A 115,894-nucleotide genomic window follows, 5' to 3' on the forward strand; every position below is an offset into this window, starting at 1 on the left:
ATGTAGAATAAAAGGAGAAATTAAAGAAGAGAGTTCATTTTTCTCTCTTCCTCCCTTCCTCCTCCTCTCCACCGTGACCAAGCTTCTTCTCCCCACCTTCATTGCTGAAACCCTAGCAAAGGAAAACTTCTCTCTAGGAAAGCTCCACAAATCAAGGTTAATTCCCTAAGGAAATCAAGCAAAAGATGTGAGTATCCTCTCACTGCAGTACAAGTAGTTGTCGATCATTGTATATGTAGATGTTCTTGTTTTTTTTTAAAAGGGGAATATGTTATTTATGCTTCTACATGATATATGAATTTTTATATGTTGATAGCTTAGGTTTTTATTCTTCATGTGATAACAAAAATGATGAAAACCTCCATGTAAGTTTCGGCCAAGATGAGTTACAAGAGTTAGAGTAAAAATTTTGAAAAGGGAATATGTTATTTATGCTTCTACATGATATATGAATTTTTTATATGTTGATAGCTTAGGTTTTTATGCTTCATGTGATAACAAAAATGATGAAAACCTCCATGTAAGTTTCGGCCAAGATGAGTTACAAGAGTTAGAGCAAAAATTTTGAAAAGGGAATATGTTATTTATGCTTCTACATGATATATGAATTTTTATATGTTGATAGCTTAGGTTTTTATGCTTCATGTGATAACAAAAATGATGAAGAACCTCCATGTAAGATTCGGACAAGAAGAGTTACAAGAGTTAGAGTAAAAATTTTGAAAAGGGAATATGTTATTTATGCTTCTACATGATATATGAATTTTTATATGTTGATAGCTTAGGTCTTTATGCTTCATGTGATAACAGAAATGATGAAAACCTCCATGTAAGTTTCGGCCAAGATGAGTTACAAGAGTTAGAGAAAAAATGTTTAAAAGGGAATATGTTATTTATGCTTCTACATGATATATGAATTTTTTTATGTTGATAGCTTAGATTGTTATGCTTCATGTGGTAACAAAAATGATGAAAAACCCTAATGGAAGTTTCGACCAAGATGGGTTACAAGGGTTAGGGCAAAATTTTTGTAAAGGAAATATGTTGTTCATGCTTCTTCATGATATATAAATTTTTTATATGTTGATAGCTTAGATTGTTATGCTTCATGTGGTAACAAAAATGATGGAAACCCTAATGTGAAGTTTCGGCCAAGACATGATATCAAGCTTAGGGTCAAAATTTGAAATCCAATCATGCTTATTTATGCTTGTTCATGAAGTATAATATCTTGTATGTGGTTAAGTTAAGTCATTATGTTACATGTTGCATTAGAAAACCTAAAACCCTAAATGAAGGTCTCGGCCAAGAAGGAATGCCAAGCCTAGGGTAAAGTTTTGAAACCTAATCATGATCCTTTGTATATGGTTAGATAAGTTTTATGCTTCATGTTACACAAATGAAACCTAGAACTTCACCTTAAGGTTCGGCCAAGTAAGTGTTGAGATTTAAAGCCATGCCTTGCAACAAACCATGCTTGTTTATGCCTATATGATGTTTGGTTATTTATCTATGGGTGGCTTAGTTTCATACTTCTTATAGTGAAAAAAAAAAAAGGAAATCCATTTAGCAAAGCTTCGGCCAAGGTGGATAATTGGGTTTAGAGTGAATCTAACCAAGCATGCTTATGTTTTCTCATGATGTATAGTCTTTGATATGTGATTTGTTAAGTTCTATGCTCATAATATGTTATGCTATGTTCATGATATGATATGTGTTGGTGCGGTTAGCACTAACGGTCTAACCCAGGTTTTGATGAATGACAAATCAGGTTAAGTTAGGTTCGTCGTTATCTAACACTCTGATCGAGTGTGCAGGATAAGTCCAGCTAGGTCGACGGGCTGACCGGATAGCTGGCAAGAAGTCCAAGCGGGTCGACGGGCTGACCGGACGCTTGGCGAGAAGTCCAGCTAGGTCGACGGGCTGACCGGATAGCTGGCGAGAAGTCCAAGCGGGTCGACGGGCTGACCGGACGCTTGGCAAGAAGTCTAGCTAGGTCGACGGGCTGACCGGATAGCTGGCAAGAAGTCCAGACAGGTCGAAGGGCTGACCGGACGTCTGGCAGGTAAGTGAGGTAAGTCACTGGAGGGGAGTGACTGCGAGGACGCGTTCCCGGGAAGGGAACATTAGGCGTCGATCCGGCTTAGAACCATTTCGGATGTCTAAGTCGAGATCATGACTAGATTCCGGTCTCGGAAAGACGGAATCTAAGTCATACTACTTGTGCTAATTCCTACTATGATAAAATGTGCTAACAATCTGTTTTGCAGGATATACATTGCCTCGGATTAACTTTGTTTTGTAGGAAAAAGGAGATTTCTGGAACAAGGTGGTCCGGGCGCTAGGAGGTCCGGGCGCCCGGAAGGGATCCGGGCGCCCGGAAGGCAAATTCTATCCAGCCAAGTCGTCGCCACGTGGAGCATCTCGGTTTGAGCAGCTACGTCACATTCCAGGCGCCCGGAAGGAATCCAAGCGCCCGGAGCAGCATATAAAAGAAGCCCCAAGCAGGAGCTTCAGAATCAATAATTAATCTGAGAACTCTTCTACTGCTGGTCTTGCTGCTCGACGTTTAGTGCGACACCAACAACGCTCCGACAAAGTGCTCCTTCGGTTTTTATTTAATTTCCTTGTCGGTATTGCTTTATTTTCACTAGCATTTCCTGTATTCATTCTGTAATCATATTTCGACTTGTTAGTGATTGCCCAACGAAAGTGGTCAAGGACCACGGGCCTTCGAGTAGGAGTCGTCACAGGGTCCGAACGAAGTAAAAAACATTTGTGTCTATTTTACTTTTCCGCTGCGTTTATACTCTAAAATTTCTAATCGATATTCACCCCCCCTCTATCGAATCTAACGGTCCTACAAGTGGTATCAGAGCAGGTATCGCTCTGATTCGGTGCAACCACCAATCAGACTGGGGGTGAATTTTTTCTTTCTGTTTTCAGTCTAATTCTAAATTTTTTTAACTAAATCTAAATTGGTGCAACACTATTCTAGATTTTTTTTATTCTCTCTTCCCGCACTACTAATCCAAGACCAAGTCTTGGGATTTTTTTTGGTTATTTATCTGTGTACAGGATGTCCCAACAAGAAGGCTTCAGCACAGTACGACCTCCACTTTTTAACGGGGACGATTTTCCGTACTGGAAGAAGCGCATGGAGGTCTACCTCAAAACAGACTTCGACCAGTGGATGAGCGTTACAAGGCCCTACAAAATTCCAGCAGACACTTCCGGGAATATACTGGATCCTGAAGACTAGACAGCTGTTTTGAAGAAGAAAGCATCAACAGAAAATAAAGCAATCAACACTCTACAGTGCGGATTAACAAGAGAAGAACTAAACAGAGTCGGTCCACACAAAAACGCTAAAGAGCTGTGGGACAAATTGATCGAGCTGCACGAGGGAACGAGCGACGCCAAGGTAACCAAACGAGACTTGCTCTTGAATAAAATTTTTAATATAAAAATGCAGGAAGGTGAAACGGCGAATCAGCTCCACGCGAGGATCAAGGATATCCTCAACGGGCTTCATGCGATAGGCCACCAGATGGATAATAGAGACTTAATAAGGTACGCATTAAACGCCTTTCCACGTAATAGTTTGTGGGCATCAATAGTGGATGCCTACAAAATTTCTAAGAATCTTTCTAAATTAAAATTAGATGAGCTTTTCTGTGAATTAGAATTACACGAACAAACTAATGCTGGAGCCGAGAAAGGTGTAGCTTTATTTGCAGGTTCCTCCAAAGAAAAGAAAAGCAAGCCTGAATTTGAAGAAGACTCCGACCAAGACTCCGAAGACGAAGAACACCTGGTGAACTTGGTAAGAAAAATGTTCACCAGGAGAAAAAGGAGCTTCAGCAAAAAGGACCTTCAAAAGATCAGTTCTCCCTCAGAACAAAAGAACGTGACTTGCTACGGCTGCAATAAAAAGGGACACTACAAGAACGAATGCCCAAAACTAAAGTTCGACAAACCAAAGCCAACCAGAAAGAAGGCACTCAAAGCAACGTGGGACGACTCCTCGGACGAATCAGAGGAAGAAGAGCAGAAACATCAGAGCCACCTCGCACTGATGGCCCGCGAAGCTGAAACAGAAGACGAGTCGGAAGATGAAGACGGGTCTGAACCCGAAACAAGCCACGAGTCCGTACTCGTTTCCGAAGGCCCGAATGAGGTATATTTTAATTTAAACAAAAAATTTTTTAGAATTATTTCCTGTTTAAATATTAAATTAACCAAAATAGAAAATGAAAACAAATCACTTCTTGAGGAAAATCAAAACCTCAAGGAACAAATCAAAAATTCAGATCCAACTCAAGATCTAACACTTGAGGAGGAGAATTTATCACTAAAAAATGAGATCAACAGTTTAAAAAGAATGTTAGAAAAATTCACAACAAGATCAAAAAATCTTGACTTAATCCTGAAGAATCAAAAAGCATGTTATAATAAAACCAGACTCGGATACAAGTCAAACTCAAATAAAACTTTTAAGTCATTAATAACTCAATACAAATCAACTAATCAAGCTTGGGTTCCGAAAGCGTGCTTAACCACGCAAGTAGCACTCAATCAATATTATATACCTAAAGAAAAAATACATTATATAAAATCAAATAAACCAAACCAAAATTCAAAATACAAACCCAAATCAAATTCAAAATCTAAACACTTTAAAAATCAACAAAATTATCATCAAGTTAACCATAACTATAAAAAGAATCGACATAAACCAAAAATCAAAATTTAAAATAATGGCCAATAATTCAGGGGGAGGCTCCAGAATAGCTGGCACCTCCAAAACTAACTTACCCGGCAGGGTAACCCAAAACAAACTAACCCGGCAGGGTAATTAGGATTAGAGACCAAGTTTAACTTGAATCATGGTACTGGTGAAATTTTTGGATGATAGTACGTTAGGGAAGCTTGGGCATCGCATGTCTAGAAAGATATGGCTTCGATCTGGTGCATTTGGCCAAGTGGAACTGACCGAAGCTACCCTTAAATGGATCCTAATCAGTTAGACCAAGGTTGAGTACTAAGCTCCGTGGATAGGACTATTCAGAAAACCTCGAAAGGTTGGTTACTTCTAATGACATCCATGTGACTCACCAAGCTTAGAAGTTTATCCGAAGAATGCCTGTTTGTAGAGACCAAAACGAAACCTGAATCTAATGCTAGTTAAACCAAACTCTGTAACCAAACCAATTTCATCTCACAAAATCATAGGATTCTCTGATTGATAATATAGATCGGGTGAGATGAATAAGGCTAAAATTTTAAACTTAAAAATTAATTTCAAAATTTTAATTTTAAACTTAAAAATTAATTTCAAAATTTTAATTTTAAACTTAAAAATTAATTTCAAAATTTTAATTTTAAACTTAAAAAATTAATTTCAAAATTTTAATTTTAAACTTAAAAATTAATTTCAAAATTTTAATTTTAAACTTAAAAATTAATTTCAAAATTTTAATTTTAAACTTAAAAATTAATTTCAAATTTTTAATTTTAAACTTAAAAATTAATTTCAAAATTTTAATTTTAATTTTAAACTTAAAAATTAATTTCAAAATTTTAATTTTAAACTTAAAAATTAATTTCAAAATTTTAATTTTAAAACTTAAAAATTAATTTCAAAATTTTAATTTTAAAACTTAAAAATTAATTTCAAAATTTAATTTTAAAACTTAAAAATTAATTTCAAAATTTAATTTTAAACTTAAAAATTCAATTTCAAAATTTAATTTTAAAACTCAATTTCAAAATTTAATTTTAAAACTTAAAAATTAATTTCAAAATTTAATTTTAAACTTAAAAATTCAATTTCAAAATTTAATTTTAAAACTTAAAAATTAATTTCAAAATTTAATTTTAAACTTAAAAATTAATTTCAAAATTTAATTTTAAAACTTAAAAATTAATTTCAAATTTTACTTTTAAACTTAAAAATTCAATTTCAAAATTTAATTTTAAAACTTAAAAATTAATTTCAAAATTTAATTTTAAAACTTAAAAATTAATTTCAAAACTAAATTTTAAAACTTAAAAATTAATTTCAAAATTTAATTTTAAAACTTAAAAATTAATTTCAAAATTTAATTTTAAAACTTAAAAATTAATTTCAAAATTTAATTTTAAACTTAAAAATTAATTTCAAAATTTAATTTTAAAAACAAAATTTAATTTCAAAATTTTAATTTTAAAACTTAAAAATTTAATTTCAAAATTTAATTCTAAGACTTAAAAATTAATTTTAATTGTAAACTTAAATTAATTTTAAACTTAAATAATGCATGCTCAAAAGACTAACTTTAAATCCTACTTACTGTAGGAAACCAAGTGGATTTTGGATAGTGGTTGCTCCAAACATATGACTGGAGATCACACCAAGTTCACTCAACTCACTTACAAAAGCTTAGGAACAGTTGCCTTTGGAAACAACGGCAAACTCAAGGTAATTGGTATAGGTAATATTGAATTAAAATCAGACTTTATAATTACAAATGTTTTACTTGTTGAAAATTTTAAATACAATCTTCTAAGTATAAGTCAATTGTGTGATACTAGGTATAAGGTTAAATTTCTATCCACAGAGTGTTTAATCAAACATCTAGATAATCCTACCATAAGCCTAAAAGGTTTTAGAAAAGACAACATCTATGCCATCAACTTAACCATTTCTTCCATTAAATGTTATTTAACACAAAAAGAAGAAACTTGGTTATGGCATAGGAGGATGTCCCACACCAACTTTAGAAATATAAGTAAACTAAATGGACTTGTAAAAGGCTTACCAAAATTACCTAACTTAGATTCAACCATATGTAATGCTTGTCAACAAGGCAAACAAACTAAATCAACCCACAAACAAACAAATCAACCACGAACTAACTCAATATTAGAACTTCTACATTTAGACCTTTTTGACTCCCATGGAGTCAAATCTATAAATAGAAATTTATATTGTTTAGTAATTATAGACGATTACTCTAGGTTTACTTGGGTAAAATTCTTAAAACATAAAGATGAAACTTTTGAAATTTTTACAAATTTCTGCAAACAAATTGAAAACGAAAAAGATATTAAAATTAAAAGAATTAGGAGTGACAACGGGGGAGAATTTAAAAATCACAACTTTAATAGTTTTTGTCTAGAAAACGGTTACCATCATGAGTTCTCATGCCCTAAAACCCCCCAACAAAATGGGATTGTAGAAAGAAAAAATAGAACCTTACTTGAAGCTTCTAGAACAATGTTAAATGAGTATAATCTACCTAAATACTTTTGGGCAGAAGCCGTTAGTACAGCCTGCTATGTACAGAACAGAACAACAATAAATAAAACCCATAACAAAACGTTCTTCGAAATGTTTTATAATAAACAACCAAATATAAAATATTTTAAAGTATTTGGGTGCCCAGTTTTTATCTTAAATACAAGAGAACACTTAGGAAAATTCACCTCTAAAATTGAAAATGGAATTTTTGTAGGATATTCCCTAAATAGTAGAGGCTACAGAATTTACAATAAGATTACCTTAAAAATTGAAGAAACTACTAATGTAAAATTTGAAGAAACTAAACAAGACAAAGAACCTACACAACTACCTGAGTTTGTTCCAGAAACCAACCAAACTCTAAGTCATGAAGAAGAGGAACAACATCAAGAGAGTCAACCCCCTAGAACAATAAGGGTCAACCCAAATCATCTAACTGATCAAATAATTGGTGACCCAGACTTAAGAGTTCAAACCAGATCATCATTTAGAAACCTAAGTCAAATTTCTTTAATTTCAAAAATTGAACCCAAAACTGTGGATGAATCCCTACTAGACCCAGATTGGATTATAGCTATGCAAGAAGAACTAGCCCAATTTGAGCGTAATGAGATTTGGGGCCTAGTCCCACCACCTAAGCATAAGAAAATAATAGAAACAAAATGGGTATTCAGAAACAAACTAAGTGAAACTGGGGAAATTACTAGAAATACAGCTAGACTAGTTGCCAAAGGGTTCAGTTAGGTTGAAGGACTTGACTATGATGAGACCTATGCCCCAGTAGCCAGATTATAATCCATTAGAATGTTACTAAGTTATGCAGCCCACAAGGGATTTAAATTATACCAAATGGATGTTAAGTCTGTCTTTCTTAATGGACTAATTAAAGAAGAAGTTTATGTAGGTCAGCCTCCTGGGTTTGAAAGTCTAGAACACCCTGATCATGTTTTTAAGTTAAAGAAAGCTTTATATGGCCTTAAACAAGCACCCAGGGCATGGTATGAAAGACTAACATCGTACTTAACATCTAAAGGATTCAACCAAGGTCAAATTGACCCAACCTTGTTTGTTAAATCTTTAAATGCAGACATATTTATTGCACAAATATACGTAGATGATATAATATTTGGTTCAACAAATTTAGAATTTTTAGAAGAATTTATTAATCTAATGGAAAAAAAATTTGAAATGAGCTTAGTAGGAAAATTAACTTATTTCTTAGGATTACAAATCAAACAAACAAATGAAGGAAATTATATTTATCAACATAAATACACTAAAGACTTACTTAAAAAATTCGGAATGGAAAATACAAAAGAAATAAAAACACCTATGGCAGTAAACACAATCTTAGACAGTGACCCAAATGGAAAACCAATTGACTTAAAACATTATAGGAGTGCAATAGGTAGCCTACTGTACTTAACTGCAAGCCGACCTGATATTTTATTTGCAGTTAGTATGTGTGTTAGATACCAAACTTGTGCTAAGGAATCCCATTTGACACAAGTTAAAAGAATTTTTAGAAATCTTAAAGGAACAACAAATGTAGGAATCTGGTATCCTAGGACAAATAATTTTGAACTAATAGGGTATTCTAACTCAGATTATGTTGGATGTAAATTAGACCGCAAAAGCACAAGTGGTGGATGCCAATTATTAGGTTCATCACTTGTTAGCTGGTTTAGTAGAAAGCAACATTGTGTTGCTCTATCTACAACTGAGTCAGAATACATAGCTATAGGTGAATGTGTTGCACAATTATTATGGATGATGCATACTCTAAAAGATTTCAACTTAAATATCACAAATGTAAAAGTATTAATTGGCAATATAAGTTCAATTAACTTAACCAAAAACCCTGTGCATCATTCAAGAACCAAACATATTGAAATTAGGCACCACTTCATCAGGGATCATGTTACTAAAGGTGATATTGAACTCAAGTACATTGAGTCCAAATCAAATTTAGCTGACATTTTTACAAAACCACTCCCTGAAAGTGAATTTAGCAACTTACATCGAAAATTAGGGATGTGCTTAATAGACTAGGATTTTTTTTCAAAATGATTTTCAAAAATAATTCTTTCAAATTATAAGTTAAACTTGTTTACTTTCAAAACTTTCCATTTTTAGATTTTCAAAAACAGTTTTGGCCTTAGACTAGTTTTGAATCCTTAGAAAGCATGTACCCATAGGTCTAGTTTTTGAGCATCTCACCAACACCTTAGGTTTACCTTGCTTGTGTTTGACAAACATAGAAAGGGGTGAGATGCATAGGCCAATTGTCTAGACTTAAGATGCTTATTTCAGTGCATCAGCATAAGTCTGGACGTTAAATACAACTCAGATATTAATCAGATTAAGTTGATCAGTCAAGTCAACTTAATCTGACTAACCAAGTGAAAGCTACTATCTTCTGATAGTCAGTTAGTACCTAATTGGTTAGACAGCTGGTTAAATTTAAGTATCAAGTTCAGGGGGAGAATTAACTAAAAATTTTGTGTATTTGAAAAATGTTTTTAAAACTAATTTATGTTTACAAAAAGTTAAACTTAACTAAGTGTTTGAAAAACTTGGAAGGTTAATTCCACCTAATTTTCAAACCTGATTTAAAAAGTTGACAATTAAACTTTACAAATTTAGCTTTTATCAAATTAGCCTTAAAAATTTATTTTGGCAAAATTTAATCTCACTTAATTTTTGCTTTATTTTGAAAAAGTAAAGTTGAAAATTTACCTTTTTGAAAAGTAAATGTTACTTAAACCGAAATTTTTTTTGAAAAGTTGAAAAACCTGATTTAAAAAATTTTACACGCCTGAAAGGTTAAAACTTGATTAACTTTATACTTTTCAAAATTCAACTTGTCTCCCCCAAGACAACTTGATTAACTTTATACTTTTACTTGGATTTTTTCTTGAATTTTTGAACCAAACTCAGATATTTTTCAAGATCAGCTGTTTTACAGTAACTCTACACTATGTTTACCCTTGTTTTTTTTTATGAATGCCAAAGGGGGAGGGTTAGGTGGTTAAGTTAGAGCAACTAAATGTAAACTTGAAAAACTAACTTAAAAACCTCAAAAATCATGCTTGATTTTTGCATATATTTATCACTAACTTAACCAGGTTGTCATTCCATCAAAAAGGGGGAGATTGTTGGTGCGGTTAGCACTAACGGTCTAACCCAGGTTTTGATGAATGACAAATCAGGTTAAGTTAGGTTCGTCGTTATCTAACACTCTGATCGAGTGTGCAGGATAAGTCCAGCTAGGTCGACGGGCTGACCGGATAGCTGGCAAGAAGTCCAAGCGGGTCGACGGGCTGACCGGACGCTTGGCGAGAAGTCCAGCTAGGTCGACGGGCTGACCGGATAGCTGGCGAGAAGTCCAAGCGGGTCGACGGGCTGACCGGACGCTTGGCAAGAAGTCTAGCTAGGTCGACAGGCTGATCGGATAGCTGGCAAGAAGTCCAGACAGGTCGAAGGGCTGACCGGACGTCTGGCAGGTAAGTGAGGTAAGTCACTGGAGGGGAGTGACTGTGAGGACGCGTTCCCGGGAAGGGAACATTAGGCGTCGATCCGGCTTAGAACCATTTCGGATGTCTAAGTCGAGATCGTGACTAGATTCCGGTCTCGGAAAGACGGAATCTAAGTCATACTACTTGTGCTAATTCCTACTATGATAAAATGTGCTAACAAACTGTTTTGCAGGATATATATTGCCTCGGACTAACTTTGTTTTGCAGGAAAAAGGAGATTTCTGGAACAAGGTGGTCCGAGCGCCCGGAGGGGATCCGGGCGCCCGGAAGGCAAATTCTATCCAACCAAGTCGTCGCCACGTGGAGCATCTCGGTTTGAGCAGCTACGTCACATTCCAAGCGCCCGGAAGGAATCCAGGCGCCCGGAGCAGCATATAAAAGAAGCCTCAGGCAGGAGCTTCAGAATCAATAATTAATCTAAGAACTCTTCTACTGCTGGTCTTGCTGCTCGACGTTTAGTGCGACACCAACAACGCTCCGACAAAGTGCTCCTTCGGTTTTTATTTAATTTCCTTGTCGGTATTGCTTTATTTTCACTAGCATTTCCTGTATTCATTCTGTAATCATATTTCGACTTGTTAGTGATTGCCCAACGAAAGTGGTCAAGGACCACGGGCCTTCGAGTAGGAGTCATCACAGGCTCCGAACGAAGTAAAAAACATTTGTGTCTATTTTACTTTTCCGCTGCGTTTATACTCTAAAATTTCTAATCGATATTCACCCCCCCCCTCTATCGAATCTAACGGTCCTACAATATGTTATGCCTTATGTTATGAGATGAATTATGTTTCATGATATGATATGCTATGCTCATGATATGATATGTTATGCTCACGATATGATATGCTATGCTCATGATATGATATGCTATGTTCATGATATAATATGTTATGCCTTATGTTATGAGATGAATTATATTTCATGATATGATGTGCTATGCTCATGATATGATATGTTATGCTCACGATATGATATGCTATGCTCATGATATGATATGCTATAGTCATGATATTGTTGGTGCAATATCCCTCAGGTCAAGGTTGACCTGGGTAACCAAGCTGAGTCTTGGTTTGGGTTTAGATGTTTGACAATAAGATATTGATTGAAGAAGAGTCAAGTAGGTCAAGGTTGACCGGATACTTGACTGGGAAGTCCTAACTGGGATGTTAGGCAAAATGAAAGACCTAGTGAGTGAAGCTAGGCAGTATAAAAGTCCTGGTGAGTGAAGCCAGGCAGAATGGAAGTCCTGGTAAGTGAAGCCAGGCAGAAGGAAAGTCCTGGTAAGTGAAGCCAGGCAGAAGAAAAGTCCTGGTGAGTGAAGCCAGGCAGATGGAAATCCTGGTGAGTGAAGCCAGGTGAAAGTCCTAGTGAGTGAAGCTAGGCAGATGGAAATCCTGGTGAGTGAAGCCAGGTGAAAGTCCTAGTGAGTAAAGCTAGGCAGATGGAAATCCTGGTGAGTGAAGCCAGGTGAAAGTCCTAGTGAGTGAAGCTAGGCAGATGGAAAACCCTAGTGAGTGAAGCTAGGTGAAAGTCCTGGTGAGTGAAGCCAGGCAAGGGAAAATCCAGATGGATCAAGGATGATCGGACATCTGGTGTTGGGAAGTCCAAGTAGGTCAAAGGATTGACTGGATACTTGGCATGAAAGAAAAGTCCAAGTAGGTCAAAGGGATTGACCGGATACTTGGCACAGAGAAAAGTCCAAGTGGGTCAAAGGGATTGACCGGACACTTGGTAAGGGAGTCCTAGCAGGTCAAGGGAGTGACTAGATGCTAGGCATGACATACCAACAGGTCAAGGTTGACCGGATGTTGGTTTGGGAGGTTTGGGACTTGGTTTTGGACAAAAATCAAGTGCTGGATCGATCAGTGGATCGATCCAGACCTGTCCCAGCGAACAGAGAGCCTCTGGATCGATCCGTGGATCGATCCAGAGGTCCCAATCGATCAGTGGATCGATTGGGACGCGGCTGCTTCGCGCGATAAGCGCTGGATCGATCCAGCGCTTATCGATAGGCGCTCTGGATCGATCCGTGGATCGATCCAAAGCCTCCCCGATCGATTGGGAATATTCGAATCGATCGGGATCCGACCGTTGGCGTCGTTTATAGCTGCAGGCGTGCAATGGCTGCGGAATCATCTCTTCACGATTTCATCTCAGATCTTCGCCAGCTCCTCCACAGCGCTCTCAAAGATCAGATCGCCAGTTCTTGAAGGATCTTGGAAGCTTTCCAAGTCAAGAGGCGGATCAAAGGCAAGAAGAGAAGCTAGGGTTAGGGTTTTCTGTACTCATTGTAAGCTTTGCGCTTGTATTTTGTTTCCCTTTCCTTTCTTCTTGTACTGAGAGTCTTGTAGGGCTTCTCCGCCCTCGGTAGTTACCGAAAAGGAGTGTTTTCATAGTGGAGGGTGCGTGCGTGGTGTGGATCCTTGGACTAGTCACCTCTTGTGAGGTGGATACCAAGTAAACCAACCGTGTTAGCGTTGTTGTATTTGTTTCTGTATTTTCCGCTGCATATTCTTGAAGAAACAAGCAACGCCGAGCAACGAGCGAACGCGACGAGCTATTCACCCCCCCTCTAGCTACTTTTGGTCCTAACAAGTGGTATCAGAGCAAGGTTGCTCTTCACCGGAATCACCGCCGGAAGGGGCAAACATATCAAGAAAAGCTAGAGGGTGAAGAAGTTGGAGCAAATTCTTCAAGTTCAAGATTCTATCAAGCTCAACTTCAAGATGCAATTCCAAGATGGACTTGGATTTGACACAAGGGTGGCTCCACCATATTCATCTACAAGCTTCGATTCTTGGAAATCAAGAATCGAAAATTTTCTTATGATGGAGATAGAGCAATGGTTTGCTCTCATGGAAGGTTTTGAAGCTCCCACAAATTCCAAGGGCAAAGTACTCAAAAGGAGCAAGTGGAGCAAAGACCAAATCCAAAGATGTGAGGCCAATGACAAAGTGACCAAGCTTTTGGTCAATTTATTGCCAAGCAACATCTTGGAACAAATTGGAGAGTTTGAAGATGCCAAGGAGCTTTGGAGCAAATTGGCAAGAATTCATGAGATCCCCTCCACTGTATCAAATCAAGGAGAATCCAAAGAGGGCGACTCATTGGATCAAGACCAAGAGGAGGACTCCGAGGTTGAGAGATGCTCAACCTCCGAAGAAGAGGAAATCCAAGAAGCTTCATCCTCAAGGGAATGCAACGAAGGGAACAAGGAGGGAGCATACTCCTTGTTTCATATTCAAGATGATGAAGCCTCCACCTCTAGGATTGAGGGGGAGCAATCCTTGGTGACACCGGATCAAGAAGAAGGAGAAGCTTCTACATCCGGGTCAAGAGATGAAGAGGATGAAGAAGCTTCCACCTCCACAAGTCAAGAAAAATCAAATGGAGGAGCATCACTATCGGATCAAGAGGAAGCTCCTACATCCACATCACATGGAGGAGAAAGCACCACCCCTACACAAGAAGGTATAAATGTTTCAATTAAAAATAAAAATCATATAATATGTTTTGAGTGTAGGGAAAGTGGGCACTACAAGAGCAAGTGTCCCAACTTGGCCAAGAAAAAGGGTCAAGTGACACAAAAGGGCAAGGAGAAGCCCAAGGAGACCATCCCCGGGACAAAGAAGAGCAAGGAGCACATTGTGTGCTTCTTGTGTCAACAAAAAGGGCATTACCGAAGTCAATGCCCCAAGGGGAAGAAGATGGTCAAGGCTCAAGGAGGCACTAGTCAAGGGGGAGCCTCCAAGGTAAAGAAGAAGGTAACATTTATTGAGCCTACCCCTTTACGTTATGGTAAAAAGGAAAATAGATCAAATTTTTATCATTTTAATGCAATTTACCATAAGAATAGAAAGCATGAGGGCATTAAGGAAAAACATGTGGCCCTACATGCCAAGACTACCCAACCTAAGGTCAGGAAGGTAGATAGACATTTGGGCAAGAACACTAAGGATAATAGATACAAGCCCAAGAATAAAAATGCTCATGGATCAAATGAAAAACCAAAAATTAAGGACTTAGTGATAGAAAATCAAGTCTTGAGATCAAGTCTTGATAAAATGGAAAAGACCCTAAAAAGGATGGAAAATATCCTATTAGGGCAAAATGAGCATAACCTAGGTTTAGGGGTACAAAAGCCATCCAATGGCCATAGAGGTTTGGGATACAAACCAAAGGCTAAGAAGGATGTGCCCTCTTACCATAGAGTTCCATATAGTTATGGAACAAACCCTAGGTCTAGTGGTCAAGCCAAAAATACTAGGGAAGTCATCCCTAAGAGTATTTTTGCAATAAATGTGACTAAGACTTCTAAGAAGTCTAAGAAAGTCACAAACAAGGTCACAAGGGAGGTTATCCCTAGAGTTGACCTAGAAAATGTGACCAAGGCTTCTAAGAAGCCCAACAAGGTCACTAGAAAGGTATCTAGGGAAGTTATCCCTAGTGAGTACCTAGAGCATCCAAGGAGCACCAATAGGTGTTGGGTTCCTAGGAGCATCTTCTCTACCCCATAGATGGGTTAGAGAGTGTCAACTCCGATTAGAAGGGTAGTTAACCCAACTTTGAGGAAATTGACACTCAAGGAGCATTTTCAAGGTTTTAGTTAACCTTTGAAAATGAAATGGAATTATTGATTACTCCTTGAAAGAGTAAAATGTGCCAAATGGTGAAAAATTGTTTTTATCTTAAAATGGCACAAATTGGGAAAACCATAAGAACTATCAAGTTGGGATTTTGGTATGTTCTTAGGCAATTTAAGGCAATCCGGGCCTTAAATTTAAAAGTGCTACTCTTGAGGAAACATGGAATATGCCAACATTTGAGGACATGTTTATTTTCAATTGGCATACATTAAATCAAGGAAATTAGAAATGCCAATTTAGGTTTTGGCATTCTCTTGTAGCACTTTAGGGCAATCTAGGTTTAAGGTGTAAGTTTAGCTAAGACTTTAAGGATACTTAGATAGTTAATCTAGGTATATTTTATTTATGCTAAATCTTGCCATGATTGTTTGCCCATCATATGCCATGACATCATGTCTAGTTTTGCATTCATGTTTTATTATGGAAAATCCAAAAATACCATGTCATGACATTCATACATCATGTAGTAATAGGATATTTTCTTTTGAAAATTATTTTCTGTTGATGTATGCCATAACATAATCATGCATTTAGTTTAATTCCTTGTAATTAAGGACGAATGGCATTTAACGACACTTATTAACAAGTGACATCCTGGGTGGATGTCTAATATCTCTAAAATGCCTAGATAGATATGCATGATCCCTAGAATAGGGCAAAACCAAATTTTACATCTCACAAAGACCTCTAAGGTGACTTGTATGTGTTTTAGTGCATATTATATACAAGTGAGATGTTAGGATGATGAACAAAGCTCAAGATGTTGATTTAGTGCATTTCTTTGAGTTTTAAATTCATCAAAACACATAGTTATGTGTTTTCCCATCATTGGGAAAGCTAATGTACAAGTCATGTGCATTAAGCCCAAGGAATGTGATGGGATATTGGTTTTGGAAATGTTTTTAAAATGTTTTTGGAAAACCTTGGTGAAGGCTATCTTTAGATAGTAATCACCATTGAATAGTTAGACACAAACTTGAAGAAAAACACTAAAGTTTTTGCAAGTTTTCAAGTTTGTGTCAATCTTTGAAAATATGATGTATTTTCATATAAAGCTATTTTTCCATGATTAAGTATGCCCTAAATAATGTCTACACGAAATTTCATAATTTTTGGATTTTTGTAGAATTTTCTAGGGGTTTCTGAAGTTGACTGAAATGGAATTTCAGCAACTATCAGAGCTCCGATCGATCCATGGATCGATTGGAGTTCCTGAATCGATCCATGGATCGATTCAAACGGCAATTCCCGCGAGCAGAAGCTCGTTGGATCGATCAGCCGATCGATCCAGGGAGTCTGAATCGATCAGTGGATCGATTCAGAAAGGTTCAATCGATTGGAACCCAACTCCAATCGATCCAAGTTGCTGATTTTGGCTGGGAAGGCTTGATTTCAGCATCTTTGAACCTCTTTGAGTCTAGGTAACCATTCCAAACCCCTTAAATACATTTGTATACATACAAAGGGTGTTTTCATGTTGAAAACAAGGATGGATTGGTTAACGAAGACTAAGTAGAAGTTTAGGTTGAGGTTGTTTCAAATTTTAAATATTTGAACCTCAAAACTTCTAAATTTGGGTTTCCTAATGTTTTAGGGATTCCAAGTCATTGTTGGTGCAATGACAGAAGTTACCACCATGTCTTTAGGGGGAGGGACTCTTTAAAGACATGAAAATTATTTTTCATGAACCTTGGAAGGTGGTTAACCTTCTGTTGTGAACTTGCTCAAGGTTGAGCATTTAAACTTGAAATGGGAAGAAATGGGGAGTGGATATCCTCATTATTTCAAGTGGACACTCAAGTGGTAGATAATGCTCAAGGTTGGGTAGTTGTCTACATTGAGGGAGAAGTTAAGGATAAATGAAGGGTATGGGACCTTCATTATCGTGTTGATCACAACGAGTGATGTTGTGAACAACGATGAGCAACTCTTCAGGGGGAGAGTCTTCAACAAATGGATTTGTTGAAGTGTGCCCAGAATTGGAGCATAGGTTGATGTGTGTCCAACGATGGGTTGATGTGTGCCAATAGGGGGAGAATGTATGGTTAAGTTTAGGCTTTCATTACCTATGGGAAGGTCATAGGGGGAGAATGAAAGGACTCATGAAAGGGAGTAAGTTAGGCTTTCATTACCTAGAGGGAGTTTGCCCTCTTAGGGGGAGAATGAAGAGCTTAATTTATGCTTTCATTACCTAGTGGCATGAAGAAGGAGGCTATGGGATTAGCCTAACTTACATATGGGATTGTAAGTGTTATTGTGGTATTGTCAAACATCAAAAAGGGGGAGATTGTTGGTGCAATATCCCTCAGGTCAAGGTTGACCTGGGTAACCAAGCTGAGTCTTGGTTTGGGTTTAGATGTTTGACAATAAGATATTGATTGAAGAAGAGTCAAGTAGGTCAAGGTTGACCGGATACTTGACTGGGAAGTCCTAACTGGGATGTTAGGCAAAATGAAAGACCTAGTGAGTGAAGCTAGGCAGTATGAAAGTCCTGGTGAGTGAAGCCAGGCAGAAGGAAGTCCTGGTGAGTGAAGTCAGGCAGAAGGAAGTCCTGGTGAGTGAAGCCAGGTGAAAGTCCTAGTGAGTGAAGCTAGGCAGATGGAAATCCTGGTGAGTGAAGCCAGGTGAAAGTCCTAGTGAGTGAAGCTAGGCAGATGGAAATCCTGGTGAGTGAAGCCAGGTGAAAGTCCTAGTGAGTGAAGCTAGGCAGATGGAAAACCCTAGTGAGTGAAGCTAGGTGAAAGTCCTGGTGAGTGAAGCCAGGCAAGGGAAAATCCAGATGGATCAAGGATGATCGGACATCTGGTGCTGGGAAGTCCAAGTAGGTCAAAGGATTGACTGGATACTTGGCATGAAAGAAAAGTCCAAGTAGGTCAAAGGGATTGACCGGATACTTGGCACAGAGAAAAGTCCAAGTGGGTCAAAGGGATTGACCGGACACTTGGTAAGGGAGTCCTAGCAGGTCAAGGGAGTGACTAGATGCTAGGCATGACATACCAACAGGTCAAGGTTGACCGGATGTTGGTTTGGGAGGTTTGGGACTTGGTTTTGGACAAAAATCAAGTGCTGGATCGATCAGTGGATCGATCCAGACCTGTCCCAGCGAACAGAGAGCCTCTGGATCGATCCAGAGGTCCCAATCGATCAGTGGATCGATTGGGACGCGGCTGCTTCGCGCGATAAGCGCTGGATCGATCCGTGGATCGATCCAGGCGCGTTTCCAGAGCACAGAGGCACTCTGGATCGATCCGTGGATCGATCCAAAGCCTCCCCGATCGATTGGGAATATTCGAATCGATCGGGATCCGACCGTTGGCGTCGTTTATAGCTGCAGGCGTGTGATGGCTGCGGCATTGCTTCTCCGATTTACTCCAGATTACTCGCCAGCTCCTCCACAGCGCTCTCAAAGATCAGATCGCCAGTTCTTGAAGGATCTTGGAAGCTTTCCAAGTCAAGAGGCGGATCAAAGGCAAGAAGAGAAGCTAGGGTTAGGGTTTTCTGTACTCATTGTAAGCTTTGCGCTTGTATTTTGTTTCCCTTTCCTTTCTTCTTGTACTGAGAGTCTTGTAGGGCTTCTCCGCCCTCGGTAGTTACCGAAAAGGAGTGTTTTCATAGTGGAGGGTGCGTGCGTGGTGTGGATCCTTGGACTAGTCACCTCTTGTGAGGTGGATACCAAGTAAACCAACCGTGTTAGCGTTGTTGTATTTGTTTCTGTATTTTCCGCTGCATATTCTTGAAGAAACGAGCAACGCCGAGCAACGAGCGAACGCGACGAGCTATTCACCCCCCCCCCCCCTCTAGCTACTTTTGGTCCTAACAGATATGATATGTTATGCCTTATGTTATGAGATGAGTTATGTTGCATGATATGATATGCTATGCTCATGATATGATATACTATGCCCACGATATGATATGCTATGCTTCATGATATGATATGATATGCTTAATGTTATGAAGATCACATGTTATGTTTTATGTTATGATATGAACATGTTATGTTTCATGATATATGTATGAGAGGCTTATGTAAGAAGAAAAAGCCTAAGAGTTGCTTCCCTTAAGTTGAGATCAAGAGCACTCTTCATGGTATGGCAAAGAGATGCTTCCCTTAGGATGGGATCAAGAGCTCTCTTCATGATATGACAAGAAATTATGACAAGTATGATAAGCTATGATATGCATGATGACATGATATGTATGACATGATATTTTATTTTATATGGCTTGTACCAAGGGTGGGCTCCATAAGCGCCCCGAGGTCGATGGTCTATGAAACGGACCTCGTAAAAAGGGATGGGCTCCTCAGTACGCCCCTAGGTCGACGGACTATGAACGGACCTAGATCACTAGTAGGTTCGGGGCTAGCTACCCTGTCCTAGGGATTGCGCGCATTCATGTATGTATGTGGTACAAGTCGGGCCCTCATGATGATTATGTTATGTTTAAGTATGTATAAGATATGTTTTAAAAGAGACATGATGCATATGTGCATTCCATGATACATGTTTTGAAAATATACATCTTGCATTTACATGCATATGTTTTATGAATTATTGATTATGCATTATTATGAACAGGTATGAGTTATGATACATGATTACAGGTTATGATATGTTCCCATGATATGTACTCACATGCTATGTCATGCTATGTTATGCTTTTTATATGACAAACTATGTTCTATGTTATGATTCTCCATGCTATGTCATGCTATGCTATGTTTCACATGTTATGTGGTATTACGTGCCTTATGTTTTATGAGTAGGAAAGGAGCTCACTAAGCCTTTGGGCTTATAGTTTTACGTTTCCTTGTACTGCAGATAAGGGCAAGGAATGGATGAACTAAGGGGAGCAGCAGGAAGGGCGATGATGATGTGTGTGGAAGTGGCATGGTGGATAGATCAAATTAAGTTTAAATTTATATTGACTAAATTGTGCATGTGAACTAAGTTTTGGGCCCTATGTTTATGATGATGGTTGAGCTAGTAGGTTATGCTCTCATGATAGTTTGCCATGTTAGACTTATTATGATATGGTAAAAGTTTAATAAGTTATGATTCACATGCCATGTTTAAGACAATCAAATGCATATGATAAAATTTTCAAGTACGTCTTCCGCTGCCATGAGTTCATATGCATTAGTATGTTAGGCGAATGAAAGTAACTCCGTCCCTCTAAGGGCAGTCAGAGTGTCCATGGAAGGGCGGGCGTTACAGAAGATGTGCAGCGGAATAAACAAAAAGAAGCACACTCTATAATGCTAACACTGTAAATTTACTTGGTATCCACCTCAAGAAGAGGTGACTAATCCAAAGATCCACACACTGTGAGATTGAAGACGCAAGTGAAACTCGCCCGGCGGGAGGCGCCAGGTCCGACGGACGACGGATACGGCGGGAGCGAGAGAGAAAAAGAGAGAGCGGCGATGGAGATTTTAATTTGGAAAATCTCCCACGCATATACACACATACATACACACATGGTAAATCTAAGGGGCGTTTGGTTCTCTCCTAGAAATCGGAAGGGGAATGAGTATCATAGTATTATGGAATGAGAATGGGTATCATTCTTAAAAATGATGTTTGGTTAGTTAAATATTTTCAATCGGAATAAACCTAAATTCCCTTTTTTACCCTTACAGGAAAATAAGAGAACAAATTAGATGGGAGAGACAGTTGAATGTGAGAGAAACATATGATGAGAGAAAATGTTGAGAGAGAAAGTGTGATGAGAAAGAAAATGTGTTGGGAAAAATGAAGAGAGAGAAAGTATTATGAGAGAAAATGAAAAAGTGAGGAGAGAGAAAGTGGATTGAGAGAAAAAGAGTGATGGGAAAAATAAAGAGAGAGAAAGTATGATGAGAGAAAATGAGAGACTGAGGAGAGAGAAAGTATGTTGAGAGAGAAAGAGTGATGGAAAAAATGAAGAGAGAGAAAGTATGATGAGAGAAAATGAGAAACTAAGGAGAGAGAAAGAGTGATGGATAAAATGAAGAGCGAGAAAGTATTATGAGATGAAATGAAAAAGTGAGGAGAGAGAAAGTATGATGAGAGATAAAGTGGGTTGAGAGAGAAAGAGTGATGGGAAAAAATAAAGAGAGAGAAAGTGTGACGAGAGAAAATGAGACGCTGGGGAGAGAGAAATTATGATAAGAGAGAAAGTGTGACGAGAGAAAATGAGACGCTGGGGAGAGAGAAATTATGATAAGAGAGAAAGTGTGCTGAGAGAGAAAGTGTGATTAGAGAAAATAAAGAAAGAGAGAGTGATGAGAGAGAATAAAGAGAGAGAAGCTGTGATGAGAGAAAACGAGGAGAAAGAGTATGCTAAGAGAGATTGAAGAGAGAGAAAGTGCGATGAGAGAGAAAGTATGATGAAAAAATAAGGAGAAAGTGTGTAATGGGAGAGAAAGTGTGATGGAAGATAATGAAGAGAGAGAAAATGAGGAGAGAGAGTCTATGATGAGAGAGAATATAGAGAGAAAATTATAGAGAGTGTATGACGAGAGAGAATGAGGAGAGAAAAAGTATGTTGAGAAAAAAAATATGATGATAAAATAAGGAGAGAGAAAATATTATGAGATAGAACAAAGAGATAGAGTGTGAAATTAAAAAAAAAATTGAACAAATATACTAAGGGTATTTTTGTCTAAAACTTAATTCACATTCCTATTCCATCAAAACTCAAAAGAGGGGGTGGGTTTCATCCATACCCAAGTTTTTGGGTTTTATTCCGAAATCTTGATTCCATTTCCATCAACCAAACACAAGGTTTGGGAATGAATCCATTCCCTCATTCCAAACCCATAAATCAAACGTCACCTAAATGATCTGACCAACTAGAAAATAAATTTAAAGTTTTAATTAATATATGTCATTTTATAAATAAAATTAATTAGTAATATATAGAGATAATTTTTAAAATTTTAATAGAAAAATATATAGAAACAAATAATTAACTTATAAAATATGATATTATTTGAATACCCTTAATAATAATCTAAAAATTAGAGGGAAAAAACCTATTCTATTCTGACGGACAGATGGTAACCATGTAAACTCTGTTTATAGATATGAAAATATTACCCTGCCCCATCAATTTGGACGCAGTTCCTGTCTGTCTCGATGTTTCGGCAATGCGTCGATATCTGCACGCTATAAAGCTGTGAATTTTGATATTCCATTGACGAACGCTCCGTCCGGTGAGTGCCATAGAAACACGTTTTACTTCCAACTCAATTAAAATAGTTAACTGCCATCGAACCACCTCTATTATATATATAATACCTCTGGCCGGCCAGCTTTGGAAAGTCCTCGGCTTATCCATAATCCATATATATTTCTATCTTTATCAAAATCCATTTCTAGTCTATTAAAGAGAGCATTTCAATATGAACAGTAGCTATATTCGAGTCAAAAAATGAAATTTGCATTGCCTCGCGGAAGATCACATCAAGACGTTCTAATTAAGCGTACATCAATTAAATTATTGGTGGATTCTCATTTACACGTTTTCTTTGTTTTTCAGCTCATTCAATGTATTCCGATTTCATATATCGACTATAGTTAATTGCATGATGAAAACGTCAAGATTCCACTTAAATTATTGGGCTCTTGCTGTTTCTCGTTCTATATATTTAGCTCTCTTTCTCACGATCAATCAATGAATTACCGCAGCAGCTGATTTAATTAGCTCCTCAAATATATTCCATCTCTTTAATTCGCCCCTAGCTACAATAACAAGAATAATCATATATACACCATGGCGAGCGATGGAACTGATCCGGTCACCTCCGATTCAAAGCCTCCGCCATCCCTCGGGAAGAGGATCACCGTCCTTTCCATCGACGGCGGAGGTGTTCGCGGGCTGATCCCCGCGACGATCATCGACTTCCTTGAATCAGAACTGCAGGTACGATATATATATATATATATATATATATATATATATATATATATATTTATATGCAGTCATAAATATCCGATCGACGTACCGAGAGATTAAGTTAATTATATTAATTCTTGGTGTTGCAGAAACTCGACGGGCCTGATGCGAGAATAGCTGACTACTTCGACGTGATCTCCGGCACGAGCACCGGTGGCCTTGTCGCCACCATGCTCGCCGCTCCCGGAGAGAATAACAAACCACTGTTCGCTGCCAAGGACGTTGTTCAGTTCTATTTGGATCACAGTCCCAAGATTTTTCCACAGCAAAGGTTAGAATTAATATATCTTTTATATGTATATTTTTTTATATAGGACAAATTTTTGGATAATTAGGATGAAGGATGAAAATTAATTTAAGAATTTTACTATTTATTTATTTTTTTATTTATTTATTTCAGGTCTCCGTTCCTGAGTTCAGCACTGAACTTTGTGGGTGCTCTCGCTGGGCCAAAATACAATGGCAAGTATCTTCGCTCAAAGATTCAGGAACTCTTAGGCAACACAAAATTAAGTCAAACTTTGACCAACATCGTCATCCCTACTTTTGACATCAAAATTTCTCAACCCATCATCTTCTCCACTTATGAGGTAATTAAACTAATTACTTAACCCGGCCCACTCTTCTCCACTTATGAGGTGATCAGGTGATCCATATTAATTCATATTTTTCTCGCAGACGGAGAAGAATCCGTTGAAGAACGCTCTTCGGTCGGACATCTGCATCAGCACCTCCGCCGCCCCCACATACCTCCCGGGGCATTACTTTGAAACCCATGACGATCAAGGAACGACGAAGAGCTTCAACCTCATCGACGGCGGCGTGGCGGCAAATAACCCAGTAAATTCACACACCCGCGCACATCTAAATAGATATTCTCTGCTCGTAATTAATCTAGGAGCTAACTAGTTCTTATATGTGCTATACATTATTGATCATGAACAGACGATATCCGCCATAAGCGAAGTGACGAAGCAGATTCTGAAATCGAACACGGATTTCGACTCGTACGAACCGGTCGACTACAGTCGGTTTCTGGTGCTCTCGATCGGGACTGGAACACCTAAACAGGAGGAGAATTATAGCGCACAGACGAGCGCTCGATGGGGCTTGCTCGGTTGGTTATACAACGGAGGAAATACTCCCATCATCGACATTTTCTCCCAGGCGAGCTCCGACATGGTGGATATCCATCTAGCACATGTTTTTCAGGCACAGGACAGTGACGGCCGTTACTTTCGCATACAGGTACCTATTTAACAAAAAATTAATCATTCATTTTAAAATCGTACCAAATTCATCGATTAATCTAGCTAATTGAATAAAACAAACAAATTAATGAACTAAATGATATATATATAGGAGGATACTTTGACTGGCGATGCGACTTCTGTGGATAAGTCGACGGAGAAGAACTTACAGAATTTGGTGGATATCGGGAAGAAACTGCTGGAGAAGCCGGTGTCGAGGGTGAACCTGGAGACAGGCCTGTCGGAGCCGGTGGTGGATGGGAAGGGAGGAACCACATCGAACAGAGATCGACTCGTCTACTTCGCCAAGAAGTTGTCGAGTGAAAGGAAGCGTCGGCAGGAGAGTTTGGCTTCTAATGCGTGAGAGTTGTGGATCCTGTTCATTACTCAGCATCATCAATAATTAATGTTGTTCGTCTAAAAATATATAAATAAATAGTCATCAATAATTAATGTTGTTGGGATTGCACCAATTTATCAAACTTGTAAGCATGATTAATTTGTTTAAGCTATTCAATGGAAGCACGTACGTGATTGTTCTGTAGGAAAACTCTGCAGTATAATGCCTGTTGTTGCAAGGCATAATGGAACATAGAAAAAGATACAAATACAAAAGGAATAATCAGATCCAAGTAACAACAACGAACTTTCTACATGAATGAGTCAGCTTTTGTTGCTCATTAGTGCTCTTGAATAATAGGCTGTTTAGATAGCAAATGATTGACCATTACAAAAATTTAGCATAAAACCAGGACAATTTTCTAGCTACCTGATGAACACCATATCTTATCTATTTTGAATTTTATTAGTGGTGTCTGATAAGGTTCACTCTATCAAATCATGCTGTTAGAATCCACACGAATTTTTATTCCCATCCACTCTACAAAATTCAGTAAAACACTTATTAATAACCTCTTCCGCCAAACTTAACAATCTGACATAACTACTATATATGCAGGTGAAAACAATACAAATGAGACTTTTCTCTCTTGAACTTATGGATCTGTTTAATTTCATCTTCTTGACTGCCGAAGAAGTAGCATGAGAATGATTACTATGAAAGCAATAACCATACATTGAATTAAATCAATGATGCATCTACAACAAGATATTGTTATCATCCATCAATAAAGCAAAACTAAAATTGAATGATAGGTGAAGAGTACTGATCTAAATCCATTGCAAGAGTCATTAATCCTTGTCATCATATGAATTCCTAAAAATTCAACGGAGTCTTCTGTAAGAGTGAGCGGCAACCAAAGCTCGGTCTCGATAGAAAAGAGTTCAAGTAAGAAGAAGAAGAGCCAAATCAAAACATACCAAATTGAATCAACCTTCTCTTCTGATATATCAAAGTCATCTTGTAGGGTTTCCATTGCTCTAATATTTTTCATCGGAGTACATCCCTTGCGATGAACATGCAACTAATTCTAAGTTTAATCCTTTAGTTAGCGGATCCATTAGGTTATCCTTTGACTTTACATAGTCAACAGTGATAATTCCCATTGAGAGTAGTCGTCTAATAGAATTGTGTCTACGACATATATACCTAGACTTATCATTATACAAATAGTTTTGTGCCTCACCAATTTCCATCACAATATATGTTAATTGTCGACACATATTTCGGTCATCTAGGAACATTTTGTAAAAATTATCGTAGTCATTCAAACTTTTCACCACATTTGTCAAGAGTTATAAACTCATATTCTATCGTGGATCTGGTTATTATGCTTTGCTTTTAAGGTTTCCGATATGCCGTGTTGTGGGTGGCCCGAGAGTAGTGTGGGGTCGATAGTAAAAATGATATGGCAGTCAAAGTCAAGGGGAGGTGGTAGCCACAGTCAAGGTGAGGTGGCAATCAAGGAGGCAGTCAGAGTTGTTGGGGGGTTATGTGTGTAAGATTGGATAGGAAGGAAGAAAGTGATAGCAGAACATAGGTTCTGTAGAGCTGCTGGACCTACAACTACAAGGAGTATTTTTTCTCAAAACTTTTCACTTGCTTCCTTTTTTTCTTCTCATTAATATGAAATGTCTACACGTCCCTTATTTATAGGGAGGAGTAAGAAAACCAAAAGACAATAGAAACCGACATATTCAATGACAGATTTAATAGTCTGCTTTAATAACCCACTTAGATGACTTTTCCGCTACTAAATTTAATAACCATTAATCATGATCATAAATTACCTTCAACACCCCTTCTTAATTTATGATCTTCAAGAAGTCTTTGAATGTCTCGAACTTTTCAGAAGACACCGCCTTTGTAAGAACATCTGCGAGTTGATCATGGGTGCTGATGAATTCTAGAAGAATCTCCTTCTGCAAAACCATCTCTCTGATGAAATGATGACGAAGTTCTATATGCTTCGATCTTGCATGGAAAACTGGATTCTTGGTCATAGCAATCGTAGATTGGTTATCACAGAAGATTGTTGTTGGCTCATCCATCTTCTGTTGTAACTCTAGAAGTAATCTTCTGAGCCAGACAGCTTCTCTTGTTGCTTCATTTGCTGCGATGTACTCAGCTTCTGCAGATGAGAGTGCAACAATGTTTTGCTTCTTTGAACTCCATGAAATGGGCTTTGTTCCAATGCAGAACAAGTATCCTGATGTGCTTCTACGATCATCCAAGCTTCCTGCCCAATCACTATCTACATAACCCACTCGATCATCCTTCTGCTCTTTTGTATACTTCAGTCCAACCTTCTGTGTGCCTTTTAGATAGCGTAGAACTCTTTTTGTTGCTGTGAAATGAGTCATGCTGGGGTTGCTCATGAATCTAGACAGCAAACTCACAGAATGAACAATATCAGTTCTAGTGTGAGTGAGATAAATAAGAGAACCAACTAGGCTTCTGTAGATCTTTGAATCAAAGCCTTCTGTAGAATCCTCCTTCTGTAACTTCTCATTGAGTGACATTGGAGTACAAATTGACTTCGCATTCTCCATACGAAACTTCTTCAATAAATCTGCTATGTACTTTTCTTGAGAAATGAAAATCTCTCCTTTCTTCTGCTTCACTTGAAATCCAAGAAAGTACTTCATTAAGATAAGATCTGTCATCTCAAACTCTTCCATCATTGCTTCCTTGAACTTCTGCAGCAAGCTTCTGCTGGTACTAGTGTAGATCAAATCATCCATGTAAAGACATGCTATTAGAAAATCAGGACCAACCTTCTGTATGTATAACGAAGGTTCTACTGAGCTTCTAGAGAATCCTTTCTTTTGTAGATAGGAATCAATTCTGCAATTCCACGCTAATTGGTGCTTGCTTCAACCCATATAGAGCCTTATGTAGTCTGTAGACTTTGTCTTCTGTGCCTTTCATCACGAATCCTTGTGGTTGTTCTACGTAGACTTCTTCTTCTAGTATTCCATTAAGAAATGCTGACTTGACATCAAGCTGAAATACTTCAAGCTCCTTCTGTGTTGCAATGACTAGAACAGTACGGATTGTCTCCATCCTTGCTACAGGAGCAAAAGTTTCTGTAAAATCAACTCCAGGCTTCTGTGAATAGCCTTTTGCTACGATGCGAGCTTTATGCTTCTCCACACTTCCATCTTCATTATACTTAGTCTTGTAGACCCATTTCAAGCCGATAGCTTATTTTCCTTCTGGGAGATCGACCAATGACCACGTGTCATTCTTCTCTATAGAAGTCATCTCCTCTTTCATGGCATTTCTCCATTTTTCTTCTTTAGCTGCCTCCACAAAGTTCTGTGGCTCAAATGCAGCAAGAGCAAAATTAGCTTGCTCATAAATTTCATTGAATGTTCAATACCTCATTGGTGGTGTATCTCCAATAGGACCCTTTGCTTTTGGAATGGTTTTAGAGGAACTAGCTTCTGTTGTTCCGATGGGATTCTGTACTGTAACTTCTGCTGTTGTTTCTGTATATTGGAACATCTGAGTCATAGAAGACTCTTCCTGTCACTTCTAAGCTGTATGTTCATCAAAGATAACATCTCTCGACAGAACTAACTTGTCAGTATTCGGATTATACAAACGATATCCCTTCGATTCATCACTATATCCGATGAAAATCAATTTCTCACCTTTCTCATCAAATTTTTCTCTTCCTTGATAAGGTGTAAGTGCATATCCAATACACCCAAATACTTTCAAATGATTTACCACGGGCTTCCTTCTGTGCCATGCTTCATATGGTATTTTGTCCCTAACTGTTTTTGTAGGGGATCTGTTCAGAAGGTAGGCAGATGTGTTAACAACTTCTGCCCAGAACTTGTTGGGTAGACCTTTGCCTTTCAGCATGCTTCTGGCCATCTCCACTATGGTTCTGTTCTTTCTTTCTGCGACTCCATTTTGCTGTGGAGAAACTGCACAATCAACTGCCTCTGTATCCCCTTCTGTTGACAATAGTCCAAGAATGGTCTCGACAGAAACTCTCCTCCGCGATCTGTCCTCAAGGTCTTAATCCAACATCCACTTTGATTCTCTGCAAGTGCTTTGAACTTCATAAAGGTGGTGAAAGCATCTGATTTCTTCTCAAGAAAATAAATCCAAATCATTCTAGTATAGTCATCTACGAACAACAGAAAGTATCTTCTGTTACCGAGAGACGGAGTCTGAGTCGGTCCACAAATATCAGCATGAACCAGCTCGAGAGGGGCTTGAGCTCTCCATGATGTGTTTGGAAATGGAAGACGATGATGCTTTCCGAAGACACATCCTTCACAGACGTCACCTTCTGCAACTTGTATAGAAGGTAGTCCTACCACCATACTCTTCTGCTTCAGTAGAGCTAGACCTTTCCTGTTCAAATGTCCATACCTGAGATGCCAAAGATGAGAATCATCTACAACCTCAGTTTTGAGAACCACATTGCTGTAAGGAGTCATCTTTAACGGGAACAAATTGTTGGACGTCATCTTCACGACCGCGACTTTCTGTCTGTTTCTGTCTGTTATCTCACATTGACCTTCTGCAAAAACCAACTTGTAGCCATTTTTCATCATCTGTCCCACACTTAGTAGGTTCTGTGCAATTTCTGGAGTGTAGAAGACGTCATGCATCCTCTTCTGTTGACCTTCTACACTGAAAACTAAAACAACACCTTTACCTTCTATCTTTAACTTCTTGCTATCTCCAAGTTCCAAGAGAGAGTTGTAATTCTCATCAAGCTCCACAAAGTTTTTCTTGATCCCTGTGACATGGTTACTACACCCACTATCGAGGAACCATATCTCATTCATATCTTGCACGGTGTTAGAGGAAGAATAGAAAACTTTAGAAGGTTCATCTTCCTTAGAGAAATTTACCGAGCTTCTGTCCTCCTGCTTCTGTTCATGCTTCTGCTCTTTATTTTTGTACCAACAATCACGATCTGAATGAGTTGGGAACTTGCATCTCCTGCATCGAAAACGACAATATTTTGTTTCATGATTATTCTTTCTGCATATGCGACATCCTGCTTCTGCTTCTGCATAACCGCTTCTGTGCTGACCTTCTGGTCGTCCTTCTGCATAGCTTCTATCTCTGCCACGAGACCTGCTTCCACGTCCTCTGCCATAGGACCTTCTGTTGTTTTCAGAACGTTCTTGCTTTTGCTCAGAAACATTCAACTTCGCTTGAAATTCTTGCTCTACCGGGGTTGTATACTTGCTGACCCACTTCTCATGAGCTTCTAGGGAACCCATCAATTCATAGATGGAAACTTCTGTGAGATCCTTCATCTCTTCAATCACAGTTACCACATGTTCACACTTCTGTGGCAAACTTCTGAGGATTTTCTCCATGATTTTTCGATCCGGGACGACTTCTCCGCAACTCTTCAATTGATTGAGGATCTCCATGATTCTTGAGAAGTAGTCTTTGACGTTTTCTGCGTCTTTCATGGCTATATTGTCGAAGTCTCTCCAAAGGTTTTGTAGCTTTATAGAGATCACCTTCTGTGACCCTTTGAACTCCTTCTTTAGGACCTCCCATGCCTCATTCACCTTCTTCAGCCCGAATATCCTTGGGTAGATGGTTTTGCTCACAGACTGTTGCAGAATCCGCAGAGCCATGGCATTCTTCCTGATGTTCTCCTTGTACGCCTTCTGCTCATCTTCTGTGGGATTGATGACACCTTCTACGGAAGTGTTGTCACCTTCTGGGAGAGAGATTCCTTTTGGAACTTCTTCGTAGCCTTCCTCCACAAGTTTCCATAGATCTTGCGAAAGGAAAATGGTCTCCATTTGAGAACTCTGATAGTCGAAGTGCTCACCGTCGAAGATGGGGATTTGGTTGGGAGAAAAAGTGAAGAACATGTTGCCAACGGATGCAGACATGACCTTCTCTGCTCTTATACCAAATTTGTTGGGGGGTTATGTGTGTAGGATTGGATAGGAAGGGAGAAAGTGATAGCAGAACGTAGGTTCTGTAGAGCTGCTGGACCTACAACTACAAGGAGTATTTTTTCTCAAAACTTTTCACTTGCTTCACTTGCTTCCTTTTTTTCTTCTCGTTAATATGAAATGTCTACACGTCCCTTATTTATAGGGAGGAGTAAGAAAACCAAAAGACAATAAAAACCGACATATTCAATGACAGATTTAATAGTCTGCTTTAATAACCCACTTAAATGACTTTTCCGCTACTAAATTTAATAACCATTAATCATGATCATAAATTACCTTAACAAGAGTGTAGGTATTCGGACAGACCACTCACTGAACTTAACTCCTCACTCTCCAAGGGCAAGTCTCCCAGTATGCAGTTGATCGGCCTCATAGCCGGTCGGACTTCCGAGACTTAGCTCCCCACTCTTCAAGAGTAAGTCTCCCCATATAGACCCAATAGCATAGGACTTCCAGGACTTAACTCCCCAATTCTCCTCTGTAAGTCTTCCAGCATATAGCCGATCGACACCAACCTCGATAGGATTTCAGGGACTTAACTCCCCACTTCTCATGTACAAGTCTCTCAGTATATAGCTGGTCAACACCATCACCGATTAGATGTTCTGGAACTTAGCTCCCTACTTTTCAAGAGCAAGTCCCTCGGTATACAGTTGGTCGACCCTAGAGTCGATCATACCTTCGAGACTTAGCTCCCCACTTCTCAAAGGGAAGTATCCCAGCATATAGCTGGTTAGCACCGGCGCCGATCGGATCTTTCGAGACTTAGCTCCCCAATTTTCAAGGGCAAGTCTCCTAGCATATAGTCGATCGGCACGAGAGTCAGTCGTACCTTTGGGGACTTGGCTCCCTGCTCTTCAATGGCAAGCCTCCAAGTATATAATCAATCGACCCTAGATCCAGTCGGACCTTCGAGACTTAGCTCCCCACTTTTCAAGGCAAGTCTCCCAACATATAGTCAGTCGGCACCAATGCTGGTCGGACCTTCCAAGACTTAGCTCCTCACTCTTTAGGGGAAAATCTCCCAGTGTATAGTCGGTCGATCCCAATACCGATCAGACCTTTCGGGACTTAGCTCTCCACTTCTTCTATGCAAGTCTCCTAGCATACAGTTAGCTCGATACAGAGCCAGTCGAACTTTCGAGACTTAGATCCCCACTCTTCAAGGCTAAATCTCCCAGTATATAGTCGGTTGGCCCCAACATTGGTCCGACCTTTCGGGACTTAGCTCCTTACTTCTCTTGTGCAAATCTCTTAACATACAGTTGGTCAGATACAGAGTCAATTGGACCTTTGAGACTCAGGTTCTCACTCTTAAAGGGTAAGTCTCCCAGTATATAGTCAGTCGAATATAGGGTCAGCCAAATTTCCTCCAAGAGATAATAGTGTCAGAGAATCGTAATAACCTCTCATAGAATAATGGTTACTCGTCAAGGAATATTCCGCTACCCCGACATATGCACGCAATGGAACCTTCTTCTAAGGGTGGTCATACCTCGTCCTTTCTTCGACATATTCTAACACTAGATATTCTCTAACACCTCATTATAGTAGAAGTTATGATGGTCAATATAAAAAGGTAGTCCTCTTTATTGATTAGGTACATTATGCTACTCAAGCACACACACATCAGCATTATTGATCTACTATTAATCTTCTTCTCCATTTTTCACTTAGTTACTATTTTAACTTAAGTGTCAGAGTGTCTGCACCAAGCATCGTCTCCCTATCTCGGTGACTAACGTTTTCTCCTCCCAGTTTCCATTTTTGCAGCGTAGGTTCATCCACATCATCAATGTCTTCATCTTCTCTCAATCAACATCGGAGTCACTTAACTAGCACACCATCTTCCTTACTTTCAGATAAGATCAGTTTCCATGAAATAGTTGCACTTCCCAAAGTGAATATATATCCAATTGTAAACTTTGAGTCTTTCATATCAAATATGCTGTTCACATCAATATATTCTTTGATCACAGCATGATATCTCGTATAGTGTATCCATATTCACAAGCATACCTTAATTACCTCAGTACTCTTATTATCCTTTTCCAGTATTCAATTTCAATATTACTCATGTATCTACTCAGTTTACTCATTGTATAGGTTAAGTCTGGTCATGTACAAGTCATTTAGAATATTAAATTTCTAATCACTCAAGAGTACTCTATCTGAAAAATAATTTCTCCTTGATTATTCGATAGATGTTGACTCGTGTCTATCGAAGTTTGTCCCAATATAGTATTGCCCTTGGTGAATTTCTTAAGAATATTGTTCATATAATGGTATTGACTCAGAATAAGTCATTTTGATGTTTTAATAATCTTAATTCCTAAAATCATATCAGTTAGGTTAATGTCTTTCATGTCAAATCTTGAATTCAACATGTCTTTAGTAGATTTGATTATCTTATCATTACTCTCAATCATAACTATGTCATCTACATATCGGTATAAGATAATATACTCATTCTTTGTGGCTGTCATGTAGGCACATTTATATTATTTTTTAATTTTGAATCTATATTCTTTCATGATATTATCAAAATTTTCATATCACCAATCTACAAACCTTATTTTCTTGCCCTAGTATAAAAAATCCTTCAAGTTGCTCCATGTATATTTCCTCTTCTAAATCTCCATTTAGAAAGGTTATTTTTATAGGATTGTAAATATGCTAAAGGGGGTGAATAGTATTCTTCGAACATGGAAGGTCATCTTCATTGAAGAGCGGGGGATGAACAGTATTGTATCCTTCAGTTTGGGTCATTTAGAGAGATGGAACCTTGCACATAAGGAAGAAGAAGAAAGAAATTCCAAGACTAGGTTTTGAATTAGCAGTGTCGAAGATAATAAAATTAAAAAAACTCTATTGGTGTTGCACTAATTCAGAGTATTTTGCAACAAAAAAACCTATTCAAAGAGGTAATTGTACCAATTTAGACTATATCTAAAAGCTTAAAGGCCGAAAAGAAATATTAAAAGAGATTTTGAAATTCCCTTGCCTGATTGGTGGTTGCACCAATTCAAAGCGGTACTTGCTCTGACATCATTTGTAGGACCGTAAATATGCTAGAGGAGGTGAATAGCATTCTTCAAAAATCGAGAGTTAAAATGAATTACGCGGTAGAATAATAAAAAAGGAAACTAGAAAGAAGAAGACAAGCACGCGCTAACACAAGTAATATTTTACTTGGTTCGGAGCCTTCGATGACTCATACTCCAAGGGTTTCACTCATCAAGTGCTTTCGTTGAGCAATCCACTAATAGTTCGAAAAGAGACAATAATGAAGTACAAGAATTATATATGAAAGATAACCAACAACAAAGAAAACTAAGTAATGCTTGATGTTCGGTTGTCAATGGAGCGTTACAGCGTTGTCGAAGCTTTTTGAAGCAGCGCGCAGGAAGGAAAGTCATAGCAAATAATGTCCTGAATCTACTGGTCAAAGGCCCTTATATAGGCCCATTTTGGGTGCTTGGAACCCCCTCCGGGTGCCTGGACTATGCTGACGTGGCGAGCTCTCGTCGAAACTTCATCCACGAAGTTTTATCCACCTTTGGGCGTTCGGACCCCCTCTGGGTGCCTAAACTATTGACATCAGCTCGACCAGTTAACGCGCTCCAACTCAGCTCTTGGATAACTTTTCTGGTCCAAGCGCGTGGACCAATTCTGTGTGTCCAAACCACCTGGGTACCTACCTAGTCACCCGTCGGTGTGAGCTAGTTTGGGCGCCCTTACCAGCTCCGGGTGTCATTCGCACTTCTCCTTCCTGTAAAAAAAAAATTATTCCAGGCAAATAAAAAAATATTTATCCTACAAAATAGAATTAGCACAACATTAATAAGATAAAAGTAGTAATTAGATCCTGTCTCTCCGAGACCAAGATCTAGTCAAGGTCTCAACTTAGGTTTTTTAAGTAAACCTAAGTTGGACTGACGCCTACAGTTCTCTCAACCGGGAACATGTCCTCACTGGATCTCTCCTCCAGTTGCTTACTTCCACTTACTAACAGCTGTCATTTGACTTACCTTTGACCCACTAGGTCTTCCCGCCAATTGTCAGGTCTCGCGGACTCAACTGAACTTCGGCCAATTATTAGGTCTCGCAGACCCAACCAGACTTCCCACCATATATTGGGTCCCATGGGCCTAGCTGGATTTCAGCCTGGTGTTAGGTCCTTCAAACCCGTCAACTCTTGCACACTTAGTAAAGTAATTAAACTACAAACATTCTAACTTTAATCAACTTATCATTCATCAAAACCTGAGTTAGATAATTAGTGTAAATTGTACCAACAATTTTTACATCTATCTAATGTATTTCTAGATTTCATTGAGCGACGACAGCCAATAATACTCTAATGGAAGTTATTCTTGATACTGAAGAATATGTATCAAAGTAATCAAGGTCTTCTCATTGTCGATAGTCTTTAATTACCAACCTAGCCTTGTCGTATCAATTGTGTCATCTGATTTCATTTTCTTATTGAAGATCTACTTGCAACCTAGCGATTTACTCTCCTAAGGAAAATCCACAAGTTCTCAAATGTGATTTTGTAAGATAGAGTCTATCTCAGATGCAAGTGAGGCCTGTCAGGAGAGATTACTGCTTCTAAGTAACTTTGGGACTCATTTTCCAATATAAAAGTGATAAAATCTATTCTACATGATTTTTCCACCTGGGCGCTATTTTACTTTGTTTAAACTCAACCTCAACTAGTCATCATTTTCTTTTTGCTTTTATGTTTCATATGCCCATTTTAAAAAAATTTCTTCCTCTCGAGTCTTATACAGAAACATATAATTAAAGAACTAGAAATTTTTTGATTCTATTATCGAGGTCTTATGTATATATGATATTTATAACTCATACATACCTAATTTTAAGGCAAAAGACAGTGAAGGTCATTACTTTCACATGCAGGTATTTAACAAAATAATTAATCATCATAAAATCGTACCAAATTCATCGATTTTAATTGAATAAAATAGAAAAATAAACTAAATGATATATAGGATGATGCTTTGACTGGAGATGTGACTTTGGTGGATAAGTCCACGGAGAAGAACTTGCAAAATTTGGTGGCGACCGAGAAGAAACTGTTGGAGAAGCCAGCGTCAAGGGTGAACCTGGAAACAGGCCTATCAGAGCTAGTGGTGGATGGGAAGGGAGGAACCACATCGAGCGGAGATCGACTTGTCCACTTTGCCAAGAAATTGTCAAGTGAAAGGAATGAAAGGAATTTGTTTCTCTTAACCACATAAATTCTAGGAATAAAATGAATTCATACAAAGAAAACAATTCTATTTCATTAAGATCTAGTTTTATCGAAAGCATGACATAAAAATATAAAAGCATGAACAAAAAGCGACAAGATATCTAATTGAAAAGTTAAATCCTTGTCCTAAAGCATCATGAGTATCCCTGAGGAAGAAGGAGTAGCGGAATCAAAAGGGTAATCTTCCGAACCTTTCTTCTTCCCCTTATTAGATTTTTAACTTGAGACTTGTTGAATTTGTTAGTTTTAAAGAACTTTGAATTTTTTTTATACCATGAATGCTTCTTCGTCATTATTGAGGGATGATTCTGAGTCTGGTTCGTCCTTTATGGCTTGTAGTGCTAAGTTATGGTTTATCTTTGTTTTTTTTTGTAACTCCTGTCCATCTAAACTTGTGTAATTTGAAAGTCGGAAATAGTTATTTTAGAATACATACCTCCAAGTCTTTAGAGATGTAGTATGCATCTACTGAGGTTGACCACTCTTGTATTCTCGGAAAGTAGTTGAACAAGTACCGGATTGAGTCCCAATTCGTTACCAATTCTCTTAGGTTGTTGAGTTAGGTGATCAGTTTCTTGATTTTCACATAGAGTTGAACCACCTTCTCTCCCTTGTTCATCCGGAGGTTTGTTAGTTGATTTCAGAGGATATCCTGTCTCGCTAGCTTAGCTTCCAAGGTACTTTCATGTAGCTTCAAGAACTTCTCCCAAAGTTCTTTTGATGAGTCGTAGGTTTTGATCCGATTGACTTCTTAGGCCGGTAGTACAGTAAGCAGATGGAATTCTGCTTTGTCGTTGGCTATGAAAGTCGGCCTACTCCTTTTTGTTCCAAAGATACTCTTCCTTTTCTACTCCATGTTGATCTTTGGGTACTACAAAAGCATATTTAACTATTAACAGAGTTTTAAAATATGTTTTAAAAAATACCTCCATCCTGCACTTCCATTGCATAAAATCTCAATTTTGGTGGATGAATACTTGAACTAGCCATCGTCTTGTTATTTTAGTTGGCGATTAGTCCTTCTAAGGTGGTTAGGCTCTGATACTAATTGTTAGTTCTAATGCGGCTAGCAAGAGAGGGGGTGAATTTCCCTGAAGTTATGATTATACCCTTCTCGTTCTTTCAACTTGAGTTAGACAAATATTTAATAAATAAAAAAATGCATATAAATAAATATAAGGCTACCAAGATTTACTTGGTTTGCAACTGAGAAGATTATTAATCTAAGGCAATGTAAGCACTAGTAAAGTCTCCTTCTTAGAGCAAAGTCAAAGACAGAAAAGCCACGTACAGTGTTAGAAAACACGAATTGTAAATATGAAAAATAAAGTACAGAAAGTGTTGTCCTGAATGAAGGGGATCATGGCTCTATTTATAGCTCCCTGGTCAAAATATAGTCGTTGATGATATGGTGAATTCCAAGCGCCTCCACTATGGTGCGTTATCTGCTTCAAAATAGCTCTTCAACGACTCGATGATAACTCTTTATCCTCGCTCGGGCACCTGGAGTGTTGCTGACGTGGACTCCAAGAGTTATCCTCGTCGCAACAGTCAAAGAGGCGCATGTTCGATACTAGGGTCTGGGCACCCAGATTGGTCGGGGTGCCAGGACAAGTCGACTTCATGTTGACTTCTCCGACTTCTATTCCCGTCGCTTGGGTGATTTTCCTGCCATCTAGAGTTGAGCTTACCTGAACCCAACTCCAACCTTCTTTTCGAGTAGTCTTCCACTCCAACTTCTCGTCCCACGAAAGCGCCATATGCATCCTTCTCGTCCGTCAGTGTACTCTTCCGCAGCAACTCGTCCCTTGAATAGACCGAGTCTGTCGACTCACTTCTCATGTCATCCTTCTCACTAGCTGTGTCTTTCACTTAACTTCTTATGTTCCTAAGTCCATGCATACTTAGATACAAAGCATCAAAAATGTATAGTCTAACTTAATCTAGTTGATCACATCAAAACTCATTCAAGGTACTTACAGTTATTTGCCTCTCTATTCATTAAGCGTCATGTATTTGTAGGAGAGCATCTAGAGAACTAGATCTAATTAACAATCTTATAACTATCTCTCCATTCATCTGTGCCTCGTGTCATAGAATATTCGCAGTCGTTGTTCACTTTTCTTCAGAGAAACGACCTTGTCCAGGGCTTGCAGAGAGGAGGTCCGATACAAAAATGGATGATAAAATAGCATCAATTTTTGATAAAATAGCATCAATTTTTAGTGGCCTTAGTCTATATTGGCGATCTGGGACTAACCCGAAGGGGATGTCGATGACTAAAGCCGATACATAGGTAATGTCAGGATTTGGACTAAGTCGAAAGGGATGTCGGCGACTAAGATCAGGACATAGGTGGTGTCGAGATCTGGGACTGAGTCGAAGGAAATATTGGCGATTGAGGCCGAAACATAAGTGATGGCAGGATCTGAGCCGGAGGACCGGGGTGTCGGTGACTTATACCAAGGCATAAGTAAAATTGATAGTTGAGACTAGGTTGGTGTCCAAATTTATACTTGATTAAATTTTAAACCTCTGAGATGAATGTATCGAGCGAATTCAACTAGATGAGTCTAACCCTCTATAGGTCAAATCAACCTCCACCTCATTTGGACAGCAATTTTTGCCAACGTGAGAGCTACGTTATTCCGTCGTAGCACAGCCATTACGCTTTGCAGCGATGCAATATACTACAGAGTTGTCCTACAGACTAATCACGTGCTTCCATTGAATAGATTAAACAAATTGATTACGCTTACAAGTTTGATAAATCGGTGCAATCCCAACAACATTAATTATTGATTGTTCTACGAGATCGACAGGATCCACAACTCTCACGCAACGGAAGCCAAACTCTCCTGCCGACGCTTCCTTTCATCAGACAACTTCTTGGCGAAGTTGACGAGTCGATCCCCGTTCGATGTGGTTCCTCCCTTCCCATCCACCACCGGCTCCGAAAGTCCTGTCTCCAGGTTCACCCTCGACACCGGCTTCTCCAGCAGTTTCTTCCCGATCTCCACCAAATTCTTCAAGTTCTTCTCTGTCGACTTATCCACAGAGGTCGCATCGCCAGTCAAAGTATCGTCCTATCATTTTGTTTGTTTGTTTCAATTAGAATCGATGAATTTGGTACGATTTTATGATGATTAATTATAATTTGTTAAATACGTACCTGTATGCGAAGGTAACGGCCTTCACTGTCCAGTGCCTGAAACACAACTGCTGCATAGATATCCACCATGTCGGAGCTCGCCTGGGAGAAAATGTCGATGAGGGGAGTATTTCCTCCGTTGTACAACCACCCGAGCAAGCCCCATCGAGCGCTCATCTGTGCGCTATAATTCTCCTCCTGTTTAGGTGCTCCGGTCCCGATCGAGATCACCAGAAACCGACTGTAGTCGACCGGTTTGTACGACTCGAAATCCGTGTTCGATTTCAGAATCTGCTTCGTCACTTGGCTCATGGCGGATAACGTCTGTTCATGATCAACGTCACATATAAGAACTAGCTAGCTCCTAGATTAATTACGAGCAGAATATCATTTAGATGTGCGTGTGTGTGTGAACTTACTGGGTTATTTGCCGCCACGCCGCCGTCGATGAGGTTGAAGCTCTTCGTCCTTCCTTGATCGTCTTTGGTTTCAAAGTAATGCGCCGGGAGGTATGTGGGGGCGGCGGAGGTGCTGATGCAGATGTCCGACAGAAGAGCGTTCTTCAACGGATTCTCCTCCGTCTGCCAAAAAAAACATTAATTAATATGGATCGCCATTTATATACCTACAAAATCTTCATTCTTAATTACCTCATAAGTGGAGAAGATGATGGGTTGAGAAATTTTAATGTCAAAAGTAGGGATGACGATGTTGGTCAAAGTTTGACTTAATTTTGTGTCGCCTAAGAGTTCTTGAATCTTGGAGTGAAGGTACTTCCCATCGTATCTTGGTCCAGTGAAAGCATCCAGCAAGTTCAGTGCTGGACGCAAGAACCCAGACCTGAAATAAATAAATAGCAAAGTTCATAAATTAATTTTGATCCTTCGTCCTTATCCAAAAATTTATCATATATATAAGAATTATTCATAATTCTAACCTGGGCTGTGGGAAAATCTTAGGACTATGATCCAAATAGAACTGAACAATGTCCTTGGCGGCGAACAGTGGTTTGTTCTTCTCTCCGGGAGCTGCGAGCATGGTGGCGACAAGGCCACCGGTGCTCGTGCCGGAGATCACGTCGAAGTAGTCAGCTATTCTCGCATCAGGCCCGTCGAGTTTCTGCAACACCGAAAATTAATATAATTAACTTGAATCTCTCGGTACGTCGATCGGATATTTATGACTGCATATATATACATATGCGTACCTGCAGTTCTGATTCAAGGAAGTCGATGATCGTCGCGGGGATCAGCCCGCGAATCCCGCCGCCGTCGATGCAAAGGACGGTGATCCTCTTGCCGAGGCATGGCGGAGGGTTTGAGATGGAGGTGGCCGGAGCAGTTCCATCGTTCGCCATGGTGTATATATGATTATTCTCGTTCTTGTAAGAGTAAAAGAGATAGAATTTGAGGAGCTAAATTAGCTGCTGTTGTAATTCATTGATCGTGAGAAAGAGATCTAGATAGATATATAGAAAGAGAAGCAGCAAGAGCCCAATAATTTAAGTGGTCTTGACTTTTTAATCATGCAACTATAAAATCAAAGTACATTGCATAAGCTGAAAAACAAAAGAACACGTGCAAATGAGAAGCCACCAATAATTTAATTAGTGTACGCTTCTTGACGTGATCTTCGTCTAATTGGTCTCTTTAGATAAGATCATGTAAATTTTATTATTATTATTTTTTATTTTTTTTAGTTGGCATTAATTATTCAGCTTACCCGATTAATCCTAGGATGATCGATTTAATTTTATTAAAAAAAAATCATTGGTCATCAGAATAAATTGAACAATACTTATAACGAATGACCCATCAATCTAGTATTCCTATGTTAATCGTGTTGGAAATGTGAATGGAATAAAGAGGTGGAGACGAAGAGACTCTATTGTGCATGGATTTAGTCTCACATTAGAAGTCTCTTGGCTTTATTGTTGGTTTAAATTATGATACATGCATTGTAAACATATGCATGGGGAGAGACTCTCTCACGCGTGAGTGCGCAGGGGTGGGTGCAAATCCAGGGCCCGGATTGTACTGAACCAAGGTTGACTCATGCGCGAGCACGACTACATAAGCATTAATAATGATGATTCCGTAACGTCTCGACATTAATGACGGCATTAAACTCATTAATGGTGATTTCGAAACGTCTTAGTATTAATAGCGACATTAATCTCATTAAATGATCATAATTTGATCATTTATTGTATGCAAGATGAGAGCTCCTATATAAGGAGGTTGGATCTTCAGCAAAGCGAAGAAAAAATCGAAAGCGAAAGCGAAGCAAAAGCAAGAGAATTCCTCTACCTTCGTTCCCCGATTCTTTTCTCTCAGTCGTGCATCCGCTCGGCTAAACTACTTGTGATAGCACTCAAGTGCATTCTCAGTTCGCCACGAACAACCAATGCTTGGTTGCGTTCGTGGTTTTGCCGTTGTATCCTGAGAAACAGACGATCCAAGAAAACCTCGAAGCATAGTCGGAGGTGGGACAAATCTGTTTCAAGGAAACTGCGTCGATCGCAGGCCTCGATTCGCTGCTCTGTTTGTCCGCTCGGTTGGACTCTTCATCTGCTGGGTCGGCCACTCACCCTTCTGATCTGCCCGACCAGTCTCCCGCTTTGCTTGTCTATCCTTCAGTCTGCTCAGACGCTTTGATTGCTCAAACTCTGAGGTCAGAAAACCAGCCCCTGTTGGCAGCCTGAGATTATCTGCTCAGGTCATCTTAATTGTGAGTTGAATTTAATTCGAGTATTTAGATTCAGCTAATTTCCTGTAAATCTCCGGCTACAGATTGTTTGGTTTGCAACAATATTAACAAAAATCCATAGCTTATTTAGAAATCAAAGTAGTAGAATTATTTGTGATCTTAGTTCCACATAATATTTGGTATTACTATATATGAGACTATCATTAATCATCCGAACTAGCAACCTAATAAAATAAAATCTATACTTTACAACTCTCCTTCAATTAATGAAATATGAAAGAAAAAAAAAGAACAACTTACTCCTCTTGTCGTTGTTGTGGTTGGACAAAGAGAAAAAAAAACTACCTATAAAGAGTTGTTTGATGAAAAAGATAAAAGGAAAATTGTTGCTTTTGAAAAGAATAGGGAAGAAAAGATAGGGAGGAAGAAGTAAAAGAGGGGAGATTTATCTTCTTCGTTAGTAACCTCGACTAGTTTCGGTGAGATCAGCAATGACACAAAGAAAACAAGGTAAAACAAGACTATTCTTATAATGCCAATTGAATCCTCAAAAAATACGAGAAGAGGAAGAAGATGGAAGAGCTGAGGGTTGCTATTGTTGCTGGAAGAGAGCAGCAGCTGATGTTACATTTCTTGCTCGTTGGTGAAGAAAAAAGTACTCTCGTACTTGAGAAGAAGAGAGGAAAAAAAATGCCTGTTTACAACCGTTAAAGAAGGAAATGAGAAGAAGATGAAGAAAAAAATAAAAGAGAGGGATAGGTAAAGGAAAAGTATACAATATTGTGAGAGCTACAACATGGTGGCAAAAAAAAAAAAAAGGATGAATACGCTCGCCTCCCATGCCTCCGCCAATCTGTCTCAAGACCAACACGGAAGAGGTAAATCACGGACAACTACTGGCCTTGGAAATAGTAACTAGCACATAAGGCATTTACCTCGGCTATGCCGAAATTCAAACCTCAAACTTCATAGTGCAACAGCTCATGTACTAACCATTAGACCATCCAAAAAAGACGAGAAGATTTTTAAAAATATTATAATTCATTTTAAACCGAACTAGTTTAATTTTAAATTTGGTTTGATCGTAATTTGACTAAATCAACTCCAAATTAATCTTGATTTGAACTAATATAATTTTCTATCTCTGTGCTTATCCATTGGACTTAGTTTGGACCGATTCAATTTTAATTTAGCATCCTTATTTCGTGCTCTACGATTTAATTTATTCATTTATTATATATATATATATATATATATATATATATATATATATATATATATATATATATATTTAAAAAAATAAATATTTAACATTTTAAGTCATGATATGTTTTCGTTTTAATTTTATTTTAAACTCGGGAGAGGGTCGCACCCTTTGCCGCCACTTAGTTAAGTTGTTGCCATCGGGATTAGTAGGATAGTAAGCACGGCATATTTGAATTATAAAAAAAAATTGGGTAAGTAGGTGATGGCACACTAACGCTTACTTAGAATTCAAATAAGGAGCAAACTGATACGGACGAGAACTTTCCAAAGCTTGCGGAGACGTATGGAATTCTATTGGTCAATTTTCCCATATCAAAAATACATTAAAAAAAGAATTATTTATTTTTTAAAATAATAAGTGAAAGATGGGTCGTTCTGATTGTTATTTATTTATATTTAAAATTAATTTAATTGTGTAAAATTAAAAATATATGTATTATAACTCATGTATGATGCATGAGTCTGCTTTTGATGCACATATTACGTAAATTGAGCTATTGATTTGATTTTTTTTATTGACGAATAAAAATTAGATCTCCGTAATATTGTTCACTTCAATCTTAAATTTTTATGATTTTAATTTTAGATTTTATTTTAAAAAATTTATACCGATATATTTTCCTTAGAAGTTTATAATTCTTTTCCATGTATTTTTAATATATGATTTTATCTGAACTATTGTAATTTAACAATTCCTCCTCAAACGAATGACAATTATTGTAAATTTTTTTTTTATGCATCATATAATTTTCCAATAAATAAGAAACCTGATTATAATTAATAAACCAGTCATACATGCTGAAGATCTAAATTGAAAACTACTTCATTCTCTCTAAATCATAAATATTGTTTATTTATTCTTTATGCGGAATTGGAAAGTCCTCGGGAGTGTACTGTTCAACCCAGTCTGGTCAAATGTCCAAGCCTCTAACGACGTCCGTTTCTATACTTGTGACAAACCAAACCTAGTGAGCACCTCCAAACCATAGCAGCAAATTTCCTTAACTAGTCGCATACATCATTAAATCTACCTTTACATGGAACTTGTTGTCAAGCATACAAGTAAGTAGGCATGTAAGCATTTTTTTTTTCCATAGAACATTAAACTACGAGTATCACACAACATTATTTTGAGTATCCTTCAATAATTACATTATGGAGCATTTTCCTTTAGCATTTATCGTATATCATTCTTAGATGGAGATACATTAGACATCCTTTATCTTTTGTTCGATTGATCAATCTATTTAACCATAGTACCAGGTGGCGGGGCGTCAGCAACTCTCGTCACTAGATCGTGACCAAATATAGAAATCTGATATTGGGGTCCCTCTGGGCCCTTTTCCCGTAAACGGGGTCCCTCTGGGGCCTTGACCCTCGCAGAATTTCCTTTAATCCTTCTCATTATTATTTTTATATATTCATATCCTTTCCATTAAGGTAATCAAGTATCATAACTACTCTAGCACATCCTATTAGACTATGTAAAGTCTAATAAACATACATATCATTAAACTTTGCAACACTAAATAAACATACACATCATTAATCTAAAAAAGTCTAATAAACATATATAACATTAATCTACATAAAGCCCCATACCACATGTTTATCATTAATCTACAAAAGTCTAATAAATATGTATAACATTAATTTATGTAAAGTCTAATAAACATGTTTATCATTAATCTACAAAAGTCTAATAAACATATATAACAACAATTTATGTAAAGCCCACTAAACATGCATATCATTATTCTGCAAAGGAGTCTAATAAACATTCATATCATTAATTTACATAAAGTTCAATAAGCATGCATATCATTAAACTATATGAAGCTAAACAATCATTTACAGTACTCATTTATTTTATTGTGTTGCAATTACTCATGACAATGCCACGACACCTATCTTCCTAGGACAAAAAGGTGACCAACTATTCGTCAAACCTGCTGTTCACTCTTCCCAACAACCATCTGAAAATCTGCTACATGCTACCCTTGAACACCCCTCGAAATATACTGCCCACGATCTCAAACAACCCTCTAAAAAAATCTGCTACATATTGTTGGACCGCGTTGGCCAGCTAGATCGGGGTTGAATAGCCCTGCAAAAAATTAAAAACAAAACAACCCTTCTCGGACTTTTAAAATAATACTTGCATAAAATTAAATAAAGAATTAAAAGGTAGAGGCACAGGAATTTTTACTTGGTTACAACCGGGGAGGTTGTTAATCCAAGGAATGAATCGCACTAGTATCTCCTTCAAGCGGAGAAGCCTCTTACAACAATAACATACAAGAAATGAGAAGTTAAACTAGACAAGAGAAGCGCACAAGTGTAGAATTTGTAATTGCTTGTTCTGTTTAGCTTCTTGGACCAAGGCTATATTTATAGCCTTGGTCGGGGAACCTGGAAGCGTTCCAGGCGCCTAGAAGGGGATAAAACTTTATCCCTTTTGCATAGATCGCGTTTGACCGCGATCTGGATAAAATCTAGGTCTGGGCGCTAGGAAGGTTCCGGGCCCTCTGCTCCGATTCAGCTCGCCTCGGTCCGGGTCTTCCGCTCCGGCTCCACTTGCTTAGGTGATCTCGGCTATCCGGAATAGGGCTCACCTAAACCTAACTTCCGGCCTTCTCGAACAGGCTTCCGCTTCGGCTTCTCGTCCCTCGGAATCGTCGTGTGCTTCTTTCTCGTCTGCCAGCGTACTCATCCACAGATCTTGGTTCCTCGGACACATCAAGCCCGTCGTCTCTCTCCCGTGCCGACCTTCTTGCTAGCTGCGTCTCTTACTCCCCAAGCAATCTTCCGCTCCGGCTTCTCGTCCCTCGGAAACACCGCACGCTTCCTTCTCGCCCGCCGGTGTACTCTTCCACAGCACCTCGTCCCTTAGACGCACCGAGCCTGTCGGCTCTCTCGCATATAGTCTTTCTCGCTAGCTACGTCTTCCGCTCGACTTCTTGTGCTCCTAAGTTCCTGCACAATTAGACACAAGGTTAAAATACCATATGACCTAACTTAATTTGTTTGATCACATCAAAACAACTCTGGGGTTCCAACATTCTCCTCCTTTTTGATGTGAGCAACCCAAGTTAAGCTAGGGTTAACCAACATAAATTAAAGGTAATAAATTATGCAAGAAAATGCAAAAGATAAAAAAAAAAAATTAAAGTACCTCCCCCTAGACTTAATATTACATTATCTTCCTTTGATCACATAAAAAATGGGGTTCCTTAGAATGTCTAAGGGTACATTTTCAAAACAAATAAGAGAATTTAAACTAAACTCTTCCACAACGCCTTGTCCCTCAGACGCACCGAGCCTATTAGCTCTCTCCTGTGCAGTCCTTCTTGCTAGCTGCGTCTTCCGCTCGACTTCTTGTGCTCCTAAGTTCCTGCATACTTAAACACAAGGTTAAAACACCACAAGACCTAACTTAACTTATTTGATGACATCAAAATAAGTCTGGGGTTCCAACACGTACCAATCTCAAACACCCCCACAAAAACTGCTACACACATCCTCAAACAACTTCCAGAAATCTGCTATGTACCTCCCTCAAGCACCCCTCAAAATTTGCTGCACACGACCTCGAACAACCTTCCAGAAATCTTCTATGTACCTCCCTCAAGCACCCCCTCGAAATCTACTACACACCACCTCGAACAACCTTCCAGAAATCTGCTACGTACCCCCTCTAGCACCCCTCGAAATCTGCTGCACACGGTCTCAAACAACCTTCCAAATATCTGCTACGTACCCCCTCCGATCCAGCGCCCCTCGAAATCTATTGCACACGGTCTCGAACAACCTTCCAGAAATCTGCTATGTACCCCCTCTAGCACCCCTCAAAATCTTTTCCACACAGTCTCAAACTGTTGGGACTTTCGAGTCGCAAAACCACTTTTTGCGTTACGGAAACCCCGAAGTCCCATGCCACCGGATCCATACGAAGATAAAATTTCGTGTACGTGTTTTCTAATCCTAGATCTACTTGAAAGAGAGGTATACCTTTGATGCGAAGCCCTTCGCTTATCCCGCTCGTCTAAGAAGATGTTAGATCTCAAGGGTGTCAAGTGAACACCCCTGTATGTGTATCCACACGAACAAGAGGTGGAGAAAAACACCTAGAGTGTGCTAGCACTCTTGGATGTTTCGGCCAAGGAGGAGAGGGAGAGAAGAGAATGAAAGGAGGAAGAAGATGAAATTAAGGTTGCCTTGAATTAGCACACAAATGCACTAATTCCTCCTTTTAAGTGGTCGGCCACACAAGGAAGACCAAGAGTCATGGCTCTTGGTTTTCCCTCATGAGGTGGCACACACATCAGCAAGACTTGATGATGTGAAAAATCATCATTGATTGGCCCCATGCCATGTCACAAATGATGTGGCATTGGTCAAGTCAAACTTGATCTTTCATCTTCCCTCTCAAGTCAAGTCAAACTTGACCACTTCTCTCCCATGGTTGATCAAATCTAACCATTTGATTCAACCCAATTTAATTTAATGAATCTACATTCATTGAATTAAATTGACTTAATGAATCATAATCTAATTAGACTCATTGGAGACATGAATCAAATTAAGTCCAACTCAATTAGTCTAATTTGGATTACTCTTAATCCAATATGATTCATCACATGAACCTAATCCTCTTGGTTCATCATATGAATCTAATCTCCATCTAATTGTCCTTTGTGTGTGACCCTATAGGTTCTTGTAACGTTGGCAATGCTCCTAAACTCATTTAGAAGCATAAGTAATGAGCGGTATATAGCAACACATCATTACTACCCAAGTTACAAGAATGTTGAGATCCAACATCACCTTGTGACTACTAATTGTGACTCTTCACAATATATGACAATGTCCTTCTATCATTGACATCTAGATTGATCAATGTGAGGCATAGACCGTGTCATCCTCTGATCAATCTAAATCTTGAACTCCAAGTAGACTCACTATAATCAAATGAGCTCAATATCTCATATTGACTCATTTGGGCATGGTCATGCACTTAGTGATCTCACTCTATCAAGAATAATGATGTCACTTCCATCATATAGGAGGGATAGATCCCATCTACATCACTCACATCCCTCCGCATAATTTGTTACACACCCGGTAATCGTCTTTATAGTCCACCCAGTTACGGGTGACGTTTGACGAAGCCAAAGTATGTAACTCCTTATGTAGGGAACCATGGTGACTTCAGGTCTAAGGACTAATAGTCATACAAATAGCCACATGAGAAAGTATATGACATTCATATGACGATCCATGATATATACTTTCTCATGGTGGGTCATTCAGTATACATTCTTCAATGCATACCCATGTGTCAACTTGATATCTCTATATCCATGACTTATGAGATCAAGTCATCGAGTTGACCTACATGCTAGTCTCGTCGCATTAACATTGTCCCTGAATGTTAATACTTGACTAGGAATGGTTAAGAGTAGTGTTCTCTATATCATCTCACTATCGATTCAACTAATCGATTGATATAGATAAGAACCTTTTACTCAAGGACGCTATTATACTTAGTTATTTGACACCAATACAAGTAAGTATAATAACTATAAAGAAATACCTTTATTTATATACAAGAATATGATACAATTAGTCCATACAACAATAATCATATGATTGGTTCTAGGGCTCTAACTAACACGAACAACCCTTCATAAATCTGCTACTCCTAGCCTTCAAATCTACCTCGAAAACCTGCTGTAAATCATCCAAATATCTCACAAAACCTACTACTTCAAGCCCTCCATCTCCCTTGAAACTTGCTGTGTATGCATGTTCAAAGACATAGCAAGAAAAGTCGAAAACCTGGCATGTTTACAGATTTAAAGGTATAGGAGGAATACCTACTACATGTACAGATTCAAGATGTAGAAAGAAAAGGGTTTAAGAGGTGCCTTGCTTGGAGGCTTGTTGTTGGCGCAGGTGATGATGATGAGCAACGGTGGGTGTCTCTTTTGCCTCGTTCTTCCTTCCAAGGTCGAAGTCAAGAGCTCTCCCTCCCCCTTTCTTTTCTCCCGCCGAGACTTCTCCCTCCCCCTTTCTTTTCTTCCGCCGAGAGCCCTCCTTCCTCTTTTCTTTTTTTTTTTCCCTCTTCACCGCCCCTCTTATAAGAACTAAACCCTAGGGTTAGGTTTAGTCCTCATCAATTGGGTCGAGCTCATGTGTCCATTAGTTGGTTATTAGCAAATTAGCCCCCCCCCCCCCCCCCTTTAAGTAAATAAAGAGCTTATTATTATGCTCCCCCTTATTTTTTTTTAAAAAAGTCGGGCCTTACAATCCTCTCCCACATAATTGGATTTCGTCCTCAAAATTTTTAAATTTACCAATTAACTCTAGGTAGTGGTCCCGCATGTCAGCTTCTGTCTCCCAAGTGGCTTCCTCATTAGCGTGGTTCAGCCACTTGACCTTGACCATCTTGGTTGTCCGGTTTCGTAGCTTCCTCTCTTGCCGGTCCAGTATCTGTATGGTTCTCTCTTCATAGGACAGATCTAGGATAAGTTACAGTGGTTCGAAATTCAGCACGTGGGAGGGATTCGACATGTACTTGCGCAACATTGAAACATGGAACACATTATGCACCCCTGCAAGATTAGGTGGCAAGACCACCTAATATGCCAATGTTCCCATCCTGTCTAAGATCTCGAAGGGCCCAATGAATCTCGAGCTAAGCTTACCTTTCTTGCCAAATCTCATAACACCCTTCATCGGTGTTATCTTCACAAAAACGTGATCACCAACTACAAATTCCAAGTCCCTTCTCCTTTTGTCAGCATAGCTCTTTTGTCGACTTTGAACAGTCTTCATTCTCTCCATAATCCTGGCTACTAGGTCCACCGTATCCCTCATGATTTCTGGACCCACCTCTGCCCTCTCTCCCACTTCATCCTAATGGATGGGGGATCTGCATTTCCTTCCATAAAGTGCCTCATAAGGAGTTATGTCTATAGATGATTGATAACTGTTGTTATAAGTGAACTCCACAAGCGGTAGCTTTGACTCCTAGCTCCCTTAGAAATCGATCACACACGCTCGTAGTAAGTCTTCCAAAATTTGTTTCACCCTCTCCGATTGACCATCTGTTTGTTGGAGTGTATACTGAAAGCCTAAGCTTTGTAAACATTCATTATGAATAAAGAATCACATTTGGTCAAATTGTCTACATTTAGTTGTAGTTGTTCAATTAATTTATATTATAGATAACATAGTATGTGGTGCCACATGCAGAAGATGATGTTATCAGTACCTTATAAATTATAAACAGTAGCTTACGACCAAAATGGAAAGGAACAAATCATTAGAAGGTCGTAGTGTAATTAGGTATCAGTTTATCTTGACTGTATAATTACACTAGTACACTTAGAGTGTATTGAGTAGGACCATTTGAGGTCGTTTCTTTTATACTGACTTTATAAAGAAACAAAGACCTCGGTTATTATGGAAGTGTGTGCTCTTAATCCTAATATAATAACAAGCACATATATTTGATATTTATTTCTTTAATTTATCAATGGGTGAGATTTAGTTCGATGAATCAATAAGCCCGATAAGTTGGGAAATGACATCACTTATAGTGTGTGTTGTTGATTATAGAAGGAAACTATGTCCTAGAGATACTAGGTTGATAATGTCCTCAAGAGGAGCTCATAAGGATTGTCATGTTAAACCCTGCAGGTGGACCTAGTCCGACATGATGATAAGGTTGAGTGGTACTACTCTTGGACTAAGATATTAATTAAATGAGTTGTCAGTAACTCACTTAATTAGTGGACATTCGATATCTTAAACACAGGGAGACTAACACACTCATAATAAGAAGGAGCCCAAAAATGTAATTTGGGATTGGTGCGGTAGTTCAATAATAGTTCTCTAGTGGAATGAATTATTATTGATAAAATTAAGTTGTGTGTTCGAAGCGAACAATTTTATCGGGAGACCAAAACCAATTCCTCCTCTCGGTCCCTATTGTAGCCTCTTATTTATAGAGTACTATACCCACCTATACCCACCTTCTATACCCACCAATAGGGGGCCGGCCAAGCTAGCTTGGGAACCAAGCTAGGGCCGACCTAGGTATAAGATTGGGTGGCCGGCCCTAGCTTGAACCCAAGCTAGTGGGGGCCGGCCAAATTAAATTAAAAAAGAATTTTAATTTTAATTTTTATTATGTGGAAGATATAATTTATTAAAGAGAATTAAAATTAAAATATCTCTCTTGTAAAAGATCTACAATAGATTAAAGAAAGAGATTAGATCTCTTTACTTATTTGTAGATTGGTGAGATATTTTATTTTCTCTTTAAAAATTATTCACATGTTGTAAAATTAAAATTATGGAAATTTCTTTTTATCAACCATGAAGAGATTTTTGAAGAGAAATTTTAATTTTAAAATTTCCGGAAACAAATTAGGGAGTTTTAATTGTTGATTGAAACTTGTCCAATTTGTTCTTCATGATATGGCCGGCCACTTGAATTTAATTGGGGAAATTTTATTTTATTTTGCTCAATTAAATCATGTCAAGGAAATTAAGGAAATTTTATTGTAATTAAATTTCCTAATTTGCCTAGGCCAAGGAATATAAAAGAAGGGGTGAGGGTGCCTTCATGAGATACAACCTCTATTATTTCTCTCCCTCTTTTGTTCCTTGGTGTGGCCGGCCATCCTTTCCCTCTCTTCCTCTTGTGGTGGCCGAACCCCTCTCTTTCCTTGGAGCTCTTGTGGTGGTCGGATACTACTTAGAGAAGAAGAAGAAGAAGGAGAGGAAGCGAGCATCTCTTGGAGCTTGGTTAGTGTTTTGATTTTCTTCCTTGGTGAAGCTTCTTTCTTTGTGGCCAAACCTAGCTAGGAGGAGAAGAAGGTGGTTGGTGGTTTCTCATCTCGGAAGATCGTTGCCCACACAACGTCCGAGATTAGAAGAGGAATACGATAGAAGATCAAGAGGTCTTTCTAGAAGGTATAACTAGTAGTTTTTCTTTTTCCGCATCATACTAGTTATTTATGGAAATAATACCAAATACAAGAGGCTTACGTTCTAGTATTTCGAATATGTTTTTCGATGTTGTGTTCTTTTGTTTTATTTATCTTTGTGATTTGATTGTTCTTTTCGGTTAACCTAAAGTTATTTTAGGAAATTAAATATTAGCTTTCTATAAAAGGTTTTGTCTAGTCGGTGGTGGTTGCTCCCATATCCAAGAAGGCCATGTGCCTCGCCACGTCAGTACTGGGAACCAATTATGGAAATTAATATTTAATGGAATTAATAACTTAAGGTGATTTGGGTCGAACGTGTTAAGTTCCGCAGGAGACCCAAGTCAAAACCTAAAAGAACGAATAGATTAAGTTTTGGATCAAACGTGTTAAGTTCCGCAGGCGATCCAAAATTTAATTTAAAAGAACACATGGTAGCTAGGAAAAGGTTCATATCTTTGTACAAAATTTTTGTACAGTGGAACCTCTAGGTTTTCCAAGTAGCAACCAACACTGTTTGGGGATGAAATATTGTACTAAATAATAATTTAGTCCCCATGACCGAATGCAAACTTTTCCAGAAAGCCGAGGTGAACCTCGGATCTTTGTCTGATATTATGGAAATGGGAATCCCATGCAATCTAACTATTTTCCGGATGTACAACTCTACATACTGAGTCATAGAGAAGGTTGTCTTCACTAGTAGAAAATGTGCCAACTTAGTGAGTCGATCGACTATCACCCATATAGCATTAAAGCCTTTCACCATCTTCGGTAGGCCCACTACAAAATCCATGGTGATATTCTCCCATTTTCACTCAGGAATTGGAAGTGACTTAAGCATCTCTACTGACCTCTAATGTTCTGCTTTGACTTGTTGACAAGTTAAGCATTCCGATACGAAACGCGTGATGTCACGCTTCGTACCTGGCCACCAATAAAGTAATTGCAGGTCCTTATACATCTTTGTACCCCCTGGATGTACAGAATATAGAGTATTATGAGCTTCCATCAAAATCTCAACTCTAAGTGAGTCAACACTAGGAACCCAGAGTCGACCCCGATATTTGACAATATCATCTTCGACTGAATATAAACCCAAACTCTTAGATTCATCCTTCTGTATCCCTTTTGTAGCTGCCCATCAATAGCTTGTCCTGTCCGAATTCTGTCCCTCAAGGTAGGTTGTACTATTAGTGTGGTTAAATTGGGAGCCTGGCCCCTAGCATATATCTTGAGGTTAAATCCTTGAATTTCCGTCTGAAGAGATTTCTGTGCTGATAGTTGTGCGATGACTGTTGTTTTCCTACTCAAGGCATCAACAACCACATTAACTTTCCCAGAGTGATAGCTAATATCATAGTCGTAGTCCTTCACAAGCTCTAGTCATCTTCTTTGCCTCATGTTCAGCTCTTTCTGGGTGAAGATGTACTTTAGGCTTTTGTGGTCAGTAAAGATTTTGCACTTCTCCCATACAAATAGTGTCTCCATATCTTGAGAACAAATACAACTGCTTCCAGTTCAAGGTCATGGGTCGTATAATTCTTTTCATGCACTTTTAACTGTCGAGACACATATGCAATGACTCGATCGTGCTGCATTAGAACCGCGCCCAAGCCTAGCTTCGAAGCATTTGTATACAACACATACTCTCCCTGTCTTGATAGCATAGCTAAGACTGGCACTGTGTAAGCACTTGCTTCAACCGCTCAAAACTATCTTGACAATCAGCTCCCCATATAAACTTAGCATTCTTCTTTATCAGGGTCGTCTTAGGGCACTGCAATGGAAGAAAAGCCCTTAATGAATTTCCGATAGTAGCCTGCCAAATCCAAGGAACTGCGTATCTCGATTGCATTTTTAGGCATTGGCCACCCTTTGACTGTCTTGACTTTAATAGGATCTACTTCTACCCCGTCCTTTGAAATAACGTGGCCCAGGAATGCTACTTTTTCTAACCAGAACTTGCACTTGTTGAACTTTGCAAACAACTTTCGGTCTTGCAATATCTGCAAAGCAATCCTCAAGTGTTGTCTATGCTCCTCCGTGCTCCTCGAATAGATTAAAATGTCATCTATGAATACAATAATAAACTGATTGACATACGGTTGAAATACGTGATTCATGAGATCCATGAAGATCGTTGGGGCATTTGTCACTTCAAATGACGTCACCATAAACTCATAATGTCCATATCGCGTCCTGAAAGCCGTCTTGTGCACGTCCATTTCTTTTACCCTCAGCTGGTGGTATCTTGATCGGAGATTTATCTTCAAGAATAACGATGCCTCTTACAACTGATCAAATAAATCTTCGATTCTTGGCAAAGGATACTTGTTTTTCATTGTCACTCTATTCAATTCCCGATAATCGATACAGAGCATCATACTTCCATCCTTTTTTTCACAAATAACACTAGTGCACCCATGGCGAAAAGCTTGGGTGAATGAATCATTTATCCAGTAGCTCTTGAATCTGATTTGAACTAATATAATTTTTATCTCTGCGCTTATCTATTGGACTTAGTTTGGACCGATCCAATTTTAATTTAACATCCTCATTTTGTGCTATACGATTTAATTAATTAATTAATTTATTATTATATATATATTTAAAAAAAATTGAATATTTAACATTTTAAATCATGATATTTTTTCGTTTTAATTTTATTTTAAACTCAGGGACGGTCGCACCCTTTGTCGCCAGTTAGTTAAGTTGTTGCCATCGGACCGGGATTAATAGGATAGTAAGCACGGCATATTCGAATTATAAAAAAAATGGATAAGTAGGTGATGGCACACAGAGCATCCACACCAGCTTCCTTATCCAAAATACATAATTTAGGGTAAAAAAGTTACTTTATTAAATTTGGATATCCACTTTTTAAAACATCATATATCAGCTTCCCTATTTCTTCTCTCTCCTCTATAATGTTTAGGGAATGGAATCCATTCCCTAAATTTAGAGAAGTACTGTTCATAAATGCATAATTTAGGGAATGGATAGGGAAGTTGATGCAAAGATTTTTTAACTACCCTATCTAAAATTTAAGGTAAAATTTTTGAATAGGGTATCTGATGTAGATGCTCTCGCTTACTTAGAATTCAAATAAGGGGAGCAAACTGATATGGACGAGAACTTTCCAAAGCTTGCGGAGACGTATGGAATTCTATTGGTCAATTTAATTTCCCATATCAAAAATACATTAAAAAAGAATTACTTATTTTTTAAAATAATAAGTGAAAGATGGGTGTTCTGATTGTTATTTATTTATATTTAAAATTAATTTAATTGTGTAAAATTAAAAATATATGTATTATAACTCATGTATGATGCATAAGTCTGCTTTTGATGCACATATTACGTAAATTGAGCTATTGATTTGATTTTTTTTTATTGACGAATAAGAATTAGATCTCCTTAATATTGTTCACTTCAATCTTAAACTTTTATGATTTTAATTTTAGATTTTACTTAAAAAAGATTATATCAATAAAGATATATTTTCTTTAGAAGTTTAGAATCATTTTCAATGTATTTTTAATATATGATTATATCTGAATTATTGTAATTTAACAATTCCCCTCAAATGAAGGACCATCCTCTTTAAGGCTATCCACTTGATATCATCTTATTCTTAATTTATTAGGATTTTTTTACCCCTCATTTCAATCGACCTATTAAGATTTCCTTCCCTCTCGATCCATCCGACTTATCAGGATTTCCTTACTCCTCAGTTTAACCGACTTACTAAGTCTTCCTTTCCTAGTCGCAACTAAAGCTTCTCTACTTGATATCTGGTTATCCTGATTCAGACGTGGGAGCCCCTATTTCCTTCGTTCGAGGTCAATATTCTACATACATGCCTTAATTTGATCATGACTCTTGTGCACAGTGGATGATTAATTCCTTTCTAACAGATCAAGAAGTATTTGCAAATTACAAGAAAGCAAGTAAGGTTTCATTTGTATTGTGTATTTTCTTCTTGTTTACATTGTATTTCTTGTAGGTAAGATTGTATGAAGTCTCTCCACCTCCATAGTATTTCTGAAAAGGAGTATTTAATTTTCATAGTGAAGAGTGTACTCTGTGTGGATCCTTGGATTAGTCATCTCCTTGAAGTGAATACCAAGTAAATTCGGATATTAGCATTGCTTCGAGTGTTTTCTACAACAACTCATCATTGAAGAATAGATTTGAGCTAATCACCCTCCCCTCTCTAGGTCGCCGGAGTGTCGTAACACTTCTGCAACCACAACTTCAGGATATCAAAATTTTTACTATCTACTTCATTGTAATCGAAATAAGTCTTAAAATAATTCTCAAATTCTTGTGTGAAACTTGAGGATTCTCATTGACGTTTCATCCGTTCTTTTAATCAAAGTTGTACTTTTATAAGTTTAAATTACTTAGAAATATTAGTTTGTATTTCATATTTTACATAATATTGATTATACATATCATATAAATAAATTCTAAAATTATATATAATACTAACTGAATGAGGAGAAGAAGAATCTTTTAAATAAAATTAAAGCGCCATAATACAAAGTTAATATTTCTTATAAACTTTTAATTTAAATTTAGGATCTAAAATAAATATAATTAAATAAATTTTAGGAATAAAATAAAAAATATTTTTCTTATTTAGTTTTTATAGCTAATATGTAAAAGAAAATAAAGATTCATTATTAATATGTTTATTTAAAACTGATACTAGACTAAAAAATTCTATAAAACTAAATGAGCATTGGAATAATAAACATGAAAATTATCCGGATACATCGTTAAATACTTTTAAAATTTTACAAATACTACTATAAATATTTCATTGTTGTGAAAATAAATATATATTAGTATTAATATTTTATATAATAAATAAATATAATAATTCTTTATATTGAAAAAAATCTGGTAATAATTGATATGTTAATTCCAACTTACTAGTACATCACGTGAAAATTTTTTAGTCTCATTCCATTAGTTTTACAAAATATATCTCTTTATTTCATTATAGATGTATGCGATCATAAATAAGAAATTACAGTTCTAATTGGTTTAATATAGTTTTTTAAAAGTTTTAATTCATCTTGAACATATAAATTTAAAATATTACATACGCAACGAATATGAAAAGATAAACCACTAATAACATGTTGACAAATAAATTTTAGATATTCTATACAAGTGATATTAGAATTAGTATTATTTAATAACATTGAAAATATTTTATGAGTTAATCTATATTCTTATAAAATTAAACGTAATAATTGTTTAATGTTATGAGCAATATGTGATTTATCAAAAACTTTATAACCTAACAATATTTTTTTGGAGATTCTAAGAATTTTGATCCAATGCTAAGTCACACTCATATACGAATGTGTTCGCTAATAATCACTCCAAATATCGGAACAAAAAATTTTTTATTATTTAATTTATTAAATTCATAAATTAAATTCTTTTCCCCTTATTTTACTAATTTTTTTAATAGTACAAGTAAATGTAGTCCTAGAAATACATTTAACAGATTAAGATATTCTTTACAAAAAAAAAATTTAAATGTGTATTTAGATCTAAAACTAAAAAAAAATATTCTACAGAAATAAATTTAACTAATAATTATCTTAATTTATTATCAGAATATAAAAATAAACTATAATCAATACTATCGCTAATTGAAGAAAATTTAAATAATTGTGTTTAAGAACGATCGAGTCTATATTCCGTCGGGTATTTCATTTCTACATGTTGTTTCAATGACCCATAATCATCGTCAGCTTGAAATATGTCGAAAGTATTATAATACTTACATTTTGTACGCAATTCTTCCGACAAAACAATGACATTCTCAAAATGTTTCGTAAAAATAAAAGAGTTTAGAGAAGGAATTTTCTAAACCTTAGAAATAATTATAGTAATATTTTCTTGTATTTCAAGTGTAGAAAGGTGCTCGGTCTCCTTATTACTAGATTGAATATTGAGATCCTTATGCGGATTCACTATTTTATTTTTCTTTCGAGATTAAGATGATGAACCTTTACGACCTTCTTCCATTATAATTGAAAATTAGAAATGAAATGCGTAGAAATGGAGACTTGGAGTCAAAAATGTATAGAGAATGCAAAATTGATAATGAGAGTAGAAAAGATATGTATGAAAATGATAAAATGAATTGTCTAATTATAGAGTTTTGATAATAACAAACACTAAATCATAATTATTTATTAGCGGTTCCAATGGTTAAGAACCGTTGGATTCCAACGGATACACAAAAAAAAATCTGGAATCGGTGAGTTAAACAGATGGTTAACCAACGGTCTGTCGATTTTTGGGGGCTTGGAACCATAATGCTAGGTCGGTTATGGTTCAGCTTGACGGCCCACGTTAACGCGCAACTGGTCAACACCAGGACCGGATCTGGCCCAAAGCCAGCCCGGGTCAGGCCTTCTTTCCCCTGCTACTCCACCAATGTGCAAGTTTTGTACAAAAATCTGCTGGTCAGCCCACGACACGTTGGTCAGTGAAACTGATAGTTACCATGGAAGTTTGGAGGTGAGAATCTAACAACTCCCCTAACCCACAGTTACTATGGCACTGCTGCAGGTCAAAGCTACTCCCCTATATAAACCCCGGCCGCGCTTCTCCTCCCAGAGCCTCTACTCCTTCTCAGCTTCTTCCGTTATGATTTCTTCTATCTTGTTCAGTTTTGCCTCACTGTTTCTATATCCAAAGAGGGCCTTCTGAAGAGAAACAAAAGAAAGATTCAACCTTTCATCTGGCTTCAATGGGTGTCAGCTATAAGTATGCTTCCTCCTTCTTACTCTGCACAGAGGACAGCAATAGCGTCCTGGGGCTTGGCGAGGAAGAGCAGAAATTCCAAGGAAAACCCCCAAAGCGCAACCTTTGCCGATCTCCCGACGAAAGGTTCGATTTTTATGGGGAAATGTGGAGGGATTTCTCTTTGCCTTCGGAGGAATGCATTGCTTTGCTGATCGAGAGGGAGTCACAGCATCTGCTACCCGGTGACTATGCCGAGAGGCTGTTGGGTGGGCAACTAGACCTGGCTCTCAGAAGTGATGCCATTGACTGGATTCAAAAGGTAGGGCGAGTAATTGTTCATTTTTTCTTGATTTTCCCTCATTTATGATCCTGACAGATCGATCAATTCGAACACTATGCATTTTCTTTCTTTCTTTCTAAATGAACAGGTCCATGCACATTACAATTTTGGACCTCTAAGCGCCTATTTATCTGTAAATTACTTGGATCGATTCTTCTCCTCGTATGAATTCTCGGTAAGAAAACTAAGGCATATATTCATTGAAGAAAATTTTGATTTTTCTCACTGTGCCATGTTTGTGTGACTGTGGCCTCAGACAGACAAAGCTTGGATGACACAGTTGGTATCAGTGGCCTGCTTATCTCTTGCTGCCAAGGCGGAGGAAATGGAAGTGCCTTCATCTCTCGACTTGCAGGTTCAGGAAGGAAACGAAAACCAGTTTTGATAATCTTAGACCTCAATAATTAGTTACTCATTGGTTCACTGTATTTGTGAACAAGTAGGTTGGCGAGGCAAAATACATATTTGAAGCCAGGACTATACAGAGAATGGAACTTCTTGTTCTTAGCACCCTTAATTGGAGGATGCATGTTGTGACGCCTTTTTCATTCATTGATTACTTTTTGTACAAATTAAACGATGACAAATGCCCGGATAGCTCAATAGTTTCTTCCTCTATGGACCTCATTTTGGGCATTGTTAAAGGTTGGTAACTTATTCGATTTGCAATATATTATCAAGCCTAGCAGGGATTTGACTAACACTTAACTGCAGGCATTGATTTCCTGGGGTTCAAGCCTTCTGAAATTGCTGCAGCAGTGGCACTGTCAGCACTGGAAACTTATCATACTCTGGATATCAACAATACTTTAGCCTGTTGGATACATGTAGATAAAGTGAGATTATTCTCCCGTGTTCCACACTTACTCAGATAATCTGTTTATATCCAAATTTATTAATGGTTTTGTTTAATGAATTCAGGAAAAGGTACTAAGATGTCATGAAGTGATTCAAGAGATGAACTTGATGAAGAATAGAGCATTCAGTAACAAAACTCCATCAGTTTCTGCCGTGCCAAAGAGCCCAGCTGGGGTTCTGGATGTTGCATCTGTGAGCTATGAAAGTGATGATTCTACAGTTAGCTCACTTGGTATTCATCCTCATGCTACTTCTTCGACAGCCAAGAAGATGAAATTAAACAGATCCATAAGTTCATGAGAGCAAAGTGTCTCATTTGTACTGTTTGCACCTGCTTAGTAGTTTTGTCAGATTAATTAAGTTTGCCGGAAGAGCTTATTAATAAGTGTTTTGCTGAAATTTTGTAGAGTGGATGGGAATAAACTCGTGTGGATTTTAAATTCATGATTTGATAGAGTGAACCTTATCAGACACCATTAATAAAATGCAAAATAGATGTGATTTTCATCAGGTAGAAAATTGTTCTGGTTTTATGCTAAATCTTTGCAATGGTCAATCATATGCTATCTATTATTACCATAAGCCATCGCAACATCAGTTTAGTGTTGAAAGGAATATCCCTTCTCCTAAAAAGAGATGAAACCAAACTAGAAAAATCCAATTAGATACCTGTGGCCAATAGCCAAATGACTTGGGTTCCCTAAAAAATTAAGCTGCCAGTTTGTTAAGCAGACAACAGCCATTAAGCCTTGCAGCAACAGGCATGAGGTTAAAGAAGACATGGATTCATCAGTTTCATTTAAGTAATATGATTGGTGGTCCATTACCTGCAGTCATTCTGACATTGAGCCTGTGTTAACCAATAAGATGACACTTGCCTTCCATCTTTCAGTTATTAATTACAAAGAAATTAGACAGCCTTTGAACTGTAAAATAGAGTTGAATCTCTAATGGTCTTATCTCTTGCAAATCTACTGCAGTCTGATGACACCATCCACAGCCTCTTTCCACATTTCAAGTGAGTAGCAGAGATTTGAGCATATTATAATTATGAAGCAATGGTAACTCTAGCAAAGAAACATCATCTTTCTGGCCAAAGGAAGTGGAAGGAAAGAACCAAGAGCCAATCATTCACTTGTACTGAGGTGATGCTTCATCTGGACTCCAGGTTGGCACAAAACTCCCACATTTATTATTAAGTTTTTGTCTGCTATCTTGACTATGATACAAATAGATTGTCAACCATTTTCTTCAGGGACCAACAGAACTATTATGGAAGTCACGCACACTAACAACTAATGCATAGCTACTCGGCTCCAACACTAACGAGCATCTTGATGCACAGTGCTAGTCGCCAAAATCTTGTAAAATTACAAGTAAAAACAAAATGAGCGCACAGAGATCATGGAGATGAAGTGATAAGACAAGAGAGCAATGAAATTATATCGAGAGAGGAGACAATAGTGAGGTTAAAGAAGAAGTGTGTGAATCAGAGATGTTGCTGATTCTTTATGTCTGAAGATGAAAACAAAAATAGGGAGGATGGGTGGGTGGTAGAGGAAGGAAACGGGGAAGAAAGAACAGTGGATGGGTGGGTGTGGGGAGTGGGAGACAGAGTTAATGCCTCGTGAGTAGCTTAATGGTGTTCAACAGCCGACCCAACCGTAAGAGAACTAACCGGGACTTGGGAGGCTGCTGTAGTGCTGTTCCTGATTTAGTCAAGGCGAGGGCCAGTTGATTGCCCTGGCGTTAAGTAAATTGAGCAAGTCGAATGGACCATACAAGTAAGTAGGGACAAGTTAAACGAGCACAATAAGTTGAGTGACTGAATGGACTGAACAAATTGAGTCGAGCGGGGATCACGTGAATAGGATAAGTTTAGCAAGTCGACTAGGTTAAGTGAGCTGATTAGACTAAGAAATTCAGTATTAAGGTGAAAGAAGCTAGTAGATTGAGGAATAGATTAAGTTGAGCAATTCGACTTATTTGGTCTAATCAAGAGGAGTAATTTAGATAAACAAATTAAGTAGATTAAGCTAACTAATCAAGTTAAATAGGATAATCATGACAAATGAAGCATAACAAAAAAAAAAAAAAAAGTCAATTGGGTCAACTAGGAAAATTGTATTGGATCAATTGAGTTAAATGGTGCAGCCACACTATTCTTTTTGCCCTAGGGCAGTGGAGCAACGGTATAATACTTTCCCCTCAAATTTTCAAACATATAAGATTGAGGGGCAATTTTGATAAAATTAATTGATGATTATATATATATATATATATATATATATATATATATATATATATATATATATATATATATATATATATATATTAATTTGTACATCCTTATCTTGCACATTCTTAGACAACCTTCGCAGGTCTAGATGCCTGAGAATGTCTTCTCGGACGTCCCGATTCTTCAAAGTGAATTGGGGCATCCGAGAGGGGCTTCGAGCGCCTGAACTTGTGAGGATAGTCCATGAGTGTGTAGGATAAGGATGTGTAGAGTATCAAATCTCTTTCTCTTTTTATATTTTTTTTACGTTTAATATTATAACTCAATCTCTAAACCTAACTGCACTGAAAACTTTTAAAAAAAAAAATCATATATATACACTCCTAGGCAACCTTGGTCCAGGTGCCCGGATGTTCTCCTGAACACCCCGATTCTTAAAAGTGAATTGGGGCATCCGGGAGGGGCTTTGGGTGCCTAGACTTGTGAGGATAGTCCATGAGTGTGTAGGATAAGTATTGATATAGATATGGATATAGGGCAGAGAAGGAATTAAGGGGGGGAGGGGCAATATTCTCTAGGGACTTCGTTTTTTCTCTGATGCCGCCAACAGGAAGGAAGGGGGCCTTCTTCCTCCCTCTCAGGCTCCTCGCCAGCGTCGACGTCGGCCAGCGACCTCCACCTCTTCTCCTCTCCCTCTTTACCGGCGTCCGTCGCTCCGTCGACCAGGGCAGCGCAAAATCTGCTCTAAGCCACAACTGTCCCCCCCCCCTCTACCGTCGTGCCTTCGATCCTCGCAGTCATACATCGCCTGTGCCGATTCGATATTCGATCCATGTTGACGTATGTTTTCAGCACTGATCAGACCCTCAGACCATCGTTGTTCTGGCTCTATGTCATGGTTGTGTTTCGGCCCTCAAGTCGTGGTTATGTTTCGGTCTTTGCCTCGTCCGACCTATGTGTTAAATCCTGGGTTGTGTGCAATATCTTGGCTTGCGTGCCGATATCATGTTCAGGCTTCCGTGCCATCATTGCATCCAAGCCTGCGTGTCGATGTCTTATCCCGGCCTGTATACCGATATCTTATCCCGACCTGCGTGCCGAGGTCACATCCGGATTCATGACACCACATTCAGCTCCACGTCGTCAGATCCAGCTCCTCGTCCGATACCTTCGTCTACCTTTCCAGGTCACGACAACTCGAGCAGCATCCCATCCGACGGCGCCCCTTGGGCCAGGGTATGTTTTCCGTACTCACCCCTCATTTATTTCACTATTATATTATTAGCCTGGTACTAGAGACTGGGGTGACCCGATCGCTGGCTGCAGGTAGTGTTGATTAGAAGACTTTTGAAGACTTGATCAACATAGAAGTCATCTCAGCACACCCCCCTTCGTAACATCACGACTCGGTCAACATTCCATCCACCTCACCCGACGGTCCGTCTGACTCAGATTTCGGACATGATCAATTTGGCGCCGTCTGTGGGAATCTTCTCCACCTGTTCTGGAACGTGAAGATGGGCGACGTTGGGAGGTTCTCTGCCATTATCATAGTTCCGGAGGATCCCAAAGAACATATTATCTCTACCCTCACTCCACCGATATTCGGGAGTCGAGGGATCGAGTGGAGCTTCAGCTGGCTGACAGGTTAGTTTTTTCATTATATTTTTTCCCTGACTCTACAGGTATTCGGGAGTTAAGGGACCGAGATAAACCCTTATCCGGTTGGCACGGCTCCCCGATCAAGTATGTTACAAACTCTGCTCCCTTTTTACGGTTATAGAAGATGCTATAGCTCCCTGATAAGAGAGTAAGAACCTAGTTCCTTGATCAAAGACTAGGACCTTCGATTTTTTATCGGACACTAAGGGCTCAACTCCCCGCTCATACACTAGGGGCACAACTCCCCGATCATTGACTCGCAGTACGACTTCCCGATCAGGATCTAGGGGTCTCGTTCTTTGATTACAGGCTAACTCTCCAATCAGGGACCAGGGGCCCAGCTCCCCGATCAGGTGTGTTATAGGCTCTACACCCTTCGCCATGAGGCTCTGCATTCTCTTACTAATATAGGCTCAGCACCCTTCATCATGGGGCTCAACATCCTCTTACTACTATAGGCGCTTTACTCTATTATTATTATATACTCTGCATCCTCTACATGTTTTGCATCCTCTTACGTCTATAGAATTTGCTACCTACACCCGCGGTGCTCTGCTTCCTTCTATGGTTACGGACTCTGCTCCCTCATATGGCTATGTGTTTCACTCCCTTGGATGATCAAGGTTCAGATTAATCTCTCCCTGACTCCGCGGACATTTGGGAGTCAAGGGATCGACGCTATTTCTCTCACTGACTGTACAGGCATTTGGGATTCGAGTTAGCCGGCTGACATCACTTAGCGATTAGGTATGATAAAGGTTCTGTCCCTTCATATTGCTACGGGCTCCGCTTCTATGGGCTTCAAGGTTTATCCTCCCCCGTTCGAGGCCGAGTTATCTCCACTGGTCTCGGACTAGAGTATCACCATCGGTCTCGGATTGGAGTATCACTAACGATCTCTCGGTCGGGCTTCTAGACCAATTTTCGGTCGGGCTTCCAGACTAATTTTCGGTCGAGCTTCCAGATCAAGTCTTGGTCGGACCTCCCGGTTAATTCTTGGTCGGGCCTCCAGATTGCTTCTTTGTTAGGCCTCCATATTACTTCTTTGTCAAGCCTCCAGATTGCTTCCTGGTCAGACCTCAGGATTAATTCCTGGTGAGGTCTCCAGATTGCTTCTTTGTCAGACCTCCAGATTGCTTCCTGGTCAGACCTCCGGATTAATTCCTGGTTAGACCTCCGGATTGCTTCTTTGTCAGGCCTCCAGATTGCTTCCTGGTTAGACCTCCGGATTAATTCCTGGTCAGGCCTCCAGATTGCTTCTTTGTCAGACTTTCGGATTACTTCTTGGTCAGACCCCCAGATCAATTCCTAGTCAGGTCTCCAGATCAAGTCTTGGTCAGACCTCCAGATCAATTCCTGATCAGGTGACTCAGGTCTCCAGATCAAGTCTTGGTCAGACCTCCAGATCAATTCCTGATTAGGTCTCCAGATCAAGTACTGATCAGGCCTCCGGATCACTTCCAGTCGAGATTCCAGACTCTCGCCCCAGTGCGAGTTATAAGTGAGCATGCTCTCACGCCCAACGACCTCTCGGTCGGGTTCCAGACTCTCGTCTCAGTGCGAGTTATAAGTGAGTCTGCTCTCACGTTTCTAGATTTTCACCTCAGTGCAAGTTATAAGTGACTCTGCTCTCACACTTCAGACTCTTGCCTTAGTGCGAGTTATAAGTGAGCATGCTCTTATGCCTCCAGACTCTCGCCTCAGTGTGAGTTATAAGTGAGCATGTTCTCACGCCCAATGACCTGCCCGGTCGGGATCTCATACTCTCACCCCAGTGCGAGTTATAAGTGAGCATGCTCTCACGCCCAACGACCTGCCCGGTCGGTGTCCCAGACTCTTGCCCCAGTCCGAGTTATAAGTGAACATGCTCTCATGCCCAACGACCTGCCCGGTCAGTGTCCTAGACTCTCGCCTCAGTGTGAGTTATAAGTGAGCATGTTCTCACGCCCAACGATCTGCCCGGTCGGGATCCCAGACTCTCTACCCAGTGCGAGTTATAAGTGAGTCTGCTCTCACGCCCAACGACCTGCCCGGTCGGTGTCCCAAACTCTCACCTCAGTACGAGTTATAAGTGAGCATGCTCTCATGCCCAACGATCTGCCCGGTCGGTGTCCCAGACTCTCGCCTCAGTGTAAGTTATAAGTGAGCATACTCTCATGCCCAACGACTTACCCGGTTGGGATTCCAGACTCTCGGCTCAGTGTGAGTTATAAGTGAGCCTGCTCTCACGCCCAACGACCTGCCCGGTCGGGATTCCAAACTCTTGCCTCAGTGCGAGTTATAAGTGAGCTTGCTCTCACGCCCAATGACCTCTCAGTCGACACTCACCACTCACTCACCACTCTACCCGGCGCTCATCATACTTGCTTTACTCGCCGCTCTGCCCGACACTCATCATTAGCGTTTTGCTCACCTCTGTTGCTTGGTCGGCGCTCACCGCTCATTCGTCGCTCTGCCTGACACTCATCGTTCGCGACTCACTTGCCGTTTTGCCCGACACTCACCATTCGCGTTTCAATCACCGCTATGCTCAGCACTCATCGCTCTTGCATCACTTGCTGCTTTGCTCGGAACTCGTGCCTCGTATCTCACTCATCGCTTTACCTCGAAGTTGCTACTCGGTCGATAGCCACTTTCCTCCTTGCTTGGCATTCGCATAACCGCCTGATTGTTCTACTCCTGTTCGCGCTCCATCCACAGGCTCTGGCTCTACTCGCGTTTGTGCCTGATCCACAGGCTTTGCTCTCGATTGCTTTCAGTCTCTTGAGATCTGCACCGACTTGGCTCACTGAGCCTTTGCTACCATTCGAGCTTGATCCACGGGCTCTTCTCCCATTCTCGTTTAGTCTCAGGCCCCGTGTCTATCTAGCACACAGGTTTCGCGTTCACCCGACATTCTTTCGATCACACGATTGACCTTCTCTTAGTTGACCGATCAGTATCGCTTGGTCATCTGCTCGGTCGTTCGTTTTGCATCGCTCGACATTCTCGATCACTCGGTCGCAATTTATTGACGCTCGGTCAGTATTTTTCTCGGTCGCGCTCACGGCTCTGCTCGTCCATCATTCTCTTTATTACCCGGTCGCGATTTATTAAAGCTCGGCCAATATTTTTTTCGGTCGCGCTCACGGCTCTGCTCGTCCATCATTCTCTCTATTGCCCGATCGCGATTTATTGACGCTTGGTCAGTATTTTTCTCGGTCGTGTTCACGGCTCTGCTCGTCCATCATTCTCTCTATTGCCCGGTCACAATTTATTGACGCTCGGTCAGTATTTTTCTCGATCGCGCTCACGGCTCTGCTCGCCCATCATTCTCTCTATTGTCCGGTCGCGATTTATTGACGCTCGGTCAGTATTTTTCTCGACCGCGCTCACGGCTCTGCTCGTCCATCATTTTCTCTATTGCCTGGTCACGATTTATTGAAGCTCGGTCAGTATTTTCTCGGTCGCGCTCATGACTCTGCTCGTCTATCATTCTCTCTATTGCCTGGTCGCAATTTATTGAAGCTCGATCAATATTTTTCTCGATCGCGCTCACGACTCTGCTCGTCCATCATTCTCTCTATCACTCAGTCGCGATTTATTGACGCTTGGTCAGTATTTTTCTCGATAGCGCTCACGGCGCTGCTCGTCCATCAGTCTCTCTTTGCTTGGTCGCGATTTACTGTCACTCGGACGATATTTTCTCGATCGCGCGCTTGAGATCATTCGCCCATCGTCTTATGACTCGTTCAGCACTCATCCTATCGCCCAAGTACCATCAGATGTTCGATCAAATTTTGGGTTAATTGTCGTTCTATTCGACACTCATAGCCTAGTCGACATTCGTACCCCGCGACTCACTCGTCGTTTCACCTCGCACTCGTCGTCCGCGTCTCGTTCGTCGCTCTGTCACGCATCCGCTGCTCGTGTCTCACTCATCGCTTTGCCCCACATTCGTCGACCAGTCGACACTTATTTTTTACTTGTCATTTGCATAATTGCCCGATCACTCTGCTCAGTATCGCTCGAGCGTCTTCCCGATATCGCTCAGTCTCCCTCAACATCTGATCGATCGCTGGCTCGGCATGCGCTTCGCATTATTTCTCGTCGCTCGCTCGATACTATTTAAGTCACTTGCTCGACATCGCAATAGCTACTCGTGCGATGTGATAGGACGAGCCTAGTGATCTGATTCCGCGTTCGGTAGCGATTTTGTTTGGGGCTTGGTCTAGTCAGTCGGACTTGTGCCTCCTTTCACTAGACTTAAAGGGGATGCTTGTGATATAGATATGAATATAGGGCAGAGAAGGAATTAAAGGGAGAAGGAGGGGCAATATTGTCTAGGGACTGTATAGGGTTTTAAGAGGGGGGGGAGCACTGTTGGAGGGGGCTTTTCTCTTCGTATTTTCTCCGACGCCGCCAACAGGAAGGAAGGGGGCCTTCTTCCTCCCTCTCATGCTCCTCGCCAGCACCGACACCGGTCACCGGTCACCAACCCCCACCTCTTCTCCTCTCTCTCCTTACCAGCGTCGTCGCTCCGTCGACCAGGGCAGTGCAAAATCTACTCTAAGCCGCAGCCCCCCCTCCCCCCCACCGTCGCGCCTTCGATCCTCGCAGTCATACATCGCCTACGCTGATTCGATATTCGATCCATGTTGACGTATGTTTTCAGCGCTGATCAGACCCTCGGGCCATCGTTGTTCTGGCTCTGTGTCATGGTTGTGTTTCGGCCCTCGAGCCGTGGTCATGTTTCGATCTTTGCCTCGTCCGACCTATGTGTTAAATCCTGGGTTGTGTGCAATATCTTGGACTGCGTGTCGATATCATATTATGGCTTCCGTGCCATCATTGTATCCCGCCCTACATGCCGATGGCTTATCCTGACCTGCGTACCGATATCTTATCCCGACCTACGTGCCGAGGTCGCATCCAGTTTCGCGCCACCACGTTCAGCTCCGCGTCGTCAGATCCAATTCCTCGTCCGACACCTTCGTCTACCCTTCCAGGTCACGACAACTCGAGCAGCATCCCATCCGAGGGCACCCCCTGGGGCAGGGTACATTTTCCGTACTCACTCCTCATTTTTTTCACTATTATATTATTAGCCTGTTATTTATATATTCGTCGGATCTGCCTCGAGTCTCGGGGTACTAGAGACCGGGGTGACCCGATCGCTGGCTGCAGGAAGTGTTGACTAGAAGACTTTTGAAGACTTGGTCAACATAGAAGTCGTCTCAGCACACTCCCCTCCGGAACATCGCGACTCGGTCAACATTCTATCTATCTCACCCGACGATCCGTCTAACTCAGATTCCGGACATGATCAAATATGTACAAAGTATCAAATTTCTTTCTCATTTTATATTTTTTATGTTTAATACTATAACTCAATCTCTAAATCTAAATGCAACATCTTATTAGTATAACCACTGAAAACTAAAAAAATAAAATCATATATATACTCCGACCACTCAATCACGAGCATTCATTACGGATGATAAGTCAGATAGAATATATATATATATATATATATACACCGTAACGCCTCCGCTACGCCATATAGCATGAGGGGATATATATATAAATATATATAGGCAAATTACTTGAACTTGGATTGGCCAAACACAAATCGAGCCCAACTAACTTTAGTCACTTGAGAAAGCGTGCAGTTGCGTCGTGGGCTGGGCTGCCATCTTTCCTCATCTCTTCTCCTCTTCACTCCCACGCCTGTGGCCGAAGCTCTCGCCGCCGTCGCAATTCTTTCATCAAACATCCTGCGCAGCCCGTTGCCACTTTGCCCGTCATTCCGTTCGGCGGCTCTGGAAGAGGACCGGTATCCCTTTGTGTGGCATCCGTCCCTCCCCCTACCTACAGTGTCGTCTCTTCTTCGGTAAGCCACATGGACGACCAAGCTGTGTGGTACCTCACGCAGAGAGAGGAGGCGGCTGAGATAGACGAGATCCTCATGGAACCGCTTGCATTCAGCGTCGATCAGTTGATGGTACGAAACGTCCCGCTTTTTCCTGTTCTCCCTTTCTTTTCAAACCTCCTTTGTTGAGCGTGGCCACAGCGATAGGAGAGGTAATTTTGATTCGTTAGTCCTCCTTCAGTTTTTCTTTTGTTGTTTAAGGTTTCCTGTATCTAGTTTGATTCCCGTGTTCCATGATTAAGATAGCGTGATTTTTTTTATTTTTTTATTTTTTTATTGAAGTGCTTGCGCTATTTACGTTGATAAAATTATTTGTTATTTATATCTATGCATTAGATCTTCGCTGCTTAAAACTCTTTTATTTTAATAGGAATAATTTACCTTCATTTTGCCAAATAACATTAATACCTTCATATTTTATGGCCCTGCGTGATACATTATTCATTTTGTGCTATTTCAATACTTAAATTTTGTTTAATAATGATCTCGTCCGGAATTTGAGTTAGACGGAAGCCGGGCGAGCTGTCAGTGATGTTGACAAGGGGTGATTGAACTTTTTGAGGATGGCTAACGAGGGATGATGATGAAGAGGGGGCACGGGGTCCTGCGCACACTCAGACAAGCACCCTGCACGTTAGGGACCAAGAACCAGGGAAAAAGTCCCCGGAGCAGAGCCTCTGACGCTCAAGTCAGATACTTTTTCCCTAGAAACACAGTAAAACGCAAAAAGTGGAAGACAAATGCGAAAAAGTTAGTGAGCGTCTCTGCATAAGGGAGAGGACCTCCCTTTTTATATGACAGTGCGTACCTCTGGCCTCTGACAAGTGTCAGGGAATGTCGGATGTCAGACCTTGTCTGGCGGTGAGTAACACGTGACATCCTCTTATAGGTCGGAAGAAGATTCTGTTAGCAGCGAGTCACAGACCGTTAGAATATACCCTGACACGCCGCAGTTATTCTCTGACGGGTGGTTACGATTCTCTGACTCAGTTGTCGTTTTTGCTGATCGAGCATGGACAAAAGAACTTTTGACAACCATCAGTCGTCGAGCCTGACCTGGATATATCTGAGTAGTTCGCCATATCCTGGCTGGGTGTATCAAGTTCTTATATGTTAGGTCTGCTTGAGAAAACCCGACTGGTAGGGATAGTTCTTGATCTTCCTTCACTGTTCCTTATGCTACCAGTCTGCATTCTCGATCTGAACATCTCTACCAAGCAATCGGTCTGAATCCCCGATCTGGACATCCCGACCGAGAATTAACTGGTTATCGGCTTTTAACAGTTATAGCCCTTCTGCTGAGTGATACGCCCCTTCGACTTCTGATTGCCACGTCCCCTGGACTTCTGACTATCATGCCCCCTTGACTTTTGACTGTCACGTCCTCTTGATTTCTGACTTCCATGTACCCCTGACTTCTGACTGCCACGTCCTCTTGACTTCTGACTGCCATATCTCCTAGACTTCTGACTACCACGTACTCTTGACTTCTGACCGCCACGTACCCCTGACTTCTGACTTCCACGTCCCCTTGACTTTTAACTGCCACATCCCCTAGACTTCTGACTGTCACGCCCCCTTGACCAGACCCTACCATTATGCACCGTATCACAAGCCTCTCCCCCAAGTCTAGTCGAAAGAGGCTCAGGACCGACTGACTAGACCAGAATCCGGTTTCACTTGACCCTATTACCGAGACATTAACTACTTCTCCCTTTTTCCTGGTCCTTGAGAATTTATCATGCTATCAGGTGCTGCACCATTTCCCGAATGTTTGGGTTGCTGCATCAATCCCTAGGTCTAGGAATACATACCGTGTCCTTGAATGTGACATCATTTCCCATAGGCCATTGCACGCCCCAAGGAAAACTCTTTACTTCCATCTCTTTAAGAAGAACTGACCCCTCTCCTACCCTTATGCCTTCCTTGTGCTCCTTCACGCCATGGAACCTGTAGTGGGGTTTGATGAAATATCATCTTTACGTCATCAACTCACTCATCTGACTCAGTTACTTACACAGAAAGATGAGGCCTTATTGGAGATGACCCTGAGTACGGACCTTCAGTCTTCCCTTCTTCGAGAGATGGAAGAACTCTGGTTGGCCGCTAAGTCCCGGACTCAGGCTGGAGCGACTTTGAAGCATAAGACTTATGCAAATTTGGAGAGCCAGGCCCACTTTATCACATATATGAAGATAAAACATGAGAATTCTATGACCTTTCTTCAAGAAGAAAATCGGATAAAAGACGAAACTATCATCCAACAACGCCGCTCCATTCAGCATATCAAGATGGAACTGATTCAGGTACGAGCTCAGTTGGAGTAGGCAGGCCAGACAAATAACTCCAGCCCTCAGTGCCCACTCGACCCTGCCATCTGAAAGGGAGTTTGGCATGACTTGCACTCCGAGTATGATAGTGTGTATTTCGAAGAATGTCTTCTGAACTTTATCAAATGAATGCTAGTCAGGCTATGTTGCGGGCCTTTGTTCATGTTTTTCTCTTATATTTTCCTCCCTTCTGTTGGTGCAGCGGGGCCGGTAAGAGGGGGGTGAATTGCCTGTACAATAAAAATACCCTCCTCGTTTCTTTCAACTAAAAAAAATGCAATAATAATAAAGAAATAAACTAACAAAAATAAAGAGAAGGCAGAGAATTTAACTTTGTTACAACCCAGGAGGTTGTTAATCCAAGGCGATGAAAAAGCTCAGAAAGATCTCCTTCTCTGAAGGCGGAGAAGCCTTTTACACACTGAAAGCTCTAAACTATTGCTAGGAATTGAATACTGAGTTGATTGATTAATTTCCTAGCTCCAGGGGTCTTTATATAGCTCTTGGAAATCTTATCCCGAGTGTTGAAGGTGCCTCCAAGAGGGTTGACGGCGCCTCCAAGCAGTTTGACCGGATAAAGCTCTATCCGGTTGCAAACCGTCACGAAGACTGGGTCTAAGGCGCCTTCAATGCCCTTGAAGGTGCCTCAGACTGGTCTGAGGCGCCTTCAAGGTGATGGAGGCGCCTCCAATGTTGAGGGCGCTCTCAATGATGTTGAGGGTGCCTTCAACCTGTATGGTATAAATACTGCCTTCAAACTGCATGGTATAAATAGCTTCCAGCTTCTCTTTTTCCTCTTCTTCTGAAGCTCCGATCGCTTGGGTGATTTCGGCCAACCGAAATAGGGCTCACCCGAATCCAATTTCCGGCCTTCTCCTCGAGCAGACTTCCGACCCGGCTTTTTGTCCCTCGAACGCCACGCACGTTCTTCTCGTCCACCGGTGTACTCTTGCGCAGCTCTTTCGTCCTTCGGACGCACCGAGCCTGTCGGCTCCTTTCCTGTGTCGTCTTTCTCGCTAGCTGCGTCTTCAGCTCGACTTCCTGCGCTCCTATGTTCCTGCACACTTAGACACAGGGATCAAATAACAAGCAGGACCTAACCTAACTTTGTTGATCACATCAAAACACCCACGGGGTCCAACAATCTCCTTTTTTTGATGTGCATCAACCCAAGTTCAAGTTAGGGAAACAAAATAGACAAACAGTAATTTATAGAAATTACTAAACTAACAGTTCAAACATAAGGATTGCAATAGAATTTGCAACACAAGTTAAAAATAAATTTTAAGTAAAAAACATTTAAAAATTCCCCCTAAACTTGTACTTATCTTTCTCCCCCTTTGATCACAGCAAAAAGAATGGTGTAATAATTATCAAGTAAAAAAAAATTCAAGTAAAAAATGATTTTTAAAATCCAAGCTCAGACAATTTTTTGAGAAAAAGATAAATACACATATCTATCTTCAGAAGAAATTTTAACTTAAAAAAATGTTATTTGAGAATTTTTTTTTTTTAAGTAACAAACATTTTTCTTAAGAGAAAAAAAATATCTTTGAAGAATTTAAAAAAAGATGTTTGAAAAACTTTTTAAACCATTATTTAATTCTAATTTTAATGTTTTTACCAGAAAGTTAATTAAACATTTTATTTCGATATTTTGGCTTCCAGGTCGTGGCGAGGCACTAGGCCTTCTTGGTTATTGGAGCGACAACCACTTCCTTAGACAAAGCCTTATAAAAAAATTTTAACTTTTAATTTTCTTGCTGTAAGCTCTAACTTAAAAAAAAAAATTAAACTAGCAAATATTTTGGAACCCAGTTTAGGTTCCTTCGGGATTTTTAAGAACTTAGAGGGTACATAACTTTTGGGAACTTTTCTAAATTGACCCTGGTGTTTTTTAATATACCAATTCAATTTTCCATGAATTTTAATTTTTGATTTTGGAAATTTATTTGGGCATGCATGATTATTTTTCAATTTTAATTTTCAATTTTTCATATTCTAATTTCAAATTATCATACATTTCTAGAGGGCATGCTTTTGCTAAGTTTAATTTTAATTCAGCATTTTCTTTTTCTAATTTTGCTAGATCTTTCGTAAGCACTTTGATAAATTGAAAGGACTAAGTAGAGGTTAGAGCACGTTCCTTACTTACCTCACTTGGTGATGCTCCTTCTTCATCGTAGCTTTCTTCTTCTGATGATCCTCCCCCTTCATCTATTCTCATCTCCGAGCTGGATTCTTCAAAAAGATGGTTGACCATCAGTGCTAATCCCGAGAAGACTTCGACTTTATATTCCGAGGATGAAGATTCATCCCATGTAGCTTTTAGACTCTTACGTTTGGAGGACGTCGGTCTTCGAGACTTCTTCTTGTCCCTTTTCTTTAATTTGGGGTAGTCATCCTTAATGTGTCCTTCTTCGTTGCAGTTATAGCATCGGACCGTCCTTTTGTTGCGTTGATGCTTCTTCGACTGCGATCTAAATTTATTAGTTTTAACAAATTTATTCAACTTCCTTATCAATAATGTCGCTTCAGTTTCGTCGATTGACGCTTCAGAGTCGGGATCGTCCATCTCGGCTTGTAGGGCAACATTGAGACTTAACTTCTCTTTAGGTTATGCAATTCTTGATTCGTGAAGTTCAAATGTAGAGAATAAACTTTCTAAAGTACTTACCTCAAAGCCCTTAGAGATGTAGTAAGCATCTACTAAGAAAGCCCACTCTGGAGTTCTTGGGAAGGCGTTGAGCGTATACCGGATATAATCTCGGTTCGTTACCGGTTCTCCAAGATTGGTCTGTTGAGTTATCAACTCCTTAATTTTCGCCTAGAGTTGCGCTACCTTCTCGTTGTTGTTCATTCGGAGATTCGTTAGCTGAGCCCGGAGGATGTTGCGCTTTGCTAACTTTGCTTCTGAGGTGCCTTCGTGGAGCTCCAGGAATTTTTCCCAAAGGTCTTTAGCTGAGTCGTAGCTTCCGATCCGACTTACCTCCTGGGGCGGCAAGACGCTGAGCAGGTGGAACTCCGTCTTTCCGTTGACCACGAAATCGGCTTGCTCCTTTTTCGTCCAGTTGTATTCTTCCTTGTCTTTTGGGGCTATAAAATCATATTTCATAATAAGAAGAATATCAAACTCAGTCTTAAAAAATACCTCCATTCTTCGTTTCCATATAGCGAAGTCTCCGTCAAATTTCGGAGGATGAATGCTTGTTCCGGCTATTGTCTTGATCTTCGTGCTTCAGTCGGCAGTTAGTCCTTCTAAGGCTGTCGGGCTCTGATACCACTTGTTGGTGCAACAGGGTCGGCAAGAAGAGGGTGAATTACCTGTATAATAAAAATACCCTCCTCATTTCTTTCAACTAAAAAAATGCAATAATAATAAAGAAATAAACTAACATAAATAAAGAGGAGACAGAGAATTTAACTTTGTTACAACCCAGGAGGTTGTTAATCTAAGGCGATGAAAAAGCTAAGAAAGATCTCCTTCTCTGAAGGCGGAGAAGCCTTTTACACACTGAATGCTCTAAACTATTGCTAGGAATTGAATACTTAGTTAATTGATTAATTTCTTAGCTTCAGGGGTCTTTATATAGCTCTTGAAAATCTTATCTCGAGTGTTGAAGGCGCCTCCAAGAGGGTTGAGGGGCGCTTCTAAGCAGTTTGACCGGATAAAGCTCTATCCGGTTGCAAACGGTCACAAAGACTGGGTCTGAGGCGCCTCCAATGCCCTTGAAGGCGCCTCAGACCAGTCTGAGACGCCTTCAAGGTGATGGAGGCGCCTCTAATGTTGAGGGTGCTCTCAATGATATTGAGGGTGCCTTCAACCTGCATGGTATAAATATTGCCTTCAACCTGTATGGTATAAATAGCTTCCAGCTTCTCTTTTTCCTCTTCTTTCGAAGCTCCGATCGCTTGGGTGATTTCGGCCAACCGAAATAGGGCTCACCCGAACCCAATTTCCGGCCTTCTTCTCGAGCAGGCTTCCGACCCGGCTTTTCATCCCTCGAACGCCGCGTACATTCTTCTCGTCCACCTGTGTGCTCTTCCGCAGCTTTTTCATCCTTCGGACGCACCGAGCCCGTTGGCTCCCTTCCCGTGCCGTCCTTCTCGCTAGCTGCGCCTTTCGCTCGACTTCCTACGCTCCTAAGTTCCTCCACAATTAGACACAGGGATCAAATAACAAGCAGGACCTAACCTAACTTAGTTGATCACATCAAAACACCCACGGGGCCCAACACCTTCTTCTCTAGCATTTCTCCTTTTGTGTGACCTCTTGAATCGTTAAAACGTACGCCGAGGCGAGGGTCTAGAGTCCAGACCGAGAGGTTGGTGGTCGTGAGGGCAAGCTCACTTATAACTCATACTGGGGCGAGAGTCTGGAGGCGTGAGAGCATGCTCACTTATAACTCGCATTGGGACGAGAGTCTAGGACCCGACCGAGAGATCGTTGGGCGTGAGAGCATGCTCACTTATAACTCGCACTGAGGCGAGAGTCTCGAATCCGACGAGGAGGTCGTTGGGCGTGAGAGCATGCTCACTTATAACTCACGCTGAGGCGAGAGTCTGGGACCCGACCGAGAGGTCGTTGGGCGTGAGAGCATGCTCACTTATAACTCGCCCTGAGACGAGAGTCTGGAATCCCGACCGAGAGGTCGTTGGGCGTGAGAGCAAGCTCACTTATAACTCGCGCTGAGACGAGAGTTTGGAGGCGTGAAAGCATGCTCACTTATAACTCGCATTGGAGCAAGAGTCTGGGACCCGATCGAGAGGTCGTTGGACGTGAGAGCATGCTCACTTATAACTTGCACTGAGGCGAGAGTCTGGGATCCCGACTGAGAGGTCGTTGATCGTGAGAGCAAACTCACTTATAACTCGCACTGGGACGAGAGTCTGGAGGCGTGAAAGCATGCTCACTTATAACTCGCATTGGGGCGATAGTCTGGACCTGACCGAAAGGTCGTTGGGCGTGAGAGCATGCTCACTTATAACTCGCACTGAGGCGAGAGTCTGGAATCCCGACCGAGAGGTCGTTGGGCATGAGAGCAAGCTCACTTATAACTCGCGCTGAGACGAGAGTTTGGAGGCGTGTGAGCATGCTCACTTATAACTCGCATTGGGGCGAGAGTCTGATATCCCGACTGAGAGGTCGTTGGGCGTGAGAGCATGCTCACTTATAACTCGCACTGAGGTGAGAGTTTGGAATCCCGACCGAGAGGTCGTTGATCATGAGAGCAAACTCACTTATAACTCGCACTGGGGTGAGAGTCTGGAGGCGTGAGAGCATGCTCACTTGTAACTCGCATTGGGGCGAGAGTCCGGGACCCGATTGGGAGGTCGTTGGGCGTGAGAGCATGCTCACTTATAACTCGCACTAAGGCGAGAGTCTGGAATCTCGACCGAGAAGTCGTTGGACTTGAGAGCAAGCTCACTTATAACTCGCGCTGAGGCGAGAGTCTGGAGGCGTGAGAGCATGCTCACTTATAACTCGCATTGGGGCGAGAGTCTAGAATCCCGACCGAGAGGTCGTTGGGAGTGAAAGCAAGCTCACTTATAACGCGCGCTGAGGCGAGAGTCTGGAGGCGTGAGAGCATACTCACTTATAACTCGCATTGGGGCGAGAGTCTGGGACCCGACCGAGAGGTCGTTGGGCGTGAGAGCATGCTCACTTATAACTCGTACTGAGGCGAGAGTCTGGAATCTCGACCGAGAGGTCGTTGATCGTGAGAGCAAGCTCACTTATAACTCGCACTTGGGCGAAAGTCTGGAGGCGTGAGAGTATGCTCACTTATAACTCACATTGGGGCGAGAGTCTGAGACCCAACCGAGAGGTCGTTGGGCGTGAGAACATGCTCACTTATAACTCGCACTGAGGCAAGAGTCTGGAGGCGTGAGTGCAGGCTCACTTATAACTCGTATTGGGATGAGAGTCTGAGACCCGACCGGGAGGTCGTATAGAAACCCCCCTCGGAGCTGGTCTGGAGGTCTGATAAGTTCCTGATATGGAGGCTTGCCCAGGAATTGGTCCAGAAGCTTCTGCTTTGGTGGTGCGTTGGAGCTCGAGCCAACTGTGTTAAATTGTGAGGTCCTCTGCAATCTCAAAATGCCTTACGTAAGCCTTTAATTAAATAAGCAATATTAAATCTTACTCTGCTTTCAAGGTAGAAGAACAAGGCGAGGGCGCCAAATTCAAATCGACGCTTCCCTTCGTCTTCCTTTACATTTCCCAAGGTAACCACATGGTCGTCCCGATATCTGACGTATGGTCTTCCTTTCCATTTCCCAAGGTAACCGCATGGTCGTCCCGATACCCGATGTATGGTCTTCTTGCAGCAAAGTTCTGTCGTATGTAAATCTTTCTTCATGATTTCCTTGTCGCGTCCATCATTAATACCTTTCATCGGGGAGTGACACGTGCTCCACGAACACTTCCCCTTATCACGCTTGATAAGCACTTTTTGCACACGACCCCATATAACTTTTCGTCCTTTGATCTGACGGTGACCATGCATTTTACCACTCGAGTTATCTTACCCCCTTTCGATGTTTCCTAAGGGCTTTGCTTTATAAACCCTAAAGGTTATCCGCCGTCGCCTTCTTATCGCCTTACCTGCCCCTAACCCTTTACTGTCTTCTTGCTCTTTTCGGTGCTCCTTCCCTCTTATGTCTGCCCTCTCTAAGTACTTCCTGATTCTCCCTCTTCCTTTCTATTTCGTTTATGGCTGAAGAGATGGAGAGGCCCTGGTATTCGTTCTTCATCTCCGATTTGGATAGGAGTGACCTGAAAGCCATTCATCATAGCTTGCACCTGCCTTCAAATTATAAGCTTCTACCTCCAAAACCCCATGAACATCCGTCTTCCCCCCCCCCCCCCCCCCCAGCCAGATTCATGACTTTCTTTAAGGATCAGCTCCTTGGCGGTCTCCGATTCCCCATTCATCCTTTCTTTTCCTCCCTAAGCCTGTATCTTGGTATTTCTCTTTCACAATTTGCTCCTAACGTTTTCTGCGCTATGTGCGGGATGGTGATCCTTTATCGTTCATATCAAATCTCTATGACCCCACAACTCTTTCTTCACTTTTACTCCTTTAAACGAGCCGAGCCAGGTGTGTTCTTGGTACAATCCCGGGTCGGGTATAAGTTTTTCGATGACATGTCTTCTTCTAATAAAGGTTGGAAGTCCCGTTTCTTTTTTGTTCAGTTGCCCGAACTCGTATCTTGGCCCACTCAGTGGCGTTATTCCCTACCCACTACCCCGAGCTACGAGAACACCATCATCAGTCGGACTGTCTTGCCGCTTCAGAAAAACTGGATGGAGTGCGCCTCCGGCTTTCTGTGATAATGCGAGAAGACTTTCTGCATACTTTCGGGCTTAGTCCTATCCCAGTGTCCATAGGCACCCCTTCCGGTAAGATTTCCCATCTTCTTTTCCTTGTCTTCACTAACTGAGGTATCTTCTTCCTGTTTTTGCAGAAGTCGTCATGTTTCGCGCATATTCTGTTGACTTCTCCAAGCTGCCCAGTAGCGTTTTGAAGAATGTAGGAGAAGAGATTACGAGAAGTTTGGCGGCTTCTTCAGGGGCTCCTATCCCTGAACTAGCAGGGACTTCTTCAGTGACTCCCAACCCTGAACCAGTAGGGACTTCAGCTCCTTCCTCCGCAAAACCTGTGGCCTCTGAAGCTGGTTCTTTGTCTGTAGAGCCGACCGAAGATGAGCCAGCCCCCTCTCCTCCCCCGGACAAGCGTCTACGCCTTCAGCGCAAGAGAAAGCGTGTTACTCCCTTAGTACAAGCGTCCCCCTCTCTGTCTACTACTGGACAAACCTCTTCAAAGGCACGGACCAAAACTCCCGCCCAAACGTCTCCTCCTCCTGCTAAAGAAGTCGCTGCTTCCGCCACCATCTCAGCTGCCTCCCCTGAGCAAACTAACCCTCAGACTGGAGACTAGCCTGGGAGTTCTTCACCCCCTCTTATCCTGATCCCAGCTACCACCACCTCTGCTCCCCCTCGTACTAAGGAGCGTTCTAAGAGCAAATACGCTTTTTCCTCCTCCTTTCACCTACCCTCCATAGTTGGGCTAGACTCCATGCCTTCAGGCAGCACCCCCTCGTTCTATGGCCAAATTCAACTGTATGGTGCATTGGCTACTTCTTGGCAAACGACCAATGAGTAGTTTTGGGAAGGCTCATTGTTGGAGGGAACATATCTGTTTTCCGAACGCATATTATCGGTGAGTTCCTCTTTTTCCTACTAGGAGGTCTGAAATTAATTCTGACTTATCCTTATTTTGTACAGGCCTATACTGTGAGCCTGAGCCTCGCCCACGTAGTGGCCAGTTTGCAACGAGAGAACGAGTCACTGAAGGCTCGCATACGGGAACTAGAGCTACCTATAACCACGCGGCATGTGCTAGATCCAGCGGCCCCGGATGACCCTGGGTAATCCTACCTCTATGCTGTCGGGGGTCTACTCAATCCGCTCGTAGCTTGGCTCATGCAGTGTCAGAAAAATTAAAGACTCTGGAAAGTGCCCTGAAAACTACTAAATCCCAACTGAAATCGGAGGGACAACATCGTATCCAGATCCTGGCCGACCTGAATGAGAAAGAATCAAATGTGACTACTCTTTCTGAACAACTGAAGACTGAACAACTGAAGACTCTTAAAGAGTCTTACGCCACCCTGGAGAAAGACCTAGCGACCACCAAGGCGCTAGTAGCGATCAAGCGGCGGCCCTTAAAAGTCAATGGGAGGTCGGGCAAGCCACCATCAAATCCTTGCAATCAGACCTACTCCAGGCCCAAAAGGAAGCTTCCACCAACAAACAAGAGATGTCGCTAGCTCGGGTCAATGTGGATAAAGCCAAGGGCGAGCTAGCAGAATACCGCTTGAAAGCATACAGAATCGCCTATGTCAAATCTCCCTCCTATGGGAAGAAAATAGGCCATCTAATTGATGAGATGATCTGCTATGGCGGTGCGGGTGCAGTACGTCAGCTATTCGAGCAAGGTCTCCTCCGATCAACTGTGTCAAAGGATTTCTTGAGTAGGACCCGCCTCCTGGAAGAGCTACCCGAAGAAGCCTTTCCAACTTTTGATGATGATGATTGATCTGTAATTTTTTTTCCATAGCTTTACAATGCCTTAGACCTGGGGGTGTAGGCACTTTACCTTTGAACTTATCTTTGAACATATACCTGTTATTGAGTCATGTGTATTTGCGTTTGTTTTTATCTCGGTACGCCCAAAAGATTTGTCCGTGCCCCATCCAAAGCAAGGCCGACCTACTTACCAACTAGGCCCTAGTCTTGACTTCGCTATGGTCCCGACCGAGATTATCGATCGAGGTTTCTGATTTCTCACTGTCCTTTTACCTTGCTTTTCGAAGGTCCGAGAGAGCAATCACTGTAACAGCATCTGTTCTCGAGGTCACCATTACTCTTTTTTCTCCTTGTATTCCCCATCGCTACTTTTTTTGACACATTCCATTGGCTCCACTTTTTATGACGATCCAACGACCTCTCTTACTTTAATGACGCGAGATACTTTTGCCCTGGACCGTTGAATGACCGCTGACAATAATGCCCCTTGGAGTGGTGGCTATAAATATATTCCTTTCTCTATTCTCCTGAACTTTTTATCGCCCCCAGCTTTCATCCTCTTCTTGTTTCCACTCCCTGTTGCACTTGCCTCCTTGGGTCCTGTTCCCGTCTTCCCCATGAATTCACCAGCCCCCCTCTATGCTCCAGGAGTTTCCACTTTCGCTGGAGTGGACTTAGATGACCTCCGTTACTCATACGAGATTTCGAGAGACATACACATCATTATACCTTTTGAGATTTACCGAGTATCCTCCCCTCTAGCAGGATATATTACTTTCTTCAAAGAGCAATTTGTCGTCGGCTTTCGTTTTATTGTTCATCCTCTGTTTTCCACGGTGAGCCGCTACTTCCGAATCCCTCTGGGTCAACTAACTCCCAACTCCTTAAGGATCCTGTGTGGGTTCGTGACACTTTGTGAAGTATGTGACATCTCTTGGTCCCCCCGCTTGTTTCACTACTTTTTCACCCCCCGTCGCCACAGTGAGGGTTTGTTTCGTCTTCAAGCCCGTCTCCACACCACTTTCTTTTCTTTCCTCCCTTCCTCTGACGCTAAGTGGAAAGATAAGTATTGCTTCCTGAAATTTCCATCTGTCGTGGAGTGGCCAACTCAGTGGCAATCAACCCTTCCTTTAGCACCCCATTTGGGAGATTTTCAAATAGATCCCCTCTTTATAAAGGCTTCTGTGCAACTAACGGGCTGGCGACTGAATTTGCTTAGACTGCTGGCAGAGGACGTGTTATTCCTGTTCAGGATGAGCCGTATCCCTTCCGAGCTGCCTCACTCCCTAGGTAAGTTCCATCTTACCTCAACTCAGTTTATCCTACTTTATCATACCCCTCTAACTCTGGTATTCCTTACTCAGCCAACACTTTGAATCGCGCATCCGAGATCCAGCCCCTCCTGTTAAGCGATCAGGAAATAAACCGCAGAGGCCGCATTATACTGGCTAGAAGGAGCCTTCCTCACTCTGCTCCTCCTCGCTCGGGGTCAACAGCAACAACAGCTCCTCGATTAGCCCCTCGCTCAGTTCCCCGATCAACCCCACGTGTGCGTTTTGCTACTGATCCTGTTGGCCAGAGCGCCTCTCCGCTCCCTACTCGCCGGTCCCGAACCCCCTCAGAGGATTCAGACTCAGATGACCAGCCATTATCTCGCCGGCCTCGACGCAGACCTACTGGTCCTGCTCAAGTCTCAGGAAGTCCCTCTACGGCCCAGGCCTCCCGGCCGCTCTCAACTTCTGCTTCAAGTTCACAATTCCCGGGTGCTCCCGTGCCTCGACCTGAGGTTCAAGCAGGAATCTCACGAGGAAAAGCTCCGGTTATTAAAGAAGAAGTCCTCACAGAACCCTCCTCAACTCCCGTGGGTCCTTCTTCGACATCTATGCCCCCCAACACTTCTGCAACTCCATCCCAACCTTCCCTATCACAGCCGTCTACTTCCTCTCTCCCAGACCCCCCTAACGTCTCTACGGATTCAGCAACTCATCGTTCCACTGACGACACCCAGGCTGAGCAGTCTCATTCGCAACCCCCCAACCGCAGTGCAATAGCTGCTGGTCCTTCGTAGTCTCAGCCTCCCACCTACCACCATTATCGAACCACAAAATCCTCAGAGCTAGGCTTAAGGGACCAGCCCAGTGCTCCTACTAGCCGTCTTATTATGAGAGGTCAGTTGTCAACATGCTGGGAAGAAAGTATCGAGCAAATGCAAGATCTCCCTGTGCCTGCTCAAACAGATAGGTTTTCTGAGATGTATATCAAGGTGAGTTCTAATCATCTTTTACAGCTTTCCTATTACTCTCCTTAAATATTTGATTTCTGGCCTAGGCTTTTGCTGAATCTATAGTATTGAATCAAACGACCTTTCTCTTATATCAACGCAATAAAGAACTTAAGGACCGAGTAAAGGAGGTGGAGTCCCAACAATCTGACCCCGCCTCAGCCGGGTATCTGTTAAGGGCAGAAATACAAAGTTTGAAGAGAGCCAACGCGACCCAAGATTAAGCCTCGAAGGAAGCTCAACTTGAGATCAGCCACCTTCACGACGAAAAGAGCAGGTTAGATGCTTTCTATAAGCAAGAGTTGGACCAACGCACTCAAGAATTGCAGTCTAAGGACTTGCTCCTCATGGATTAGAACAGGGACTTAGAGTCCCAGGCCACCGAACTTCGGAATACACAGGCCGAGTTATCTAAAGCTCAGTCTGCTCTGTCGGCTAATATTAACGCTCTGGAGACTTATAAGGCGGGCGAGCAAGAGCGTCTAAGGGTGAGCCGAGAGGAATACTTACGCTCCCCGGGCTTTGGCGCCCAAGTAGGAGATTGTTTTGTGGTATTCATAGCCTACAGGGCAGCAGGGGCGCTCAGGCAACTATACGAACAAGGGTATTTATCGGCTGCTCCCCTGAGGATTTCTTAGACCACCGCCGGATTCTACGAGAGATACTTGATGAGGTTTTTGCAGAGTTCAAGTAGTTCAACTCTATGTATCTGAACAGTTTCCGTCTGTTTTTGTCTATATTCCGTTAGTTCGCATTACGGCTATAATCCCAAATTGGAGATTAACAAAACTTACATACATTGTTCTTACAATCCGATCGAATCTTACGGTGTATGAGTAGTGGAGATCCCATACCCCCGACTGAGCGTGTTAAACTCGCCCAGTCCTGTTTTCACTCTTCCCTTTTTACAAAAGGAGGGATTTAATTAAGTACAATAAGGCTGCAGGTAGTTAGCCCTCCAAGGCTGGTCTAGCTTCCTACCCCGGGCATCCTGCAAGTAATAGGCACTTGACACTAACTTCTTAATGATTTTATAAGGCCCGTCCCACTGGGGTGCTAGCTTAGTTACTTCCGTCACAGGCTTCGTTTGCTTCCATACCAGGTCCCCCTCTCCAAAGAATCGAGGAACTACCCTTCTATCATAATTCTGACGCATCCTTTGCCGGTAAGCCGCCAACCTGGCCGCTGTTCGCTCACGAACTTCACTGATAAGATCCAGCTCTGAAAGTCGTCGCTCGGCGTTTCCTTTATCATATAGCATCCTTCTGACGGAAGGCACCCCAATCTCTATGGGTACCACTGCTTCATTGCTGTAGACCAAGTGAAAGGGAGTAAGCCCAGTACTCTCCCTAGGAGTTGTATGATACACCCAAAGGATGCTATGCAATTCTTCCGACCAGTTGCCTCCCACATGATCCAGCTTAACCTTCAGCCCCCGCACTATCTCTCGATTGATAACTTCCGTCTGTCTATTACTTTGAGGGTATGTCATAGACGTAAAGGCTTGACTTATGCCAAACCCTTGACACCAGGCCTGGATCCTACGGCTCTAAAACTGCCTCCCATTGTCAGAGACTAGTTTGTGCGGTATACCAAATCTGCAAAGGATATTCCTCCACAAGAATTGTCATTGACAGCTCCTTTTGTGATTCTGGCCAAGCCGCCAAGGCTTCTGCCTCCACCCACTTAGAAAAATACTCCACAGCTACGAGTAAGAATCTCTTTTGGCCGGGTGCCATAGGGAATGGTCCAACGATGTCCATGCCCCATTGGTCAAAAGGACAAGAAACTACGGATGTTTTCAGCATTGCTGTTGGTTTGTGTGTCAGATTTTGATGCTTCTGGCAAGACAAACAAATATTTACCAATCGCTGAGCATCTTTCTGCAGGGGCCAGTAATACCCGGCTAGCAATACCTTTCGGGTCAGTATCCTACCCCCAGCATAGTTGCCACAACATCTCAGGTGTATTTCTCGTAAATCATGCTCTGCCTCCTCCATTCCTAAACACCTGAGCAACGGCCTAGAAAATGCTCGCTTGTACAATTGATCTCCGATCAAGATGTAAGCGTGAGCTCTTCTTCTGATCAGTCGTGCTTCTTCAGGGTCTGATGGTAAGATGTCTCGCCGAAGGTAACTAATCATTGGTGCCCTCCAATCAATTAGCTCCTCGATATTGTTTTGCAGATTTATTTGAGCTATAAGGAAAGTCTGCGCTATTGACCTATCCAGCACCCAAGTGGTCAGAGAGCTAGCCATCTTAGCTAATTCGTCAGCTCGGCTATTTTCGGCTCTAGGGATCTTGGTCACCGTGACTTCTTTGAGCTCCTTCTTCATTTTCTCGTATGCTTCTTGGTATACTTGCAGCTTATCACTATTAACCTCGAAATTGTCTGCTACTTGCTGAGCTACCAATTAAGAATCTGAGTAAACAAGTACCCGGGCAGCTCCCATATGTCGAGTTGCCTGCAACCCTGCCAATAAAGCCTCATATTCTACTTCGTTATTGGTGGCTCTGAAATTCAACTGGACGGCTAGCTGCAATATATCCTCTTGAGGGGCTATCAGAAGGATTCCTACGCCACTGCCTTGCTGAGTAGCCGACCCATCCACATAGACCTTCCAAGTTTCCTCAGAGTCAGCTTAATGGACTTCTGTCAAGAAATCTGCCAGGGTTTGCGCTTTAATAGCAGCACGAGGCTGGTATTGTATGTCATATTCTCCCAACTCGGTCGCCTATTTGATGAGGCGACCCGCAACTTCCATATTAGTAAGAGTTTTTTCCCATGGTGCTGTTAGTTAAGACGATAATGGGGTGCGCCAAAAAATAAGGCCTCAAGTGGCGAACCATGAGCACAAATCCGTAAACTAATTTTTTCCAGGGCTGTGTACCTAGACTCAACCCCCTTCAGTAAGTGACTGAAAAAATACACCGGCCGTTGTACATTGTCTTGCTCCTTTACTAACACCGCCCCACAACCTTAGGGCGGTTGAAAGGTATATCCAGAGCGGTTCCCCTGTCACGAGTTTAAACAAGGAAGGCAATGTCTCCAGATACTTTTTTAGTTCTTCAAAGGCTTGAGTGCACTCCTCGTCCCATTGAAACTTGGCGGCTTTCCTGTGTACTTTAAAGAAAGGTGCCACTCGATCCACATACCGAGAAATAAACCTGAACAAAGCTGATATTCTGCCTACTATTTTTTTAGCCTCCTTCAGATTTTGAAGAGCCTTCATGTCTCGGAGTGCCTAAACCTTCTCAGGATTAGCCTCAATTCCCCGTTCGGTCACAAGGTACCCAGGAATTTCCCTCCTCGAACTCCGAACAAGCATTTCAATGGATTTAACTTCAATCCATATTGTCTGAGGGTGCGGCACGTTTCTTCCACGTCAGTAATCAAATTTATGGCTAAGTGAGACTTGATGAGAATATCGTCCACATATATCTCCACATTTCTATCGATTTGTTCCCGGAAGATCTTATCCATCATCCTTTAATAGGTAGCTCCTACATTTCTCAGTCCGAAAGGCATGACAGTATAACAGAAAGTACCATTCGCCGTGATGAAGCTGACTTTTTCTTGGTTTTCCAATGCTAAGGGAATTTGATGATACCCTTGATAGGCATCCAACATACAGATCCTTTCGCAGCCAATCGTTGAGTCTACCATCTGGTCGATCCTGGGCAGTGGATAACAGTCTTTGGGGCTGGCGTGATTAAGGTCACGGAAGTCAATGCAAACTCTTCATTTGTTGTTGGGCTTGACAACTAAGACTACGTTAGAAAGCCAGGACGAGAATTGTACTTCTCTGATATGACCGACCTTCCTGAGCTGGTCCACCTCAGCTCAGATGATCTTATTTTGTTCGGCCGAGAAGTTCCTCTTCTTTTGCTTAACTGGGCAGGAATCAGGCAGGAGATGCAATTTATGCTCGACCACCTTGGGTCGGACCCCTGTCAGTTCCTCGGGGGACCAAGCGAAGATATCCCTGTTACGTGTTAAACACTGGATTAGGTCCGCTTTGAGCTCGGCAGGCAGATCACTTGCTATGCGGGTAAGGCTCTCCAGTTGCTCAGGGTGAAGCTGGACCACCTCCTAAGGAATGAGCTCTTTTGCTGCAGAAAGAGGTTCTTCCTGGATGGCATGAACGCCACCGTCCAGGATTCTTTGCGCTTTACGGGCCTCCACCCTTACCATATCTATATAGTACTTGCGAGAGACCCGTTGTTCTCCTCTGACTTCTCCTACTTGGTGCCCTACGGGGAATTTGATCTTCTGATGAAAAGTAGAGACCGCCGCCCGAAACTCATGTAATGTCGGTCTGGCCAGGATGACGTTGTATGATGAGGGCGAGTCTACCACTATGAACGTGCTTCTCCTTGTTCGCACCAGTGGCTTATTACCTAGGGATATAGCCAGCTTAATCTGGCCCGTTGCCAGTGAAGTCATACAAGGAGGTGGCCACCGGCTGCAACTCGTTAGCATCAATTTGCATGCTTTCAAAAGCAGTCTTGAACAGGACGTTGACAGAGCTTCCAGTGTCCACGAAAACCCTGGCTATGCGACTGTTGGCGATGACAACCTTGATGATTAGGGCATCATCATGAGGAAGTTCCAATCCCTCCAGATCTTGTGGCCCAAAGCTAATAAGGGGGTCGGCAGCCTGCTCCTGGCTGCATCCGACAACATGAACTTTTAAACGACGTTCATGAGATTTCCACGCCCTGCCAGAATCTGCATCTGTAGGTCCTCCAGAGAACATTCCTATCTCTCAGATCGCCATATTGCTCCTATTCTCTTCCTCCTGAGTTTCCCTTTGCTCCTGACCACGAACATGCTGCCTATTTGGACCAACTTGCTCTGGTCGGGATCTTCCTGCTTGGCTAGCCCCGACACATTGATCATCCAACAACTTTTGTACTTGAGGGGCCAGCTTTGGTGGTGGCAGACCTAACTCGGCAGCGCGTCGGGAGTCATGAGCGAATTGAAAACAGTCGTTGGTAGCATGTGTATAGGACCGATGGTAGGTGCAGTAGCGCGGACCCCATGAACCAGGTCGGGGAAGGTGGACCATGGCTACCCATGGAGCTGACCGAGAATCCGGACCAGGCGGAAAGGGAGGTCGGGGTTCCCGGGCGTGAGGAAGAGGCTGGGCTAGTGGTTGAGGTATCCTTTTCTCTGGCTTCTTGATAGGCTTGGGAGCTTTGTCTGCTTTTCTATGTGTGGCCTGCGCGTCCTCCACGTGAATATAGCTGGCCGCCCTTTCTAACATCTCATCAAAATTCTTCACGGGATTGTGGATGAGGTCTCTGAAGAACTCTCCTTCTATCAATCCATGTGAGAAGACGCTCATTAATATCTCCGAAGTGGCAGATGGGGTATCCTGAGCCACTTGATTAAAGCGTTTAATATAACTCCTCAAAGGTTCAGCAGACCCCTGCTTGAGGGCAAAGAGATAATGGTCCGTTTTTTGATATTTCCTGCTACTAGCGAAATGACGCAGGAAAGCGGTTTTGAAGTCTTGGAAACAAATGATGGACCCGTGTGGCAGTCCATCAAACTATTTTTGTGCTGAGCCCGACAAAGTATTCAGGAATACCCGGCACTTGACAGCATCACTATATTGATGTAATAACGCCGCATTCCTAAATTTACGGAGATGATCTTCAGGGTCTTTGCTACCATCATATTCCCCAATAGCAGGGGGCTTATACCCTTTAGGCAGCTTCTCTTCTAATACCCTTATGGAGAAGGACACTTGCTCTTTCGGTTCTACTCGGGGCTCTTCTCTAAGGATGATAGCTTTTCCTTTCTTAGAGTCCCTGGGCGGGGAACTCTTCGCTATAGAAGCCTGCGGTTGTTCTTTCTTGGGATTGTAGCACCCAGGATCCCGCTGATAGAAACCCAGACCAGGTTCCCTGTAGAAGGCGGGAGGAAATTCCTCAGGTTGCTTTCTTTTAGATCCTCGATCAGAAATATTCATTGGCTCTTTGGAAACTTCGGGCAGTTTGTGCGGTCGGGAAACAGTAGTTTGTTTTGCTGAAGCCGCCCGCTTCTTGGCTTCCTTGAAGAGCTCATATTCTCCTGCTGTCATATTGACGTTGATTCTGCCAGTCTCCTCCATCTTCACGTTCCGGAATAGGTAAGTGTGTTCCCACAGACGACGCCAAATTGATCCCGTCCGAAATCTGAGTCAGACGGAGGTCGGGCGAGCTCTCAGTGATGTTGACAAGGGGTGACCGAACTTCTTCGAAAGTACTACTGAGGATGGCTGACAAGGGATAATGGCGAAGAGGGGGCATGGGAGTCCTGCGCACACTCAGACAAGCACCCTGTACGTTAGAGACCAAGAACTAAGGAAAAAGTCCCCGGAGCAGGCCCTCCGACGCTCAAGTCAGGTACTTTTTCCCCAGAAACACAGTAAAACACAGAAAGTGGAAGACATATGCAAAAAAGTTAGTGAGCGTCCCTGCATAAGGGAGAGGACCTCCCTTTTTATATGACAGTGCATACCTTTGGCCTCTGACAAGTGTCAGGGAATATCGGATGTCAGACCTTGTCTGGCGGTGAGTAACACGTGGCATCCTCTTATAGGTCGGAGGAAAGTTCTGTTAGCAACGAGTCACAGACCGTTAGAATATACCCTGACACGCTGTAGTTATTCTCTGACGTGTGGTTATGATTCTCTAACTCAATTGTCGTTTTTGCTGATTGGGCATGGACAAAAGAACTCTTGACAACCATCAGTCATCGAGCCTGACCTGGATATATCTGAGTAGTCCGCTATATCTTGGTCGGGTGTATCAAGTTCTTATATGTAGGTCTGCTTGAGAAAACCCGACCGGTAGGGATAGCTCCTGATCTTCCTTCACTTCCTTATGCTACCAGTCTGCATTCTCGATCTGAACATCTCGACCAAGCAATCGGTCTGAATCCCCGATCTGGACATCCCGACCGAGCAATCGGTCTGAATTCCCGATTTGTACATCCCGACAGAGAATTAACTAGTTATCGACTTTTAACGGTTATTGCCATTCTGCTGAGTGATACGCCCCTTCGACTTCTGATTGACACGTCCCCTGGACTTCTGACTGTCATGCCCCCTTGACTTTTGACTGCCACGTTCTCTTGACTTCTGACTTCCACGTTCTCTTGATTTCTGACTTCCACGTACTCCTGACTTCTGAGTGTCACGTCCCCTTGACTTCTGACTGCCACATCCCCTAGACTTCTGACTATCACGTCCTCTTGACTTCTGACTGTCACGTACCCCTAACTTCTGACTGTCACATCCCCTAGACTTCTGACTGCTACGTTCCCTCGACCAGACCCTACCATTATGCACCGTATCAAATAATTTACCTTGTCTAAGCTTCAATAGGAATATCATTCACCCCTTAAATGTTATGAGCTTCATTTTCTATGATTTTTTTTTTATAACCTGACTTGATCTGTCATCAAATGTTATAAATATATTTTATAATTCTTAACTTATTGTAACTCTTAGTCTCCAAATCTTTATCTTCTTAAAGGGTGCTTATTAAATAGTTTCTAAAAATATTTTTAACTTATTGAATTCTTTGTCTCCAAATCTTAATCTTCTTAAAGGGTGTTTATTAATTTTGATCACGTGTGAATGAATTATATCATGGTCCATCATTCTGTACCTTATTGTTTATAATTCCTGGTTATTATAGAATAAGGGCGAAACAAAATGCTTATGAAGCTAAATGCTGTTGTAGGTACATAAATCAAGTGAATATAGTCGCATTCTTGTTATATGTGGTCCAGGAAATAATGGTGGTGATGGCCTAGTAACTGCTTGTCACTGGCATCATTTTGGATATCAGCCCTTTATATGTTACCCTAAACGTACACGAAAGGCACTGTATGATGGCCTTGTAACTCGGGTGTAGTTCTGTACTGTTTTACATGCAGTTCTCAACTGATTAGATTCACTTACTACTTTATGCCATGGGCTAGCAAGAATCATTATATATTCCTTTTTTTGTCAGTCGATGACTTACACCAGAATTTAACTCTGTTTTGCTTTCATTGTTGATGCAATGTTTGGATTCTCATTCTCTTTGGACACCCACACTAGTTTATATTTGAAGATAGGTGGAGAAAAGTCAAAATCATGATGTGGGAGGCATTTTTCACTTTTATTTCCATATTGGCATTAGAGCTTGGCATGTTTTCCATTCCACTAGGGACAAGTCACTGATGTGTAACAAACAAATGTACCTATGATACTTCAACATCATGCGGCAATTTGGCATGGCCAAAGCACAAAGCCTCTGAATGAGATCATCAAAAGGTGGCCTTGGATGACCTATGTAGACAATGAGCTACTGTTAGCATCTGAAACAGAGTAGTTTACCATAACAAACTCATGTATCTATTAGTTTCATGCAGTAGATAATTGCATAAAAATTCAGTCAAGAAGATATTGGTCACAGAAATGCGATTTGAGTGTGACAAAGGCACTACCATATATATAGATGCCAACTAACACCAACAAAGGTTCATTTTTCATTAAGGTGTGCAAACTGTGCAACTGAGAGATCACTTCCAGTTGTTTCAATTGATATTCCTTCCGGTTGGCATGTCGAGGAAGGTGACATCACCAGCGAAGGCCGTGAACCAGACATGCTGGTTACTCGCTTAGAATTTCAGTTATTTTATGCATAATAGTATGTGATGGTGAAATGCATATGAATGGGTCTGATATCAAAGATTTTAATTTGCATCTGAATTAACTGTTTTTACCTAGGTTTCATCAACTGCACATAAGCTATGTGCCAAAAAGTTCGATGGCCCTCATCACTTTCTTGGTGGTAGATTTGTTCCCCCATCCATTAATGAGAAGTACAAACTCAATCTTCCCCAATACCTTGGCACCTCAATGTCTAAGAATTGGGAAACCATCATCTATTGACATCGCATACTTAGAGAGAACTATACATCTCCTGAGCTTCTCGAGGACCAATTGCTAGCTGATCCCATAGAACAGGTGTGCATTTTTTGAACTGTGAAGTACAGTTGTTGTAAGATTCCTTTGGTTGGTCATTTCTGTCCATAAATATTGAAAGTCTGCTTACTTTTTTCGGAGTTGTCATAGATGTTAAATTTATTTGACATGATGAACCAGCAATGTATTGTCTTTCATTGTCTCACTGATATACTACTGTGGCACTGTGAACTAGTTCCATAAATGGTTTCATAAATCAGTCACTGCTAGTTTTGTTGGTGCAATCAACCTCTAGGATTTCAATGTTTAACAATCTACGTGTGTCTAGTCAAGTTTGACCGAAGAATAATCTAAACAAGACCAGATGTTCAGAAGTGACTTAAGTGAGAAGTCTAGTGACTAGTAAGGGAAAGTCCAGGTCAAGGATGACAGAATTTCTGACAAGTGACAAGTCCAAGCAGATCAAGGTGACCGGATGCTTGGTAAGGAAAAGTCCAGGTAGGTAAGGATGATCGAATGTCTAGCAAGTAATAAATCCAAGTAGGTCAAGATGACTAAATGCTTGGCAAAGACAAAACCCTAAGGGAGTGAACCTTAGGTGGTGAGAAATCAGAGGGAAATGAATTCCAAGTAAGAGATAAGCTTAGTACGTCAGGTAGGCTTATAGGATAAGACTTAGGTAAGCCTAGTAGGTCGGGTAAATTTACATGTTTGTGTTTTGTATAACTATTTTGCAAAAACCTGGAGCTAGAAGCAAAACAGCGAACAAACAAATGCAATCAGGTTGAACCGGACCCAAACCAATTCGGTTGATCGATCCACCATTTTGGTAGACCAATTGGGTCCGGTTGACCGATTTGGGACTGAACTTGGGTTGGTGATGTGGCTTGGTTCAGTTGATCGGAAAATTTTCCAGTTGACCGATGACAACGATGAGATCACATGGTTTGGTCCAGATTGTGATGAACTTGATTGTGGAGATTAGGTTTGTCGACTGAATGAGGCTTATTGGTCTACCAATAAAGGCCTATAAAAGAACTTCAAGAATCAGAGCTCAAGACATTAATTTCTCTACATTCTAATCTTTGTCTCAGCTCGGGAAAACTATCAATGCTCTGCGACCGGAGAAACGCCAGGAGGAGTGCGTGACACTTAGGACTTCCAGACCAAATTGGCAAAATCTGTTTGTATCTATTTAATATATGCTTTACTTTTCTGTTTGTGATTGTGATACAAACATTGTAAGAGGTTTATCCATCTCCGGAAAAGTTCCGGCCTCGCCTTGGCCTAGGGCTTAGGAACCAAGTAAACCTCATTGTCTTTCTGTTTGTTATTGTTTAATTCCACGGTAAGTATTTGTCTTATAGAAACGAACACATGACGAGACGATCGATTATGACCTTGTCTACTTGTAGTCGGGAAGGAAAACTGTGTACCTTTGATTGTTTATATTTTGTGGATTTTAGATTTATAACTGGGTAACTCATGTTCTCATATCACAAAAATTATGTCCTCTGAAGTTCTTCTAGGATGGTCCTTCTAAAAGGAGCTGACAAGCATGGTTTTGTGTGGTTAGTTATCTTTAAGTAACTCTTAAGCTTATTGATGACTCAAAATTCAATAGAGTTAATGAAGGCAATATTAATACTTCTTGCTACCTATTATGCTACTCATTTTCTAGTTGCTTATTCAGGTATACCAATTATGGGAGCTGAAAATCCCATGAATTATCTGAAAATCCTCGTGCTTCACTTCTTTTCTATTGGAATCAGGTCATTAGTTTGTTAGGCTGTTGTATATGTCTGATCTGCAGGAGTAATAATCTTCTTAATATGATTATCATTCATTTTTGGCAGGGTCAACCTTCTCACTTCATGATCGGTAGGTTCGTCTTCAAATAGGGACGGACCTTAAAATATTTTCACAAATGTGATTGCTTTGAAGTTTTCTTGGCCTTTTGTTGTATTTTACAGGCTTCAGTATTGGCTTGGGATAGTAAACAGAAATGAAGTGTGGCATATTGAAAGGTTATTCTCCATGACTAGAGTTTGTTCGATTGCCCTCCTTCTAATATCAAAAGAATCAGTCTGTTGTGTCAAGAAAAAGAAAGATCACCGACCATAATTCAGTGTTGATCAAATAGGACATAATTCCATCACGTAGAGATGGTAAATGAAACTGCCCCTTAAAAAATGTGGTCCTGTTTATCAAATGGCTTATACTTGTTTCTACTAATTACATTGCGTTGCAGATGATGTAAGATACCATCAATTTTCCAGTGATCCTGCTTTTATGGGCACGAATTCTCTAAAGCGAGATTTGTTTGTTAATATAGAGATGAAATGGGAGTTTTAGTGCCATAGTAAAATTGTTGTCCTGTAACTTTGTGATTATAAATTCGAGTCATGGAAATAATCTTACATCCCTATGGATCCATATACAACTTGACTGATCCGGTGGGCTTCTCTTCAAACATTTTGCATATGCTCCCCATGTCAAATTCCTAGCTTTCACCCTTTTTCACTTTACATAAAAATAAAAATAAATAAATCAAAGTGCAAGAACAATTTTATATATAATTTGGCAAAAAGTTAGAGTTGCTCATGCTGCTTCTGTTTCATTCATGCATGCATCCGGAACCGAAGCACATTAGATGCTCCTGCCAAACCCATGCTCACAATATGAGCAGCAGTCAACATTCAACACAGGAATTTATTCTACTGCATGGCTTTGATCAGTCCTGATGGATGCAAAGAAAGAAAGAAAGAGTAAAAAAAAAACTAAAGCCAAATGCTCTGTGAGTTCTTCATTTCAACCACCATCCCAACTTGTCTTCTTCATGCTATACCTAACTAATTCTTCCATCGTTGAATAATATTAGTCTTACCTGCTAATTCTTGAAAAAAAAAAAATTTAAATATATGAGAAGATCTAGAGAGAAGCATAATTAAAGAGGAAAGAACCTACAACGTGACAATTGATTTTGACTGCAGACTGGCAGCGAGGAATCTGAACATTTTTATCTTACTTGTGGTGTTCGAGTTCCTGCGAAAATGCCAAGATTCCAAAAGCAGGCATGCAATTTACTGTCAAGCCACTTGTAAAAGATTCTACGCATGGTTTAGAATAGATCGTCGAGTAATTAATTGTGAAATTAGCAAGTATAATTAATGGTTGCGTAGCTTTCTTTTCTGATCAAGAATCTAACACAAGATCTTTAATTATTTTACTCTCTTTTTGCAGAAAACAGTCAAACACAACGAGCAAGAGAGATTTATTCGGCTATAAGTGAATGGTTAGTGCGTAGAAATTTCATTTGGAGATTCTATTCACATTACATTCAAAACTTGCACGGATCGATCTTTTAACTGCATGCTTTCTAATTGAACCAATGAATCTCTTTGCAGTAGCAAATTAAGAATCGAACTCTTGCTTCCAAAATTAATTGCCCTGATGCAGTTAAGTAGCATGCATGCATGCCCGGATTCTACACTTAATTCCACTTCTAAATTAAAGTTTAATGAAGATATATGTATATGCATTTATTAACGTCAAGTCCAGGCATGTCTGAGCATGAAGCATCCAAAAGGACAGTGTCTTGTTGAAACGAATTAAGTGCATGATGATGGTGGAGAAAAGCACAGAGCAACTACGTGGAAGGGCATCGACTGATCGACTGCATGCATCAGCATTGTGCATGCAGATATATGCTGAGCTAGCTCTTTTGTGCATAAGTTCGTTTGTGATATAAAGAGGAGGATCGTTTTGAGAATCAGCAGCTAGCTCGATCATGAGCCCTGCGTGCTTGATGGAACTCACGTTATGTCATGCAAAACCATGCAAATTATCGGTGATTGGATCGGATGGGAGAGGCACCAACATTGCATTGCAGTGAAAACAAAATGAAGACGGTCTCGTATATTCTGGAAGTAACTAAATCATAGGAATATTTATCCTATTACAACAGTTTGTTTTTATATAGGAGAGCCGTCAGGTACACAGTGAGATGTTTATTTATTAGGAGTTGATCTTGAGATCTATTACAATAAATATTAATGTAAATATCAACTGCATTGATATGACAAATAAGATAGGATCTTTAAAATTGGGGTCGAAGTCAAGAAAATTGATTGATGTAACGGTCAAACTCAAGGAGAGATCAATACTCAGCCGAAAAGTCTAACCGATCGAATCTCTTGTTCGATCGGATCCCGAATCCTCCCAACTCGATGGAATCCTGAGTTGTCTCAGTTTAATTCAGAATCGAGTCCTCTCGGCTCAACCGAACTCCTTATCCGAGTGAATGCCGAGTTCGAGTGGAGGTCGAGTCCTCAATGAGGTTGAGTTCTCAAGGATGTCGAGTCCTTAGAGAGGCCGAATCCTCAAAATAGTCAACATTCCTTAATCGACCTGACCCCTTTCGAGAACGAGGTTCGATCGAATGTTAGAAGAGACTCGGTCAGTCTACCATTAAAGCGTATTAATGGTTCATCAACGCAACGACCTAATATTCTTTTTGGCGTTTTGTGTAATCGTTGTCAGATAACCACGGGAATATACCCTGTGCAATCTGTACGGCGAAAGCTTATACCTTACAAAATACAGGAATGATGGATCTATTTCAGGGAAGTTATCAGAATGTTAAAATAGTGAGTGATATTTTAGAAATGCATTGATATTCGTGCAGAGAGAAATGCATTGGCTACGTTTGGTAGGGTGTAATATGTCTTGTAATGTAATCAGGATTACATTACAAGGTTGATTATTTTGTTTGTTTTAACTTTAAACCTGTAATGTAATATAATCTCGATTACAAAAGATAGTGAAGTTTTGTAATCTGGATTACAAAGCAAATACTATGTAATCCGATTACATTACGAGGTCACTGTTTAACCAAAATTTGAATGCCGAATATACCCCTAGTTAGTCGACCGCCCGTTGGTCGCCGACCGCCCATCGACCGCCGGTCGCCGGTCGCCGGTCGCCGCCCGCCGCCAGCCGTCGCCGCCCGCCGCCAGCCGTCGCCGCCACCGCCGTCAGTCGTCGGTCGGCCGTCATCGGTCATCGGACGCAAGCTCCGACAGAGATGCAGCGGCCGTCGATAGAAGTCACAGGATATTTTTGTCATTTTATAATAATATGAATTACATTCCTTATAAAAAATAATTGATACCAAACAAAAGAATGTAATCACCCTTGTAATCAAAGATTACATATATTATATTACCAAACGAAGTAATGTAATCAAGATTACATTACATTACATTACAAATTTGATTACATTACACTCAACCAAACGTAGCCAAAGAGTTTCTATATACAGACACAGACAAGCTTTGCCATCATAGTTCACTGTTTATTATCAGTGTCTTGCACTCCTTTTTTTAGCTTTCTGTTTAACTTGAACGTCAGAATACTTGCATCGGGACCCCTTCCTAGTTTGGTTAGTGACGTTTCCTTCCTATTTTGTTCTTCTTTAACACAAGAGCTCACTCGCAGCATTAGGTTTCTCTTCCTCTATTCGGAGTCTTCCCACAATTAACCTCGACGCTACCTAACCAGCACTTCATCTTCCAAATTTTATACATCATTATGCCTCAATCCGTGGAGAAAACACTAACATGCATATAGTTACGATCAGTTCTTTTAATCTAGCTAATTAATTATCTCTTTCGATTGATTAAGTTTTCAGTTGGTATAATTATGAGGATTATAGATTTAAGTGAATGGTTTACTTTAATCTAGAAGGATGTATATATTCCAATATTCCATTTAATAGTTAGGCCAAATCTAATCATGATGAGAATAAAAACAAAATACGCACATCCTATCATTAAAGATTGCACCCCGTCCCGGAGCAATGATATAGCAATTAGATCCTTCATCCGATTAATCAGATATTTAAGGATCGAATTTCAATTATGAAGCACTGTGTGAATTTTTTTTAGTTAAGCCTCCGTAAATATTTTTTGATTTATTCTGACAGTAAATATGAAAAATTTTCATAAGATCAAATAGATCATCTTTAAAATTAATTGATCAACTGGATATTTGAATTAAAAAAAAAATTACAACCTCATCATTAAACTCCCATTATTGAGACCTAAAGTTAGTTGGGATCTTATAAAATCATTCGATTCGCTATTAGAAATTTATTATTTTTCCCTCTCATCTTAAGAGCATGGCACTTTTTAATTATTTTATATTTTTAAAAAAAAGGAAAATCTGAAATAGTTTTTGAAAATATGGCCTTGAATGCGCCTACCGGCTCTCCTGGATTCCAACTTCTCATCAACTAAATTTGGCGGTTAAAAGACGGACGGCCAACCGACCGAGCAACCAAATTAGTGGGCCCGCAGCCGACGGCGATCTCAAATCCGCGTGCGCCTGAGTCGGTGGGCGATCATACCACGTGGCTCTCCGCTGCACCCCACTCTTTCCACTGGTCAACCTGTCGACTCTGCGGTGGGGCCCTGCTCTATCATCCTCTGCTTCGCCAACCACAGAGCCGGTAGCTGCCTTAGTACGATTTGGCCGTTGGGAATAATTAATAGGCGGAAGGCGACCCCACGAAGAAGACTATAAATCTACCTGACACCGGCGGGCCCACGAAGAAAAGGTCACCGACCATGGCCTTGGATCCGGTGTCTGGGCCCCACGCCGCATGTCTACTTGGCGCGCCTGCCTCAAGACTCGCCCAGTGGCTCTTGTGAGTCTCGGTACGTGTCTTCTCGTGGTCGAATTGTTTAAGAAAATATTAAAAAAATATATATTTATTTAATATATATTTTTCTAGAAAAAAGTTTGTATACTTTATGTTTATTTTTTATTTTAAATTGAAAAGTATACACATATTATAATAATACTTTGACTGTCTGAGTTGGAAATACAAATACTTTCTTTTAAATATTCATGAGGAGGAAAAATGTATTCAAGTCTGTTCTAAATGCATTCTCACTCCAAGATGCTCTAGCTTAATTTAATCCTAGTTATAAGCTCTCTCTATCGACATAATCTTAGTTAATTTGTAAGCTACATTTCACTAGTTGAATATATAATAAAAGATGCTAATGTGGTTTAGGGAGTTGTTTAACATTAATTATTTCATTAAATAGTTAATTAATTAAGTTGCGTGGTTCCTAAGTTAGCTCCCCTCTTATACATGAGAAAAAATGATTGGGCAAAAATCTAAGGGTGCGTTTGGTTTGCACTGTTTTCATTTTCATTTTCTGGAAAATGCGCGTTTTCTAGAAAACAGAAAATGACTTTTTGTCATTCTTTGTTTTTTCTAGAAAACGATAGCCAATTTTTCAGAAAATGCGCGCGAAAAATATAAACCAAACACTGTTTTTCAGAAAACGCGCATTTTCCAGAAAATGAAAATGAAAAACGCGCGTACCAAACGCCCCTTAAGTAGCTTCCTTTTTTTTTCTAGGAGCCAATGGAGTATGTTTTTTTTTTTAAAACAAAAGAATGATTTATAATATTATAAATATCTATGAGGTATTTGGAGTCTATTCTTACTTTCAAAGTGACATAAAAAAAATACAAACATTTTTATGTAAACACTATTTAATTTTCAAATTTTAAATCTGAATATATAGTTACACTTTTAGAAGTCATTGGAAACCAATTGTATTTTTTAAATGATCAAAACACTTAAAATAGTCATATAATAATTCTTATTCAAAACTATTATATTATTATTTTTTGCTCAAATTGTCAATTAAATATATAAATACAATTTAAGATGTCATTGGAGTTCAATCTATGTTTTTAAAATAATCAAATAACTAGTTAAAATTATTAGATTTATGTATCAATTTTGAATTTTTTATAGTTAAGTTAGTTTGAAAACATACATAGATTAAATGTGCTTCAATATAATAGCTTTTAGAGTATGTATTCAAATTTAAAACTTGAGTATAAGATAACAATATAGTAAATTTAGTTTAAATTTGGTATTGTACAATAATTTTGAGCCGAGAAGTTCCCAATAGTCTCCTAATTAATTACATCTTTATATTCAAATTTTATAAACAATTGTCAAATAATTTTAGTGAAAATTAGTACATAATTATATATATGTGTGTGTGCTATTTTTAAAATAAATTTTAAATTTACATATCATTTCATATATCAATTTTATAAATATTCTTATTTTTCTTTCTATTTTCCAAAAATAATATATTTTTAATATTTTTTCATAAATGTTATAACTACCAAAATTGCTATATGGATTTGTTGAAACGCGTAATTAAGTTATATTGGTTGAGTGCCGTAATAAAATTATTTTGAGAATATTTGATTACAAAATAATTTGGATCGATTCGATGTACTTTTTGGCGTTTAAGAAAACATAGCTCTCCTTTAACATTAAAGCAATACTTTAAAATAATACTTCGACATGGTTGGACATGCGGTTAAGTTGACGTTCACTTTTGAAACATGCATGTACATATGTATTCATGTGTCATATATATATATATATATATATATATATATATATATATATATATATATAGTTTGAGATGGGGGTATTTCTCTTTTTTTCATGATTATCCTGTGCAACTCAATGAATCAAGGTAGTTAGAAATAATTTGATCACCCTAAATGAGTCAGAATTGGAGCATCTGAATCACTCTCGGATGTCCCAACTTACGTAGTCGCGTAGCACATTCATGTAAGTGAAATGCACAGGATGATAAATTTCATATATAGACATGTTAGTCTGGCCCCCCTCTGCACCTCGTGTGCATAAGCGGTCGACGTGGTAACAGGCGTGCCCCCCAACCCCTCTCATGATGCACATGTGAGGCGCAGAAGGAAGGCGCACATACTAACATTTTCGTGTTTGTATATATAATAGTTGTTGAAAGTAATTTTGAGGTTCTGGTGTAACTGTGAGTTTTGATATTTGGATAAAGAGTTTAAGTTAGGTTCATCCTTATATTTGATATGTGTATTTGAGTTGTGCAAGTTTACAAAATACATATATGATTTAGCTTGTTGGCTTCGGGTCCGGTGAAGGATGGAGCATTCAAGGAACCGTGAACAAGGCGGCAAGGATAAGCCGAGGGAAGAGCACTTCAAGGCATATGCAAAGGATAATATTGGGACAAGTCGTGGACTTGAATGCATCCGAAGGATGAGAGCCAAAGGAATGAGGCTTGAAGGCAAGAGGTCAGAGCTACGAGGAAGAGTCAAGTGAATCATGAGGGCCCAAATGTGAGAGAAATATACTCGGGAAGGGAAATCATAGATTTAGAATTTTACCAGTCGACTTGGGCAAGACACAAAGTGTCTATACCCAACGACTTAGACATCAGTCGACTAATATAAAGACTAGTCGACTGATAAAGAATCGTTGGCAAAATCATGGATTCTGCGGAGTATCGTTGGGTGTGTCCAACGGTAATACTAGTCGACTAGTAATGGGAAAATCAGCCTATGTGTTTTTCCCAAGCTCTATATAATGGAGCTTGGGGTGGCTGGCTTGGGTGACAAAATTAGATTTGGTTAAAAGGCTAATTAAAATCTTCAAATTCCTGTTGGAACAATCTGTTAGAGTAGGTGCCCTGCAAAGCCAACTGTTGGCTAAGACTTTATTGACTGTTGTAAATAAACAATATTTATTTTAATATAATTCAATTCAGTTTGGCATTACTTTATCTTTATATCCATGCTATATGCATAGATAAAGTCCTTGAATATACTATAGTGAGATGTGGCGGTACATATGATGGTCATCATGAAATACATCAATATTCACTGTATATTCTAAATTTGTTCCTAGTCAATTGGGTCGCTTAATAAATAAGGATAAAAGACTGCTTGAGCTAGAGACTAGCATCTGTGATGTAGTGTACCATGTTTAATTGGTAAGGACATAAAGATGTTCAAACATACAGATGGGTAATCATATGATGAGTTTATCAAACATCCCTCACACAGACTTTCCAAGTGGTTATCATTTATCGAGTGGATAAGTCTTTGGTTGTGGTTGTACACTAGTAGTTCTTATAACTCGGGGCAACACTGAGACTCTATATGCTGGGGCTGCACTTTGACTCATTTACCGACTCTATTAGAGTCATCAGGTGGTGAGATTGGGTGTAGTAACGAAACATATAGGAGTCGGTGTATTGTAGTCAGGGATTCACCACACACTCATAGGTGTGGATATCCTATTGAATATATTGTTTTATAGTGAATGAAGTATCTGATCAGAGCTGTGATGTACTTCAGGAAAGGAATTTCCTAGTTACACATGCGATATCACTATAAGATATATCACATGATTGTTGAATCAATATACAACCCTCGATGTACCAATGGTTGTAGATTCAATCAGGATATATGAGATGAAGGGACCAGATTGTACATTAACCATGATTGACTGGTTCTTACATGCACTATTCAGTGATACCTAGGGAATCATGGGACGGTGCTGCTAGTCGCTTTTACCATGATTCGTTGGGTGTTAATCAAAATTAGTTCCGGCGTCCTATAATTAAGGAGTTAATCATAGGATGAGACTATTAAGGGTATGCCCGAATAAAGGATAAGTATAATTCTCAATTACAAAGAGTTGTGAACTCACAGCTAGTTGTATCCCTGAACCATTGAGGGTCACATAAGTATTGGTTTCCTTATTTCCCATTGAGAAAGTTAAATTCAAGTAGTTGAATTTGATGAATAAAGTTTGATATGATCAAATAGTGAATTGACAAATAAAGTTTGATATGATCAAATGTTAGATTGATTTCCAATCAATAGAAATAAGGAGAGTAGAAGAGTTCCACACAAAGTCTATAAATTAAATTTATATTGTTGTAATAGCGAGCAAATGTATTTACTGTGTCAATGATATTAGATCGTTGATATGATTATAATAGATTTGTATTATTGAGTTCTAGAAAAATTCTAAAAATCTAATAGGTAAAGTTGAAAGAGATAATGAACTTTGAAATTTCAAGTACAAGAGAAAATGCAATTATAATTATATTGCATAAAAAATATATATATATATTTATTTTTTTTATTTTTCTTTTTCCCTCCACTTATCCACTTTCCCACTCACTCTCTCCACTCATGCTACGTTTTCTATTTCTCCACTCACTCCACGTTTTTATTTATCTTGCACTATGAAAATAAGGTAGTGAAATTCTCTTCTTGGTGATGAGTTTTTGCTTCGGTTTTTCTATAGTGGAGGGTGGTGAGTGAAGCTTTTGAATTAATTCGTCTCTTGTTGAAGAAAAGAGATACGGCAGAAATAAATTTGTTGAGTGCTTGCAAAATTCGGGCAGCAAGCATTCTTCCTCTACATGGAGTTTGGGCAGCCACATTTTCTCCTCCTTGATAATTTCGGCAACCACTCCTATAAGAAAGAAGATAGAGATCTTCTCCCTCTCTTTCATCGAAAAAGTCTCATCTCTTTATTGTTACTTCTCCCTCTTTGAGAAGTATCGTAGCCGCCCACCTTGCATAATTTTGGAAGGCATAGTCCCTTGTTGAGGATTATCAGACAACCCCTTGTGAAGGGATAATTAGGCAGCCCCTTCCTCATTTTCGAGGAAGACTTTTCGACCGTCTCGACAAAAAATGACACTTGATCTCTAGTGTGATCAAGTGTTAGAAAGAGGACTCCGATCGTGGACTGGATAAGACGAAGGAAGTACAAGCTCATGACAATAACGAGGAGTTATTTTGCTATAACTGAAATAGTTGGAGTCATCCCAAATACAGGCTGTTTGGAAGGTATGTTTATGCTTGTACTATGATTCATATGTATATTAATGCATGTTAATAGTTTTATTTATATTATGCTTAAATTATCTAATATGTTTATTTTAGATAGTTTAGTATGTATAAATAAAATGATTAAATTAGCATTATATGAATTAATCACATGATAATGTATTTTTATTATGCTTTTAGGATCTTAATTATACAGTTAGATTGTAATGCATGGTTAGATAAAGATCATGCTTATGTTTGCTTTAAAAATCATACGAACACTTCTTTGCTTTAGTTGTTAAATTACAAATAAAATTTTAAATTTTATTTGTCGTGCTTTCTACAACATAGGAGTGTAGAAATACGATCACCGAATTTTGAATTCGGTTCCAACACAATCTAGATGCCCTAGATTTTGATGTTTGGGCAAAAATTTAAGTTAGGTTTATTATTGTATTTGATATACATTGTGAGTGTGCAGGATATATGTACAACAAGGAAAATCCAAGTATGATCTTGGCAAAGGAAAAAAGTCCAAGAGGAGTCTTGGCGATGTAAGTCCAAGTATGTAGTCTTGGCAACGAAAGTCCAAGTGTGACTTGGCAATGATTGAAGTCCCGGAGGTGAGGAGCCTCTTGGCAAAGGAAGACCCGACAACTAGGACAAGACCAAAAGAAGCTCCAGAAGGCAATGCGTGAAGGATGGGGAGGCATCCGAGGGGCACGAAGCTGATGGAGGAGGCTAGAAGGCTAGGCCTAGGTCGGTCAGGTAAGAATGAGTGCTGAGTGAATGTACTCGAGGGGTCAAAATTCTAGGGCTAGGCTTTTACCAGTCGACTGGCAACTAGACCAATCGATTGAGCCAAGGCACAAAATATTTCTGCATTCAATGGTTGTGAAAGCAGAAAATCATTACTGTAGCAATCATTGTAGCGATTACTATAGCAGTCAACTAGTGCACTGTAGTAGTCGACTGGTACACTTAGCAGTCGCGAGTAAAGAGTCATTAGCAGAAGCACAAATTCTGTGGTGTACCGTTGGCCAACACCAATCGACTGCTGAAAGGACCAGTCGACTGGTAACGGTAAAATAAGCTTGTTGATTTCCTTAAGCTCTATATAATGGAGCTTGGGGTGGCAAATTTTGATGATGAAGTTAGTGGTGGTTAAGCTTAATTAGAGTCTCCAAGTGTTCAAGTTATCTAATGTAGTCTTGTACGAGTTGTGGTGATGTTTCTCCACCCACAAAGAGCTACGTGAGCTAACTGGAGTTTGCCGGAGATTGATCCACTGACGGATTGAGGTTTTGTCCACCTTACGGACATACCGTAGAGTACAAACCCTAATCTCCTAATCATGTTAAACGAACGTGTATTGGTTTGCTTTCTTGTTTATTATTTTATAGAGTTAGCTTTCCTTTTGTTTGTTAGTATTTTTATTTCAACTACGACTAACAATTGTAGGAAGCTATTCACCCCCTCACTTTAGCGGGCATCTAGGTCGCAACAGTTCCCGTGTGATTCGAGCGCCTTGATCGAGTTGTGGTGAGGTTTCTTCACCGACAATGAGGCTTGAGCTAGATGGAGGTTTCGGAGACTAATTCACCAATGGATAGGGATAGTCCACCTTACGGACAGTCGTGGAGTAGGAGTTTTATCTCCGAACCACGTAAATCGGCATGTCATTGTGGTTTGCTTGTTTTCTTTCTTATCTTTAGCTTTTGTATTCGTGTTTGTTTGTTTTCCATTGTGCACTAACAAATACATAGGAAACGAATGATTTGGAGTGATTGTCTATTCAACCCCCTTCTAGTCGGTCCAACAATCCTTAACAATAGCATTGTATTCAAATCGTTCACTAAATGCATTGACCAAAAGTTGTCCAAGAGGTAGTTGATGTTGACGACAAATGAAGCCAAAGGTCGTGCAGTGCAATTGCTTAAGGTTAATTAAGGCTTTCCTCCTATATACCCTGTCAGTGTTTCAGTGTTCTCATAAAATTCCCATAAAAAACTTTCACTTAATTCTTTTTAAAAATATTTTAAGTACCTTATTAGGTTTGCCCCAAGTATTTATTTTGTTTCTAGAGTCAAATTATACATGTGATTTAACTAACATGCTCACTAGATAATAGTATGATGCAGGACCAATGTAAAAAATATCTAATTTTTAAAGAGTCATAATTTTTAACTTGGGATTCAAAATCAGATTTTTTTTTCTGTGATTATACTTGTAAAATTTAGATATATATATATATATATTAATTACTGGGAACCTTATAACTACCAAGTTTCAGGTAAAAAAAATACTATTTAGGACATTTTTGGAAGATCCAAACATCTTTTTCTATTTTAAATAATTTTTATTTTATGATATTTCGAGTATTTTTTGTATGTCAAATATTTATTGATTAGAATTTGTGATATTTATAGGTTAGAATTTCTCAATATAAATGTCATATTTAGCTGTCTTAGATGTTAGAATTTGTCTATATAAATATCATATTTAGTTATTTGAGGGATTATCCTCTGTTCTTAATAAAGTTTCTTTTTTTTTTTTGATAAAACCTAGAGAACAACAGATTTCTCTTTATTTTCGTTAGTTTATCTTTTGTCTTCTTCTCAATTCCTCCTTTTCATCAACCCACATGACAATCGTTATCCTGTCCGATGTCAATTGATATCAAAGCGGATCGGAACCAATGGAAGATCGTCGTGGTCGTGGTTGCAGTCGCAACAATAGGCAGGTTCCGATTGAGGAAGCAGAGCATTGTGGTTATAGCATTCAAAACATAATGATGATTAAGGATTTATAGAGGCAAGTTATAAATTTAACTCAGCATCTAGCGACGCAAGATCACGAAGATTGTAAGATCTTAGATTATGGATCTGAGTCTACTTTCAAGATCACATATCACAAGCGAGCTATACATTAGGAATGCCATGGTCTAGAGGAGCCTTATGGAGACCACAAATTTTAGGTTGATCTACTAAATTTTTTGGTACATTATAAGCAGCGAATTTCGTTGATTGGTTCAACGAAGTAGAGTGGATCTTCAACTATAAATAAGTTCTAAATCGGATGAAGGTAAAGTTGATTGCCATCAAACTCAAGGGGCAAGCAGCAACGTGGTGGTAGCAATTGCGGCGCTCATGAGAAAGACAAGGCAAACCCCAAATAACTGACTAGGAGAGGATGAAAAAAAAAAGATGAGGGAACACTTTCTCCCTTTCGGCTATACCCAAACTCTATTCTAATGACCACTCATTGAGACAGCGAGATCGATCGAGGAGTATACAGATGAGTTCTACTAGTTGGTTGCCAAAATAACTTATCCAAGCCAGAGGGGCAGATGGTGGCATGATACTTGGGGGGTTGCGTCAAGCCTTGCAAGATGTCCTCAGCCATCATTCATTGGAGACAGTTTCAGAGGCTTTCTAGTGTGCAATGGTGGTTGAAAAGCAGCAAAATCGAAAATCAATAAGTGGAGGCGACCAAAACAACCGACCAGTTTGCCATTAGGATTCTAGTGCTTCATATAACAACCATCATAGGTTAATTCTAAGGCCCCTTTCAGGTGTTATCATTGTGATGAACAAGGACATAGGGTAAACCAATGTAGAAAATCTGCTCCACGGATTAGAAAGGTAAAAAATTTATTGATCGAGGGAGATGTGAAAAAAGAGACAACAACAAATATAGAACTGGTGTATGAAGCTAATGACATGCTTTACGGTGATGGTCATAAGACTTTTGTTATTCATAAGAGTTTACTGACTCCCAAGGATGATTCAGAGAATGAGTGGTTGAGAATCAATATTTTCATACTTCCTACACCATCATGGATAAAGTCTATAAGATAATTATCGACAGCGGCAGTTGTGAGAGCGTAGTATTCAAAGATGTTGTCCAAAAATTGCAATTGAAGATGAAACTGCATTCTGAGTCGTATAAGTTGTTGTGGTTGAATAAAGATAGTAAGGCAAAAGTAGACAGATAATGTCTTGTACCATTTTTAATTGATAGCAAACATTTTGATAGTGTTTGATGTTATGTGATAACCATGGATGCATGCCATGTATTGTTGAAGTAGCCTTAGCAGTTGACAAAAGTGTTATCCATGATGGATGGATAAATATTTATACCGTTCACATCAAATGAAAGAAGATTGTATTGGTGCTGTGATGAAATTGCAATTGAAGACGGAGTGTCATCCTAAGCCATATAAATTATGGTGGTTGAATAAAGACAGTGAAGCAACAGTAGACAGACGATGTCTCGTAACTTGTTTAATTGATAGTAAATATTTTGGTAGTATTTGGTGTGATGTGATGACTATGGATACATGTCATGTACTATTGGGGCGTCCTTGGCAGTATGACCAAATCATTATCCATGATAGATGGATGAATACTTATACCCTTCACATTAAAGGAAAAAAAGATTGTATTGGTGTTGCGATGAGAAGAAACCACTCCAGTTCTAGTAGCCAACACTATTAATTTGCTTTCTTTATCCAGGTTTTTAGATGAAATAGAGCATGTCAACATTTTCTATGCTTTGTTGTCTTGCCAGAACGATGTCATAACCATAGATGTCGTCTTACCAGCCAAAGTGCAGGAGCTGCTAGCGAACTTTGCCGAATTTATGCCAGAAGATTTTCCTATTGGGTTGCCACCTATAAGAGATATCCAATATCATATTGATCATGTTCCAAGGTCAAGTTGCCTAATCGATCAACCTAAGGAACCCCACAGAATTGCAACATCAGGTGGTGGGGTTTTTGGAAATGGGTCACATCCGTGAGAGCATGAGTCTCTGTACAGTTCCTGCCCTACTAGTAATGAAGAAAAATGACTCGTGACATATGTGTGTTGACAGCGTCGTCAACAAGATTACAATAAATGCATGTTTCTAATTCCTCACTTGAAAGACATGTTGGATCAACTTTGTGATTCTAGGTCTTCTCAAAAACTAACCTTAAAAGAAGATACCACCAAATCAGAATAAGGCCAGGAGATGAATGGAAGACAATATTCAAGTTGCAACGTGAGCTATATAATTGGATGGTCATGCTTTTTGGATTGTCCAATGCGCCCAACACATTCATGAGATTTATGTATCAAATCCTACGGCCTTTTATGAGAGAGTTTGTGGTAGTTTACTTTGTTGACATTCTCATCTACAATCTGACATGGGCATCAAACTTTGATCACCTTCGTACTATTTTTGAAAAAACAAAAAATGGAGTGCTTATTTGCCAACAAGAAGAAATGTTCTTTCCTTACTATATCGATAACTTTCCTTGACTATATTGTATTTACTGATGGTGTGTACGTAGATCAAGAAAAGATAGATGCAAGCTTGGAGTGACCTCAGCCGAGGACCTTAAATGAAGTCCGAAGTTTCTATGGCTTAGCTTTTTTTCTACCACTGGTTCACCAAAAATTTCAGCACTCTAATTACTCCCATAACCAAGTCTCTCAAGGAATGAGATTTCAAGTGATCTAAAGAAGAAAAGACTAGTTTTCAACTAGTCAAACAGAAGATGACTGAGGCATCAATTCTAGCACTTCCTAATTTTGAGAAAGTATTTAACTATGATGCATTTGACATTGGTATTGTTGGGGTTGCAAGATTGCAAACATAGTCCCACATTGAAACCACATGGAAAAGATCATGGATTTATAAGAGAAAGATATCTCCATTGGCATGAGGCCTTTTGGGGAGAGCCCAAGAGCAAAGTCATGAGGGTCTAGGCCCAAAGTGGACAATATCATGCTATTGTGGAGATATCTAAATTCTTTTCGATCCTACAATTGGTATCAGAGCGAGGTCGCTCTTCGCCGGATTAACACCCGAGGGAGCACAAGCTAGAGATGGATCAACTCGGAGACGACATCACCATTCCACCCTTCTACGATCGCGACGACTTCGCGTTTTGGAAGGTAAGAATGAAATATTTTCTTATGACTAATCTTGAGAATTGGAGTTGTGTCCAATTAGGTTTCAAGCCTCCGACGGACAAGAAAGGAGAAACCCTAGAGAAGAAGGAGTGGACCAAGGAACAAGTCCACCAATCCCTAGTCAACGATGAGGTATTGAAGATTTTTGAATTTTCTTTACCTAATGATGTTTTGTGTAGGATAGGTGGATACAACAATGCCAAGGAGTTGTGGAACAACTTGGCTAAGTTCCATGAGGGGAACTCCACTTCAAGCCATGAAGAGGAGTCAAGTGAGCCAAGTAGCTCACATCGTGGAGGTGAGGAATTAGAAGTTGAGGGCTACTCAACATCTAAAGAAGAAGAGGAGGTGAGTTCTTCTTCAAGAACGGAGCACGAAGAAGAAGCTTCTACCTCCGGGAGGGATGAAGAAGAGAGCATCCATCCATCCTCGACCCTAGGTAACTCAAACACTTTAAGTTCAAGTAAATTGCATATAATGTGTTTTGAGTGTAGGGAATTTGGACATTACAAGAGTAAATGTCCAAAGAAGACTAAGAAGACTCCACCGGCGCCAAAGATCAAGGAAGTCGGAGTCCCAAAACGCAAGGGCAAGGAGCACGTGGTGTGCTTCCAATGCAAGCAACGAGGACACTATAGGAGTCAATGTCCAAGGGGGAGGCAATCTCACAAGGACAAAAGACCAAGCACGTGTAAAGGGGGAGCGAAGGCAAACCCTAAGGTATCCTCTAAGGTTCATTCTTGCACTTCTAATAAGATACATGCTAGTAGTCGTATTGCAATTGTCAAGAATGATAAGCATGTTAACCTTAGAAATCAATACATGTGTTTAGGTGCTAAACATGTTAACTTAGATAAGGATAATACTAGGAAGGCCAACTCTAGGATTAACTCATCTAAGGCTAAGGAAAACCTAGGTAGAAATCCCAAGAAGACTAGACACATGCCTAGGAATATCTCAAGAGAAATGACAAATTAACACTTGAGGTATTAGAGAGGGAAAATCAAGTCTTGAGGTCAAGACTTGATAATTTAGAAAAGGCCCTTAAAAATTTAGAGAAGTCAACTCTAGGGCCTAAGGGTCAAAAGTCCCAGGACAAGAAACGTTTGGGTCACAAATCTAAGTCCCAAGTGGTCAAGCCCACTTACCACAATGTTCCATTCGATTATGGAACAAAACCTAGGGCTAGGAAGACCACCACCAAGGTCACAAGGGGAGTCACCCCTAGAGTTGATCTTGATGAGTCCCAAATGACCAAGGCTTCAAAGCCTAGGAGGGTCATTAGGAGGGTTGCTAGGGAAGTCATCCCTAGTGAATATTTAGTGAACCCAATGAGCTCACATAGATATTGGGTTCCTAGGAGCATCTTCTCTATCCCATAGATGGGTTAGAGAGTGTCAACTCCAATTAGAAGGGTAGTTAACCCAACTTTGAGGAAATTGACACTCAAGGAGCATTTTCAAGGTTTTGATAACCTTTGAAAATGAAAAAGAATTATTATTTACTCCTTGAAGAGTAAATTGTGCCATATTTGAGAAATATCGATTTTAATCTTATTTGGTACAATTTAAGAAAACCTAGAGAAATACCATAATTGGGATTTTGGTTTTCTCTTAGGGATATATGGGCAATCTAGGGTTAGATTTTAAGTTAGCTAAGGCTAAGGATACTTAGATAGGGAATTTAGGTATTTTATTTGTGCTAACTTGCCATGATTGGTTGACATATGCCATGTCATAACATCATGTTTAGTTTTATTATAATTTGAAATGTCATGATAATGCTTAGGCTAGTTTATATGTCATGCTTTATTTAAGTTTTCAAACTTTATGCCATGACATCATGACATTGACACATGTTTTTACTTATGATATCATTATATGCCATGTCATCATCTCTTGAATTATAATCAATGAAATTGATTTAAGGACAAACATATAATTTGATATTGAGATCAAATTGGTGTTTAAAAAATGCATGAGAACTTAGCCTAAGTTGACCTTAATCCATATCTCACATCAAATTGACTTGAATGTGGTTTGATACACCTTAGATGTGTGTGAGATATTAGGATCATGAGTTAGGATCAAGGTGCATAGTCCTTGTACCTAGATGACCCTAATTCAAGAAATTAAGGATCATAGGGAAAGCTTGTGTACAAGTCATGTACATCTAGCCCTAAGATTATGGTCCTAAATTCAAATAGTTTTAAAAGCATTTTAAAATTGATTTGAAAAACCTTGATGAAGCTTTCCTAGTGATAGTATTCATCATTGAACATAGTGATACAAGGTTTACTTAACTTTGAACTATTTCAAAGTCTTTTGAACTTTGTATCAAGATTGAAAAATGGAATCTATTTTCATAGAAAACTATTTTTCCTTGATAGTATATGTTATGAGGAATGTATCCTCAAAATTTCACAATTTTTGAAATTTTCTGGAATTTTCTAGGAGTTTCTGAATTTTTCCGGGGAGAAAAATCAGAAATCTCTGATTTCAGAGGCTGGATCGGTCACCGGACCGATCCAGGGAAGGCTGGATCGGTCTGGGGACCGATCCAGAGGGATCCTGATCGGTCTGGTGACCGATCAGGCGTGCTGGTTTTTCTGATTTTCAGCAAGTGTCTGAAATTTCAGTTTTTGGGAGTTGATTTTCAGATTTCTAAAGGTTTGAAACTCTCCAAGACATTGTTGGTGCAATAGTCAAGGGGGAGTTGACCTTTAGGGGGAGTCTTAACTAATTGTCAAGGGGGAGTTGACTTTTAGGGGGAGTTTTTACTCCTTAAGACTTTTGAGGATTAGTGATATGGGATTATCACTAAGTTGATTGTTGAGTTTAGTATCAAGGGGGAAATTAAGAGTTTCAATGAAAGGTATGGGACTTTCATTAGGAAGAAACTCTTGACCTTGATACCCTCCTTTTTCTTTTTGATGTGTGTCAAAAAGGGGAGAGTGTTCATTGGAGAATTATTGGAGAACCCAAGTTAGGTTATCGGGTTAACCTAAGCTAGGGGAAGAATGTCAAGGAATGTTCGAGGAAGAACATTGGAATTCTTTTTGATGTGTGTCAAAAAGGGGGAGAATTATTGGAGAACCCAAGTTAGGTTATCGGATTAACCTAAGGGGAGAATGTCCAGAGAATGTTCAAGGAAAGAACATTGGACATTGGAAGATGGTTGGAAAACCTAAGTTAGGTTATCAGGTTAACCTAACTTGATTATGGGTTTTGTCAAACATCCGAAGTGTTGGTGCAACCTTAGGTCAAGGTTGACCTGGTTGACCCGACTCGAGGTGACTTGACTCGAGTTGTATTTTGATGTTTGACTTGGGAAGATTGTTGGTGCAACCTTAGGTCAAGGTTGACCTAGTTGAGTTGCATGTTGATGTTTGACACTCGTGAGAGAGTTCTATTCTTGATATGGGACAAGAATAGATGTTTGGGAGATTATTGGTGCAACCGTAAGTCAAGGTTGACTTGGTTGACCTGATTCGCGAAAAGTCCAAGTATGGAGACTTGGCACTGGAAAAGTCCAAGCAGGGAGCTTGGCACGCGAAAAGTCCAAGTATGGAGACTTGGCACTGGAGAAGTCCAAGCAGGGAGCTTGGCACGGGAAAAGTCCAAGCAGGGAGCTTGGCACGAGGGAAAGTCCTAACTGGGATGTTAGGCAGTTGGAAAGTCCCGTGATTGAAGCGGTAGTGGGAAAGTCCTAAGCGGGATGTTAGGCGGTTGGAAAGTCTGGTGAGTGAAGCCGGTGGGAAAGTCCTAACTGGGATGTTAGGCGGTTGGAAAGTCCGTGAGTGAAGCCAGGCGGTGGGAAAGTCCTAAGCGGGATGTTAGGCGGTTGGAAAGTCCTAAGTGAAGCCAGGCGGTGAGAAAGTCCTAACCGGGATGTTAGGCGGTGTGGAAATCTGGTGAGTGAAGCCGGTGGAAAGTCCCGGTGAGTGAAGCGGGCAAGGGAAAATCCAGATAGATCAAGGGTGATCGGACATCCGTGTTGAGAAGTCAAGTGAGTGAAGCTTGGCATATGAAGTCGGAGAGGGCTCGGTGGCTCGTTCTCCGAACTAGGTTAGAGGGCACTCTAAACCTAGGAGTTGGATCGGTCCGCATCGATCCGGTGATCTCGATGTTTCTGATCGGTGGTGACCGATCAGATTCCACCGATGGCATCTTGTGGAGTTCTGATCGGTCCACGACCGATCGGCGACGATCAGTGAAGAAGAGCTCCGGTCGAGGACCGATCGGTGTATCCTGATCGGTCTCCACGGCCGATCAGGATTCTCCGTGAGAGATCAGGACGATGGGATCGATCAGGGATCCTCGATCGGTCCACGACCGATCGAACGATACCTCTCCGATCGGTCTGCGGACCGATCGAGCAGAGGCTGGCTAGTTTCTTCGCTGTCTTCTTCGCAGGTATAAAGGGGTCGAGGGCTGCTGCTGCATTACTTCTTCTTCCTCTTCTTTTCTGCTATAGAGCTGCTGTTCTGGTGCTTGAGTTTTGTTGAGCTCTTCTTCGCAAGCTTCGCGTGAGCTTCCGACTGGGTTCCTGCTGTTGTAGGCGTCGCTTGAAGTTGCTGCTTCATCCAGCCGACAAGAAGGCAAGCTAGGGCTATTACATTCTTGTATTGTACTTAGTTTCTTGCTGTATTCTTGTACTCCTGTTTATCTTGCTGTTGCAAGACATTGTGGCAAGGTTTCTCCACCCAGAAGGAGTTTGATTTAGCCGGTTTTCCGGGGACTCATCCACCGACGGATTGATTGGGTTCGTCCACCTTACGGACACGCCGAGGAGTAGGAGCATCATCTCCGAACCTCGTACATCGCTGTGTTAAGGTTTGATATTCTTCCTTTCGTTTCTATTTTATTTTTCCGCTGCGCTAACGAATCGTAGGAAGAAACGAGCGATTTGGGGCGGCTATTCACACCCCCCCTCTCTAGCCGAGGACCATCGACCCTAACAATTAGTATCAGAGCCCGGACTGCCAGAAGGTTTAACCACCGACTGTGCAAAAGAGCTATGGTCTGATTGAACCATGTGAGTACAATATTGACCTCAAATAAAGAAAGTGGGGGCTCCTATGTTAGGATCAAGAGGACCAGACACCAGGCAGGAAGTCCTAGTTGCGGCTAGGCAAGGAAGTCCTAGTAGGTCGGGTGGACCGAGGGGCAGGAAGTCCTAGTAGGTCGGGTAGACCGAGGGGCAGGAAGACCTGGTGGGTTGAGGATCGGACGTGGAAAGCCCGTGGTCCTTTGTTTGAGGGGGGGATTGTTGGGGTTGCAAGAT

The 115,894-nt window shown here is 40.4% G+C and overlaps 3 protein-coding genes and 2 long non-coding RNA genes across 7 annotated transcripts; 4 read left to right on the forward strand and 1 right to left on the reverse strand.

Annotated features, from left to right (window-relative positions):
* The first annotated feature begins 23,152 nt into the window (after positions 1–23,152).
* LOC122010292 (patatin-like protein 2) lies at positions 23,153–25,195 on the forward strand. Its single transcript, XM_042566772.1, has 6 exons — positions 23,153–23,381; positions 23,504–23,685; positions 23,815–24,004; positions 24,093–24,254; positions 24,360–24,662; positions 24,777–25,195. The coding sequence occupies exons 1-6, from the start codon at positions 23,232–23,234 to the stop codon at positions 25,026–25,028; spliced, it is 1,239 nt and encodes a 412-aa protein (XP_042422706.1). The 5' UTR covers positions 23,153–23,231; the 3' UTR covers positions 25,029–25,195.
* A 13,859-nt stretch (positions 25,196–39,054) lies between these two features.
* LOC122010293 (patatin-like protein 2) lies at positions 39,055–40,831 on the reverse strand. Its single transcript, XM_042566773.1, has 6 exons — positions 40,667–40,831; positions 40,397–40,578; positions 40,110–40,299; positions 39,879–40,040; positions 39,481–39,783; positions 39,055–39,394 (listed from the first exon to the last, which is right to left on the reverse strand). Exons 1-6 carry the CDS (start codon positions 40,814–40,816, stop codon positions 39,143–39,145), a joined length of 1,239 nt encoding a protein of 412 aa, XP_042422707.1. The 5' UTR covers positions 40,817–40,831; the 3' UTR covers positions 39,055–39,142.
* An 18,298-nt stretch (positions 40,832–59,129) lies between these two features.
* On the forward strand, positions 59,130–60,818 carry LOC122007775 (cyclin-D4-1-like). Its single transcript, XM_042563304.1, has 6 exons — positions 59,130–59,538; positions 59,648–59,734; positions 59,816–59,914; positions 60,003–60,204; positions 60,274–60,395; positions 60,481–60,818. The coding sequence occupies exons 1-6, from the start codon at positions 59,224–59,226 to the stop codon at positions 60,715–60,717; spliced, it is 1,062 nt and encodes a 353-aa protein (XP_042419238.1). The 5' UTR covers positions 59,130–59,223; the 3' UTR covers positions 60,718–60,818.
* Positions 60,819–69,999: 9,181 nt separating this feature from the next.
* LOC122010296 lies at positions 70,000–95,970 on the forward strand. Of its 3 annotated transcripts, XR_006119838.1 has the most exons (5): positions 70,000–70,381; positions 92,709–92,948; positions 94,600–94,678; positions 94,763–95,703; positions 95,900–95,970. It is a non-coding gene; the product is annotated as an uncharacterized LOC122010296 (long non-coding RNA). The 3 variants fall into 3 exon arrangements; XR_006119839.1 differs by having other exon boundaries at positions 92,709–95,074; positions 95,158–95,703; XR_006119837.1 differs by having other exon boundaries at positions 92,709–95,703.
* Positions 95,971–96,145: 175 nt separating this feature from the next.
* LOC122007804 lies at positions 96,146–96,912 on the forward strand. The gene is made up of 3 exons (XR_006119123.1): positions 96,146–96,201; positions 96,314–96,364; positions 96,468–96,912. It is a non-coding gene; the product is annotated as an uncharacterized LOC122007804 (long non-coding RNA).
* Positions 96,913–115,894: the final 18,982 nt, after the last annotated feature.

The sequence above is a fragment of the Zingiber officinale genome, chromosome 8A, assembly GCF_018446385.1.
Source record: "Zingiber officinale cultivar Zhangliang chromosome 8A, Zo_v1.1, whole genome shotgun sequence".
NCBI classification, from domain to species: Eukaryota; Viridiplantae; Streptophyta; class Magnoliopsida; order Zingiberales; family Zingiberaceae; genus Zingiber; species Zingiber officinale.

Excerpts from the sequence above, each read along its gene's own strand:
- LOC122010292 (XM_042566772.1), top strand. The coding sequence starts at position 23,232 with ATGGCGAGCGATGGAACTGATCCGGTCACCTCCGATTCAAAGCCTCCG. Across the intron at positions 24,005-24,092 it reads TCATCTTCTCCACTTATGAG|ACGGAGAAGAATCCGTTGAA; the intron begins GTAATTAAACTA and ends TTTTTCTCGCAG. Across the intron at positions 24,255-24,359 it reads GCGTGGCGGCAAATAACCCA|ACGATATCCGCCATAAGCGA; the intron begins GTAAATTCACAC and ends GATCATGAACAG.
- LOC122010293 (XM_042566773.1), bottom strand. The coding sequence starts at position 40,816 with ATGGCGAACGATGGAACTGCTCCGGCCACCTCCATCTCAAACCCTCCG. Across the intron at positions 40,041-40,109 it reads TCATCTTCTCCACTTATGAG|ACGGAGGAGAATCCGTTGAA; the intron begins GTAATTAAGAAT and ends TTTTTTTGGCAG. Across the intron at positions 39,395-39,480 it reads GCCGTTACCTTCGCATACAG|GACGATACTTTGACTGGCGA; the intron begins GTACGTATTTAA and ends ACAAAATGATAG.
- LOC122007775 (XM_042563304.1), top strand. The coding sequence starts at position 59,224 with ATGGGTGTCAGCTATAAGTATGCTTCCTCCTTCTTACTCTGCACAGAG. Across the intron at positions 59,735-59,815 it reads TCTCCTCGTATGAATTCTCG|ACAGACAAAGCTTGGATGAC; the intron begins GTAAGAAAACTA and ends CTGTGGCCTCAG. Across the intron at positions 60,396-60,480 it reads GTTGGATACATGTAGATAAA|GAAAAGGTACTAAGATGTCA; the intron begins GTGAGATTATTC and ends TAATGAATTCAG.